The following is a 135178-nucleotide window of genomic DNA, read 5'->3' on the forward strand; positions in this document are numbered from 1 at the left end:
GACAGAGATGAATGAAGGAAAAATGTGGAGAGAGAAAATTGTAGAATGAGATTATTAGAGTTTTGTTCTTGATCTTTAAAAGAAAGAAGGTGCCTTGGGCTGGAAAAATTGGATTGGAGTAAGCAGAAAGAAGAATGGAAAGTAAAGAAGAGTATGCATGGGAGGTAAGGGGCTAAGTGAGTGATATGGGAGGAGAGAGTATTTGAGTAATATAGGAGGAGAGAGTATTTAAAGTAGAAGAGAAAAAAAAACCTGATAAAAATCTACATCGCACATAAAAATAGAAGAAAAGTAGAAAAAAGAGAAACATAAATATTACTATATACAAGTGCGCATCTTTAGTGAATTTTAATATCATGAACATATACATTTGGATTGTGTGTATATATATAATTTATTATATTTAATTCATCCTTATATAATTTAATTATCTTAAAATAATTCTTTTATATACTAATTTACTCTTTTGTTTTTTTTTTCTTATGTTTTATTTGTTTCCTTTGTGACAATCACTTCACGGACAAGGTAAGTAAATGAAGAATTAGATGATTATATATCTTTTTTATGAAAAATTATAATATATAATATATATATATATATATATATATATATATATATATATATATATATATATATATATAATCTGCTTTATTTTACCGATTTTAGAATGTTTTATCTTATAATTGGTAAATTGTTAAAACGATGTGTAACACTCGGTTAAAATTAAATTAAATTATATTTCATTTACATATTATTTTCTAAATTTAGAATATCATGCCGTTTTTACTTTCAAGATGATAAAATTCGCAATTATATATATGTTATCCAAACTTGTTAAAAATTAGATGAGGATGATTATCAAAATGAATAAATATGTTTTTGTTTCGTGAAGTTATTAAAAGGTTCTTAACTTATTTGTTATTATTTTTCAACATTAATCATTCATACCATATTAGATTAATTTATTATTTCGTTTTTTAAAATTATCTTATGTTACAAAATTTGTTATTTTTTAAATTATCAATTTACACTAAACAGATTAGCTTACCAACTTACTATTTGTTATTTTTAAATTATATTATTAATAACATTTGAATTCAACTTTATTTGAATTTTAGTTAAAGTAAATGTTACTTTTTATTGAAAAAAAATTATAATTAAATAAATTAGTGAGTGAATAAAATTGAATTCAAAATTTTTGGACTTCTTAATGAAAAAAATTAAATATAAATCAAACCAGATCAAGTCGGATGATCATTTGACATCATGTTTATTTTTTAACAAATATTTTTCTTATACTACTAATTATCATCACCTTATTTTTATACATTTCTTCTTGTACTTTTTTTTTTCAAATACCAACCAGATACAAGTTTAAAAAAACTCTGAAAGTGGAAACTAACATCTGCTTAAGAAAATTGAGATAAAAATAACTCTGATTTAGCACTGAACATAATATAAGATTCCTGAACACGAATAAATGTCTCAATTCTGATGCAAGAAATTGAAAACTGGTCCCTCTATATATATTATATATGAATATATAAACATTCTTTAGAACAGAAATTTACAGAACAGGTAACAGAAGACCACATATACTGTCAGTTTCTTTCCCCTGCAAAACAGCAGATTGTCCAGCAGCACCTGTCATTTTGCCAATAAAATTTCATAAGTATTACTTTAGCCCTAATTTAAGAGTTGTCCATAAACAAATTATAGATAATATTTATAGTAATTTTTTCCTTTTTTTAATTTTAAATATGAAATAATTCAATAATATTTGTAATCAACATTTTTAGTATCATTAAATAAAAAAAATAAACATGAACCAACGTATTAATAGCTCACAACTTGCATAAGTAAGACTCAGTAGAATTTACTTTAATCTTTCCTAAAACAAAAAATCACTTATTTTTTACCTAAATTCTTACACAAATTATTTTCCTTAAATAGATCATGGTATATTAAAAAAATAATATATTTTAAAATATAAAAAATAAGTATATGTTACTATATAGGCAAAAAATTTAAATTCATTTAAGAACAAAAGGAAACAATTATTTATAAATTTCACCAAACTATATATTAATGATAGTAATAATAATATAAAGTATTCTTAACCCTCCTAGTCAAGAAATAAGATGGACCATCAAAAAGTATACAAAGTAAAATAAGAAGAATAAAGCAACCAATGAAGTGACATAACAATTTGAAGAAATTATAAGGCAAGTTTTCAACAAATCACTAGTGTGCCTTTTTCATTATTCCATTTCCTTCACATCCCTAATTTTCACTTTATTGAGTCTTTACTCTTTTCTTTTCTTTTCAAGGCATTTCACTCTCACAACAATGGCAAACATGGACAACAATGATGTGATGACATGATTGGTTGCTAAATCAAGACACCAATATATGAGAATACAACAATAATTTAAGATGAAAAAGTTGAAAATTTTGTATGGAAGAAAATTAAATAGAAATCACCAAAATACAATGTGATGGCTTTATTTTCTTCCTTCATCATGATTTAAAATTGAAATCAACATAATAAAACATTGTTAAGATGTCATACAAGAAAGGGTAAGAAAAAAAAGAATATAACAACTATGTAATAGTGATGTTACTAGTTGTTGGATTGTAGCCATGAATGGTCAAAAGAAAATTATTATATCTACTAGATGTGACATTCTCTAGAAAATGTCATTGTCCCTTTTGAAAACAGGTCTACAAATAATAAAAGAGAAATAAGAAGAGTAATGTTACATCTCATTCTAATTCTTTCAATGTTTTATATAAAAAAAAGCTAAAAAAAATAGTAGCTTTCTTTTATGAAAAAATAAATACAAATATCAAATACTTTGTTAATCTAGTAAGATGGTAAAGATGTTAAAAGACAAAGAAAGCAATAAATTTGATTTTCCTTTTGGTTTTTAGATGATGTTACAATTACAAACATGTTTAAGAAATATTTTATTTCTCTACAGTGTTAAAACAAAGCATTTACTACATCAAAATTATCAAGTAATTTGAAAACACAGTAAAATGTAATAACTTTTTAACATCACATGATGAAAAAAATGGTGTGGAGATAAAAGAACTTGTCATGTTCTATGGTTAACACCAAAGGTAAAAACTCCAAAAGAAAAGTTGCATTAAAACAAAAGCTGATGTTGATTGGTAGATCTAAGAAAATATAATATATGCATGCAGACAAAGTGCAGTTGAATCTTGCCTTATCACACGCATGAATGCAGACACAGATGATAATTTGGTAGTGGAAATGCAACACACTCTCATTGCACATTAAAAAGTGCACATTCATTCTTTGTCTATTTGTCCTTTCATTCAAAGTGCCATTTTTAAAGTCACCACTTCTCTCCAACCCCACTTTACACTGTAACAAAATCAACCAATGCAAACTCAACACTTTCATAATTTAGATGCCAATGGTTTATTTTAACATGTCAAATGATAAAGCCAGTCTGGTTTAGTTTAGTTTGATGAATTATACTTTTCTCCTATGCTTGATTCAACCAAGTTTCAGTTTGAATTTGACTAACCTTTCATGTCATTGAATCTGACTAAACAATCAAGTTGGAACAATTTTTCAATTCTCACACAAAAACCAAGATTAAATTACCACAACAGTGTAAAGTACCGAGGCACATGACAAGTTGCTAATTCCATTTCTCTCTCTCTCTCTCTACTTGTTTTCATGATGACTCTTCTCCAAATAACTCAACTCATTGATGAAAACTTGTCACTGTTTCATTAAAGTTATGAGACAAGAGAATTTTCTAAGCTTTGTTTAGTAATAACCTGCAGGGTGGACTTTTTAACTAGTCACCATTATCAGAACATAAAGTTCAGTAAAACTCAGTTATTATTCTATGAAATGTGCTTTAAGTTGTTCGGTTATAAATGATCTTAGTATAAGTGTTTCTAGTTTCAATTCACAGACATGTAAATTTCCTTTTTGGTTTTCACAATAAAGCTAGTTATTGTAGCTGCAGTGTGATGCATGTTGATATTCAATGAACATTAGTAGATTTTGTCTATCTGTACTAAGCTTAAAAAGTGAGAGATCAAATTTATCAGTTACAGAAAACAGGAGGATCAAACTCGTCGTTTGAAGTCAAAAACTAAATCACAAACCATAACTTAAGAAACTGAATCAGCATACTAAAGAGGATGTTGAACATTGGTAGGAGAATTTTTGTACCTTGAAGAAATCTCAGCAAACAGAAGCAGGGTAAGCACTGGTTGGAACCCCAATTGCAGAAGAACATTCCCTATTATTACTCTTTCCACTTCCATTGTTTCCCAGTTGCAGTTCAGAGACACTAGGAACATCATTTCTGGCATCAGCACCATGATCATACAGAAACCCCTTGAACACATGGCCACTGATATGCACTGTGGCCAAGTAAGCAATCTCATCTTCACCACTCCCAATAGCAGACACTCTGTGGCACCTAAACACAGCAGGTGCACGCACATGCCGTGGCAAAGATTGCTTGAAACCAGCATCTGCAATCCCAGAGAGAACCACTTACACATCCAAATTCCAAAATTTTACAACATTTGACTTGTTCCTTAGAAATAATCTGCACCCTTTTATTTACGTGTTTCTACAAGTACTAGAATAATTAATCAAAACACTTTCCTAACTCGTTTGATTAGGCTTTTTAATCAAAATTTATACAAAATTCTTCACGCCACATGCAACATTTGGCCATATTGTCAAAGCTTTTGAGATTTCTCCAGCCATAACTGTGATCAAACCAGTTGCATCTATCTGTATCTCTCACGATATCAAGAATTACAACATCAAGATTTAAGAAAACATCAGGATTTTTTGGAACGATGATGACCACAAATGTGATAAAATATCATATTTGTCTGTAATTTTTTTACACTGTCAAAAAGTATGAAAAGAAACTATAATTATTATTGAAATTTAAAATCATGATTAAATATGTATTTGACTGATCTATCGATAGCATTTGCATCTAACGTCTTTGAAAAAAAGATAACGAAATCACCTTGTTGACATGAGCTAGTGTCTATGCTAAAGCTCTTTGATGGGGTAGCATTGGAAGTTGAACTAAGAGAAGTAGCTGCAACATTCTTGGATGACCCTATTGTTCTTAGCCTCTTAGAAGCACCAGCATCAGCATCTCCATCACCGTTACCATCACTACCACTGTTACCACCACTGCGTCTGAGAGAGGCTGGGACCCACGTGCTCTTCACGTGAGTGCTGCAATCAAAGCCACGTCCTTTGCAACAAGTCCTGCACCTCTTGTAGCTGCAATCCCTCTTGGCCCTATTGCCACAATCCTGGCACACCCTAAACTCACCACTTTCCTCACTCTCCATCACATGCTTGTTGCTCGCCTCATCTTCCACGTTCATGACACCTTTTCTGGTGGAATTCACTTCTGAGACACCACACATCTTGAGGTTCCAGTAGTTGGTGTTGTGGTTGGTGGTGGTGGTGTTGTTGGCACAGTCCTGAACCTGATCATGAACATCATTGGTGTGTGGAACGGTTAGCAGAGGGAAAATGCCAAGGCCAACACTGAGAGAAGCTGGAGAAGGCAAGGCAAGGTTGGGATGGTGTTCTGCTGAAATGGGGTGGTGTTGGTGCTGGTGCTGGTGTTGGTGTTGGTGTTGGTGTTGATGGTGGTGAAGTTGAGAAGGGGTTGGAGCTATGAGGACCAAGTCTCTGAGGCCTAACATGTTCATTGTAACAACAAGGTTTTAGCAGTCTTTGAGGTTTCGATTTTAGAGGGCCTTTATGAGGTGTTGAAATGAAAACGTTGATGATGTTTTATGTCTATGGTTTTGAGGTTGGTGTTGTGTGTTGTGTTGATGTTGGATTTGGAGGGTTATAAGGAGAATGTTAGGGACATGGGAGAGGTTGAGATTGAGATTGAGATTCCCTTTGAAAGAAACTGTGGTCTGGTGTGGTGTGTGAGTGATGATGATTTGGTGTTTTTGTTGTGTTTAGGATTGAGAAAAGTGAGGTTTATTCTCAGTTATTTGTTCTGATGCTACAAGACATTACTGCTACAGGGATTTTTCTTCTGACACTCTAACTACACTTAACAGATTTTTTCTTAGATTCAATTTTTAATTCTGAATATATATAAAAAAAACCTTTAATCCCTTTCTGGTTATAAGTTGATTTTAATTTATGAAAAAAATATTTTTTATTTAAATATACTATAAGATTCAACAATACTTACTAAAAATGTTCAATGATGGAAAAAATTCATTCAATATATACTTTTTTATGTTTATATTTTTTGTTAACCTTGGTTTTAGTACTAAAAATTTAAACCTCAAACTTAAAAAAAAAATATAAAAATTCATTTTTTTATGAACTTTGTGCCGGTATCTAAATATTAAATTTAGATATATTAATATGTAAAATCACTATCTTTTGAATTATACTAATTTACTTTCAATCTCTCAAAGTTGAGTCAATGATAATGAATTTATTTAATTTAAACAATGTCATGACTCATCATAAGCTTAAATTTGATTATTTTTTAAGAAAAACTCATTAATTATTATTATATAAAAGAATTCATCTACGCTCAGTGTTTTTAAGAAACAGAGAGCGAGATATAGGGAGAAAATGAAAGAAACGATGTTTTTTATGAGTGAAAGAAACAGTATGTATATAAAAAAAAAACTGTGATGGAATATGTTTAATTATAAAATAAATAGAAATTAAAGATAAAAAATGAATTTTTTTTATGTATATATAACAGTGACAGGGAATCGAGTTAAATAATATATCAGTAAAATGTTCACGGGATTTCTATGGTGATTTTGATATTTAAGATTTTGTTGTTAGATTTAGAATAAATAGTTTAGAAAATGCAGAAAAGAGTGTGAAGAAAATGGAAGAGAGAAATGAAGAATTCAACTAATGAACAGCGAAGGAATGAAGAGATTTAATTGGGTGTTAATAAAATTGGGGACATGCTTAGAAGGTAGTGTAAGTAAAGAAGTGATGATAATGGTGAAAGAACAAAAATTAGGGTAGGGAGGGGTCCCTCCCAAGGTAGCACCTATACCTATAATGGGGGGTGATAGACCTAGAGGGTCTGTCCATGTAGGTCATGGTCATAGCCTAACCCTAGCTAAGTGCCCTAATAGATTGGCCTTATTGGAAAAATATAGCCCGTATCCACTAAGACCTACAAGCCACCTTACACTTGTAGGGCACCCCACTTTTACAGGATCAGACTTCTGGGGGCCCCCCCTTAGCTCTTTCGTATGGATCTTTCGCTCTTTCATATGGTGATAATTATGTGGGGATAATCACCTTAGTTTTAATTATTTATTATTATTATTATTATTATTATTATTATTAATTAATTAAATATTTATGACCAAGTATAAATTTTATTTAAAAATCAATGTTTAAGTAAGATTTAAAATTTAATAGCATTCTTTGTCTTCATATTTGTACTAACGATTCAATATTTTTTTCAAAATTTTTCATTTAATGTGATTTTTATGTATTTTCTTAAAACATTTAATGTGGTTAGTGTTAATTTGATTTAGAAGATGATGAACTGATATATAATTTGTAAGAATTTTATTTTCCAATTTCTGAAAAAAAAAAGTGTATTAAGATGTTGATCTAAGAAGGATAATGTATATTTTTTTAAAGAGTAAAAAAACATGTTGAATCAAAATAATTAAAATAATTAAGTCATTGTTATTAACATGGAAAAAATGTTATTAAATCTTAAATAATAATGTAAAATCACCGTCTTCTACTAAATATGTTTTAATATGTATTTGTCATCTGCTCATATCAAAAAGTGATTTCGCAAAAAGAAACAATATAAATATAAGAAAACACAAAAGAAAACAATAAGATAAGCTAATGTGAGACAAGATTTTCATAAAACAAACATAATGATATTATCAATATATCACTCATTCATAAAAATAACATATCACATAAAAACTCATAATAGACTAAATTATCTAGATACATGTCTTTGAGATTGAGTTTCCTTGTAAGTGTGCACTTGTATTAGTATTTTACTGTACAGAGTCATAAAGAAAGATATTATCACCTTACTACTTACAAGGTTAATTCCTTTCGCGCTTAGGACCAAAATAGTCTAGTGACTAGGACCTCCTGCCATTTTCTTTCCCACACCATTCCTCTCTATATGAGTTGAATGGTTTGTAGTATATCATAATACCTCCTTACTGAACCCCCAATGTCAATGCACACACTAACGTTCTAGAACAAAAATGCTTCAAACTTTAGGGAAAGATGACGCTTAGTGGTGTCCTAATACTGGTCAATGCCAAGACATTCACATTTTACATGGCTTAGCGGTACAAAACTGGCACTCAACGATTTGAAGGTAAAATGCTTCAAGATCTACACAATGAACTAGCACTCAATGCTAGTCTCCCACTGCTTAGTGTTGTATTAGAAAAAAATAGATGAAAACTCTATGATTTTGGAAATTCGGACTTGCTCAAATGATCAAATTCGTATTTCTTTCTTATTACTTCGGTAAAAAAACAACTTTTAATGTCAGTGGACATACCAATTGGTTCAATTGAATAGATCCTAAGTTCCTCAAACCAAGACAATTCAACAATACAAACATCCAATAACCCCAAATTCAACAGATCAATTTCATAATATCATTTAATCATGCAATCACATATGTTCAAGATACTTATAACATTAAAACAATGCAATTAGCTTCATCTACTTGAGAGATAGATGAACTTGTTCTACGGAATCCCAAATCCCTTCAAGTTTACAGAACCATAACCAGTGAAAATTCTCCCATCTTATAAGATGTTCTATCTACACATAGAAACATAACAAGAACGACAATGACATACTATTATTATCACTAATCACCAGAGACTCGTATAAATGACTAAAAAGATGCATGCATGTGAAAGAATGCTCACACGCAACAAAAAACTGAAATAAACAAAATAAAAGACAGAAACTCAACTTACGCAAACAGAGAAACTGATCGATCCAAATTGAAGAACTCATCTCAAGGATCAATCTTATGGTTTTGGTTCTTCAATCAGATGAGCAGAGAAGAAGAACCCTTAGAGAGAAGTCAAATAACTCTATAAAACTAATTTTTAAATATATAATATGTTTTAAAGTAATGAAACACATAGATAACAACACTATTTATATTAAAATCTTTTCATATTAAAATAATTGAATCTTAGTACTTTAGATTAATATCATTTCTAAAATGTCATTTTCTATATTTTTACAAATAGAATTTGATAATATTTTCTACTCAAAATAACTAATGATAGTTTTTTGTTATGTTTAAAAGTTTAGGTTAAGAATTATATATATATATATATATATATATATATATATATATATATATATATATATATATATTCTTCTTTTAATTTATCGATTCTAAGAATAATATTTTTATAGATTTTACTATTTTTTACCTGTGTATGTTAAAAATAAAATTGTATGGTGTACACAAACTTTAGATTGAACTCAGACACTTTAACATTTCTGAAGTTCAGTCTGTGATATAAAAAATATTTAAATACAGTTTTTTAAGTGTTCAGTATTATTTTTTAAACTAAAATTAAAGTTTTATGAAGAATATTGTATTAAAGATAAAATTTCAAACAAACTTGGATGTTCTAGCAATGATATTTTAGTGGGATTAAAATCCAAATTATGATCATACAAAAATATTTAAATCCAGTTTTTGTTTTTAGTATTTTTTAATTAAAATTAAAGTTTTAAGAACAAAATGTGACAAAGACATAAAATTTCAAAATTTTCAAAATTTCAAAAACGGAATCGGTTCTAATGTTATCGTTGTAAGATATATGTAATAATTGTAGGACTACATTTGAATATTATTTTTTAACAATTGAAGTTTTAATAGTAAAATAATAAGGAATAATATGAAAACAGAAAATAGTTAAGATTAGTAATTATTTTTAAAAGATGATACTCGATTATTTTGTTATGGAAAAAGTCATACTACAAACCAAATTTCATTAATCGGGTTTTATTTTATAAGAACTATCATATTTATAAAACCTTTCTTCTAAACATTTTCTCTACCTACTACATCATTCACCTGTTTAAGTATCAGAGAGTATAGTAGGAATTATTGTTATATGTTTGAGTATCAGAGACTATAGTAGGAATTATTGTTATAAGTACTGCAATACTATTTGATGAGAATCTTAAAAAAAGTAAATTTATATTTTTCAATTTTTTTGAGTCTTTTAGTAGATTTGATGCATGTGGAGGTTGTAGGACTTTATATGTCATTTAAGGGTACAAGATGAATCTTTGTTTGGTTAAGATTGTTAAAATATGTTTCGATTATTGATATGAGTTTTCTATGTGTATGTATTGTTTCATGTGTGAGTAGGGATGGCAACAGCGGGTCGGGCACGGATAGTGCCTACCCGCAATCCAACCCGAGAAAAAAAAGTTCACCCGCTATCCGATCCGTTACCCGCACGGATACCCACTTAAAAAATATCAGTGGATATTTTAAAACCCGCGGATACCCGTGGATACCTGCAAATATTTAAAAAAATATATTTTTATAAAATATTATAATAAAACTTAAATAAAATTACAAAAAATATTTAAAATATAATATATATATATAGATATATATATATATATATATATATATATATATATTAAATTAAATATAAATTAAAATTTAATTTTAATTAGATTTAACCTTATAAAATAAAAATTAATGTTAATTTTAATTAAATTTAACTTAATAAAATATAAATTAAATTTTTATTTTTTGCAGGTAGCGGATATCCGCGGGTACGGATAGGATAATATCCGCACCTGACCCGTTTATAAGCGGATATTAAAAAACTCGCTACCCGCAACCCGCAGATAGTAAATATTCATGGGTACCAACTATCCGTTGCGGATTTTATCCGCGGGGTGGATTTTTTTGCCATCCTGTGTGAGTAGGGGTCTTTAGAGGCAATAAAGTAATTTATGATAAAAGCTCATAGTTAAGATAAGTGAAACTAGTTATATTTAAATATTATTGCTATATGATGAGATTGAGTTGAGTAATTGTGATATATAATGCTTCTTTGTGTTGGAATCTTTTTTAAGTTAATTTACTAAGTTGTATTGAATTTTGTATGTGTTGTGAGCTATTTTTGCACTGATGATTATTCTTATGATTATTGTAATTTGGTTGTATGATTTGGTTGAATCTATCTAAGGCATCGGTAGAGTTAAACTAGTGTGTTTTAACATGAAAAATAAGTTGAATGGCTAGATAGATGGGTTGGTAACATTATATAATAGAACTGGTTTTGCATAATTATGCAGACTTGCTAGACAATTATATGGCTCATTAAGCGAGAATGCAAAAATCTAACTTTAGAACTATTTACTCGTTGAGCGAACTACAATTTACTAAGCGAGCTTATGAAAAGAGGTGTTAGATGGTGAGTTTGTTAGGTAAGTAAAGGAGTGATTGAACAAAAATAAAAATGGTAAAAACCTAAGAGCGAGGTGTGTGCTTGATTTGTTGGACGAGGGAAATTTCTTTAGGCAAATTTTTAAGAATTCAGTCTTAGTTATCTCTCATACGGTGAGCTTGCTTTTTTCTAAGTAGGGATTTTTATGTGAAAACAAAACAACATCAGATATTTTCATTGGGCAAGTGACTAATCAATAGACGAGTCTTATTCTAGTGGGAACTCACTCAGCAAGACATGCATTTTCTAAGTGAGAATATATATTCATAAACTTGTAAATTTGGTCTTTAATTCATGTATTGTGTGGTGTGATTTGGTATGAATTACGTGAAATGTGAAATTAGGGATTCCTTGGGTGGGAATACTATTATGTGGTCATACGAGAAGTGTATTGATGATAGATTTTGTAATTAGACTATCATGACTATACTAGTATTTATCTCATATAAAGAAAGATTACTTAGTTAAGATTACTTAGTTGCGAGAGTTGATTGAGGTTTTTATATATGGGGCGTGGTGTGAAATAGAATCACATTTAGAAGATATTAAAGATTTACCCTTTTATACTCTTTGTTCAAGACGTTCTCTGACTATGATATAGTTATAGCTCCTTAGACGCAGTAGTGAATGAATGATGACATGTGCATGGTCTCAGAATTCTACTTAATATATATGTCCTCTGAAGGTTGAATCACATGTCTATTTGTGCATAAATTGCCATAAGGGCTAAGTCATGTGAGTTGAGATTTTATATTCATGTCAATGAGTGCATGTAATGAGTAGACATTTGATCCTTGTTACATGTGGTAGGATAGTTATGATGATGAAAATTTTCCTCTATTATAAAGTTATTTATATCTTGTATAGTTTATTATAATTACACTAGCTTATTTAGCTTTCTGTTTTGGTTGTGGTTCGTCTACCTACAATAATCGTATGTTATATATGTTAATAGAGGATGATTCAAGTGAGAGTGATAAAGATCAATAAGACTATTGAAGGGTTATTAGAAATTGTATATATTTATGTTTATATATAGTTGTGTTTTACATTTATTTGAGTATTAAAAGAATTTTAAAATTTTTAAAGACTATGAATATTTTGTTTAGAGGATTATAAAATACAACTTATAATTTTTAGTAATAATTTATGTGTAATACTTGTTATGGTTTAATTAATAGTGTGATGCTAATATTAAAATGATGTTATACTAAACTTTAAAAATGGACTTGAATGAGAAATTTAATTCTAATAATGATATTTTAGTAGAAATGATGATCATAGAAAATTAAAAACATTTATATACAATTTTTTTTGAGTGTGGAGGGTTACTTTGAGTAAAACTGAAATTTGAAAAACAATCGTAACAAAGTTATAAAATTTCAAAATGAATCCAAATAAGATAATAGGTTTTAATAATAATATCTTTGTATGCTTAAAATTGAAACTATGATGAGAAACAAATTTACATAGTTAAGAATCTAGAAAATAGAGTCTTAAAAGTCAATAACGTGTTTTAAATAATGAGACTATGTTATTTTAATATTAAAAAGTTAAAGGTATAAACAAATATTCTATTAAGAACTCTCATTACTTAAAACACAAACTATTTCTCTAAAATTCATTCTCTAAGTATTCTCTACCTTCTCTCTTAGAGTTCTAAGTGTTAGGTAATCTGTTTGAATATCAAGAAGTGTCTAAGTGATTATGGCGACAAAGTCTTCATTTCTAACCGATCAATTCTTATCAAAGAGTAAGTTAATTTCTATTTTTGTTCTCTGTTTTCTCTGTTTTATGATGTGTGCAGGCTTGGCTCTGTCGCATGTGTCATCCACTTTTTCCATTAGGTTCTTTATTGATCAGTGGTTCTAATGACGTACTCTGATAATGATTTTGTGATTTATATCGAGTTATTTGATTTATAGGTGTTGTTTGAGATCTTTAGAGTTGTTTGAGCTCCTAACAGGTAAGGGAAGCTAACCACTACCTTTTTAATTTATTTTGAGGCTTATAATCTATGTTGTATGCTTGAAATATTGTGAAATTGGTGTTTTGGTGTGGTGAATTATTAATTTAAGGTATTGGTTTTTGAATGATCTATTGGTTAGGAATTACTGTTTAACTGATTTGAAATTGTGCTTAAATACTATAGTGATATGGTAAAATACTTGAGTTTTTAGGTTTAGCATTTCCTCGTTTGGTATAAGAAAGTTAGGAAGGAGTTTCTTGTTAAATTTAAAGGGTTTTATTAGTCTGAATTAATGAGTTTGAGTAAGTAATTGGTGGTTCTACTGTTGGGTATATAAATGAGTAAAAGGTCATGATATTGGATAAAAAGGGGGTTTAGTAATAGAGGTTTTGATAGGTGAAATTCTAAGGGAGTGCGTTCTTAAGTTAGTTTGGAGTTAGGAATTTAAATTTGTGTCATTTAAGACTTAGTTAACTTCTTATCTTGTTAAAATATGATATTTAAGTATGTTAAGTTAGTAGTTGAGGTTGTGGTGAGTGTAAGCTCGATCTAATGGATTGAGTCATTGATCATTTGAGCAAGTAGATATCCAAACCAAGGTTTAAACATGTTTTCCAACCAATTATAAGTATTAGGATATCAATTTAGTCATTTGGAAATGACTTGATACAACAGATCAAGAATCAGAGCTGATGGTTTTCTGGTATGGCGTTGATGGGCTTGGAGTGGCGTTGAGCGTTTCAAAGTCAAATAACTCTATGTGTTCTTAACGCTGAGGGGACACTATTGGTCACTTAGTGTTGTGCTCTCTATTTGAGAGGCGCGGTAAGAAGTGGTGTTGAGCATCACTTTTCTACTACAGGTTTGGACTTTTGTTTCTCTTAATTCACTAGACAAGTGGCTTGCTCGTTAGGCGTTAGTCTGGTATTAGACATTTGTTTTGGGTTTTCCTTTAAGTTTTCTGCACTTTTAAAAGTTGATTTGTTTTGGATGCTTTATACATATTAATTATATTGGTGGGTATTGTATATGTTTATGGTTGATGCATATGATGGTGTATATGATGTTTTTCGAGTATGATATGAGAGTGATAATGAATTCTAGTTATTGGTATGGTATTAATGTTTAGCATAATTCCATGCACCTCGTAGTGAGACTCCATGGTGGCATTTAACAGTGTGAGATATTGTTGTAGGGACTCAATTTAAGTTATTTTAACACTTTAATAGTCATTGTATCTCAAGTAGAGAAGAGGATTATGTGATGAGGAGTAACATGTTATCTTAGTCTATGGTTTGATTCTTTGGCCATAGGTGGTAAATGAACTAATCTCGTGTGGTAGCTTGGGTGGGCAAGTTGTTTTACCATTGCAAGTGCAAAACTTGTCATAAAATGACATTACTACACATATCGAGATGGTCAAGTCTAAGTGTTATGAATCTCTTTATGTTTTGGTTTGACTTGAGAATGTAATTATTATGTACGGTTGAACATTTGAATTAAATTGTGATTGTTTCTTTGTAAAAGTTAGCTTACTCTTATGTTTTGTTTGTGTTTCTCTTTTGCAATAATCATTTAATTGATGTGAGAGAGAATGATGTTTTTTTAGTGGAGTAGGTGTTGGGTGACAAAGGAACTGAGAGATAGACACTGAATTAGTTCTTATGTATATTTAGAGTTTTGAAAAACTATTTTAAGACACATAGTTTATGTATATATACTCTTGGTTTTAGAAACTTGTTATATATAAAGTTTGTTATTATGGTTAAGTTTGGATAATTGTAATGAAATTTTATATGTTTCGTTTTAAATTTACTGTTTTTGTTTATTGAATATGTGATGCTTTTATGATAATGTTAAAACTAAAATGAAATGTCATAAGATACAAGTTTTTGAGTTTTAAGTATTATTTTTTAACTAAAAGTGAAGGTTCATTTTGAAATTTTGTACCAACTGTACAAACTTTTATTATAAGTAAATTGAAATACGAAAAGTCTTGTGTTCCATATTCCCTTTGAATTTAGAATTTTTGACTTGTGAGTACTACTTAAATTTCTTATCAATGGACCAATTAATGTGATGTTTACTAAAATAAAATTATAACTTGTTTTGGAGGTATAAGATGAGTGAAAGTTTGCGTTTGAAATTTTACTTTCTTTTTCATATATAATATTAATTGTCCGACCCCAAATTTGTTATATTGAAAATTACAAATAAACTAAAAATAACACAAAATTACAATATATATATATATATATATATATATATATATATATATATATATATATATTGTTTTAAAATTTGAAAATCTATCATAATTTTATTTTTAAAAAATAAAATAAATTTAAACATTAATTTTTGAGATATTATTCACTTTATAATGGAAAATCCATCACAATTTTAATTTTTTTTAAATCTCCTTAACATTAACTCTTAAACCTTTTGAATTATGAGAGGTACATTACATAATCCTAATTAGGAAATATTGATGCAGAGTCTTAAATACAGTAACCAATTTGTGTCTTATGTATATAAATAAGTGGCTTGGTCAATCGACGTTACTTTTCTTCCATTTGATGGATAAAACAAAAAGCAATTGTTGTATTTATTTGTAGTTCATATTCGAATTATATTTATATTTTACTATTGAGGATTCAATGTTTTAAACTTTGATATTTTTGAATGAGAAATATTAGTAATATATTTTTAACATGCCCTTTTGAATATGCTTTGTATTATAATTAAAATTTAATAAGTTTAAAACATCGTGAATCTGATAACTTTATAATTTTAAGTAAATTTCAATTAACAATAAAAAATGTTATTAATCATTCTTTTTTCTAATTTTAATATGTGAGGAGAAACATGCAATCACGCAAACAAGTGTAGTTCAACTTTGAGCACTATTGATTGTGTCAAGAATATGAATCCAAAACAATAATTATGAAACTAAACTCAAATAAGTCTAATTAAGTTACTTGATTGGTTGTGCTATGATTGAACCAAAATATAATTGGATTAATTGGAGTTAAAAGTTATGGAATAAATTAATTAATTAAATCCTTTTTCACAAAATACTAATGAATAATTTCATAGGTTAAACTTAAACTCATTATCACCTAATAACTAGTTAATATCAATCACCACCACGTTATTACTATTAGAGTTTAATTTTCATATATATAAAGTCGTTTTTTAGACTTTTGGTATTGTTTTTCGTGTCAAGGTTCATTGAACTATGATTAAATCAACCAAAGTAGTTCGCATTTAATTTGGATTCAAAAAATTTAATTTTATATTTTATGAATAAAAAACTATTTTATAATTTTTTTAATATTTTAATAGTTTCATCAAATAATTTACTACCAAGGACCAAGTAAAATTATTTAGAATAAAAATCATATAGATAAGAAGAAATATGAATATTTTATAATTTAAATATAAAACTTATAAATAAATAAAAATATTCAAATTTAATTTTTTTCTTTATTTTCTTTATCTCCTCTCCAAATTTTTTAAAAACCTCTTCATTCTTTTGTATACCAAACAACTTTAAAAATTCTGGTAGAGAACCGAATAAATCTATTCAATCTAATCTTATTTTAGAGTGAGTTTCTTTAGCTAACAACGTAATTTTTTTATATTTTAATAATTTCACCAAATAATACTAATCTTTTCTAGTCTCTATTTAATATTTTTTGAAATGTCTATTTAAAATAAACATAATAATAGACTAGAAACTAGAAAATGATGTTTTAGAATTGATAATGTGTTTAGAATGGTGAGATTCAATTATTTTAATAATAAAAGTTTAAAATATAAATAATTTTTTTATAAACAAGTTTCATTATTTAAAATACATTTTTTGTAGAAAACATTTTTCCTAAGTTCTATTTATTCTATCTAAGATTTCTTATGATTTGTTCATCCTTTAGAAGATTAGAGACAATAAGATTTCTTCTTGTGGTGAGCTCATCAAAATCAACCAATTAGTTTCTTCATTATGGTAAGTTGGTTTTTTTTTCTTTCTTGGTTTATTTGTTCTTTATTTACATGTGACCCTTTTTGGCTTGTATGTGGTGTTTGAGTTCTCTTTGCTAGTCTATACTAATTAGCGGTCTTCATGGTATGTGTCCTAATCGTGTTTATAGTGTTCATATGGGCAGATTGAGCTTCATGTGCGACTGAGGGTGTTATAAGGGTTATCGAGCAGTTGGTTTGTCTTTCAAGTAAGAAAAACTAGTTGTTTTAGTGTGAATGAGTTTAACACAACTCATGTTTTTGCATGTTGATTGAATCTGATTGGTGTGTATGTCTTAATTTAATTGTGTGGTTTGAGGATTGAATTGAATCTTATTATTGTTTGTGTTGGTGTGATTGAGAGAACTAGAAAGTTGAATAATTAAACAAATTGATATAAGTTTTAATGTGTAAAAACTATTTTGTATCAACTCTAAAAAACGAATATCAATTTGAGCAATTGATCAAGTTCAGGTTCATTTAAATCACAAATTTGAGTTTGTTGTCAATCGGTATAGTGTTGAACAATATTAATTGGGCGTTGAGCGTAAACTTACTTACGCAAGTCTAGGAGTAATTTAGCCTTAGACCACTTGACGCCCCTTTTCATTATTGAGTGTCCAGTTTTTCAAATGCTTTGGTGTTAAGCAGTAGCAGGGCACCGTTGAGCACTATCTTGCACTACAAGTCTGGAACAGTTTAATGTTAGGACGTTGAGCGATAGAAAGGCGACGTTGAGCATGACTTTTTGCGATAAGAATGACGTTGAGTGCCAAGACTAGTGTTAGGTGTCACCTTTTGTGAGAAGTTTGGCGTTGGGTGCCACCTTTAAGCGCCAATTTGTCTGTTTGATTTGTCTTTCTTCTTGGCTATTTGACATTAATTTAAATAATCTTTATGTATGTTGTTTAATATGATGACTATGTATGGAAATGAGGATTTTGTTATGGATATGTTTAGTAATGTTGTTGAGAGAATTTCAAGGAAAAATTTTGTGCGTGGGTGATGTTTAGTGTATGCATTGACATACAAGACTTCAAAAAGGAGGTATTGTGATATTCTACCAACTATTCAACTCATATAGAGGTGAATGGTGAGGAAGAGAGAATGATCGAAGGTCCTAGTTGCTGGACTATTTGATCCTAGGCGCGAAGGCGACTAACCTTGTGAGTATTAAGGTGATAATCCCTAAAACATAAATACCTTATGTCAAAGGTACAAATTTGGATAATTAAGTCTAGTGTCAATTGTTTATATTTGTTTTTATAAATTATTGTATTACATAAATATTTAACTTATATTTAATATGATTTAACTGCATTAGGATATTTATTTTTGCACATTAGTTATCCTACTATTTTCTTTTGTGTTTTGTTGTTCTTTTACTATGATCACTTCATGACATGAACATATAGTGAGTTAGGTGACAATACCTTCAGTGAAAGACAATAATACGATGGAATAGTTGAATAACTTTTCTCTAGTTGTTTTATATAGAAGTTATTTTCATTTGAACAACTCATATATATAGTTTTAGTTGATTACGGTTATTAAGAAAATTAATTTTGTTAATATCATATATGTGTAACTATCTGATTTGTATTACCAGGTTTTGTAATGTTTTATTTAATAATTTTATACTATTAAATAAAATATTAAGAAAATCATAAAAATAGAAATTTGTTTAATTCATTAAATAAATTACTTAATTTAAATTTTGTTCATGACTAATCTATGTAGAAATAGTCCAACCAATATATATATAAAAATTAATTTTATTAAAAATATTATAAAATTTAAAATATAATAAACATATTTTAGTTTAAAAAGAAATGTTCTCTCAAATAGTCATCTAAAAAAATATTAAATAAGTTATTATTTTTATATAATAATTTGATATAATATAAACAATTTTGTATATTAATATTCAATTAAAATACACATAATTTTATAAAAATTTTAAAATTAAAGAACTAAATTTAAAATAATTTAGTTCCTAGTGAATATGATTAAATTAGATTATTAATTAAATTAATATATTATCTTAATATATTTTTTTTAATATTATTAAAATAAAATAATCAACATATAAAAAAAATCATAAATTAACTGTAATAGATAGGATTTTAAGACTTTATAAATATTTAATCATATAAACTTTTTAAAAAAATTAATTTTACTTCTATTAAGTTGTTTTATCCCAACATTATGATTTAGAATTAAGTTTTATAAAATGAAATAATTTAACAATATTATATTAAAAATACTAAAATAAATCTTTAATATATAAGATGTGATGTTTTGTCTTATGATAAAATAATATTATTATAGTCAATTACGGTATTTTATATACTTTTTATTTATATATATTTATTTTTAAAGAAAAGCTCAGAAAATTAAAAAGAAAACATATACTTGAAAAGTTTGCTTAATTGATTGATGTATAATACTTAATTATTTATCTATATTATTTTCGTATGAATTTCACTAAAAAGACATATAATTAATATAAAAAATTGAAGAGAAAATATGGTGATGTGACTTTAGAGATATTCACTTTAGGGATTTCCTTTTCTTTAATCAACACACTCAACGTAAATGAGGAACACACATCACTGCAATATGTGGTCTTAATTTAACGTCGTCTGAGACCCGTTAACGGTTAAGGTAAAATGTGTTCATTTTTACAAAATATATGACCCAATTGAGACAGATGAAAAAATAAGGACCGAACTGAGATTTTCATACAAAAATGAGAACCAAGATAATGTTTAAACCTTAAATAAAATATTAAAAAAATCATAAAAATAGAAATTTGCTTAATTCATTAAATAAATTACTTAATTTAAATTTTGTTCATCACTAATCTCTGTAGAAATACTCCAACCAATATATATATATGATATTTTAATTGAATTGCAGGAGTCCCATATTTAAAAATTATACGCATGGAATCTCACCCATCTAACTTTCTTGGCATCTCATAACATTTGTAGGGTTAGGCAGCAACATATATATAGCATGCATAGGTTTAGGTGAATCCCGTATGCGCACATGATAAATACACACACATATATATTCATTTATACATATATGTGTATATATATATAAGACATGTGAAACTCTAGTACCATACCTTGTCATAGCTACTACTACTTCTGCTGCATCCTATGCATAACACTCTCATATGTAGTTCACTACAAATTTGAAAAACAATTCAAATCCTTATTTTTTAAAATCTTTTCAAATCATGTCCTTCTTTTTTCAATTCAATGGGACTTTTACTCACTTCTACCTCCTCTAATTTACCTTCATTATGTAACAATATTATTTTTTCAGATTAAGAAGTATATAATTTATAATTAAATGAAAAGTACATAAAAAAACCTAGTTTATAAGTAGATTTAAAATAATTTATTACATATTTATTTTAAACTTCTAAATTCTTTAATTTTTTTTTTCTAAAAGTTGTGATAGATTGTTTATCATTTTCGCAAATAGGTTATATGCACGAGGAGTGATGATTAAGATTTATGATTGATTATTTATCTTTTCCATAAATAGATTACATAATTAAGAAATTCAGAGCAATTATATTAAGATAAATCAATCACGCTGTGTTCTTATTTCTTTTCTAGGTTGATTTTATCTTTTTCAGTTTGTATAGTAAGATCAACCAGTTAATCGGACGGTCAACATTTTTAAGAACGTTGGAAGAAGAATGTTTCTAATTTTAAGTTTATACAAATTAGCATATTTACTGGTAAAATATACTTATTAACTTTTGAATCGTGATTATGTTAACTTTAATTTAAAATCTACTTCAAAATTTATTAATATATAGATAAAATAAAGATATATTGATTACATTAAATTTAAGATTTTACTATATATATAATTGACTTGAACGTCAGATTGTCCGTAACAATATCCACCCGCTCAACTCAAAGTTTGAAGACGAAGATGATAAAGATTTGACAGAAGAATATAAAAGAATATTAACTGTGATTCTTTACCCCCACATCCAGAACACATTTCCTTGTCTGAAACGCATTTCCTTTTATGCTAGAAATTATATAGTCGTAATAAAGCAGTGGGATGTACGGGTAATAATATAAAGGGTTAAATATGTTTTTAGTCCCTAAACTATTGACCGTTTCTGGTTTTTGTCCCTCTTCCAAAGTAAGGTACAATTTAGTCCTCAATCTTTAAAAAACGTTCGTTTTAGTCGAAAAAACGAACGTTTTGAGGACTAAAACGAGGACTAAAAACAAAATTTTGAGGACTAAAACGAACGTTTTTCTAAAGAATGAGGACTAAATTGTACCTTACTTTGGAAGAGAGACGAAAACCAGAAACGGCCAATAGTTTAGGGACTAAAAACATATTTAACCCTAATATAAACAAGTGAAGATATTAGTAGTATAAGTTTGGACTCTAAAATTTCTAACAACATGCAAATTTGTGATACTGGATAGCTAATCATCTTCATCTACTCAATTAATTTGATTTAATAGGGTTGGAAATTGTGTTGAATAATTTGAAAGTTAATTGGTATTTTTAGTGTATATATATATGAATAATGAGAATTACTTTCTTTTGTTGGATTGGGGTCATGTTTTTGTGTTGGTTAGTTAGAGTTGGGTAGAAATAATATTTTTGAATTTGAGAAAGATAAAATTTGCTTTTGATAATTAAAATCTCAGTGATGTTTGAATTTGTATTTTCTTTTATTGTGCAATCATATTACCCTTATTTTCATATTTTGATTTTTTATATATGTGTTCAGTTATCGTTCGAATAACAGTTCAAGCAGTATGGAAATTTTCGTTCAAAGAGAGAATACTTTTTATTCATGTTAAGACTTTAGATGTAAGTGAGAGAGATAGTATGTTATTTCTCCTTTTTTTTTTCTACTTAAGCAACATTGTAATAGTTTAAGATGAGACAAGTTTAGAGGTTAATGATAGAACTCAATGTTTATACAACAAGTAAGGTAAATCAAATGATAGACATGATAGTTGAGTAAATTTTAATTGTCTTATGTGAGATTTTATGTTGTATTTGTTGGAAGTTCTACATCGACTAGAGATAAGATCAATTCATAGTTTATAAGTAGGTGCAAACTTTACTTTATGAGTTAGTTTTGTGGAGTTGAGTTAGGTTTAAAGTTCACTTCCAACAGTAGTATTGTGATAATTGTGTTATTGAGGTCGAAATTATACATGTTATTATTTTTAAACTATTTTTAAAATTGCGTCTCATTCTTAAATTAAACAATAATAATAACCTTTTATTTTTTTTTATTATAATTGTTTATTCGTTTTGATTATATAACTTAATAATTTGATCTTTCTTAAATAGTATAATATTATTAAGTTATATTTGAATGGTTTTGGATGCATTTTCTTTATAATAATATTTAATAAAATAAAAGAACATCTAATTATATTATTATAGATAAATAAGTCATGAAAGTGAATAACTTTGACTTACCATAATATATAAAATAAATTTAAAAAATAAATAATATTTAAGATAATCAATCCACCTAACATCTATCATCGTGTAATTTGTTGAGTTTTAAGTTATAAAATTTTGAACATAGAAGTTAACTTATTTTCAATTCAAATCCTAATGAGTCAACTTATATGTCAAGTTGACTTATGTTATCAATTACTTATGTCTCTTATCGATTAGTGGTAAGGTTAATTTAAGTATCATTTTATAAAATTCAATTAGATTTAAAATTTACTTCTTAACATATCATAACTATATATTACAATATACCTTATTAAATAATAAACTTTAATCAATATTTTATGATTAATTATTCTCTACTTGATTATTAATTAACTTCATTAAAAAAGTATAATTAAAGGTTAGTTAAGTAAACAATTTCACAAGACGCTTTAGTACATTTTAACTATAATGGAAATATATATTTAAAAAAAAGGTAAAATATTAGTGAGATTAGAATTTAGAATTTTAGGTTATTCACAAGAAAGAAAAGTAGGGGGTAGTGGTGCGCCTTAGTTAGCCCTAGTCTAGGTACGTACTTGACAAAAGTTGGTAAAAACTAAAAAGGTTTAGGCTAACTTAGCCCTTGGCTAGCCTAGGTCTAGGGCATAGCCTAGACTACTATAGATCAATTGAATTACAAGGATCCTACAATGTAGCAAACTTTGGCATTTTCTGCTCATAATGTCGTCATGTTTCAAATTGATACAAATTGAAATTTACAAAGCAATATTAAGAAAATGTTAAAAAATAAATAAATTTAAAGATAAAAGAAAATGATAATTGCTCTAGTTTAAGTTTTCAACTAATTCCAAATAATTATACTTTGTTTTGTCTAAAAGATTTTACTAGTATATATGTTTGATTTTTATCATACTTTCAACCATTAATATATTTGACAAATTATTTTTTAATTTTATTTGATAATAATTGTGAATATAATGTAATGAGTTTCAGGATAGTAAAGTCGAAAGAAAATAATCAAATTTAATTTGTATTGAAATTATATTTAAAATTAAGGTTAAGTATTTTTTTTATAGTCTTTTAACTTTTATTTGAAACTAAAATTCTTCTTTGTGAAATCTTGATATATTTTGATTTTTGAATTTTTAAATTTTAAAAATGAATGAATATGATTATTTTAACGTAATTATGTTAAACTTTTATTCATGTGTCAAATATGTTTCTCATCACTAAAAGATGAATGTATCAAAATTTCGAATAAAACAAATTTCAATAACTTAAAATTGACACATTTAACATTAATGTATCAAAATTTCGAATAAGATAAATTTTAATTTTGCATCAAAGTGTCAGTTTTGCGTCAAAGTTCAAATACTAAAACATACTCAAACTTTAAAATTAAATCAACCTATATTTTACAACATCAAATTAGTTTAGGGTTAATTTTGTGTTTTTAAATGAATCAAAATATTTATACTCAATAATAAGTAAAGGAAAAAATGAAAATCATTTATGATTACCTTCCCATGATAAATTTAAATTTAAGAACTTTCTTTTTCTTATAAGAGATAGAGATAGATGGGAATATATGTGGATTTCATTAGCTCTTCTTCGTCAATATATAATATATTATACAATAAACTATCAAAATCATAAAAAAAAGTTCTATTAAAAATTGCAAATTAATGTAATAGCATGACAATGTCTTACGAAACTTAATAACAAAAGTTTAACCATTAATAATCTCTTTTGTAAATATTTATCAAAATACTATTTTGAATAAAGCTTATTACCCTTTAAAGGAAACAAAAGTATTTTATTAATCATCTATTCAAAGTTTCTAAACCATTTTTTTAATAATCTAATTCGTCTATGTACCAAGTAATTAGCTAATTTTTGTTGAAAGTTCCACATCGACTAGAGATAAGACCAAATTAAAGTATATAAGTGGGTGCAGACCTCACCTTACAAGCCGGTTTTGTGGGGATGAGTTAGGCCTCAAGTCCACTTCTAACAATTTTAAGTGCAATTTCTCTTCTTCTTTAAGGGGGAGAAGAAAGGAAATGATTCCTACCTATTATGGGTCATATTTTCATCTCACTCAATACTATGAAAATGCACAATTGTTCCTTTTCATAAAGCAAAATCAAAGAATGAAAGTGTCCCTTCTATTCTTTTTCAATGGATAATACCATATAAGGTAATATAACCCTTCCATTTTTTTTTCTTCATTTCTTTTATTTTCTTTCCTATTGTATCTTCCTTTTAAAGCAAAATAATTTTTTTCAGTGAGGTACAAAAGAAAAATATATCATGATGAATCATTAAATAAACCTAATTGTTATGATGGAAAGTTTTATATTATCTGCCTCAATTTATATATATTGAAGAACTTTGTTTCATACTAATGATGAAAAGAAAAAATACTGGTATACCACAATGAGTTACTACACCACTTTCCTAAGAAAAGTGAAAACTATTCCATTTTTTAACCTAATGCAAGAAAGTGTTTTGATTACATGAACTTGAGTATGATGTAAAAATGTTTTGCACTTGAGTGTCACCCCATTACATCAGAGAATAGCAATTGAGTTCATTCGTACAGAAAATTGCCACTGTAACTTTCTTCAATGTACGAGTATTAACCATATATTTTATTGCCCACAAATAAAAAATGTCTCTGAATCAGTCTCTAAAATTTATCCAAATTTTACCAGTGTTGAGATTTTTGAGACCAAAAAGTGGTGTCAGGTCAGGTATAAACCAAAAATGTAGAGATTTTGCTATAGTGTAGTCTTTTTCATGAAGGAACTGACCAAATGTTATCAAGAGTAAGATTAAGAAACAAATATAACACCATTATAATGTTGACAAACCAGTTCTTAAGCATATTTTACTGTATCAACTAAAATGTAGAGTTTTTTCATATAGGACTGAAATGAAAACAGTGATTATCTTTTTAATTTAACCAAAAATGTATCATCTAACTGAATGGAGAGGCTTCAAGGATATGCTCTCACACCAGAAACATATGTTTGCTCAATAGATGCAGATGCATCTTCAGCAAAGTCTTGCCATGAATCAGTGGACAATATGACAAAATCTGCCAGTTTCCCTGGAGATAAGGACCCAAGATCTTTGTCAAGGAAGCTTGCATGAGCAGCAGAAATGGTGTAACTGTGAAGGTCAGAGAGACTTTTAGTATCATGCAAGAATAGCAAAAGAAAACCATGTATATGATGAACTTGAAGTTGAAATATGATCAGATTAGGAAAGAGCACTAGTGCACCACTCAAGCAGATCTAGATTTACATGAAATGAAACAATACACTTGCTAAAAATGTCCTATGAATAAGTGGGGCTTGTACCTTGTAATCACAATCAGAAGAAAAAACAAAAAGAACAACACAGCATTGTGGTGAAAATTTCTGTAAAGTACAAAGCACTGAAGAAGTGGTCTCTCCACTATTTAAAAGCCATACACACTATGATTGTTTTGCATACCAAATTCAGATAGGCATGAGGGCTAAGGAACTTGTTCTCTGAGATTCAAATGATTATAGAGTTAATGGGTAATCCCACAAACCATATCTATAAGATCCTGTTGAAAACCATACATTGATTACGAATATGATCAAACAAAAATATATAATGCAAACCATTTTATAGTATTGAATTAGATTCTACCCTAACTTTTAAAATAATACCAGAGCTTTTCCAGTAATTGTTGTTGAGTCTTTCATACAACTAGCTATTAGACGGTTATCGTATTATCCATAATGTTTAATCTTGCAAACTTCACATATCAGATGTCTAATTTTACTTGCAAAGAGAGTGTATCAGAAATTTTATATCAATCAATGATGGGATTAAATTGAAATATATTAGTAGGGGATGATCCTAACCTTATCAACTGGTTTTGTAAGGTTGAATTACTCTTTAGAAAACTCAAAATTCTAACATATGTTACTGTTATATTCCTGGAAAACTTCTGCTCATGTCTCTCTCAATTCCATTTTTTCTGTGCTACAGATGTGTACAGATGAAAATATAGAGCAGGCCATCAGTACTACATCATGATACTAATGTTATATAATATTTTGACTAATTTCTTGAGATGACAAACCAACATGTAAAAATTTTCCACTCACTGACAGTCCACATAAAGTGGTTCCCATCACATCACAAACAAACAAGAAATCAACAAGTCACATAACATCAGTATAACATGATCTTACGCCTTTATTGCATCATCTAGTGAAATGCATTCGGATGGAATCCATGCACTTTTCCAAGTGGGAGGCTTCCTCTTCATTGCTGTCTTAATTCCACTTAAGGGATTGATGTCTACCACCTGTGAAAGAGAGACATGTTGTGAAAAGTACTTCTAAACTAGTGTTAAAAAATATCTAAACTAGTGTTAAAAAATATGAAACTGTGCAAGTTGATGAGTACTGATAAATACAACACTTACCGGCCAGTCAGAACCAAATGCCACTAATGCATTGTTATTTAAGAGTGACCGAAACAAATATGATTCTGTGTCTGCCCTATCCTTGCCTAGCTTTTTGCTAGTAGAGTCAGCATCATCCAACAATTGATCTGGCTGTTGAATATTGATAGTTAAAATAGTACAGATCTTGTAAGAGGGTATTGTTTATACTGTCAAAACATATACATACAATAGGGAAGGTATTGGAGATTATAGATTGCACATCATCTAAAGATATGACTAAAATAAAGTCTATCCTAACCAAATTTAGTGAGTTTGTCATGTAATCACTATTGGACTGCTATCCTACCATTCACGCAACGTTCAAGATGTCTAGTCTTTAACTTGAGAATGCGTGGATTTTACATTATTTAGAAATATGACAAGAATAAGATGTATAAATGAGTACAAATCTCACAACAAACAGGTTTTACAGAGAATTAAAGGATTAATTATTAAGTCATTTTCAAGGTAAGAACAACAGTGGGACAAACTGAAGCAAGGAGAGAGAGAATGGAGAACATGGGGAAGAGAATAGGAAAGATAAGAGATTTCAACTAAGATTTGGTACAAGCACAATCGTGAGGCAATTATTTTACCCTTAAGCTGTAAAATATGAAGCTTTTAAGTGACCAGTGCACTCATAGAATTAGAAAGTACAAGTTATTGATATTTGCTAGAAACTTAATATCATAGTGTCTGCTGTATGTTCATATAAACAATACTGACTTTATACACAGAAGGAAAAACTATTTTCATGATTTCATCTACATTCACCTTTATGTTCTTGGGATTTGCATGACACTTGAATTGTTTGAGAATAAAGAAGAGCAAAGATTAGATAATTCATAATGAGGGAATCATTGTAAAAATGAAATCTTAGTTAGTGGATTGAACTAACATGAGATCAACCCTCTCATTCTAACTGCACACTGCTGTTATTATAGTGTGATTGTTCTAGTACCAGTTCATATAGCAAGAGAAATATGAAGGGATAGAATAAGAATTTGGCTTGGAAGAGCAATTAACATGCAATGCTTGCATAGTGAGGGAGGGGGGAAGAAAAGTTAATTTCTGCTTTTCTTGGTGCGGACCATAATAGTGCGAACCTTTTTGGGAGTATTGCTCATTGTATAATTTATTCAGTAATATATTGTTCTCCATGAATAAAACATTTCATGTCCTTTTCCATGTCTCAGGCATATACATAATATTGATAGTAATGAAAAAACAAGATAATGGTTAATGAAAACCTGCATGGAAGCAACAACCCTTTGTTTACCAAATCGGCCAGGGGTTCCGGCTGCCAACTGCTGGGCATGCTCAATCTGAAAGTAGTGTTTATGTTCATTACTAACTTGGCTCACCATGATTATATTAGAACAAACATCTCTGGAGCAAAATCTCCCCATTATCAACAGAAAATTATTAAAGCTTGCTATGTTTAAGCAAAAAATATTACCCTGAATCTTCGATCTCTCATACCATTTGCAGAAGCTACTGAACTATATAGGTCCAAGATAAGGTCATTTGTTTTGTCTCCTATAGCATGAATAGCGACCTGTAATGAATCAACAATTTGGTAACTAAGAACAAGAGAATTTAGCAACTAAGAACAAAAGACTAATCACCTGTAGACCATATAAATCAGACTCCAAGGTCATGTTGAGAAGTGCTTCAGGTTCAGTCACTTGTAAACCATAGTTGTCTGGCTCATCAACATATGGCTACAAAATTTGAATGTGCATTAACCCCATGCTAAATTTCAGTCTCTATAAACTGAGGTGCTACTTGTCATTCCCAACCCATATCCATTTAAAAACAAAAAATATGACAGAAAACAGATAAATAAATGGATTTTTCAAAAAACTATCGACAGATAATTTACACTGAAAAAGTGAATATCTGGCCTCACCTCATAAAGCAATGCACTATTGGAACCCAAAGACCCATCAGCAAAAGCTTTAACACCACCAATATAAATCCATTCGCTCAAGGTATGGCCAACTTTGTTAATCAAATCCTAAGAAGAAAAATGTAACTTTAGGAGACAAATGTTAAAATCAACATTAAAAAATAAAAATATAGTTAATAACAATTATTAGTGTGATACCAAATACAGAGAAATCAGACACTTATTAAGATCTTGGCATATGGTGAAAACACTCTTATAATGAATTGGGAAATCCTCCACCTTAGAACTAACTTTTTAAATTAATTTAGGCTAGTCCAATCTCAATTTTAATATGGTATCAATTATCAAAGCCTTCCCAAACTCGGTTCAAATGTCCACTTTGGGCGAGTAGATGTGTTAAGATCCTATATTAGCATTTGCAGCTTAGTTAGGTCTAATTTGTTCTCGATTCTAATAAAATACTAGCTGAATTTTGAATTAACTCAAGCAATGAAAGCTAAACTGATTAAAAAAGACAAAAGAAGAGTTTACCTATTTCATATAATACTACAAGTTAATACATTTTAGCTATCATTTGCTGGAACTAAAAATTATTAGATTTACGAATGAGAGAGCAGAGAGAAAATGAATAGAACAAACTGTTCATTGATAGAATTGAAAAACTCACTTAACATTCTGTACAGTGTTTGTATTTATAAAGATACAAAAGAAAAGACAGTTGTACATAATACTTGACCCTGATTAACCAATAAAATCATACTAACATATGCTAACAGCCACCTCAAACTCAAGGAGAAGATTTTTGAGAAGAAAAAGTTTTCACATTGAGTTTGGAACGTAGAAAAATGAACCAAGAGGAAGAGAGAGGCTTTGTCAGGGCATATGCCCACTGATCAAGTGCTGGAACATGAGAGACTTGCAGCTGCTTCAACAAAGTCTTCTCACGAACAAAGAACACATCAATTTCTATGTGTTTGGTCCTGTGGTGAAAAACTGGTTTATGTGCAATGGAGACTGCACTTTGATTGTCACAGTAAAGAACAAAAGAATTGAATGGAACTTGAAGTCCAATGAGTAACTTAAAATCAATGACAATTCAGCAGAAGTTTGGGCTAAACTTCTGTATTTAGTTTCAGTGCTGGAGCGAGCAGGGGTACAGAACAATTAAAAGCCGCTGGCTGAAAATGACCACAGATCAAAGTGCCCCTTAAATAGTGTAAAATGCGTTTAACCACATTCCAGCGAGAGTCAAGAGGTTGTGCTATAAACTGGCAGACTTTATTTACAGCAAAACTGATTTCAGGCCATGTAAGAGTAGCATACTGCAACATCCCCACCACAGACCTATATAAGGTAGGGTCTGCAAAGAGATCTGCACCATGTTTAGACAATTTACAGTTAGAGACCATGGGGATAGAGATAGTGTGAGCTTCTTCCAGATGAGTTTTATGAAGCAAATCATGAATGTATTTGGTCTGAGTCATCACAACTGAGTTGTCAGATAAATGCTTGATTTCCAGGCCAAGAAAATAGTCCAGTTGACCAAGATGTTTTAAAGAAAATGTGGCATTAAGGCTGGACGTAACATGCTGAACGAGAGAAACAGAATTGCCAATGATGATGATGCACCTCAAAGTCTTTCTTGTCAATAAACAAGGATGTATCACAAACACTGTTAACAAACCCAAGCTGATGAAGAGTGTGCTGTAAGCGATTGAACCATTGTCAGGGGCTAGCTTGAGCCCATAGAGCGCCTTATTTAACTTGCAGACAAGAGACTTGTCAGCCACCTCAAAACTAGGAGGTTGCTGCATATAGACAGTTCCTTCCAAAATACCATTCAAAAAGGCATTATTCTAATCCAGTTGAAACAACTTCCACCCAAAAGAAAGAGCAACAACTAAATTATGCAAATAGTAACAGGTTTGATGACTTGTGAAAATGTTTCATGAAAATCAAAACCAGCCATTTGATGAAATCCTTTAGCTACTAGGCGGGCTTTATATTTATTAATGGAGCCATCAGCATTTTACTTGACCTTAAAAACCTATTTACAACCAACAGCCTTCCTATTAATAGGTAAAGGAACCAAGTCCCATGTTTGATGGGGAATTAAGGCATCATATTCATGCTGCATAGCAGCCTTCCAATCAGTATCCTTAAGAGCCTGCTTAACAGAGGTAGGGTCAGAATGAGTTAATAACAAAGAAGGATCTACTCTGTTTAAATATGCCTGAATTGGATCGAGTCTACCAAGGGTGGGCAAAACTAAGTGAACTATTAAACTATCAATTAACTTTACTATATTATACCAAAAATACTAAACTATTTAGATTAAAAACTGAACCTCTAAAGTTGTACTTAAGTTAATTACTCATTAACTTAAAACTACTACGTCTTATACTTTTTACTTGTTTGAGAATCTCTAAAGTTGCAGTTTAGTTTGGTTGCTGCAAACTTGATCAAACTTTGACTGAGGTTGACTCGGTATTTTCAACCACCGACTTTTCGATCGAGTTGAGACCAACTCGATCGAGTTTTGATAGTGGTTGAGTACGCGACTTGATGCATTCTCAGACCTGCACCATTTCCTATGAAAACTTTATCCGGACCATCAAATTGTTGATGTTGTTTTATATTTAATGATTCACCAGTCACATGAAAACTTGCACCCAAATCAGGTATCCAGGAAGACTTTCCTTTATCTGGAGAGGTGGACTGTAGTAGCATAACACTAGGCTATGAACTGGTATTGGATTGAACATTTGGATTCACCCAAGTATTGGAGGTCTTGTAAGAGCCAGCAGAATAAGGAATAGACTGTTGAGTGGCAGGATCAATAGAGAACAACAACTCGTGAGGTTGATAGGATACATCAGACCTGAAGTGGCAAAATTTAGCCGTATGACCGATTTTAAGACAAATTTGGCAAACTTGCCACGGCCTCTGGCTGGACCACTGCCACCGCGAGTAGAACCACGAGAATTGCCTTTTTGTGTACCTCTAGCATAAGGTCCGTGTGTAAAATTCAGTGAAGGTGTTACTAGGTTCTGATTTTCCTGTTCATATCCATGGAGCCTGGTTTCATGACCATACAGAAGAGCTTCAATCTCAGCAATGGAAGGAGGCCTCTTGTTGCTCTCTAATAACAGAAACAATAGAAGCATAATCAAAGCGAAGACCTTCCAAAATAGCATCCACATGCTCATCATGAGGAACTGGAAAGCCAACACCAGCAATTTCATCAACATAATTCTTGATTAAGTAAATAATCTTCCACGGACTTAGATTCAAGTTTGACAGCACGCATAGCAGTCCGAACCTGCGTGCACGAGACTTTGTTTGAAGGTTAAAATATTCATGAATTCTCTTCCAAACTTCATAGGAGTGAGTACATCCGAGAACACGAGAGAGAACAAACTAGAAAAGAGTAGATTGAAGCCATTTGATCTTGTACCTCCCAGGCTTCATACGCAGGATTAATAAGATCAGCAGCTCTATCAATTTCATTGAGATATCTAGGCAGAACAGTAGGATTGACAACAAAACAGTGAAGCTTACATGATTTAATCACTGGTTCAACAAATTGCCGCCAGTGAAGATAGTTTGAATCATCTAATTTTTCCGCAATGGAAGTAGGAAAAGAGGTCGTAGCCATAGTACTCTCAGAAACAACAATCGAAGTAAAGATGGCGAACACAGTGAAGCAGCAACACAAAGAGGCGAGAGCACTGAAATGAACGTCGCGTACAAGAACAAAGACGAAAATCACAACGGCAAACGAGAACAAGACCTAAATCACGAACACGAACACTGTAGCAAAAATCTCGATCGCAGAGGAGAACGAAAACAGAATCACTGTAAGCTAATTCTTCTCTAAGAAGGAGAAAAAATCAATTCTCAAATGATACAAAGCTAAAGTGGATATTTTCGTCTTATATCCCCCTATTTATATCAAGTTAATTCAAAGACATTAAGAAAGGCAAAGTGAAGGCAAAGTGAAGAATGTACTAAACTTTCAATAAATCATAAGTTAGAAAGGAATCATACCACCAAGCGTAACCTTGTCTCCATTGAAAAAAATAAACATACTCTAATTTTCATTTTTGACATAGAATTAGCCCATTGATAAACATCTGTGCAATTCAAAATAACAATAAAATGAATAGTCAGCTAGTCTCAACAATAAGGCTTTTTACATATCACATAAAATAAGAGGAAAACTCATTCTGTTTCAAATTACAAAAAGGCATTATCCTTGAAACTTGGCTTTAGGATTGCGTCATCTATGCTTTCCTACTCCTTTTCCTTACTTAATTCAAATATTAAAAATATAATCTAGATCGTTCAAGCTATTATACAGATGAAGTTATGCAATTGAATAAGGTAACTAGGTAAGTATTCTATGGTCTCATTGTTATAAAACCATTACTTTATATTGCATTTGAATGGAAGTGGTTTTCTTTATGTATAGTTCAGTATTTAGCACAGCAGGAACTGCTTGCTTTAAATCTTTGCCTTGTGACTACATTGGCATTATGGTAATATTCAAAATAAAAGGAAACAAAATGACAAAAAAACCACAATTTGAAAATGCAGAAAAAAAAACTTATACATAAATCAACTAAAACTTTTAGACAAAACCTGAAAAATCATCCCAAGAAAGTTCAGGTGAAAAGCCAGGATAATATCTTCCCATATCAACAACCGTGGTCACCCCCCTTGTTAGGGCAAGACTGCTTGCTCTAAGCAATGCTTCCCTTCTATCATCTACTGAATCCTCTGGAATCAGTGAGGTAATAAGTGTCCCAGCAAGATCAATAAGTACTCCAGTAGGTTCTGCATAATAACAACAATTACTCACAGAAAAAAAATAGAATCTTGAAATGAAATTACCAGCATCATTTTCCAATATTGGAATGCATTCATTTATTGACCATAGTTTAAGTATAACTTAATCTAGTTTGCACTCATATTACAATGTGGCCTATCTGTAGTTAATGTAAGATCGCAAAAGCCCCTCCCCCCTTGACATCATGATCGTAACATTTTGAGCGTGAATTTGAATACATGAGTGATCCAATAGTGAGTGAAATAATAAATCTAACCAAATTTTTATAGGACAGACTCAAGAAAGAAACTATAACATGTAATCTACATTAGAAAACACATGAACCAAACCAAGAAACATGTGAATAGTAAGGAAAGTGCCACAATTTCAATGAAGGTCGAACATTTGGAATGCAACAACACATGCTAATATGCTTGCTAAGGATACATGTAAAAGCTTAGGTTATGAGGTAGAGGCTCATGAGGTGTATAAGCACATGAAGTTTGATGGAGAATGTCATGAGAAGCCATTAAATACTTAAAAGAATGGGAAAGATATTCACAGTCGTTATCACTTTGCAAAGTTCGAATAGAAATCCCAAATTGAGTTTTAATTTCATCATAAAAGGTTTGAAATATAAAAAACTACTCAGAATAATTTTTCATAAAGAACAACCAAGTGCATTTGGAATAATCATCAATAAAGGTAACAAAATACCGAAAACCTAGAGTATACTTAACACGACTAGGTCCCAAAATGTCAGGGTGAACTAAGGCAAAAGGTGACAAAACACATGTGAGACACTACGAGGAAACGAACAACGACTATGTTTCCCTAATTGACATGACTCACACAACAAACTAGGTAAACTGGACAAACTGGGAACAAGTTGTTGTAATTTAGCAAGACTAGGATGGCCTAGCTAAGAATGAAGGAGAGATGAAGACTTCATAACTGTGTCAACATGTGTAAAAGGACGGAGATGATAAAGGCCTTGAGACTCACATCCGGTAACCATTTGTCACGAACTCTGGTCCTGTAAACAAACAAAATCTTTGGTAAAAGAAACAACACAATCAAGAGAGCGGGTTAGACGACTAAAGGATAATAAATTAAACAGGTACCTAGGGACTTAAAGAACATTACCAATGGATAAAGATGGAAAAAGATTTACAATCCCAACACTACGAGCTAAAACCCTAGACCCATCAACCATTGTAATAGACTGTAAATTATCCCGAGAGGATAAAAAAAACAAAGACTTATTACCAATAATGAGATTTGTGGCACTTGAGTCAAGAACCTAAGGTCCAAGAGAAGGAGGTTGAATTAGGCCAACAAAAGATATACATATGCGTACAACAGAAGCAGTGGAACTAGAGCTCTAACGATCTTCGTAGCATTTGAGAAATTCATTGAAAAGAGCAGATTGGCCTACAGTATTAGAAGAGGCAACGAAAGAAGCCATTGATGAACAGAAGAGAGAAAAACCCTAAAAACCAAAGGTCCTCCAATCAAGGCAACAAGCACAGATCCTAAAAAAGGAGAATGAGGTGACCCCACTCCAAGTCAACAACATCGAAGACAACGACACATGCGCCGCCACGTGTGGCAGGAAGAAAAACGCTGAGCAAACCTGTCACTGATGCATGAGGGCACGTCTGACTTGCGATGGCGGCGATCTTGATGGTACGATGGTCACCTAGTCGAGACGAACAAAACTGTGTGGTTGCCGATCGAAACTGAAACTCCAGCGACGACCGCGACTGCAGACAACGGCGATAGGTGATTGACGACAATTTCAATGGCTAGGGCAACGAAAAAAAAAAATGCCAAAGAAGCCTAATCTACACCTTTTATCATCAATTTTTTATTTTCTGTTTCAGAGCTTATCATATAATATATATTTGATATTGTATTATACTATATTGATTTATGGAATCAAAAGATGTAATAGTGCTTTCTTCTTCAAGTATACAATTAATACTGCAGAGACCCTCACTCTCTCAAAATACTCCCTCATGCAAGAACCTATGAACTTAAAGAATGAACAATGTAGAAGATCATTTAACCTATAGTTGAAATTCAACTTGCTGTAAATTATTGGGGATGGTAAGAATTAAATGCTTGACTTTTAGTCATAAAGGTTTTGCTACCATGTCAAAGGGCAACTATTGTAAAAGCTTAAGCAATTGGATTGGATGGAGACTGATAAATGGCATTATATCTAACCGTGCTTATTCACCCTAAAATCTTAGACACAACTCCCATTTTAGCATCCAGAAAATCATCATAAAAAATGCAGAAACTAAAAACTTTGTAGCTGAAGTTATTGAATTTTAAAATCGTAAGTTCAAAAAGAAAATGGTCAATTAAAGAGTACGATACACAAAAAAGACTATACCATGTTGCAGGATGGTCAAAATTCCTTTTCATACAATGAAAATGAAGTATTACCTCCATTAGCAGCCCTCACTATGATCCCCCCCATTGGATCATCTGTTGCATTTGTAATCCCAGCCAACTTTAGTGCCACTGAATTAGCCAAGCCCATGTGGCCATCTACTCTTGAAAGCCAAACCTGCTCATATACTTCAAATAAGATTAGTTTTGATGTGAATGGAGATTTCCATAAAGGAAAGAACATATGTAAAGGGCTCACAGGATTATTAGGAGTAATATCATCAATCCAAGAGGCAGCAGGCAGATCTCCTTTCCACAGATCATTGTTCCATCCACCACCCAAAATCCATGAACCTTGTTTTGAGCCTAAATCCAAAAGTGCACAAAATGAGTAAACACCAAAACTAACATAATTCAGGACTCAGAGGCATCCAGTTTGAAAATTGTTCTACGTGATATTTCCCATTTGATGAACATAGTGGTGCAGATTTAACCACCAGCCTTTAATCCTTCTATTCCAGAGTATGCTTACTCAGAAAGAATGCCAATCTTATCTAATAGTTCATTAGGTAGTGAACAGGTAAAACAAATAAACTCCAATGAATCTACTAAAAAAAGGCAAAATGAGACAAATATATCCAATGGATTCAAACTAAGAATCAATGGAATCAAATGATTGATTTAGAAGATAACCATAATTATGCAAAACTTTGTTCTAGTTGCATCAATACAATATTTAGAAGATAATTTTAAATTTGGAACCTCAATCAAGTTTGAAGAGTGGAATACATACAGCGCGGATTTGAGCCCGCACTTAAACAAATATGAATTGACAGTTTGACAAATATGATCATCATCAAGGAAACTACTAGTTAGGTGTTAGACTATCCTCCATCATAACTATGAAAAAGTATGCAAAAGCTCAAGGCTTACTTTGTACTGCATCTTTGATCCTTCTGACAAATTCTTCCTTTTTACTAACACCTCTCAGCTCCACCTGCATCATCTGTTACTACAGGTGAAGTGTTAAAACAGGGAACACATTTTAGGTTTACAAACATAAAGGACTTCTCAGATAGAAAGATCAAAATTAGGAAGCATTCAAATGATTCAAGCATCCTAGCCTATACACAACCAGAATCCATCCTTCACAATTCGACTTTCTGATGAGCACACTTCTGAACTGCACTTGATTGATAGAATAGTAGTTTTTAAAAATTATTCAAGAATCAAACGTTATAGATTACAAGAATTTCTTAGTGTTTAGACGGTAACAAGTGATCATTTCAGAAAAACTAGCAAAACAGACTGAAGCACATAATAAAGGTAAAAGAAACATTCAGAAAACTGGGACATCGACTTAACCTGTAATCCACCAGGAATGAAATGCACATGGGAATCAATGAACCCAGGAACCACAACCTTCCCACCAAGATCCAAAACTTGAGTTCCATATCCCTCCAACTCCTACATAAATGATGAAAAGCACATCTGGGTCAGACCCAGTTTGCAATTGAAGGCCACATACATGAGTACAGCAGCAACAACAACAGGGTTGAATAGAATGAATTAAATTGGAATGCATTGACACTGTAAATTTTTTTATAGTGTCTTCCAAATCCATATTGTTATATACTGTAGATTTGTTGACTTCTGCAATAATTATTTAAAAAGTCACATCTAGGATGATTGATAATATAACAAATTTTACCTTGCATGCCTAAAAGTTAAACTACAATAAAATTGCTTTCTTTTTTTCAGTAAACGGAGAGATGAATTTAGCATCAAGAATATAATAACCTTGACAAATGAATGGTTTCCAACACGAAGAACCCTCCCATTGGCCACCGCCATAGACTCTGCAAATGGGAGAGAATCATCACAAGTATATATCACCCCATTCCTCACAATCAAATCAGCCACGGGGTGAGACAACTGTGACTTCCAAGCCCAAAAATCTGAAAAAGTTAAAGAAACTATAACAAAAATGTAATATACTTCATTCACAGAACCATGTAGCTCTCTACCCACCAACAACAACAATTTAATAAAAAGGTTTAATTTCTAATGCAATGTCTACAAAAATCTTTGCATTATCAATCAATAAGAAATCATGGTAATTATAACTTTCACCACACATTACAAATTGTAACTGGTTACCACTAAATTACTGACTTTATACAAACAAAGACAAATTAACATAAGTATTAAAAATTGACACCAATAGTTGTTTGGTGGAATAATAATTATTGCAACAATTATATCTGTATTGATACAAAAAGAAGCAAAATAAGGTGCCTAAAACTGAATGAGAATTCCAAGTGTGCAAGGTGTCTACGAGGTTGTCTCATAGCTGTGTTGTGTGTGAGAGAAGAGAAAAGTAGTAACAAGGAGAGATAGTGAGTTACAGGTTGGGAATGGAAAAGGGAGAGACAGAAAGGTGAAGAAGAAAAGGATTGGAACAAATAGAAACAAGTGAATGAGAAGAAAGTCCATCAGAAACAAAACCAGACTTTCTCTTCCTCTTCTTCTCTCTGTTACTCATTCCACTATTGTCTTACCAACCACAACTTCACATAAATCTAGAGTTTTTTCTATCAATTTTTTTTTCTTTTATTTAGGGTCCAAATTAACAATTTTCTCTTAAAGATTTAAACTTTGATTTTATATTAATTTATATATTATTATTGTTATTGAGCTATGGATTATAAATATAAAAACATTCACAGAAAAGAATTATTATAACTAAATTATTTAATAAACAGTAAGTTCAGGATAAATGTAAACCTTTTCCGATTTTAATAAAAAATGTTTAAAATTTAATATACAAATTATAATTATATTAATTATATTTAAACATCAAAATAAATCTATACCTATTTCAATTTTAGCTTAGTAATAAAATTTATAATTTTAATATAAAAATTATAATTACATTTAAATTTCTGATTTATTTGAATTTTTTAATAATTATTTTGTAAGTTAATATTAATTCTTTTTATAAAATAATTATTAAAAATGTTTAATCACTTTAATTCTTAATAAAATTCAAACATAATTAATAAATCAAAACTTGTGTAGTGTAATTTTTTATTACATTAAAAATAAAAATCAATGTTTATATTCAACTTGATTTATTATGTGCAGAAAGAAAGGGAAAGAACCCTAGTAATCTTGACACGAGTTGGGGTTTATGAGTGATACATGACACTACTACTAATCTTAAAACGAGTGACGTTTCAGTTTAGTTGTTCAGCGATCGCAAATCACAATCTCCGCATTAACGAACAAGTGAGCGTATGTGTCTTTGAGATTCATTGTTTGCCCTTTTTTTTCTTAACCATTGAATGATTAACTATCCATAATTACCATCTTTATCTCCGGCAATCAGTTTGTGAATTTCATCAAATGTTGTTTATCTTACTGTTTTTACATGATATGGAGATTTTATGTCTGGAATTGTTTTCTGTAGGTCATTTAGGGTATGTTTGGAGAAATTTTTATGTGATGTTGTGGGCATTGGGATTATTAGGTGCATGATTTTTGACATTTTGGATTTGCTTCTCCATAGGGATTTTAAAAGAAAAGCAATGGCAAGTGCAATTGGTAGCAGAGTTGAATCTTTTCGAAACTCTCCTTTACTAAGGTTTTCTCTCAACTTCTTGAGAGCCTCTAGCTCTGCTTCCTCTTCTACTTCTTCTGCTGTTTCTTCTGCTCAGAACCCTAAGAAATCGAAGCGAAGAAAGAAGAAAAACTTGTTTGAAGTTGCTCAGTTCTTACCTAACTGGGGAATTGGCCACCACATGGCCAAGTCTCACTGGAATGAAGTTTCTTACGAAATCACTAAACTCAATCTCTACAAGGTTCTTCTTTCAATTCTCAACTTCTTTTTTTCCTGTCCTTCTATTGTTTGTATTGAATTTCAACTATTTGAATTTGCATTTCACTATTATTTATTCCTCTGTTTTTCTTTTTTAATTTTATTTACGTATTTCTTTTGCAGGATGGAAGGCATGGAAAAGCATGGGGGATTGCTCATAAAAATGGTCAGTGTCATAAGTTCTATGAGAAATGTTTCTGGCTTTAGGATATTCTGTTTTTCAATTCTATGTGCGGCAGAGTCAGCTTGTTGAAGGCGCTGATAATCATGCTGCACTTGTATTCTTCAATTATAGTTGGCTAGGAGTGTTTTTCTGAGTTCTTAGTAAGTGTTGGTTTTTGTTTAAGGATAGAAAAAAAAAATATGCGAGGAAATAATATAAATAATTTGAATTGCGGAAGCGTGTAACTTTTATTAAATGTAACTTGTATTTAGTACTCGGAAATAACTAAATATAATTCTTGCCCAACAGTTTTGTGAGCTGTTACTAATAACTGAAAAATGAAATCTGAAACTAACTAATCCACTGACAACTAGAAACAATATAACATGTTCTTATAAATTTAATAATTGACTTATGCAAAATTAAAATTAGAACTCCTCTGACAACATCTAAGGCATGTTTCTAAACTCCTTCTTGCCGTGAAGGCTGCAAACTCCTAGCTTCTTTCTCAGAAATTTAACCTGCTGATTTAAATACTGTTGTTCAAGACTAGTCTTTTGTTCAAGATTAGTCTTCTCCTGTTGTAATACTATCGCATCCCTCTTATATAATTGGACCTTTGCTTTTTCTACCTTGAAGTTCTCAGCCAACTCTTTAATGTCAATCCTTAGTGAAACATTTTTGCATCATAGTATCTTATCTTTGTTTCAATAGTCTTAAACTCTAAGTTCAGAGTTTTTATACCCTTCTCATCATGTTCAACCTTTTTAACTTTCTCTAAAGTGATTTTACTTCTCTAACGGTATCATACGCCCTCTTCCATTCTTCTGACTCCTCTTGATCAGACGAGACTGAGCCTGTTCCTTTGTTGCTGTCAACCTTGCTTCTGTGTGGCACCACTTCTAGGCTTGGGGGCTGCTATTACAGGACCAACTTGTTTTTCTTCAGTGTCTTCTTTCTTGTGCCAAAATTCAGTTATCTCCTCTTTTATTGAAAAAACAAATTTGCCTGTGAGAGGATTGAACTTGTGTGCAAAAGTTTGGATGAATGATGCCACATGCGGCACTCCATTTGCTTGTCTTGGTGTTAACTTTTTGTTTGTTTCATTCATGTTCCATATCATATCATACTAGTTATGATCTGTTATAAATGACATGATTTTTTTTTATTATTATTTCACAGTGTAGACATACTTTTTTCTTATTTCAGTGTAGTTTCTGTTGCTTGTTAGAACTTGGCAGCTTTATTTGATAAGTTCTCAGTGAATACTTTGTGAAGCATAAAGTATAGATTGTATGAAGCATTGAGTAAATACTGTGGCTTTTTCATTACTTGGTTGCTGGCTTAATTTGATAAGTCCCAACTTATTGCAGGCTTGCCAATAGCAGATGCTCCAAAAAAAATTAGTGGAGTTCACAAACGCTGTTGGAAGTTCCTACCAAATGTAGTAAAAGCATCAGAAAGCTCAACAAACTTAACCAGTCCAATTGATACTGGCTTGAAAGTTGAAACTGAAGCAAGTTGATCCTTTGTAATGACTTTGTTTGAAGTCATCGACAGTAGTCCATGTCTTTTTCAATTGGCCTAGTTGTTTTCAACTATACTAGATTTTTTAGTCAATCTTGCAATGTTTGTTAAGCTTTCATGCTTAATTATTAAGTTTGTTTGTAATCAAATGAACTCTTTCTACTATGAAACGTGCTTTGAGAGCGTAATCTGGCTAGATTTGGCTGTTACTATATTTGTGTTTCTCTTTAAGCTATTATATCCATCAGGTTAGTTGTTAATTGTGTGTTGATTGGATATGGGAACTTTGTATAAACATAATTGGGTGATAAAATCTTATTTTTGTAAATATTGTTGATTTTCTTAAAATTTTAAAATTAAAGAAAGTAAGTAATTAAAAGTTATGTCTATCAATGAAGATTAAAGATAAAAGAAAGAGTGATTAAAATATATTACTATTAAAATAAATTGTTAGTGATTTAAATATAGCGTTTATCATTTAAATTTTACTTGTTATAATATTAATGATGATGTATTTTGATTAAATAATTTATTCTATAAGTAAACTTTTTTATACTAGCAAATTTCTAATACATAGGATTTCATCTGTCATTATGTTCTTATATTTCATTTTATTGAATTAAAAATTGAATGTTGTAATAATTTTTATTACTTTATATATTAATGTATGTATTAATTTTAAATTAAGTGTAATTTTAAAATATTTTTTATATTTTGTTTAAGATTAAAGACATTTTTAATTATTAGTTGGAGGGGAAAAGAAGGAATGTCACGTGCTAGAACAAATATAAAGACGTTAGTGAGTTTATGATTATAGTATATCAAAGGAAATATTAAGAAGAAAAATATTATTAGAAAAAGTAACAAAATTCTTCAATATTTTAAAAACGGATAATTTTCATCCTTATCCAAAATTAATATTTATTTAGAAAAAAATAATGACAATTCAACAAAATCAAAATTAATTTCTTTAATAAAGGAAAAGGAAATAAATTTAGTTAATTTTGGAAGAGATTAAGAAGATTTAAAAGTGTATACAACAATATTTAAATAAACTTTTCTTCTTATTGTTTCTTAAATGTGTAATTTTTCTCCTATATAAATTTAAATCAGCATTTAGTTTTTCAATTTTATTTAAATTTATCAATTTTAATGGAAAATTAATATCGTCTAATTATCAACCAAAGATAGTAATGCATTAGTATCAGTTATTTATTTACTTAGAAGCTAGAACATTAATAATTAGTAATAGGATTAGGAGTAATATTTAACATTTTTTATGACTAACAAATAATCAATATTTTACACTAATATATATGTAATTAAATTAAAGTTTTATAAAACTAAAATTACACAGCTCATCTAATTATGAAAAACAAAGACATAAAGTAAAAGTGAATCTAAACCTAAAAAAGTTATTTATATGTATATACAACAAAACGGTGCGTTTAGTGTGGAACTTCTACTTCCTCTCCTTCTTCCCGTTCCCTGATCCAATTGCGTTAGGGTTTTTGAAAGTTACAAATTTGTAAGATCGTCTCCTATCATTAATCCACTGAAATGGCAGACGAAGCTAACAGAACTGTAATAACACTCTATCTCTTTCGTTCTGTATAAAGTGTTCTTCTTCAAATGGCTATAACAACTTTTATTTTTCATTTCTTGATCCAAAAATGCAGGCTTTCCTTGAAATTCAAGGTCGCATGATCGAAACTACTGGAAAACTAAAACAGGTTTTTCATAATCTGTCTTAATCTCTTATTATTGTTGTTGTTATTTTTATTTGGGGAAAAAGATACTATGGGCCTTTTTTATTTTGAAAAATTAATAGCTGTGGGTGGTTTGCACAGTCTAGTTAAAGATATGAATCATGTGAAGTTTATAGTTATAAAGACAGAATGGAGATTAAGGAAGAAAATTATAGGGACAGAGTAGAACACAAATATGGACACCGAGCTTCATATGAACACAAGTATGTATAGTTTATAACTACATATGTAAAGGGATAAAGATTTGGGTACATATTTTTTTTCCCTATTATTTTCACAAATCTCTATAATTACACTCTCCGTTATTGTTTGAATTTGATTGAACCTAGCTGAATAATTGAAGAGACTTACACCTGAAGCAATCAGTGGGTAATGTGAAGTTGTTTTTGTACTCATTCAGATTCACATGAAACTAAGTATTGGCTTCTAATTGTCTGATTGTATATCTCAACTGTTTTGATGTTTTCAGCTTTATAGATAATTTCAAGTTTGGGTTTTGAGTATGAAACCCTATCAAAGATTTGGAAAGAAAATTTTCTGTTCACAATAGTCTTACCAAGCTCAAGTAGGGTTGTTTCCTGTGGAGAATATATTTCATCTTTAACCTACTGGATTCTAATGGAATGGGATCCTCTTTAGTTTCTTAAGTTCATCATGTTTTTTCTAACATGTGTTTCTTGGGTGTATTCTAAATGTTTTGGAAGAGTGATTTGATGTAACTATTACCATGAAGAGTAGTGGTTTTGTGCACTTCATGTGTGCTGGGATGTGCAGGCTTCACTGCCATCAACGCTGTTTGAGAATACTTACATCTGAGTTGTGAAAGAGAATACATAACTTTATTTATTTAGAAGTGGGATAAAAAGAAAAGGGTCAACCTCACCTAGTGGAATAAGGTTTTTGTTATTGTTGTTTGATGTGGTATATAAAAGAAATGAAAACCTTACATTTCTATTTTGCATATGGGAATGATATTCTTGTTAGGGTTGCCTGAGACTAGTTTATATTATGCCTTGGCATACGCAGGTGCAAACCCAGATGCGTTCCAAAGAAGCTGAAAAAAAGCGTGCTTATTTGACCATGGAAGAGCTAAAGCAAGTTCCCGATGATACTAATGTTTACAAATCTATTGGTATGCGAAGAAAATCGTGAGTTTATCTTAATGTTTCTGTTCTTTAAGCAACCCTACAAATTTGAAAGTATTTCTATTGGCATTTATTAAAGCCCTAGTTTTTCTACAGACATATGATGTGTCCAGTTATTTTGTTTTGCAGGGAGAATGTGAGTTGTGGTTACCTCTTTGAACATGCTACTAAATAGAGTACACAAAAGCTTGATTTATGGGATGTTTTTAGAAAATATTAAAGGCATACTTTAACACACTCTTAACATGATGACCAGGTTTGTATTGGAGACCAAGGCATCATTAATGAATGAACAGGACAAAAAGTTTAAAGATGGTGAAGCTTCTGTTACTGCATTACAGGTAGATCTCCTTCATTCATTGCCAAAAAACTTCTTATCTTCCATCATTTCTATCCTTATTTTGTTTTGAATTTTCTTAAGTTAAATCTCATAACTGAAACAAATATAACTATTGTGACTAAATTTCTAAAGCAGTAAAGACGAGTATCCATAACCTTTGAATGAAATTCAGTTTTTATTCTACTGTGTCTTTAAACAGAGCTCGAAAGAGTACTTGGAAAAGCAGATGGCAGAGGTGGAAAGCAATTTGAGAGAACTGTTACAGCAAGATCCTGGTCTTGCTAGGCAAATCATGTCTATGAATGTAGTGTAAACTTTCCATTAGTGAGATTATCTTTCGGTGATGGGTTTTCTGCTGTATTTGGGAAAATAGAAAAATTCAGGACTTGGTGAGATACGAGGATATTTATTGCCTGCATCATGGATGATCTTCTATCCTTCTCAAAATGTTGATTTGGGGAGTTTTTGTAGGTTATCAACTCTCAGACTGTTTTGTTTTCTTCATTTATCTGTTTCCTTTACTTCATCAATACTCAGGTTTTTACTGATTACATGATTTAAATTGGGTATAAAACCAAAACATGTTTTAAAATGATACGTTAAAATATTATTCTGAACAAAACCAATGATAGGTAAGCAAAGAAAAAGAAAAAACATCTCAACCATTAAATACATTTTGCATTTCCAGCTTCAAATGCAACATACTATTAAAAAGTTATTGTACTCTTAGGGTGTGTTTGCTTGATTTCCTATTGTTGAAGGACATTAGGAAGGTCGGTTACCAAAATATCCCTATCTTATTTCATGTCACTTTTTATTCACCTGCATTGTCATGATTTTGTGCTGCTTTTGCTTCCAGCAGCAAAAGACGCATTCGGTCTGCGATCATATTTAAGTCAACGTTTACGTCCATTAATTCAACATGTCAACAATACCCACAAAAATATTGAACATCTTTCTTATAAGAAATACATTGTATTTTTTTTATTTTATATTTACCAATAAGGATATTTTGATAATTTTCTTTTTATATGTACTAAAACCTTTTTTATCTCTTATATCAGTGAAATCATTTACAAATTTAATCAATTTCACTTATTTTTACTTGTAAATCCCTTAAAAAAAATACAAAACAATGTATACTTCCAAATTCATCCTCTCATCATTCTTCAAATTCATCCTTCCAAAGAAATATACAGTGAATGCTGCTCTTTAAGGCTATAACAAAAGTTAATATTGATCGTTTCTAACTTGCATTAATTATTTTCCATAGCAATTTCATTTTCGGTTAAAGTATAATTTTGATTTCTCTCTAATTTCGGTTAAATATATTTTAATATAATATAATTTCATATATTATTTTGTTTTAATTAGTTAAATTATTTCTTGAGAATACCGTAAATGGACATATTAGATTTAGAGTTAAATTGGTGAAAATAAAAGAAATAAAATACATGTAAATTTTTAAGTACATCAAAATTACAAATCTTATTTACAAAACTAGGACCCCAAATCATGGATTAAAACATTAAAGAAAGGCTGAAATTATAATTTCCAACAATTCTCCTTTAGAGTTTTGTCTAATTTTGACATATTTTTAGTTAAATTCCCATTCATTTCTGAATGTACTTTTAAGGATTTCGAAACTTCATTCCGAAATGAAGAGTAACCCAAGAAATGCACCAAATGCTGGAAGTTGGACCCCATTCTAGAGACTATCATTACCCAAACCTTTTAAAATGGAAAGTTGGAGCCAAAAACAAAATTCTAGATGTGTTTTTTTTCCTCTGGGGCCCCTTGTGATCTCAGAAAAATACGTAAGAATCAGATTCAGAGTGTGGAGATCATTTTCATTTATTTCAGTGTCACTAATCATTTTCAAACAAGAACAAATCATTATTCATATCACAGTTACAGCACATTAATTAAACAACTTGTGGAATTGGCCGCTTTGTTCCGATGGATCAAATTCGTTAATACAAGATTATATTCACCTTCCACATTATTAAATCAAGCTTCCAACTAAAATGATTGCATGAAAATGTTTAACAGCTTTGAAGTTTCTTTGAAGTAGTTCTTTGTAAACATGCCAGCCTTCTGCTGCTTCTACATGTTTATTCTTGGATAGAATAAAGTCATGCGATCCAAGAAATCAAGAGTTTTGAAGCTGGGATTTGTAGATGTCATACCCAGAAGTGTCTGGAGTTACAGGGCACAATCTAACAGAGAATGAGTGTGACACAGGAGGAATCAAATAAGGATTGTGGACACATGGCGACCAACTATCATCTCCACCTAACCCCATATGCTTGTGATCCAGATGAACCTGTAATACCATAAAACATCTAAGATGAGCAATTCAATAGTAATAGCAAAGGTAAAATAAAACATGTTTTAGGTCCTTCAAGATATGGTGAATGTTTATTTAGTCCATACATTTCAAAATCAGTGGTTTTGGTTGTATTTCTTTTCTCTTCTTCTGAAAAAGGAAAGCTTATATGTTATTAAGAAAAAGAGGCTTGTTCACAAGATGTGCCAAAATCTCAGAGATGGCCTTATACTTCAATTTGCCTTGACCACAGAAGAAATTCACCATAGCAAGTAACATTCAAAACAACTAATTGTACATGAAAAAATTCAGGTCACAGAACACACACAAACAGTGCACTCGAATGCAGCACAAGTGTGAGCACCAACACAGATTTTGGAAAATATTGAACTTTGCCAACCTGAACATTGGGCCCAAGCTTTCTGCTTGACATCTAAAAATATCATACCACATTTTCACCATAAACTATAGCATTATTCTAATTTGCACCCTGATCAGTCATCACCATACATTTGATGAAGTGCATTATATCATTTCAAAAACAGTGGAAGGAAAATGTACAGAAATATACCTCAATGCTATCTCCTTCAATGAGCTCTTCATTGTGTGTGGCACGTTCAAGTTCTGAGGTGCTATAGTAGCTTGCACTCATTTGCATTGGTGGAGAGATACCATACTTAGAAGCATATATTCCAAAACCATTTTTGTTTCTGAATGTTGCCCACCTAACATCTGCCCTGCCAGAAGATTCCCCAGGAACAATATAAGGAACATGCAACTCACTAACATTATGTTCATAGACTGCAACTTGGGCTGCAGCTTTTCGATCCGGATAACACTCAAATGGTCCTCTTCCATACCAAGTTACTAGATCCAATGATTTTTCCACATTTAACACAATTCCCACACGTGGTAAAGGAGGAAGATCAGGATTTGGCTTCACTTCGCATTCTATAATAACATCCCCAGAAGCAAAAATTGTATATGTCACTTCTGTAGTATATAATACCTTTGACTTGTCTAGGTTAGAGAGAGAACCCTCAGCACCCTTTGTAACACCAAGAAAAACCACCAATATTCTAACTGAGTTTTCTGTAATACTTTGTACAGAACAGCTCTCAGCAATGAAGTGGAGGCAGTCCATTCCAGCAGCTTTCCACCTGGACAAATAACTGGCTCCCTCTCCTCCTTTATCATTATCTATAGGAGCTCGCCAGAAACATGGGAGGATGCCCTTTTTCAAAATATGTACTCCTTTAACCTAGCATTCATCATAATAATAGCTGTAAAGTAAAGTCATACAAAAATTTGAACAGGTATCATGAAACTTCTTGTAAAGAGGAAACTTAAATAACACAAATGTTCCAAAACCTATGACATGTCTTTACTCTTCAAACATTTCAAAACTCAAGAAGTACGAAATAAAGGAAAGAATAGTAGTGGGAAGACATGGCAGATTTTGATAAATGATAAGGAGGCTGAGAGGCCAAGGTCAGAATCTGTTTTTGCAACTCTGATTTTCTATCTTTTCCTTTCATTTACACTTCCTAGTGCCTGTTCTGTGCTTACCAGTGCTACCATTGTACTGGACTTCTGCCTCTGATTTTGTCATATATTCAGTGTTAGACATCTCTATCATATATCTTATTGGAGAAAATCTAAGTCTCGCGTCAACAAGAGATAGTGGCAAATTACACTATATAATAGAAACAATCGTTACCTTACAAATCGATTTTATAAGATTGAATTAAATCTAAACCACTGTCTACGATGATAAAATGCATTAAATGGCACCTAATGTGTTACCCACGTACCAAGCCCAATAGTTTATAAATGATAGCAAACTTTCCCTTAAAGTCAATTTTATAAGGTTAAGTAAGTCTAAAGCATTTTCTAAGATATGTTTTTTTTTCTTATCATGACAAAAATAGTATTATTAGAATAGTTATTGAAAAAATATTATTACATTATAAAATGTTTTTTATAAAAAAGAAATTATAAAATAAGTAATTTTACAATTTTTGTCATTGGTAATTCTTTTATTGTGTAGATGACTTTTTTACCCTATGAGTTGTTATTTGAGTTTAAAAAGACAGTTACTTAAATGGTAAAATTGGAAAAAAATTTATACACCAAAAGGAAGAATCTCCTTTCTTGATGGTGTAGATAATATCAAAACCTTGAGCCAAAATTCATCTGGGTTTGGATCAATGGTATTTTCTCACAGCAAACATCACTTTGGCTCCCTATTAGAGGGTTTAAAAAGAAAAACAATGTGATCAGTGAATTCTGCATTTTTCGTGATTGAAGATTAAAAGAAACTATTATTTGAAACACAGAAACCATTATTGAAGGTACTCTTCACTATATAACAAGTTCTACATTCACTGGTGATCAGTGAAAGCCAGGTCTTACTATTTTAAGAAGACATTTGTCCTGTATTCTACATCTGCTGTTGTTTCTAACTTAAAGAGACAAAACAAGTTCCAATTTAGTCAAGCATTCAATGGAAAAATGATAAATTCAAAGTTTAGACTTACCTTCCAGCTTTCAACTAAACCAGTTTTAGTATTCAATGTCAAATCCCAAACATCTTGCTTTTTGACTATGATTGTATCTCCTTGTGTTTCAGCAACCAGTTTGCCAGAACTAATAGCAATAGCCTGAATACAACAACCATTCATAAAGTATAATAAATTAATTTCAGCAATAACATATAGTATAAGCTACTAAACCTCATTACTCAGCCCTAACAAGAGGTATGAATTGATTCTAAAATAAATCAACACGTCATAAAATTACATGCACAAGAATGTTTTTCCTGGCAGGCAGTTGAACTTGAGCAGATGAAACAATATGACCAGCTTCAACCCAATGTGTGGAGTCCAAAAGTTTAACCGTTAATGTCAAGAATAGTTCTTCTGATGATGATGAAGCCCACAGAGAATACCACGGACCTGATTTCCAATCAACAGCATAACTATTCTGGGGCTTTATAGGGGCAAGGTCCAAAATACCAGATCCAAGGTTATATCCATTTGCAGAAATATACCAGCTGAACTCCAATCCTTCTGTTGTTTGAAAAAAATGAGTATTTTTTATCTGCAAAACAGAAAACAAAAATAAATTATCAAGTCAAATTTGTCTAGAGAAACATAAAATTCAGATAAACTGAGTACCTCCAATTTCCCTTCATTTAAAGCCACCTTGATTGGTTGGTACAAGTATTTAACCTCTGAAACAAAAAGGCATATTGATGAAGCATGACTAAAGATGTAAACAGAAACACGAATAGTCACTCCTACAAGGTTGTGTGTGCAATAATGAGGCAGTCTGTCAGTTTACCATGTAAAACAGGATGAGGAGTTCGATCAGGAAATGTGAGCCCATTCAAACAAAAATTCAAATCATTGGGAACATCCCCGAATTCACCTCCATATGCCCAATGCTTTGTACCATCCTCATAAACTTTCACCAGCGCCTATGTGCAAGCAAAGTACAAAACTGAGAGAATTCAGACAATGTAGGGTAAAGTTTATCCTTCCTCAATTTAGTTACAGTATTTCAAAAGCCACTCACCTGATCAACCCAATCCCAAATAAAGCCTCCTTGGAGTCCAAATGTGTTGTCAATTGCTTCCCAATATATATGAAGATTTCCATTACTGTTTCCCATTGCATGTGAATATCTGCCATTTTTTGGGTCGGCAAAAAAAAGATTTTAAATATATGCAAAACAAACAATACCAGCACTAACAAAGATACAGAGAGGGAATGCACCAATATTATCTTATACTTATATCAGTAAGAGATATAACTAATTATCTATAACTGAAAACAACAGGGAACAATAGAAGTCATGTTCTGTTGTTGATGTAAAACTATGAAATCATACTCGCACAGTATCAGAGGACGTGTTTCAGTTGGATCATTGGCTATTTTCACCATGTCCCAAACACGCATATACATAGGACACACAATATCAGTGCATGGAGTCCTGGATCCACCTCCTTCATAATGTAATACCCGTGATGAATCTCGTCCTCGAATCCAGCCTGATGTGTTGACAAAATGAAAAAATAAATAAAATTAGCCAGTAATCTTAAAATAAAATGTAACAGCAGAATAAAAAAAAAAGCCACTTCAAATATGCTAACTGTAAGTGAACCCAAGTGCAGTATCTACCAGCTAAAGCATAATGATTTGTTCCAAATCCAGATTCATTCCCTAAAGACCACGAAATAATGCATGCGTGATTTTTATCTCTCTCAACCATGCCAATCACACGATCCAGCATTGAAGATGCCCAAATTGGTTCCAAAGTAGGGTGCTTGAGATGTTTAGAATAGTCAAAACCATGTGTCTCAATATTTGCTTCGTCTATCATATACATGCCAAACAGATCACATAGCTCATACCAACGTGGATGTTGGGGATAATGGCTATTCCTCACTGCATTAATATTATTTTGCTTCATCAAGACCAAATCCTGTAATCACAACAATTATTGCTTTTTAGCCTTCAAATAAATGAAGTGTACTGACAACTTTATTGAAGGGCGAAAAAGGATTAGCAGTACCTTGATCATGCAGGATTCTATGTTTGCCTTCCCCACTTGAGGATGATGTTCATGCCTGTTCACACCTCTAATCACAACAGCATGTCCATTAACAAGCAGTTGTTTATGGGCTTTAGACACTTGTCTAAATCCTACTGGACATGATTCACTGTCAACAACACGGCCAGATCGGTCTTTCAGGACAACAACCAGAGTATAGAGGTATGGCTGTGAAAAAGCAAAGAAAAAATTATACATGAAAACCATATAGGTAAAAGATCAATAACAAAAAAAAAAAAAGATCTTGTGAAGCTTTGAGAAAATCCAAATATGTCAATAAGCTTTCAATCACACAGACAGGTCTTGTCTTGATAAATCATCATAAAACCTTTCATAGGAGTTTAAGAAACTCGATTCAAAAACTTTATCGGCCTATCACTTCTTGGCTATGAAAACTAAAATATGCCACAGATAAAAAAAATTAATGAGAGAAGGAAATGAGACAAGAAACAGGAGACATTTGCAGGATTACAGTTGTTGAGTAATCAATAGACAAAAATCTTAATAACTACTTCAACGTTATTTTTCAATAGTAATGTAACCCTTAGTTCGCTAATCAATGAGTAAAATTAACCAAAACATCGAAAAAATATGATTGAAATTTCTTACTTTCTCTGCAGACCAAAGCTTTGGTGATTGTAGTTTCCCTGTAAGCAAGTAGCCATGAAACCCTAATATTGGTGCTGGTGTACTTGATGGTTGGAGCTTTATGTCAGCCACATTAGATGAAAGGAGATCAGGATTGCCATCAGAGGTGTACCAGCTTCCAGAATCAAACAACGTAGCTTCTATGGAGTAGTCTGTGAGAATATTATCCTTGGATGTCTCTTTTAATCTATCTAATTTTACTTCAACCTGGATTATATATGCATGAAATTGATATTATATCCCAAATAACAATAACACATGAATAAATATAACAGTGTTGTTGTAATATCAGTGATACTATGGGGTAATCATGGTGGAATAAAGGAAACAATAGTAAAATTTACTGTGAAGAAATACAGAACATAATTTCATTCATAAAATTAGAAACTACATTTCACTTTTACAAAGTCAAAACAACAAAATAATAGAGACTTCAATATAATTGGGTTTAGGTAAAATCTTCCACAAGACCAGTCACGGATGTATAATAATTATTAAATGAAAAATAACAATAATTTAACAATGTATTTATGCTTACCAGTATATCTGCGTAAGAATAATCTTCAGCGATATTTGATTTGAAAAAGTAGTCAGTAATAAATACCTACATACAAAATATTTTGAAAGATATTAGCATCAAGCATGAAAAGATAGTCAAATGGCTGAAGATTTGGACATGCTATATATTCAATAAAAAAGGAATAGGTATAAAGATACATGTATATAATTCTCAAACTTGAATTTTCTGTTATTTAAATGATAAATTAGGTGCATTAATAATGTAATCTAACTCTTAATTATTCTACAAGACCAAATGCTAATAAATAATGACAGCACCTGTAAGCAAACAAGAACTAAAAGAGAAAGAAAAGAAAGATTTTTCTTGAATAGACTGAAAATAACAAGAAATAGGAGAGCACTCTCTCCTCCTACATTTTCTCCTTAACAAAGAGCTAATGCTCAAACTACAAAATTAACATCCTTCTCTCTCCTCTCGTTCTTCCCTTATTTATCTAACTAACACCTCAAGTAAATAACTCATTAACATTCAAACTATCTTAACTAATTTCTCTTTTTCTTGTATCCTAACAGCATCACAATTTGATTGTCATATGTAAACCATAAACATTAATGACTTGCATTTTTACCTATAAGCACCAACTTAATTCTAATAAGGACACTTATCATAAATTATATCAAAAAATAGGAGGTTTAGTGAAAACAAACCTCTGGCTTTGCCATAAGAAGAACATCACGGTGGATACCAGATAACCGCCATTGGTCCTGGTCCTCAAGGTAAGAGCCATCACTCCATCTATAAACTTGAACAGCTAAAACATTCTTAACATCTGAACCACATGGATGACAAAATTCAGTGATTTCAAACTCTGCAGGAAGTCTGCTGTCTTGGCTGTCCTTGCAAAATAAAAACAAGAGTTGATTAATGCCAAAGCTTCATATATATTACCTTTTGTCTTCATAAATATTGTGATAAGGCAACACTTCACTCCATATCCATTAAAAAAAAAAAAAAAAAAACAGGTCTAAGCCCTTTCATTTTAGCAAGAACATACTACTAAATATCAGAAGTCCAGCTATGATCAGCCAGGAATTCGCAAAAGAAAAGACAAGAGAGTAAATGAATATCTAATAATTAGACGAGTATTTTCTTCATTGCCGTAGACCACAGTTACCAATTTATTATCTATTTCATAACATGCCTTCTCCCTGGCTTGCATTGCTTTGAAAATCTTATCATCTATCCCCTTTTACTCCCCACCCCCCTCTCCCTCCTAGCATCACATATGCTAGAGTTGAAAATACAATAGAAAAATACTAACCAGCAAGTTTGTAATCATGTTCAAGTTTGTATGATCTGCATATCAGAGAGAGAGAGAGAGATACCTATATCCAACAGGATTCCCATTTATCCATGCACAAAAGGCAGAATCAACTGCTTCAAAATGCAACAAAATTCTTCTACCTACAGAAAACCAATCAATGTTCCGAAGTAAGTATTTTAAACTGAAAAACAGCAAGTACTGGTGGCGATTAAAACCTACAGGATACAACTTTTCCACAACATGTGGTACAGAACAACAACACTTCATATATTCCACAAAAACAATGTCATACAATGGCTTCCTAATTACCTTTGAAGTACAATGCACTAACATAGAGAACTGAATGAAAACAAGAGAATGGCAACACCAAATTCCTCAATAGTGTATGTCAATCTACAGAAGAAAAGAAAAAACAGCATAAGGAAATTCAGCAAGTCATACCCTCCCATTCTTTAGGAATTTGGAAGTACGTTCTGTAACAGCCAGTAGGATTTTCACTTGGAACGAAAGGAGGATCTAGCGGAAATGGATACACCACGTTCGTATATATAGGAACATCAAATCCGTGTAACTGCCAATTCGAAGGAACTGTCCAATTTTGACAAAAGATAATTAAACATGGATAAAAATATCAGCACTGAGTAAGAACAGAAAATGACAAAAATCAATTCATAATCAAAGCAAAATAATAGCATTTCACCACTACAACAAACTCTTTAGTAAAGCAAAATTTAGAGAACATTGTGAAGAAATTAAGCAGACACAGTGAATGCAAAGGCGTTTTACGAATAACATATACGCACTTAAACATGAGCACTTACCAGGCAAATTTTTCCACTCTGAATCGTGGAACTCACTTTCATAAAAATTAGTTGGAACATTGCTGGGCCTGTCAGCGATGAAAAATTTCCAATATCCAGACAAGGACTTAACAAAAGGCAAGTCTTTGACCCAATATGCAGCACAATCAAGAGACCCCTGAACAGCATCATCATTCCAAACAGCAGACTGGGAAACCAAAAAATCCACTTTGTTCCGTTGATACCAATATCTGAGAGATCCTACACATATCACAAAATTCCAGATTGCCCATAATTTATATAACAAAACTAAAATAGAAGGAAATCCATAACAACATAAACTCATAAAAATCCTATACAATTTTTTGGTACCGAAAAACTACAGTCATTGATTTTAACTTCTTTCATGTGCAATGAACTATTGATTAAATTCATAACACTTAATATAAGAAGTCAATATTATACACCTATACTTAATTTACTTAAACCATTTCATTCAGCTGACATCTTGAAACCATTTATCAATCGCAATAAAAATATATAATAGATAACTCTATGAACACAATAATAGAATAAGTAAAAAAAAAAGGTGGCAATTTTCTTGCAAATGGCCTAAAAAATTGAACTTTTAGAATATATATATTCCTCACTTCATTTTATCAAATTATTTCATTCAGCTGAAATGTTACGACCATTTATCAACCCCCAATGGAAGTTAGAATAGAAAACTCACATGAACGGAATAGCATCTTTCAAAAAATGAAATTTTCTTGAAAAGGGCAACTAAAAAATACGAACTTTCAGAATGGAACCAATGTGTTTCCATCTATCTAGCAAACCCAAAACATGAAACGAATCCATTTTAGCGTAGAATCTATCCCAGTAAACGAAATGGGAAAAAAATGTTGATGGGTGTGAGACCTTCTAGAGAGTCATGGCAGTGCAAGGTGACATGAGAGTCCCTTTTCCTCCACTTGATGAAAGAAGGATCTTCCCACACTTTGTAACCATTCTGTTGAGTGAGGTTAAGAGGCCCAACAACAACCAAAGAAGAAGAAGAAGAGGCCATAACACAATTCACAAATTTCTTTGAACTATTGTGGCCAAAACCAAAGGAGTTATTGTGAAAAGTGATGATCTAAGAAGTGATTTTTGTTGGTCGGAAGAACATGTCACGACTCCTCGTTTTGGAAACTCGGAATTTCATGTGGATTATTTCCATGAGTTTAATTTAAAAAAAAAAACGTGTTCAATATATATGCACTTTCAATAATGTAAAAGTTTCTTTTCTACATTTTTGGTTAATAAAAATCGCTATTGATATAAACTTTGACACATTTTTCGTAAAATTAAATGACATATCAATGTCATATTAAATGATAATATAAAATTGTTTTACATTGTTCTTTTATAAACTATTTTCCTTTTTTTTAAACACGTTGTGTATTTTATTATGTTTAAAACTTATTAAAATACTAAAAAAATGAGTATCACTTTTATTTTAATTAAGCTTAGTTACTCGGTCTTTATTGGAATGTTTTATGATCTTATTTTAAAAAAAGTTTCGATTGTATTTTAAATTTTGAAAAAAAATAATTGTCCTAATTTTTGAAATTTTCTAAAAAAAATTACTAACGACATTAATAACATTCGTTAATATATGATTTTTTAAAATTTTTTTATTTTTTTGTAAAAAATTTGTTGCCAAAAAAAAGTTTATGGTGTTACATATAATGTAAGTCTAATGTGACATGTGATGTCAAGTGTCAATATGTCAAGTATCACGGTCTCGGATTCATTTAATTTATATATGTCTAAGTTCTGTATACTAACGACATTAACTTATGTGTTATGTCTTAGTTCATTGTTATTTTTTTTTAATTTATTTGTATTGTTTTATTATATGAAAGTTAAATTTTGTCACAATTTAAAAAGGAATGAAATTATTATATTTTTTTGAAAAAAGTAGAACTGAGACAAAATAATAAATAGAGATTAAATTAAGATTTCTCACATTACATTTGTTCCAACAGTGATATGTGGAACTGTCACTCCTAGATCATACTATTTTTATCATATGACAGGAGTCTCATTTAACGTATGACAATTTCTTAAAAACAATAATAAAATAAAGGGTTAAATATGTTTTTAGTCCATCAACTATCAAGCGATTTTATTTTTCGTCTCTCTTTCAAACTTTGGTACACTTTGATCCTTGTCCTTAAGGAAACTATAATTTTTCGTCCTCCAAAACTAATGTCGTTAGACATAGGCTGAGTTGGCTAACAGATTGCCACGTCATTTTTTTTTACACTAAGTCAAACTAAACCACAGGCCACGCCAATCTGCCAAGTCAACCCACATCTAGGACTCCATGGCCAACCGTTGAAACACTCCGGCAGCCCCCACCAGTGACACCACCATTGACTCCACTAGTGCAACCACCACGAGGAACCTAGAACCACAAGAAGAGACCCAAAATGCGGATCAAAAATCCAAAATTCATTCGAACTCCAACCTTCTAAATCGCATCATTAAGAAAACAAGAAATGTTCCAAAAACAGAGCCCAAACTGCAAGAATCAGAAACCCAAAATCCCCAATTCATGACCATCAATTTGCAGAGAAGATCAGATGAATCAACTACAACCTTAAATCACAGAATCAGAACCCCAAAATTCCCATTTCCAACCCTAGCCCCATCACGAGTCCAAAAGTTACGAAAGAACAAAAATCCAATTCGAACCACACCCAAAGTCGCGAACCAAACACAATTTCACTTTGTCGTGAAGACATTGGAGCACTCGTCGTCGAGAAGAAAGCATCGTGAACCGAACGATTGAGGGAGAAGACGGAAATCGAACGATTGAAGACTACCGAACGCCTAAAGGCAATGTAGCTACCGAACGACTGAATGCTACCGAACGGTAGAAGCATGAAAGTCGATCGGTTGCAGTGTTTTAGTATCTTATTAAATAGTTTGTTAATTTTGTTTTTATTTTCTCTTTGTATATATTTTTTGCTTCCGCTGTAACTCAATATACTTTTACTTGAATTCATTCACTATTATTCTTTTGTCTAGAGCTCTTTCGCTTCTCTCTTTCTCAAACACTTACATGGTATCAGACCGAACGGCCTCTTCCTGCCTTCCACAGTTTGGTAACAATAGAAGAAGAGATCTGTGAAGATCTTTATCAGTCCAGGAAGCGTCATTTGGGGAAAATGTTTTGGATTTTGAAAGTAGAGATAGGCGAGTATTCGTTCCCTTTTTCAAATTTAACTCGAAATTGTTTCAATTTTTTAACTATGCTTTCCCCGATAATCAAAACCAGAAAGAATCTAGAAAGAAGAAGAAAGTTTCCTGTAAAACCCAACCCAAGACCAGAGAACAAGACGAAGGACAACGCTTCCCTTGCGAGCAGACCAAACCGAAAAAGATGAAGGAGAAAGGGTATCTCCTTTTTCTAACCCGTGACCTCCCTAGGAGAGAAACCCCTGTGTTCAACGTCACATGCAAGGAAGGAGATGTAGGGAGAGGGAGAGGAGAAGAATATTGACTTAGTGTCAGAAAAAGAAAAAATGATGTGGCAATCAATTAGCCAACTCAGCCTAATTCTAACGGCGTTAGTTTTGGAGGACGAAAAATTATAGTTTTCTTAAGGACAATGATCAAAGTGTACCAAAGTTTGAAAGAGTGGCGGGAAATAAAATCGCTTGATAGTTGAGGGGCTAAAAACATATTTAACTCTAAAATAAAATAACTGGAAAAAAAATCATAAACTGACACTAATACATGAATTAACATGTTAATACTAATTAATAGAAAGAATCAAATTACATTACATGATAACTCAATTGAAATTAATAAAAATTTGAATACCTAATTATCATTTTCGAATGAAAAAGATTACTAAAGGGTTTAAGTCTTGTAAGTATTTTGCATTAAAAAAAAACTTAGTAGTATACGCTTTTCATTTAAATTATGAATGTCAAAAAAAGTTAGTGTGTTCACACTTTTGTCTAATCACAAACTATAACGAATAATTATTTTGAAGTAGTTATTAATTATTATAATGATAAGATATGTGGTAATTAATGAATATACTTTATAGAAAATTTAAAGGGTATCATATAAGCATATTTGTGTGTGTATTTATATCTTTAGAATTATATAAATTTTTAGTCGTGTTGTATTGGTGATATCAATTATTATTTTGAAGAACCAAACTTAAGTCTTTTTTAGTAGTTGTTGTTTTTTTTTTCATGGTTTTCCTCATTCTCAGAAACTAATCCTACTTGCATAATAATGTGACTTTCCAATAAAATTTCATTTTGATGAATCGTATAATAATAATTCACATTAAGCAAAAATAGGGCAAAATTAATATTCTTAAAAACAGTATTTAAGTTCTATCCTAAAATTGATATGTCTAAAAGTGAAACTTTTTTATGTTTGTTAAGAAGAATAGCACTAACAATATAAATACAATATATAACGGTGTAACGTAGGTTATTACTCTCACTTGAGTCTTTAAATTCGTGACTTAATAAGAAGTTGATTTTATGAGCTTAAATGAAAGTTATTTAAGTTTTCTATAGTTTCAAATATTTATATGATAACAAGATACAAAATTGATCATCTTTTGAATGCATTTTCCTTTCTTTTAAGTGACTCGTAAATAATTATGAGTGGTGCATACATTTTTTGGTGAACTTATAATGACAAAAATGAGAAAATACGTATGTGTATATTTTTTGGTGAACTTATGCTCAGATTTTATGTCATGGCAAACCATAATATATGAAAGATAAAATTGAGTTATATTGTTAGAATATAAGCATTAAATTTTTAAAAATAAAAGTAGAAGTAATAGGTGTAGAATTCAGGAATTTAAAAATCAATTGTTAAGTAATGGCACGTGGGAAATAAGGAAAGAAGTGGGTATGGATCCCACAAGTGATAGTGGAGGCACCATTATTATTGCAGGTTGACCATAACATACATGGTTTTGGATAGATAGCGATCTAACATCGTAAAACATTATTAGTTTTCAAAAGTGTTTTATAAGACCATCTTATCCGTTCATTTCATTATGGATTTTTTCACCTTTTTTTTCTTCTTTGAATAGCAAATTGTTCATTTATTTACATGGATAACACTGTATTATTTATGTTCAGAACTACTACTTTTTACAAATATTTTTTCTTCCAAAATCTCTTTTTTTTTTTTTAAATTGAAAAAAAAATTAAGTTATATGAAAAGTAGCTAGCGGTGCAAATTTCTTTAATTATGATTTTGATGTTATATGAGTGGGGTATAATTTATTGGATCGTGTTAAAAGAATAAAGTCCAATAGGAGCTGGTCTTCAAAACATACTGAAATAAGACACGAATCATTGGTAGGATGATCGCATTTAATATTTAATAGTCTTTCCAACATACTAGGGATGAAACCTGTGAAAAATAACTGGAAATGAACTTATTGAATCAGAGCATTATTCTTAACCCTTTGGTGAGGCATCATCATTTTAGAACGAGTGAACAAAAGTTGAATCGAGAGAGCATTGCTGTTATGTTCTAAACAAAATCATCGTTGCCTCAAATTTGACTCGTATCAATTTCACTTAATAAGGGATATCAGAATGCATTATTGTTGCCTGCAATTATCTCAGTTATAATTCCAAAAGTCGTCATTTAAAGCAACCGGAAATGACATAAAAATACTTTGGAAAAATGAGACTGTATAGTTATACAAACGAATATTTAGAAAATTAAATTTACAAGAAAATATGACAATGCAGTTAACAAGAATGGGCAGTGAAAAAGTAATTTCTCTAAAAATAGATACCAAATAACTGGAATGGTAAGAAACTTAAAAAAAAAGAATATCAGCTAGAATCTGAATGATGAAACTCTAATAAGAAGCATGTCATTTTGAAATCGATGGTCCAGTCAATGGTTAAAGGTTCAAAAATCATTACACCATGTGCTGTAATCAGTAAGAATATTAACATGTGCACAAAGATGCATGATTCCCAGGTTACAAAAATTACCATCCAACTGTCACCTGTCACCGAAAAGAGGATAAATTTCCGATAGGAAAATTGGCCATCTATGCAAAAACTATTCAGTGGCCTTAACTACGCCGCTTCTGTACAATTTATGAACAAAAAGTCTGTAATCTACTCATTCGTTTCCACAGGGCCGGGTGTTGAGGTCTGGTCAGCCGGTGTAGAAGCTTCGTCCTGCACTGGCATTCTAGTCTGGTCCCCCCTTGGGTTTGCAGTTTGGTCCCCCCTATTACGGAAAACTCGAAAATATTTATTGACGAATGCTTCGGCAAGGTCAGCTGGATACTTCTTTCTTATCCGGTTATCCAAGCATTTACGGTAGGAAAAATCTTCTCTTCGACCATCTTTCAAAACCACGAAAAAGCATCTGCTATCCTGAAAACTGCTGTGTCTGTTAACCTGTTGCAAATAATACTCCCAACATTAGGCACAGGAAAAGATATAGGTATACGATAATTTGAAGTTTCAACTTCCCTCGCAACCCATAATCCAACGATGGAATACATAGATCACGTATTGCATATTGCATGTATGCAAACTGACACATACGCAAGGAAATAGAAATACCAAAATACCATCTTTCAGTACCAGGACCCAGGAAGTTTTGGAAAGAAACTCATTTATCTAAATTGATATTGATCACAATATTATTTATAAATGTGAATGAAAGATTCAATGTAAACAGAGTTAGGTGATACCATGACATAATCAATTCCAGCACCCATTTTGGTTTCTTTATCTGGATGGTGCTCAAAGACATTCTCAAGTATAAATTGTTGATCTTCAGCAGCCAGCGGGTCCCCATCGTTGTACCTTCAATAGGAATTTATTAAAAAAATATGATCAAAATGCTTCAGCTTATGATACAATACTCATAACAGAGGGAATACATCAGGAAACCACTCGAGGCTAGGGTAGAGAGTACAGCTAACACAAGCTTAATAAGGAGCAACAATTTAAAGTAATAATAGCTATATTTGTAATGGTATTCAAACCAAAAATAACTACCAGAGAAATTGCTATGGACAGTAAAGACAGTAGAGCAGATGCAAAGGTTCAAATTGCAACTTGCAATTCAGTGTACGGCTTGTATTATTACAGGAAAGGCAAATAATATCATGATTTTTTCTAGCTTGCCAAGTCATTATAATGGGGGAGTTAGTATTTACTGTCACAAGTAACTTACCCCTGTTGTTGCATGATTCGTCTGATAGACTGCATAATAGGTTCGATCTCCTTCAGCACATCCTGCTCCTCAGATGAATATAAGTCCAATCTCTGTCCAGGTGGTCTAGGTGGGGCGATTCCTATTTTTCCAGTCGCCACCATTTGGACCCCGACCTTGTGAACCTTCAAAGCGATTTTTCTTGAAAGATTCTCTACCTTGCTTACCCCACTGAAAACCTTTCTCACTATCTGAATTAGCTGAAGCAATATGTGATTCCCATCCCCGTGAAGTTGAATTTTGATTTGACTGATTTTGGGAATCCCATGATTGACTTCCAGAGGATTTGGCTTGTCCCCAAGAGTTATTGCCAACTTTTGAGTCAGCTTTCCAATTACCTGAGTTCCAAGAATCTTCTTGGGGCTTTTCTGACCCACCATCTATTGCCTCAACTTTATTTCTAGCCCACTCATCTACTTCAGTTTTTGACGAACCTGTTTTGTTTGCACCCCAAGAACCAGAGGTGGAATTATCGTTTTGGGTAACATCATCTTTCAATATACTTGAGCCCCAAGAATCTTGTGCATTTTCAGTTCCGCTAGCTGGTATTACCGATTTATTCCTTCCCCAGCCAGACAATTCATTAGATTTTGTGTTAGTTTGATCTCCTCTGCTTCCACCCCAAGAACCAGACACAGAGTTGTCTACTTGGGTAACATCTTTCCTCTTACCAGAGCCCCAAGAATCCTGCACATTTTCAAATTCACCAGCTTTTTCAGACTTATTCTTCCCCCAGCCTGACCATTCATTAGATTTTGATTCTATCTGGCCTTTGCTGCTTGCACCCCAGGCACCAGACTCAGAATTGTCATTTTGGGTATCATCTTTCAATTTACCTGAGCCCCAAGAATCTTCTCTTACATTTTAAATCCTCCAGGTTGCATTTCTGATTGATTCCTTCCCCAGCCTGACCATTCATTAGATTTTGCTTTTGTCTGATCTCTTCTGTTTCCACCCCAAGAACCATATGCGGAGTTGTCTACTTGGGTAACATCATCTTTCCCCTTGTCAGAGCCCCAGGAATCTCGCACATTTTCTGATCCACCAGCTGTTATTTCAGACTGATTATTTCCCCATCCAGACCATTCATTAGATTTTGCTTTTGCCTGACCTGTGCTTCCTGCATCCCAAGCACTAGAACCAATATTGTTTTTTGGTACATCATCTTTCAATTTACTTGAGCCCCAAGAATCTTTTTCAGATCCACTAGCAAGTGTTTCAGACTTATTATTCCTTCCCCAGTCATTAGATTTTGTTTCTGTATGATTTGTTTTGTTTGCACCCCAAGCACCTGATGCAAAATTGTCTTCTTGGGTTACATCTTTCCTCCTACCAGAGCCCCAAGAGCCTTGCATATTTTCGGTTCCACCGGCTGGTATTTCAGAATTATTGTTTCCCCAGCCAGACCATTCATTAGAATTTGTGTTTGCCTGACCTGTTATGTTTGCACCCCAACCATTTGATTTTGATTCATTCTGATCTAAATTTACATCCCAACCATTGGATGTTGAATCATTGAGTACTTCAGGATTGTCTTCGAAGACAGCCTTAAAACCAGAGTTATGTGGTGAGGACATTTCCAAATCCAAATTTTCTTCTTCCAGCAAATCATCAATATCTTCACCCAAACAAGCATCAGTTTCTTCTTCCCCATCAGTATGACCTCCAACCATGTGAAGAAAACTGTAAACATCCATTCCTTTAATTTTTAATCTGAAGAAAAAAAAAATGTCAACATTCAAATAATGCTTATCCAGAACTCCAATTATTAAAAACAAACTCAAGAGAAAAGAAACTTGCACTTCTAATTCTGAGATTTGTACAAGTTACAAGTTTCTATATACAGCAACTACACATAGACTACAGAAACTCATCTAACTTTATGGGATCAATTATTACAACCTAACAGTGACAGCTGTAACAAACAACTCTAAGAGAACACAATACATAATGATGATTGTAACTAACTAACTAACTGCTAAAAGGAGTTGTACACTCATAAGTATTAAACCTGAGTATGATAAAATACCTTATTTGCATCCCAAACAACATCAAATTTTGATCCTGTACCAACTGCCACATGTTTACCCCAGGAACAGGATGCAACTACGCTTGACAGAGAGTCAGTATGACATTTCGCAGCAGCTCGCTCAAAACATTTTTTAGGTGTCTGCATAGTGTAACATTCACAAAGTAAGAATAATAATAATAACCCAATACACCTCACGATACAACAATTAACAAGGTAGCAACTTACAAAGAGTGTTGCATCTGTGAATGGTACTTGAATATTTAGTTGTCGACAGAGGGCTTTATATCCCCCTGTGTTAAAGCCAACCAGGTTCCCACCACATGTCATACTACTAGCTAACAAAATTAGATGCTCTCTAAGAACACCTTTTGCCACCATTTTCACAGATGCCGCAACACGCTGCAAGTAGGTACAGAAGGATAAGATGGGTACAAAAGATTTACTAATGGGGGTTACTAAACATTGTATAATGATCAAATCTTTCATATTCACAACAAAACACCCCAATGATATAAAAATCAGACTCCGATATAGACGAGAAAGGCAAAAATTGCATATCACCACAAAATCTAGCAATGTAGTTTGATTTTCAACTGATTGTTTTCCTAATATTAGAATCAAATAAGATAGAAATACAATTCAGTTTTGTTGTGTGTTTTATGTTTTGGGCATTGCGTGTTTAGTCTGAGCTGCAGTCCATTTGATGCAATATATTTATCATTAATAATTTTCATTTTCCTGGATATAGGCATTTAGTTTCTATAGATAGGAGTTCAGTGCTAAAGCAAAATTTCTAGGCACCAAATTCTCAAACTAAAAATATCTATTCTCCGTGTTCCGCCTGATCTGACCAAAGAAAATACCTCTCAAGATTAGGACACCATAGAGATAGAGGCAAAGGGAACACTGCAAAAGTCTAAGCAATTAGAAACATTGGGAATCACCCAACAACTCCGCCCATAAAAATACTTGGAGTAATTAAGTGAGGAAATATCCGAAAGACAACCAAAAGAGCAACTAACTAAACATAATTCAATACAACTCACCTGAATCGCTTGATCAAAAGTGCAAGATATCCCCAACAATTCTTGAATCTGCTTAATAGCGTATGGGATTGAACGCCTGGTATCAATCAAATGAAGAACAGGAAGGCAGGAATCAAGTACAATCCTCCAAGCATCACCACTCTGCTTGACTACATCCTTCTCAAGAATAATATCCAGTGCCAGTTCACCATTAGAAGATTTATAAGGGTTTCGAACCCATGTGTTTGTATCCGGACTAACCCAAATTATACTAGCAGAGCTAATGCGTGGGTCTCCTGCTTATTAGTAAGAGGAAAATCAGAAACATTACTCAGACAGAAATATGTGATCCAAGCGATGTATGCATTCAAAATTAAGAATTCAACAAAACATATGACAGACCACATATAAAAACTGACGGCCAACAAATTTAAACAAGAAATAAACAGTTGACAGAAGATCACATCTGAGAGGAATAAGCAAGTCTTTAGATTGCAAAACATTAGCATGTGGAAAGGATAGATACGGCCAATGAATTTGAATGCAGGAGAGGTCCTCTAGCAAGTAATTTGTGCTTTTTAAGAATGCCAATGGGGATATGAGAGTAACTAGCTAGTGGTAATTCTAGTGCATGAAGAAAATGGTTAAGAACTTACAAGAGCTATCTTCCAAGAACACTATGTTTTCATGATTCAGGGAGATTATCCAGTACACAAGTCATTTATTTGAAATGGGCCAATCGGTATAAAATTTTGATGTTTGATATTCTGTTTCAGGCTTCCTACTTGTAACAACAATATTAATGTATTAAATATTGAAGTCTTCATGAAATTGTGGATTTGTATTGTACAGGATTTAGTATTGTATCATTAATTTACCAAATAATTAGAATAAGACTACCGGACAATTCAATTAGTGAACTGTGGCACATTTTATTCTAGTTCCTGGTATCCTTTTTCTCTTTTCCACCCTCCCTCCAAAACCACAGACATAGATTTAATGATCAAAGAAAATATAGTACTTCCTCTCCCCAAAGAATGATTGCAAGGAAAATACCTTGGATTATTGTATCTAACAGCACAGGGCAGATTTCTTCCGATAGGATCTTTACAATTCGATCAAATTCATTATTACGATCATCAACCCAAATGAATGTTAAACACGGGGCAGCAGAATGTGAAGCCGAGCAAGACTCACTGCCAAGATGGAACACAGATCAGAAAGCGATATAAATTAACAAATAAACAACAGTCATAAAAGAAAGCATTTGATTAGAATGATGTAAAAAGGAAGTGACATGCAAAAGCTTTTATCTTCTTTTTTTCCCTTCTTCTTTTAGATTAGATCACCAACCTTGTAGAAATGTTTGAGAAAAATATAACACTATTGAATGGATGTTCAAATTTAGGGAAATTTCAACATTCTGAAATGTACCTTAGTAAAAAATAAAAAATCTATAAGAAAAGAAGATACATGTGTGAGACACCATCAAGGTAGAAATTTATTGACTGGTCCTTCTCTTGGAAGTAGTACTCCTAAACTGTTAAAAAAACGTTGATTGATACAAGCTCAGGGAATTCAAAAGCCCTGCCAATCCATAACTGCCCACTTTAAATTAAATCCTACATATTTATTTCCCCCCGTGAACCTTGGTACTAAACTATTAGGAAAGAATTATATTTTACTAAAATGACAATAATATATTAAAAAAGTACAAAGCACTAGTTTTACAAAAAAAATGTAATTTTGTTCTTTTGAAAGAAAATAAAAGGGCACCTCTTCGCTACTACTCATATTGCAAGCAATAGATTACTTTAAGAAAGGATAAATATTTAAAATTGGATGGTGGAATATCAAATGCAAACGAAAAGAAATAGGATAAACCTAAACGACAATTCGGTCTTATTCAGAAATTCATTAGCTTTCTTTCTCCGACTAAAGGATTTTAGTCTATCCGAGCATTTCTGAAAAATGTTCGCCATGCTGATCTTCAGCTCTTCTAACATCATCTGTTCAAAACGATATCATTAGTAGTAATTATAATTACCAAGATATGATTAACTCAACATTACATAGTATTCTCGTGTGTGGTTAAAACTCCAGAGGAATGAAAAAAATGTTCAATCACGTTTATTTATTAGGTTTTGTTAAAATTACAGGATGGTAGAGGGAGAGAATGGAGAGTCAAGAACACACAAGAAATAGAATGAAATTGATGTAGACCTGACATGATGTGATTTATTACAGTGCAATGATGATGTGTTCATAAACCCTAAAGCACAAGCCTTGCATTTAATATACTAATCACAATCCTGACCAAGGAATAAATCATGACATATTCGGATAGAAAGTAAGTACATAGTTCTAAGAGATAATTTGTAACGGTTAAGAAGGAAACTTTAAGCCTAACTTATCCCTACAAAACCGACTTGTAAGATGAGGTTTATACCCACTTATATATTGTGAATTGACTTTATCTCTAGTCAATGTTGGATTTCCAACACACCTACCTTATGTCGAGGCATATACAACGCATGCGTGGAACTAGACATTCATAGGTGGTCCAATAGCGGGTGAAACAATAGACTTAACCAAACATCAAATTTCACAAAGATTGACTCTAACTCATGACTCTGGTATCATGTTAAAAAGTAGACTTCAAGCATAACTCAACCCTACAAAACCGGCTTGTAACCCACTGATATATTGTGAATTGGTCTTATCTCTAGTCAATGTAGGACTTCTCAAGCCAAAGTTTAATGTCTGACGCCCAAGTTGCATAATTAGTCTCATCTACCTTATCAATGGGCAAGTGCACATTGATATAGTTAGTAAAGATTGATCAGCCAGAGACAGTGGTGTCAGAATAGATGTCGGAAGTGGAAGAGGCAGTGAAAGACGCCATGGAGGAAGAGAGAGAAAAACCATAAAACACCAAAAGAGAAGCCAAGCGAAAAAGGTAGCATATCCATGACTTGGAGAGGCATGTGAGGCACGTGGAAGTTCTGATGAAGGCGTTGTTAACAACATGGTGATCGCCTGACCGAGACGATAAAAACCATGTGGTCACCGATTTGCACTGACACTCCAACGACGATGACCGTAGCAACAACGACAGTGATTGCAGTGGCAAAGGCAAAATAAAAAATTGGCAAAAAGCCCTAAGTTCTAAATACTATGTTGAATATAGAGAAAAACTAGGTACAGGGCTAATCCCCCTTGTTTAGAAAATACTCATAAGGTAATGTATTTATATAATTAAGAGTATTAGATATATTATCTTTATTTTATATTTATCTTTTATCTTTAATTAGTTTGTTATTATTTCTTATTTGTATTTTGGGCTTAGCCAATATTTCTTCTATTATATATAAAGAACCCTATATGTATGTTCAACACAAAGGAGATTAATCTCATATAGTTTTCACTATATTCAACTTAGTATCAGACCCGCTCTGGTTTCTGTCTCACCGGTGTCGTTGTCCGCCACTGTCCGCCATCAGCCGTCCACTATCGGTCGCCGTTCACCACCGGCCGCCGTCACAATTACGTCTATCTAAACCCTTGCTGGTGTGATTTGTCTTCTTCAGAGATGGCGTCTGGCAGTACTCTGTCCTTCTCTGGAAATCCATCAATTACCTCCGAGAAGTTAGATGGAAAAAATTATCTATCCTGGTCTGCTGCTGTTGAAATGTGGTTCCTTGGCCAAGGGCATTATGACCACCTTGAGCGAGATAGAAGCCATATGCCTGCTAAAAAAGTTGATCAGTGGAAACAAGCACATTTCCAATTGTGTGCCCTGTTATGGCAATCAGTGGAACCCAAACTTCTTATATCTCCAAGGGCTTTCAAAACATGTCACTCCTTTTGGAAGAAAGCTCAAAGCATCTATGCCAACTATATTGCCTCAAGCAATCACCACGTGCTTGGTTTGAATAGTTTAGCTCCATTGTTCAAAAATTTGGGCTAAAACGTAGTGAAGCAGTTCGATTTTTTATTGTCATTCTTCTCTTGGGAAATCTGTTTACTTAATAGTATATGTTGATGATATTGTCATTACAGGAAATGATGACGTTGGAATATCTCAACTAAAACAGTACTTGTGTAGACATTTTCAAACCAAGGATCTTGGAAGACTCAAATACTTCTTAGGCATTGAAGTAGTGCAATCAAAAGATGGAGTTGAAATCTCCCAAAGGAAGTATGCTCTTGATATAGAAACAAGCATGACTGATTGCAGACCGGCAGACATTCCCATGGACCCAAACCAGAAATTAAAGACAAAAGAAGATGAATTATTCTTCGATCCAGAAAGGTATAGGAGGTTGGTTGGAAAACTAATTTATCTCACTATTACAAGGCCAGATCTATCCTTTGCAGTTGGAATGGTTAGCCAGTTCATGCAGGCTCCATATGTTGACCATTGGAATGCTCTCATTCGCATTCTAAGGTATATCAAAAAGGCTCCCGGGCAAGGATCGTATATGAAGATAAAGGAAGCATTCAGCTCTTTGGGTATTGTGATGCAGATTGGGCAGGTTCGCCTATCGATAAACGGCCTACTACAGGATATTGTGTTTTTCGTGGAGGAAACATTATTTCATGGAAAAGTAAGAATCAGAATGTAGTAGCCCAATCAACAGCAAAAGTCGAGTATAGGGTGATGGCGTCACTCACATGTGAACTTATACGGGTGAAACAATTCCTTCAAGAGCTTAACTTCTGTGACATCCATACTATGAAGATGTATTGCAATAATCAAGCTGCTCTCCACATTGCATCAAATCCAATGTTTCACGAGAAGACTAAACATATAGAAATTGATTGTCATTTTGTTCATGAAAAGTTGTTGACAAAAGAAATATATACTGAGTTTGTTGGGTCAAACGATCAACCTGCAGATGTGTTGACCAAGTCATTAAGGAGTCCTCGATTTGAGTTTATTTGTTCCAAGCTTGGACATACAATTTGTATGCTCCAGCTTGAGGGGGAGTGTTAGATATATTATCTTTATTTTATATTTATCTTTTATCTTTAGTTAGTTTGTTCTTATTTCTTATTTGTATTTTAGACTTAGTCCATATTTCTTCTTCTTGGAGAATTTAGAGAAAGAAACTCTCTTTCTTATTATTATTATCTTCACACTAAACACATACTTATACAATAATGAAAAACAATAATCGAAAATAAACAGTAAATAGTAGGCTCCTACAGAGCCTATATCTAAAAACATATTACATTTCAACACTCCCTCTCAAGCTGGAGCATATAAGTCATATGCCCCAAGCTTGGAACATATGAATTGAATTCTAGGCCCCCTTAGAGATTTGGTCAACATGTCTCCGAGTTGTTCATTAGAATTGACAAATTCAGTAACCAGTTCCTTTGACAACAACTTCTCTCTAATAAAATGACAGTCAATTTCTATTTGTTTCGTCCTCTCATGAAACACAGGATTGGAGGAAATGTGTAGAGCTGCTTGATTGTCACAGTACAGTTTCATTTCTTATTTTCACAAAACTTCAATTCTTGAAGAAGTTGTTTAATCCACACAAATTCACATGTACTCAGAGCCATAGATCGGTATTCAGCTTCAGCACTAGATCGAGCAACAACGTTTTGTTTCTTACTTTTCCAAGATACAAGGTTCCCACCAAGTAAAACACAATATCCTGTAGTAGATCTTCGATCAATTGGACTACCAGCCCAATCTGCATCACAATATCCTTCGATCCGAGTGTTTCCCTTGTTCTCATACAATAGTCCCTGTCCTGGACTTCCTTTTATGTATCTGAGAATGCGAAGTACTGCATTCCAATGATCAACATGTGGATTTTGCATAAATTGACTCACAACTCCAACTGGATAAGAAAGATCAGGTCTTGTTATGGTAAGATAAATGAGTTTTCCAACTAGTCTTCTATATCTCTCTGGGTCTGAGAAAGGTTCACCCTGATCTGTCATTAACTTTTGATTTGGGTCCATGGGATTGTCAATGGGCTTGCAATTTGTCAGACCTGTTTCCTCTAAAATGTCAAGAGCATATTTCCTTTGTGAAATGATGACACCTTCTTTTGACTGTGCCACTTCAATACCAAGAAAATATTTTAGACGACCCAGATCTTTAGTTTGAAAGTGATTGAACAGATGATTCTTTAACTGATTAATTCTAGTGATGTCATTCCCTGTAATAACAATATCATCAACATACACCATGAGATAAACACATTTGTCAGGAGAATAGTGACCATAAAACACTGAATGATCCGCCTCACAACGTTTCAATCCAAATTTTTGCACCACCTGACTAAATTTACCAAACCAAGCTCGAGGTGATTGCTTTAAGCCATAAAGGGAACGACGCAACTTACAAACTAATCCAAACTCCCCCTGAGCAACAAATCCAGGAGGTTGCTCCATGTATATCTCCTCTTTCAGATCACCATGAAGGAAGGCATTTTTAATGTCTAACTGATAAAGAGGCCAATGACGAATGGCAGCCATAGCAAGCAAAATACGAACGGTACTGGTTTTAGCCACAGGAGAAAAAGTATCACAATAGTCTTGGCCATAAACTTGAGTATAGCCCTTAGCTACCAGTCGAGCTTTAAGGCGATCAATTTTACCAGTAGGACCAACTTTAACAGTATAAATCCATCTACAACCAACAGGCTTCTTATCAGGAGGAAGAGGGACAAGATCCCAAGTGCCATTGTGTTCAAGTGCCTTCATCTCATCAACCATGGCTTGTCGCCATCCAGAATGAACAAGTGCCTCATGAATATTATTAGGAACCTTAGTCGATGATAATGAGGAAACAAAGGAGAAATATGTAGGAGACAAGTTATGATAACTCACAAAATTATAAATAGGATATGGATTGCGAGTAGAACGAATACCTTTCCGGAGGGCAATGGGCCAGTTATCATCTGAATCAGTAGAAGGTGAAGATGATGAAGGATCCATGGTCTGAGGATCTGATGCAGAAGGATCTGAGTCTCGAGGATCGTCAGTGTTAGGAGTTCGAGATTGGGTTTGACGCTGATATGTGATAAGAGGTGGAGGAACAATGTTATTTGGATTTTGATTTTGAGGTACAGAATCAGGAATAATTAGAGGATCACATGTTGGTAAAGGAAACATTTGTTGAACAGAGGAACGATCCTCCATGGAGGAAGAAAAAAAAGGTGTATCCTCAAAGAATGTGACATCAGCTGACATATAATATCTCTTTGTGGAGGGAGAATAACATCTATACCCTTTCTGAAGACGAGAGTATCCTAAGAAAACACACTTGATAGCTTTTGCTGAGAGCTTATCAAGACCTGGAGAAACATTATGAACAAAACACATACACCCAAATACACGTGGGGAAACATGGTATAAAGTGTCGTTGGGAAAAATGACAGAGTGAGGAATTTTATTATTAAGAGAGGAAGAATAGACATCTCATTGAAACTGCACGTTCCTTAATGTTGAATACTAATGTTCCTGTACATCATTGACCCTAGGTATCAATTACACCCCCTGAAACAGTAAAGTAAGGTCAGATATAGGCTCAGGAGAGTGAGGCGAGCGGAACCCTAGATGCGCGGTGAAATTCCGACCAGCGTAGGGCGGCGCGTGAACAGTACGCGCGCGAGATCTGGCGGGCTGCGGCGGCGCGTGACGGCGTGTGAGGGCGATGCAGGGACGGCGACCACCAGGGTTGGGTCGCGCTCACGGAGGCGCACAAAACCCCTAAATTTTCCTGAGAAAATGAGGTACCGGCAGCGGCGACGACAACGGCAGCGACGGCGGCTGGTGGTTGATGGCGTCTACAGAAGAGAGCCCCCGGTGCTTGGCTCTTGATACCATCTTGGAGAATTTAGAGAAAGAAACTCTCTTTCTTATTATTATCTTCACACTAAACACATACTTATACAATAATGAAAAACAGTAATCAACAATAAACAGTAAATAGTAGGCTCCTACAGAGCCTATATCTAAAAACATATTACATTTCAACACTTCTATTATAAATAAAGGATCCTATGTGTATATTCAATACAAGGAGATTAATCTCATATATAGTTTTCACTATATTCAACTAAGAGAATGAGGGTTAAGTGCAAATACAAATGAATATGTAAAAAATAACATAATTAACATAGAGACATGTTTTCCTAATTAACATAAAACGCGATATATCTAACTGGGACTAACAAAAGTATTATAATTTATAAGATACAATACATGTATAATTGGACACTCTGGAGAGTTCTAAGACACTCCTCTAAGATATGATCATGATTTTATTAGACATTTTCCTATATTCTAGTAAGTTTCATATATTAAAGGGAAAATTTTCAGCATATGTAGCAATGTTTAACTATAAGCGAATTGAATGAAAAGGAAATAGAACAACCTCGTCCAGATAAATATGACCAACAAGTCCAGCATCGGTTTCAGAATTTCCCTTTCGCATCCGCTGTTCTTGGTATCTGCATACAAGTAACAGGACCCCAAACTAAACTCATTTTCTCAATAATATAAAATAGGCTTAAATAAGTTTTTAATCTCTGTAAAATTGTAAGAAATGTTTAGTCCTTATAAAATGTTTGAATTTAGGTTTTAGTTCCTGTAAAATACTTTTCTATGATGTTCATCCCTCAAAAATTTAAAATCACTATTATTAGTCCATAATATTCATTTTAAGATTGATAAATAACTTGTTTTATGGATATTAAGAGTTCTTTTAGATGTCAAATGCTCACATTGTATCACAATACTATTCTGCATCACTCAGGTGGTCACTTGCCTTTTGTTCAACAGTTAACTAGTGTCATAAAATACTAGGGGATCGAAAAGCATTGATTTTCAATCCCATAGAGACCAAAATCAGAGAAAAGAAAAACTTTCGGGGAACAAAGTGAAAACTCACTCATTTTGCAACGACTAAGAACATATTTAAGCCTATAAAATATTAAAACTCCCTCAAATGATGAACAGTAGATAAATATAAACCGTATACTTGAAATTCTTTTTAACTAAAGCATGTGCAGACTAAAATTAAAAGGTACAATATTATAAGAGAAACTTACTCAATAATAAACTCCACTGATGCATCCTTAAGATTGACTTTTCTCAATTGATCTTTAACTTTATATGCCGCATTTTCACGACAATAACTCCCTCCACAATCACAGTCGTTCAGGTACAAAATAACACGCCGATCAACAGGTTCATTCTTAAAATTGACCTTGCATTGTAGTATTTCCTGAAGAAAAAATGCATCAATAAAAATTTCAGGGAATATCATTTATTGAGATATTAAAACTTAAACACAGATTATCTTCATTCACTACGAGGAAATGTTCACCTTCATCAACTCCCATGAGGAATTGCTACTGGGACTAGCATCAAGGACAGCTTTGTAAGCAGGATTTGACATAGCAGTTGCTGCTAAGACGCCTACAGGCTCACCAGCAGGGAATAGGTGCTCAGTTTTCTCTAATCCATATTCAAACTGGATAATGGAATTACTGCAAATATTTCTAACAGTTCCATCATAACAGATAACAACATCCCGAAGAATGGCCATCAAATTCTTGAAGAGTGTTCCTGGTTCAGATAATCCCCTTGAAGAACGCACCATTATTTCCCTTGTTGAAATTGAATGCACCATCTCTTCATATGGATCCAAACCATTGAAAAAAGACCCTTTGAGCAACCCATACTCAGCAGAGGGATAACCATCCCCATCATAACAACACTTCACGTGAAAATGAGATGTTACATCTTCCACCAATCCTTTTGAATAGAATTTTCCCCTATCAAAAAGTTGCTGCCCTAAGAAACCAATCTGCTGAACAACCTTATCAATTGCAGATTTACTCTTTGAATCAATTAAATCTCCTAGTTTGGTTGACTTTAGAGCAAAATTAATAACAGGAAGTTCAATATCACGAATAAGCTTCTCCAATTGTTGCGCCACCAGCTCGTTGTAAACAGACCTCAGCTGATACAAGAGAGAAGAAAGTTTTCCTATGCTTCTGCTTATAATTCTTTTAATTGCCCTGGATATGGAAAAATCTTGCAGGCTAACACTAAACCCATCAGCAAATATACTTTCCATCAAAAAAGGCTGCAACACATCAAAGAACTTTAGTGCCTCCTTTGGACCCTTGCTAAAGAAAATTGAGGCTGCTATTTCATTTACTGTTGCAGGCAAAACATCCCTATTAAAATCGAATTCTAAGATTTCACTCTGCCTAATCAAATACCGTCCCCCAGAGCAATCAAAACACAAAGGGAGAGCACACTGTAACATTTGGATGGAAGTCCAATAAGAATTACCAGAATTGGCCTTCATCAAACCAGCTTGAGGCAAAGGTACAAGAAACATAGCCAATTGATTAGCTGCCACTCTATCAAAAAAACATCTCTTGACCAACATCTTCAGTGACAACAACGAATCTGTGGTTAACTGTAAATTCAAATTGCCACTGTGAGAGCTGAGCAGTTGATTCTCGACAGAAAATAACTCCACAACTTCTGCTTTGGCAGCTAGTGACTGTGGATAAAACAGATGGACACAATCACCATCAAAATCAGCCCCAAGTGGTCCACAAATTAAAGGATTTATTTTCACAGTGTGGTCATCATGGATGTAAACAAAAAGTGCCTGTAAAGAGTGTTTGTGTGTTGTAGGTGGCCTGTTAATGAAGACGATATCCCCATCCATAATCCTCCGCTGTACTATCTGACCAGGCTTCAAATGTATGTGACCCTTTGAGCCATCCCTGAGTGAAAAAGTTGACATACCCTCCTTGTAAGTAAGGCACAGATTTTCATCAACTAATTTCTGCAAATAACCTATGTTATGGATGTTAACTCTCTCCTCAAATGTTACTCGTTGGGCAACTTCAACCGGAATCCCTACTTCATTTATCCTTCTATAACAATCTCCAGTTATCACATTCCGGGAGGAAAAACCTGAACCTTTTCTTATAAATAAAGTCCGCATTTTCTCTAGCCATGCTTTCGTTGATGATTCATTAAGCTCTTTATTAACCCCAAAACGTGTTTCAATAGCACGTGCTGCCTTAGAAGTGCCCCTAATTTGAAAATACTGATCAACAACTGACTGCAAATCATTTGCTTCCACGTGATGAGACTCAAAATTTGGTTCTCCAGATCTAGAACTTTTGATGATTTCAACCTTCCTGAGCAATTTTCTGAGAATTGTAATGGAAGGATCCTACAAAGCAACAAAGGCATCAGTGACACATGCACTTTAATGAAGAAAAAATCGAGCTGACAAACAAAGATATGAATACCCAGGTTAGAAAATCAAAGCAAGATCCAAAAGATATAGGCAACCTAATTCATAATGAACTCTGAATGGATTTTTCATATTCATACATGTAATCATAGTTCAGAATTTTAGATTAGAGCAATTATCAAGTCTGGTTTAAAAACCTAAGGCAGTTTATCTCCTCTGGCAAATTAGGATAACAAAATTAACTATTACAGAAAATAGAATTGAGCATACTAAAAAACATTACTAGGGCGACATTTACTGACAATAGTATGTTTCATTTTCTCACCGAAGCCATGACACTAACGCCATCTGAAACTTCTGGTACTGACAAGCAATTAGGTGGCACTGGAAGATACTTCAAAAGATATCCATCTTGAGGAAAATACCCTTTTCCAGCAAGCTTTCTTTTGGTTTCTAATGGGATTCTCTTAATAATTTCCATTACCTGAAAGATATTTTAAAATCAAAATATTAGCCAAAAGGCAAATAGCCAATTTCAATAGAAAGACATAATGAATTAAAATATTTAAAAAATAACACACAACAATTAGCCTGGAACCCTCAATTACAGATCATTGTAAAAGCAAATCAAAAACATTTCAGGAGTCGAACTCAAACCTCCAAAATATGCCAATGCCCATTTTTGTCGTGTAAAGAAGAAAATACAGTTTTGAAGATGTAAATATAACAAATTACAAATCATTCAATACGAAAATCCTTCAATATCAAAATATGATGTTTAGGGCAAAGGATAATGCTAAATCCTACAATTTCTCACTTTGAAGGATGTCTATTTCTATACTGTGGCATGATAATTTAAAGAAAAATCATCATGTACCAAAAGAATAAGAAAGAAAACATATGTAGGCCTAATACAATGTAGGAAGTAAATTAAATCGGCACATAAAAAATCATAAATTGACAAGTGTCAGCATATCTGCAAACAAGTAAAAGAAGAAGCTATTTGAACAGTATAGTAACAAAAGTAGAAACCCACCTCACAAGGAAGTAAGGCTCGAGTATGATCACCCTCATAGCGATAGCCATATTTTTCTAAAAAACCCCAAAAATCAGGATGCATCTTGGATTTGGATACCTTGAGTGCTAGATAACAAGCCCCATCACTTGTTTTAACATCCCTTATAGAAACTTCAGCAGCATTAACCTGTAAAGGTTAAGAATAAATACCAGGTTAAGAATAAATACCATGAACCTTCAAAATGAAATTTTACAAAGATAGCATATTTCAATAGTAAAACCACATTTATAATGCACACATATGTAAACCATGGAAAAAAGTGGAGAAAAGGAAAGACAAAACAATGCACATCAGAAATCAAAAAAGAAAAAGAAAACTCCAGTCTCCTTAAATGTCCTTTAGATGAGAACATACAGTTAGCAAAACATGCCAGGGTTCCACAGGTATCATGAGTTCATAACAAAGATCATAAAATTCTAGCAATAACAAAAAAATCTATACAAACATTAATATTAGAAAAATATATATGTAAACACGTATATGGAAGAATCAGTAGGAAACAATACAAGAAAATATTTCAGGGTTGTAAATCCATATACCTATTAAGAAATCATATTGCATGATTTGTTCATACTAACCTCACAACAAGGAGATACTAATCTCTGCACAAAGCCACTGCCTGATGCTGAAGGCTGAAAGATTGTGAACCAGTTAGATCAAGCACACAAAAATGGCAATAGACAAAGTTTGTATCCTTGTATTAAATCTAGCAAATAAAATGAGTGGTGGATAGATTACAAAAAACATGAAGACATGAAAATTAACAAATCTCATTCAGGAGCACTTATCTTCAAAATAAAAGATCAATAACAAGAAAAAAAAAACAACAAAATATTTAACTAATTTAAATGTTTACCTTTCTGGGAAACTGATACAATTTAAAAATGCAGAGTAAATGAATAATCGAATGGAATATATTTGATTATTTAATATTATTAAACAAGAAATCAGAAGGATACAATTATCCCACTGCCCAGAGCAAAGTTCTCCACACTCAAATACACCAGAAATCCCTATTTATTCCTTCCCTCAATAACTCATCAATTTCTGCTACATCCAATTATTCTAGTTTTCAAGCTTGTCCCTCCCCTTACAGCAACAGTTCTACCTCCTTCTATGTTTGTGGTGGTGCTCGACACTTTCGTGGTCATGGCCATAGCCGTGGTGGTCACTTTGCTAATTTCCAATGCCAAATTTACCTCAAATATGGTCACACCACTAACATCTGCCATTTCATATTGATCCCTCTTTTCAACCACAAGAATCCTCTATGATCCAGCCACCAATCAACCTTTACACCTTCTTCCCCCATCCACCACTCCTTTGTCTTAAGCAGCTACTATCCTGCCCCTCCTCGGTCTACCTCCACTCTTCCTAATGCCATGCTTGCTTTTTCCTCCACTTGTGAGAACACCACTTCCTAGATCCCTGATTTTGGAGCCTCCCAAAATATTCAATAGTTTCAACATTTTGGTGGTCCTAATCAAATTTATGTTGGCAATGGTGAAGGTTTGAATGTCCTTGCATCTGGTTCCACTTCTCTTCATCATCATTTATTCCTTGTTCCATCTATCACCAATAATCTCCTTAGTATTCGTCAATTTGCTCTTGATAGTGATGTTTATTTTGAATTTTTCCTCACTATTGTACTGTCAAATCATTGGACAACCATGAAATCCTTCTCCAAGGTGTTGTTGGTGCTAATGGCTTATATTCCTTCCCCAATCTTCAAATTCACAATTGTTCTGCTCCTCTATCATCCCGTCTTTCTACCACTTTGTCCACCAACACTCCTGTTGTTGTGTCTTTCGCAACTGCTCCATCTCCCTCAAAGTCTCTCACGTTATGGCATTCTAGATTAGGCTATCCTAATGACATGTATTAAAACTTGTAATGACTCAACACAATGTTCCTTTTCATAATAAAAATTTGGACTTTTGTTCATCTTGTTGTGTTGGCAAGTCTCATCGTTTACCTTCTTCCACTAACTATTGTTTACACACAACCACTTCAATTAACTTTTAGTGACCTATGAGGACCATCCCATGTCCCATCTACTGTTGGGCACCTGTACTATATCTTCTTTGTCAAAGCTTTTTCTTGGGTTTACATGGCTTTACCCTCTCAAATTAAAATCTGAAGCCTACTCTATTTTTCAAAACATTAAATCTCATGTTGAACTTTAGTTTGATACTAAAATAAAAATTATTCAAACTGACAGGAGTGGTGAGTTTAGATCTTTTAAATCCTTCCTTGCCACTCATGGCATCACCTATCGTCTCATTTGTCCCCACAGAGTCTAGTAAAAGCTCTCTAAAATATATCTCCTCTATTTTTATTTTTCTCAACTCATAAAGAAAGATGGAAAATAAAAATAAAATAAAATAAACTCTCAAAGACAAATGGCCTGTTTATAGATATTTACATATAGGTAAAAAAGATTAAAAGCAAATCATATCATTAAAACCACTACTACACCCTTTATTACTGGCTAATTCATACAAGCTAGATAGACATACAAAAAGATGAAGAATGCCACTCTTATCCTCTTTGTCAACAATACCTTGCTTTTCCTCATTTTCAAGCAGTTTAAACAGACAAGGCTCAGCATCCGTTTCAACTCACTAATATGACTAGGATGATATATTGGAGTTGGTAGCTCAATATATCCAAAGTGGCCTGAAAAGTAACATCGAATTTCTTAACTTAAATTTCATCTTTTTACCATTTAAAAAGGCAGTACGGAAAAAGAGCAAACCTTCACATTTTCCTGCTTCAGAAGTACCACAAGATTCACATCTGCCAAATTCAAGGGGTAGACCAAGGAAGGGATTTGACAGCTGACTAGCATGACTAATTGAAGAGTCACTGATCGATGCTGTACACTACCAAGGCAAAAGCAAACCATTTACCACCAAAGAGATCAAAACTAATCAAATACTGAATAGGCCATAACCCTTTTATAGTAAAAAAAATTGATTCAATTTTCCAAAAAGAACTTTTTATTTATAACAGTGATAAAGATCAGAACTTTTGAAAAAGCATGTGTATGTAAGCTAACGTCAAATATTTTAATCCATAAATAAAAGCAGGCCATATATCTGTAAATACATGAATAAATTTCAGGAAATGTCAATAACAAAAATAATTTTTCAAATAAGGACCTTAAGGGAACCCATCATAGAACACTAAGGAAATCTAGCAAGAATTTCCTAAATCCCAAGCTAGCCATCATTCATCCTCGACATTGCCATTGACAGTAACAACATTGTCCACACTTAATACAAGATTATCTCGTATGAATTAATTAATAAAGAGATGCTAACTGAAGGCCACAAAGACCTCAACTGAAAAATTGAATGTGTTTTGAGCTTACAATTTCCTTGCGTGTAGCCATACCAAATTTGACTCCAATAACCACCCCATCTAAAAGACTTGAGGGAGGATTATCTTCCATTACTTTTGCAGTCAATTACAGTGCCTGATGATAGAAACCTCAAAGTTACAGTCATTACTTGTAAACCATAGAAATCTTTAACAGAATTACAGAGGAAGAGTAATTAAAACAATCAACGAAATAGAAAAGTATCAGAAAGATAACCCAACATAACTTCAATATAGCTTGTGTTCCCTTTACTATAGCATGTGTTCCCTTTACAACCGCTCTCCTGAATCTAGGTCATAAAACAGGTCTGTGGAGACCGCACAGAATGAAAACATCAGGCATGTCAATAACAACTGACCACCATGAATGTCCTAAGGGATTACAAGATATCACAATTTTCTTAGAAAAATTAGATATTTGAAATAACAACTTGTCGATCAACCTATCAAAGATATGATGTTTCCATTCTTCTATGGCCTTAAGAGTACTCCCATGTTAATTACGTCAAAGCCAATCCTCAACCAATTCCCGACAAAGCACATGTAAAAAACAGATAGATCACACTGAATTGTGCATCTAAACACCATTGCCTGTCTATAACCTATACTAGGAAGTGTTAAATACTAATAAGATATAAGTTAAAATTACAACCCCAACTACAGCAGTAATTATAATTAGTATCCCTACAAAAGTACTTATTTATCAGTGTGATATCATTAAATAGCTCTACATACATTTAAATCCGCTTCCACTTCACCAAAGAACACAGTTAGCTAAGAATTCCTCTTAATTCATGCAAGCATAAAATCATCTAACCCAACCAAAATCATCCATCTTAAAATATTAAAATATCTAACACAACTCCTTGAACGGGTTAAAAAAGCTCTCACCGGCCACCAATTCATTCTTATCCACTAATACAAAACTTTTTTCACCAAAAAAGAAAGTCTAATTAGCTTCCATTTCAACATGTAAGGTAGACTACAAAATTTAACAAAAAAAAAAGTGGTTCATGACAGATTCAAATTTCAAAAGAAAAAAAACCAATAAATAAATAAAACACAAAGAGAGAAGAACTAACAGAGCAAAAAATCTCCCTGAAAATGACGACCTTATAAGAAACAGAGTATGTAAATTAAAATCCAACCACAATCACATCACAAACAAGCACAAAAATAAAAGCAAAAATTAAAACAATACATAATCATGATCATTCTTCTTCAACCAGCTTTTTAACTCATACACGAAACAAACTCAGTTCAATTCGAGCGTCTGACACAGCTAAACCCAAAACCTTAAACCCTAGAATATGCAAAGGCACCTCTAAACTAAAGAACAAAAGCAAATAACACAATCGAACGCGAGAACATCAAAGAGAACGAAATGCATTGCATGAAACGAAAATGCAGACCAACAGAAACACGAAATCGAAGTACCTCGTCGCTGTGAAAAACCGATCTCCAGGAAGAGAGGGTTTCAAAGGAGAAAGAATAAAGAAGGAAGGAAAAGAGAAAACTAAGAAATGAAATCAGAGAGAGTGAAAGTGAGACTGTGAAATGAAATAAGGCATGACACTAGTTTTAATTTTTCTCTTTCAAGAAATACTTCTTAGTTTAATTTATTTTATTTTATATTTATTAAATTTAATTGTTTTTTCAATTAATAATTGCATTTAATTTAAGTTGTGCGCAAATGCACCTAGAGAGTGTTTTTTTTTCCACTGGAGAGACAGAAAGTGTTGGAAGCTGAGTTTCGAGGTGTTGACATAAAATGACATATTTACCCATCTTGACTTATTTCTTCTATTTTCAGTTGAATGTATATTTGTGGTATTATAGGAATTTCGTCCCTGTTGGTTAAAGTGAACAGACACACAAAATTTGCATGCGGACCATCACATCCACATCTCAGTCATTTCGTTCATAAATGAAACTAACCGTGGTTAACGGAAATTCACCAAAGTTTATTAAAGTGGTTAGTGACTCTGTTTTTTAACCAAACAAATGGGTTTAGGGTAGAATTTTACAAATAAGGTATGTTATAAAAGTGACACCACCATTTATAAGAATAAGTTAATTAGAAGTTTAATGGATTAGTTTACAAGTAAAATTGATTAATATAAGAATTTTTAATAAAATATTTTAAAATAGTCTATTTTATAATTATTTTAACTTAATTTTCTTTGGATATTAATTTTTATATTTTTTATTTTTATCTTTTATTTCTTGTTATTTATTTTAAATTATAGAAACAGTTAATTACTATACTATTTTCAATATTTAATATTTGTTACGTTATTTTTTAATCTTTTATATAGTTTAAAATACGTGTATATATATATATATATATATATATATATATATATATATATATATATATATATTATAATTATAAATTCATAATTCATTACGATATGAAATAAATCTTGTAAAAAATGTAACAATAATTTAAATTAAAAAATAATAATAAATAAGAATTAAATTTTATTCATATTTATTATATCAAACCCAATTAAATAAAATCATGTCTCCACATAAAAGATAATATGTACAACTTTGAAAAAATAATTAAAACATTCAAAAAATTTATAAGAATTTAATTATTTTTAAAATTTATATAATTATAATTAAATAATAATATTTAAAAATATATAGAAATTTAATTTAGATAATATAATTTATTAATTATTTTTATTGCATGTCATCTTATATTTATCAACTAAAAATGGTGCATGGATACACTATTTATACTGGCAATTATGGTCAAGAATAGAGACTTTACAAATAAAGCTCGAGGATTTGATGACTATGATTTTTTTGGTTAATAAATGTATATTATATTAAAAAATATTTAAATATATATTATATTAAAAGATATTTCAATGAGCAAAAAGTTAATAATATTTTTAAGTTTATATATATATATATATATATATATATATATATATATATATAAATAAAGCTTTAACACTTGTTTCACAGAACTTTAAAATTTATATATTGGAAATGATAACACGTTCACCCCTAAAATTGTCTCAAACGAACATTGGCCGAGAGAAGGCTTCTTTTCAGGCATGTTTCACTTATGAGGATTATTACATAACGACTGGACTACAATATGAGAGTTAGTTTTAGCTGGTTTGTAATTAGCTCCTACATTTCCTACATTATGTAAGTTGTCAATCATTTGAATGTAATGTGAACTCTATTCCTTCCTTCCTTGTATAATGAATTTTATTTAAATTTCTTCCACTAAGTATTGAGCAAAGATGTTTTGACTTTATACAACGAATAAGTATAAACTTTTAAGAATAAATCACATTAGTGTGAGGGAGCATGTTACCCCAAAATTCAAAAGAATTTAAATGAGTCTATTGCTAAGAACCAAAAAAGTTGTGTTACAAGACTAATCTTAACTCTTTCAAATGTGGAGTGGATCGTATTGTTATGCGAGGATGGAGTGAAAGCTCAAACTCTTCCATTGATAGTCCAAATTTGACAATTACTTCCTACACCTTATAATTTTCTTCCTACACCCAAACACTTCCAACTCCCTATCACTTGTCTTATCACTTCAGCGTAAGGTGAAATTTCATGGGGTGCAGGAAGCTTTAGCCTCAAAATTTTCCTCTTGACCAGAAGAAATTATGGACTTTACAGAAGTGCAGAGAGAAACCAAATGCAAATCATTAAAAAACATAAGCATTTATAAAAGACAACAAAGTGATTCATTGGTTTGAAGTTGAGAACACAGGCTATGATATGAACATGTCTACAAAAACTACACAGAACCGTCTTTTTGATGTAATAATAAAATCAATTTAAGGATAAATCACTGATTTTCTTTCTCTGTGATATAGGTATTGACCCAAGGATTGCGTGTTTGAAAGCTTTGAGCAAGCTGATCCAGCAACTACTCGACTGTAAGGAATTTAAATTTCAACAAAGACAAGAATAAAAATGTACCTTTTATCTAGCAAATGATATTATTTCGTGATTGTCATTAAACTAAAATTAATATGAAACTTTTATCCAAAGGTTTAAAAACCTTTTGAATGCTATGGCGTCAGGATTTATGGAGTTCTGAAACCTTTACTCGTTTCAGGCATGGTGGCACTGGGTTTGGTCTTTGCATAACGAGTCCACTGAAAAGCAAAATGAAAATGCCTGCACTACACAAATATGTGAACCATCGGTTAGATAGAGAAAGCCTAATCATTCACCAAAATGTCAAGAGATATAGAAATGCTGAATGAAGAATTTGTTGATCATCCAGCTTAGGATTAGTGTTTAGAGACATGTTTCAATTTTACAATTTTTTGTTATTTAATGTGGAGCTGCAGTTGTTCTCAATTTGCCGGTTTATAGTACGAATACAAGTTACTGAAAATAGTTTATTTGAAAAATTGTCATGACAGTCTTTCATAATCAATAAAGTATTCAAATTTTTTGGTCAAGCCTTTAATTATGTCTTGTTTGGTCTAAGCCTTTGAGACAGATGGTTTTCCATTTGAATGACAATCAGTGTGTGCACCATCTTCCTTGAGCAAAATTGTATCTTCATGCAGTTTCTTCCTGCGCTTCTCCCTTTTTGCCATTCTTTCCATCAGCATTCTGTTGTTGCTGCTCAGCCTTCTTCTGTGCTCGAATCATGGCACGCCTTTTTCGTGGCCTCATTTCTCGTACACTTCTCGGAGGCATCACATAAGGTTCAAGTGGCCGATCACCAAATGGGTGCTCACTGCCAGGAAAAATCCTTAATTTTCGATCCCTGTCCTGTATCCATTAACAATAATGCAAGTAAATGCAACTTAGAAGTGCAGCTCTTGAGTACTACATCGAACAAAATAAAATAAAAACAATTCAAAACCACAAGCTAATAAGATAAATATCCTTTAGCAAAAGATACTTGATTATTCATTTCGTAACGTATATGATAATGATACGATGATTTTGTGTAACATTTATGATAATGACCTGATGATTTTGTATATACTGATAATGTCGTCTGTCAATCCTAGTCTCTATTTCAGAAACCAAATGTTAATAAAGTACTAAAAGCAATACTATTGGATTAAATGATAACTAGAAGGAACAATTCATGAAGTAGTCAATAGAGGGTTTGACACCTAAAGCAAATGATAACTAGAATGAACAATTTATGTAGTCAATAGGGGGTTTGGCACCTAGTGCAACAAGTAAATCGAACATCAAAAGACCACAAAAGTGGTCATGGGTTAAAAACTTTTTTATGCACTTCATTGCTAAACGTGATATGTAAATACAATTGCAAAATCTTTCCTTTTAGTATAACCTTTCTAATTACCCTGTCAAAAAAAGAAAAACATTCTTTCAAAGGAAAATTTAGTTATAACATTGATATGCTTTTTTCTTCACAATTTTTTAAGGTTCAACACTTTTTTGTGTACTTCATTGGTAAAGGTATTTCCCTTTAGTAAAACCTTTCTAATTACCCTGTCAAAAAAAAAAAAAAAATCATTCAAAGGAATATTTAGTTATAACATTGATTTATTTTTTCCTCACAATTTTTTAAGGTTCACAGGTGCAAGTTTCCCTAGTGATGTTTTCTTAGAAAATAGGATCACTTGCTCCTGTTTTGTTGAAACGGAAATGATTAAATGAACTTTCCATTTCCTAATTTACTGTAAATGATAACAAAATGTGCAATAAGGTTGCCAAGAGACTTCCATTCAGCATCCATAATTAAAATAGAAAAGACTCATACGTCTTGTTCCAGTAAATATTGATTCTTCCATGAGATGAGGATAAAACTCTAAACATGGTTGTGATTTTAGGGTACAATGCGGTAATATTCAATTGTGATACTTCAAATGATAATAAGACTGTTTAGGTTAGATTGTAGAACAAAGAAAATTGAAAGAACTGATGCTGAAAGAATATAATTTTAAAATTTTGAGTTTGTTTGGGTTTTATACCTTTTGGAAGTATAATAGTAGAGATGTTTTTTTTTATAAATCATGAGATGCACTTGGCAAACGAAATTTAAAAATGTTGCTCCAATGGATATTTTCAGAAAACTATTGGGTTTTGTCCATCACAGCAGCTACCTGTCAATCCCTTTTGGAACAGCAGGAGTTACTTCTGGGTCACCATTTTTAAAATGTCAAAGTCAAGGGTTTTTGGTTTTTTCTCAAATGGGATTCTAACAAATAATATCCAAGCCAAACATGAAAATAACCTCGTTCACGCTAGTAATGAAATTCGTTATTGAGCTTAAAATTCCAAAATCATTGGTGAATATATCACTTACATCACGTAGTTTGTTTCTGGGCAGCATACGCAGAACAGCTTTGCGAATGACTTCAGTAGGGTCTTGGGTCATTTGATCCTTTAGAGTCCTTTTCTTGAGGTGGCCAATATAGCTACATACCATGACTTTATGTCAAAATAGGATGAACAAAACTGAAAACTAAGGAAGTCTAAGGAGCATAAGAAACCAAATAAACAACAGGATGCAATAAACTAGGAAGAAATTCTTAGAAGATTGCCATCTTAACTACAAAAAAGGATTTATTATATAGTATGACAGCAAAAAGTGAAAATAAATAATATATTTCATCACTTCTAACTTATAGTACAAATGCATAGAACTTGCCCTGTATGCCAGTAGTAGACCTTTTCTGTGAGTTTTCTCCCAGTCACACAAACATCCTTTGCATTAAGAACAATGCACATATCTCCATCATCACGATTAGGGGTGTAAGTTGGTTTATCTTTTCCTTGAACTACAGTAGCGATTTGAGATGCTAACCTCCCAAGGACCTATTTCAAAGGAGCATTGGTATCAGCAAAATATCAAATATGCAAATTGTTCAGTAGTCGACTGCACTACAAATTCCAATCAAAAGTGTATCAGTTGCAACTTAATCAGTGATAACAACTCCTGATAATTGAGACAAGATATATGATCCCTTCTTAGTTTGTTTTATAACTAGATATTGCAAAAGATCTATATTCATTCTGGATGGTTATCAAACGAATCCTCCATGAAATTAACTTCTGAATCCAATGATAACTCTTCAGAGGGTTTGACTCTCAATCCTAGTCATACATGCCATGCAAGGCAACAAGCTAACTTTTGCAATGCCCTTCATTAACCTAATTTCTCACATTTTATTTGGCACTGTGAAAAAGCCAAAAGTTATGCATATAAAATCTCACAGGTTATGCTTGGATACTTAATTTTCTAATTATGGGTATAATGGAACAGGATGATATGAAATACAACAGAAGAAAATTATCATGCAGTTGAATATATCATGGAATAGGAAAAAGTGAAACCAAATGTTAGGGTTTTGGACAGAATTATAACGAGAATGGATAATAATTTTGTTCCACCCAATTCTGTCATAAGGGGTAGAAATAGATGTATTTTCTATTCTAACAAACCAAATGATGACAATTGATGTGATTCTATTCCATTTAGACCTATTCCATTCATTTCCAATCCGTCTTCCAAGCATACCCAAAAATGAAACTATGACATTGAGGTGAGCTTTAAGTTCAAAAGGAGCTTACTTTCTAAAATCATAGACACTAGAAAACTGCTTTAAGTTGACATCAAAATATCATGTCATGACTTGTAGCCACTCTATCTTAGCTTTGAAGGGAAGAAACACGAAAAGACTGCAGATCACCTGGCCTTGTGCATCAAAAACCCGCCATCGGAGACCATCAAGATTAATGCGTTTAAGCCCAGCAGCAGCTCTCTGAGAATACAATAAAAACAGCTATAAAAATTGAATTTGAAAAATAACCCAGTTGTAGTCTATATCACAGACCTATTTAACCATTGAGGAATGTGATCCCTTTCAAAAAACACAATGCAAAATTACATAGCCGAAGGACCTAGTTAAAATTAATCACCTTCATGTTGCCGGTGAAAGCAGTTACCATCTTCATTTTTGTCTCAGTTTCTTTGATCAATCTTCCTCACAATTCAAATAATAAAATCTTCAACTCTGGCTTCAAATACTGAGATAAAAAAAATGGACAGAAAGTAGTGAGAGAAAGGGATAAGAGCAATTACTCAAAATCTTCTCACTGTAATGTTACTTGTGGTGACACTTCTCGCGGCGGTGACTCACGCAGTTGCGCCTCTCGTGGTGGTGCCAGATGTAGGGCATTGGGTTGAAATTGAGACCCGTTTTCTAACCTAAAACTTTTGAACATTTTGTTTAAAATTTAAAGCCCAATTACAAAATAGTGACTTTCTCTGCTACTGTCCCCAAAAAAATAAAAAAATGTGACTCTTTGAAAATTGCCACTGCACTGAAAAGTTAAAAAAATGTATAAAAATCTTTTTTATTTTAAAAAAGTTATTTTAAAATTTAGATAAAGAGACTCATAACATATGATCATGTCATTTAGAATTATATTACAAGTGAATCTATTTAACTAAAAAAATTAACAGCGATTAACATTTTCTATTAGTCATTATTATTACGATTTTTTTATTAATAATAACATGATAAAGAAATATCTTTTACTTTTTAGAGAAAAAAATGCTTAGATGAGGTTTTTTTTCTCCAAAAGAAAATAAGAGTACGAAAATGTATAGCATTCTAATAGAATTTGGTATATTAGTGTTGTTACTATGACATGTTAAATACTGCACCATCAATATACACTTAATTTTTTTGACATTTAATGAGTACTTAAAATAGATCAATAAATAGTTTGAATGAGAAGATTATTTTATATACAACACTTACAATTTTCTTGATTCAAAATTTCCTATATAAAGTTATAACAAATTCAAAACTTGTAAGACCTTGCAAATTTAACACTACAAATCATCTGTCAAATCATAATTAATACACCCCACGTCACTTGCTCAGAGTAATTAAAACGCACCCAAACCCCTCTGCGCTAACGCCAGGTGTCGAGTATGGAAGGTTCGAAAATCAGTAAGTGGGATGCAGGTGTCAGCAGGAGAACGGACGATGGTTTTTAAACAAAACTGATTTTTCAGAAGTCCGCGTCACTCTCTGCATGCACTCATCTTCTCCAAAGACTCTGATCTTTCGAATTCTCCTTCTTCTCTATAGAACAATCCCATCTTCTTTCTACTGTAACTCACCACCCTCTTCTCCGATCAACTTTCAGAAACCGTAGGAGCGTTCTCTGAGCTGTGAGCTACAAGTTGGACCGAACAGTTTCTGAAGCTGAAACTGGTAAGTTTCTCCCTTAGTAGTTCGTTCTTAGGTTTTCTGAAAAACTAAGTTTTGGCTGCATGCTAGTGTGTAGTCTAAGTACCTCAACTTTCTTGTGGATAGATTTGATTGGAAGAGTTAAGTGACTGTTAAGGGGGAAAACGTTAGCTGGTCGAGCCACACTTCTTACGTATAGAACGATTCAATCTCAAATCCGGGTAAGGGAAGCTTATTTGATTTAATTGATACTGTATGTTTTATGAACGTTCGATATTGATTGAATGTATGAGATAAATGCTGATTGATTATGTATGAACGATCGATGTTATAATGAATGAATATGGTATGTGTTGGTTGACATGTATGCTGATGGTTGATAAGTATGGATGATTAATGTGAATCATATAAAGTTTGTAAATTTATATTTGATATGAAATTATAAAGTATGAGCTGATATGTTGAAACTTGAGATTAGAAATAGATGAAAAGCTGAAATATGAAATCCTCACTATGATAATATACGTTCGTCATCGAACGGTCTTATACCGTTCGGTTTTCTAATAAAGTGCCTAAAAAGGAATTCTTTCATTTGGAAGGAATTCTGATCGAGAACGAACGTCCTGTAAAATACTATGTTTGAGCGTTCGGCTCAGTCTAGTGGTACCCGTATATCTAAAATAAAGTAATAATACATTTCTACCCTTATACTTTAAAATTAGTAACGCTCGGTCTTATACCTAGCGTTCGTCATAAGCAGCGCTCGGTCTTATACCAAGGGTTCGTCATAAGTAGCGCTCGGTCTTATACCAAGCGTTCGTCATAAGTAGCGCTCGGTCTTACACCTAGCGTTCGTCCTAAATAGTGTTCGGTCTTATACCAAGCGCTCATATTATTGTATAGTAAACCTTGATAAAATAGCGTTCGTTCAACTGTAATAATATATTTTTTCATGTTCGGTCATTTACTGGCATCGGACTTCCATATGCGAATTACTCCAAAGATAGTTCTAAATATTCTTGGCTCTTCTTATTACCTTGGATTCGGTTTAAGGTCTTCATAATAAAATTTTCTCTAAGTACTAGTGTAAATTCAAACGAGTTAGTTCATTTAACTGACCGCGTAGAAAGTAACGTCCGTTACAGATTTCTTAGTTCATTCAGTCCATTTTCTTATCGTTCGTCCTCGTTCTTCAGAGGGCTGAACGTTCGTTATTTTATGTCTTTGAAACTAAAGATGAAAATGATAATAGAGTATAAGATTTTAAAGGGTGAACATGATATGGATTGATTATACGATTATGGATTTTGGACGAGCGTTCCAGGGAGGAACGACTCATATATATTGAATATTGGATTTGGTAAAGTATGACTGTGGTTATGCTAATGCTGGCAGTCCATCCTGATGTTCCGTGAGTACTCATCCTCACGTAGAGGGGGTAGGTCATGTGTGGGAACGGCAGGAGGTCCTAGTCCTTAGGGGTACTTTGGATAGGGCTAACCTCGAGTGGTAGCTGTTGAGTGTATCCCAGTTACTACATCACTCGGGTGCAAGGACGCCTGTAGCTACACAGATTCATACAGTCCGGACGGTCTGTCTAGTAATAGATTTCGTATGATATTATATATTGAACGATGTGTTTGTGTGGATTTGAAATGCTTATTTTATATGTTGATGTATGAATTAAATTGCATAAGCTTACCCTTTCGTTTTCCTTGTGTTGTCTGTTGTCCTTATACGTTCGTCCTGTCGTTGCAATGATCATCCATGTGGATGTGAGCAGAAGGCGAGGCTACTTTGGAGGACGTTATTGAAGAAGAAAACCTGGTAGACGTGGAGGTCAAAGCCGAGCCTTAGAGCAGTTGTTACTTTAGATGTTAGCTTTTAGTTTTTGAACGTTCGGTTATTGATTTTGTAAAACCGCTCGTTTCCGAACTTCTAGTAATTCTGAAATTCTGTATGGAATTCTGTAATTAAAGCCCTTTGACTTTTGAACCTCGATTTTAGTGTAAGACTGCATTGCTTAACTGTTTAATGTAATTAATTCTATTATATGGTGATTACTGTATTTTGGGATGTTACAAAACTCATTATTCTTTTATTTATATATATATATATATATATATATATATATCATTATTCTATTATTTTATATCATATTGAAAATATGTTATATTATGTTTCGGGGTGTAGAGGTCATAGGAGGGATCTGAGGTTGGAGATGGTTGAGGAGCACTGCAACATATTGGGTAGGACGTAACTAAATTTTGATCCACTCATCCAAAACATGTGGAATGATACTTACAAAAGAAACTTTGATACTTAATTCACTGAGTGAAATATGCATATATATTGTTTGCATGATGATCTAAAGTCACACATGAGAATTTTATATAATAGTTATAATGAACTTTTATTTTTCGGTAGTATAATGACAGTCCAATCACATCTTAATCTGTATCAGGGTTTTAATGAGTTATTATAGTTGATAATCTGACCTAGTGGTAAACTTGGTGGTTGTATTGAGTGGTCTACCTAGATGGTCAGTTGAATGGTTGCCCTGAGTGATCGACCTGGTGATCGGTCTAATAGTCGATCTGGTGATCATTCTAATGATCGGTTTGGTAATCAACCTGAATGATTGGATCGGCATGATGGTTAACCTGGATGATGTGATACTTATTATATCCTTCGTCGTGCAAACATAACATGAAATTAATGATAAATTTAGAAGTACAAGTATTGATGAGTTAATTTACTCTATCACCAATTTCATTTATCTTCTTAAGTTCATAGCTATTATTGAATGTTTCAAATCTAACACAGGAGAGAAACTATTATATAGGAAAGAATAACAATATTATATAACAAATTTATCATTCTAATAAATTACATAAATTTATAAATTTCTATAAAATTCATAATTTTTTTAAGCTATAAAGTTATAAAAAATATAAAATAAATTTTAAGAAGTACAAAAACTTAACAAATATTTTTTCTAAATAAAAATTCATAAAATTACATAAACTATATCAAAATAATTCACGTGAAAGTTATACAATATAAATGAACTATTAAACCAAATAATAATTTATAAATTAAAATTTAAATAATCATAAAATAGCAAATAATAAATTATATAAATTATAAGCTATTATAATATTATATAAATTTTGTATAATATATTATGCAGGCTTTTTTTAAGAAAAGGAACAAATTTTCACAAAAATTACAAGAATAACCAGTTTGTAAAAATATTAATGCTGAATGGTAACATAACACATACAAAAGTGGTGTGACTCTTGAATAGTTTGTGAAGAGTGTTCTGAAATGGTGAAAGGTAGAAAATAACTTTGATTCATTCATTCAAACCTAAAATTAATACACTCTTACATTACCCAGAAAGTAGTTGCACTTGTGTTCATCAATCTTCTAGTAAATACAACTTGTAATTAATTCAGTTTTACTTTGGAAGTTGCACTTATATCTCCTATAAATGTTTTAGTTTTTTCAAAACCCTAATTGCTCACAAACATGGCTGGAAAGAAGCATGAGGATGTTGATTATGTACCTTTTGCATCTACTGCAGATGATGTGATATCTATGGTAAGTAATGAATTTTTCGAAATGCTGTTACATATGGATAATGAGGTTCTAGAAAAGATGGTTGCTATGTTTTCTGAAAAAGCTCCAACAGATGATAAAGTTGATACAACTGCACAACCACCTTTGAGTGATGATGCTACTAATGAACTTCCAGATCCTTCCAGTGAAAAAATTGTTGAAATTGCTAAAGAAACCAAACATGGCTGATGAGGAAATTGCAATATCTTGCACCAGAAACCCTAGATCTGAAATTGATGTTTTAGGGTGACATATATATATATACATAGGGTTAAATATGTTTTTTTGTCCCTAAACTATTGGTCGTTTCTGGTTTTCGTCCCTCTTTCATAGTAAGGTACAATTTGGTCCTCATTCTTTTCGAAACGTTCGTTTTAGTCATCGGAATTTTGGTTTTAGTCCTCATTTGTTGCTAAATGAGGACCAAATTTTTAAACAGTGTTTAGTTTTCGAGGACTAAAACGAACGTTTCGAAAAGAATGAAAATCAAATTGTACCTTACTTTGAAATAGGGACGAAAACGAGAAACGGCCAATAGTTTAGGGATTAAAAACATATTTAACCCATAATAATATATATATATATATATATATATATATATATATATATATATATATATTATGTGTGTATCAGATGATATCATGGTACTGATAATATGAATAATATGAAGTTGTTTAATTTTTGTTGTTTGAGAACTTTTCTTATACATTTATCTATTCTTTTTTAAATTTTAGATAATATTAATTACTGTTTTAAGGACTGTAAACCTTAATTTCTTTTCAACTTTAATTAATTTGAACTTGTCATCCCAAACTGCAAAAGCATTGCTGGGCATTGTTTAGTGATTCAATCTATCAGAAATTATACTAAAGCAACTGTTATGCAAAAATTATTTCATAATTCGATGGTAAGGGTAAATCATTATGTAGGTTATTTTGAAATCAGTAATTACAATAATTAAAAATTAATTTTATAATGATTATTTATAGATAAGAGAATATATTTATTAAGTCTTCCTTATTTTTCCCGTAATATTTTAATAGAGAGATGTATATTTGAAAGAGATAAAATCATACTCGTTATGAAATGAAGAATTCAAAATAAAATAAATTTGATTTCAGAATGATTTTTAAAAGAATGTTGAATTGATTAATATACTGTATTTGGATAACAAAAAATTGAAGAGAACAATTTATTTTAATAGAGAAATTGAAAATCCTTTATCGTAAACTCTGTTGTTTAAATATAGAATTTACGAGATTAATTAAATGATTTAGAACTATATGATTTTAAATTTCAATTGAAAGGTAAAATTCCAAATTTGTCTTTTTTTTTTATTCTCTTCTTTGATTTTGATTTTCGTTGGTTTGACATAACACTAAAATCAATACATATAGATATTAAAATTTGAATATATTAATACAATCTTTAATAAATATTGACATATTTTTTTCACACAAAAAGTTTGTGATATTTATTTATTTTACTGATATTATGGAAATTATTTTATTATTAATGTTAGATTAGAGTTGTTTCCAACCAATGTTATTAAGATTAACTTTTTTATTAATTATATCCGTTTGGTGTGAACTGAATTTATTTTCAATTAATCTAAGTTAAGATTATTTTTAATTAATTAAAATTATTTTTTGAACATTATAAATAAAAAATATTTATTAAATAATTTTAGTTAGAATTTTATTTATGACTAATTTTCCTTTAATGTTAATTTTATTTTTTTATTAATATTAATAAAAGGTACACTATAAAAAAAACTACCTAATGATTGAGGTTTTATATTCATTTATAAAATTGCAGAAATTTTAAAGATGTTCCGTAGTTAGATTTGTCGTGACGATTTTTTAATATCTCTGATGCTTGAATTATGTTGTGACAATTATATTGGAAGTCTTAGATCTTTATTATCTGTGTAGGTTATCAAAAGAGTTTCGGTAAAAAAATTTAAACCTACAAAGAAATGTAGACACTTTTCTAACAAAGGTTATAGATCTATGAGATTATTATTATAATTAGTTAATTAAATTTAATTTTATAAAGATTTTATCTCTCTAATTTTTTTTCCTCTGGCTTGTTTTTAATATTATGAGGAATGACATTGATTATTACAATTCTATTTGATTAGATTTTTCAAAATAGAGTAAGTTAATTTTTTTTTTCTTTTCAATATTTTAGAAAATGTGTTTCATGTGAAGTGTTTGAGCTTGTGGCGTTAAACGGTTTAAGATTAATCTATGTTTGATCAAGATTGTTAGGAGATATGTTTTGATAATTTATCAAAGTTTTTCCATCTACAAGTAGAGCTACCTATGTGAGAGTCAATGGAAAATTTGATATTTGAACCTATGTGAATCACTTTTTGAGTTCAGGAGTGTCTATTTGGGTAAGAGAACCTAGTGCTATTTTATACATGTTTATGTTGGATTGGATTGATGTGAACATTGATTTCTATTGAAATAGTATAACTAAATTGTTTATGATTTTGACTGATCTAAAATTTAATATGAGTTGTGGTAAACTATTATTGGTTGAATTGATTGTAATTTGTGTGGTTCCTATAAATTATGATTAATAAGCTATTTTAGATGTCTTTTATTGAGCAAATTGGTCCATTTAAGGTAATTTCAACTTATAGTTGTGATTTTATGAACTAAGAAACGTTAAGAAACTTAAAGGGACTAAATTGACTAATTTAGAATGTATTTTTATTTTTAATTTTATGCAAACTTGTTAGGTGATGCAAACCCTTGCTAATCAATAGTGAAATATTAAAATCAGAGAGAGTTCCAAATTCTTTCACTCGATAGACGAGTCAGAGCTTGTTGGGCAAATTTGATTAAACCAGCTCTTAAGGTCTAAGTTGTTGAGCAAGATAAATGATTACTGGGCGGAAACCATTTTGGGAAAGGGTAGAGCGACATGGGAGGTTTGGTTATTGAGGGAGCTTGATCTCGTTATGCAAATTTCAATGAGTTTAGTCCCATGGCTCGTTGAGTGAGCCACCTTCTTATTGAGCGAGTTTGCCTTCATAGGTAACACGTTGAACAAAAAAGGAACTCATTAAGCAATCATATGATAGCTAGACAAAAAGGTCATGATTGTAAATGAAAGTTTTATCGGTGATTATATGATTTTAAATGTTGGAATATAGTGAATACATGGAAGGATGATGATTTTTGTGGTGATGGTGAATGTTATGTTGCATAGAGATTGAGTTTTTGTCCCAAAGCTCAAAAAACACCATTTATACTACACCATTGAAATCTCAAATGTTTATGATAAATTTTTTTTTGGGAAAAATATATCTTTTATGCATTTTATTTTATATTTTTAAATAATTACCTTATTTAACCATATTAGTAAATATCAAAAGAAAATATTTGTCAAATCTTTTTGAATCTCGCAAAATCTTCTTAAATCTTTTTAGATTTGAATAATAATCAAATATATCTTGAAGATGTTGAATTATTTAGAAGATAACTTACCTTTATTAAGGGAAATTACACATAACTTACCTTTGTTCTTCCTCGCACTCATGAACGAAGTCCTTGGTTCAAGCAAAAGAGGAAGCACAAAGAGGTGGTGTTGTTTTAAAAAAATAATTACAATGTATACGTGAGTATATTTTCACCTTGATACGAAACATTTTCATGAAATTTATTCAATATAACACTGTAAATTGAGAATTCTTACATGTAATGAGCATATATATATATATATATATATATATATATATATAATATATATATTGAAAAGGTATAAATTTATATTTTTAAATTAAACATTTATTTATAAAAGTGTTATAATCATTAGTTTTTTCATATTCTAACTTTGAATGCTTAACATGAAAAACTTATTTCACACTTATAACAATGAAATCACATAAATCACATTCAATCAATAAATTTTCTCTCATATGACTCTTAATCACTTACTTTCATACCAATTTTGATAACTTAAAAACATCAAACATGAATAAACATATACCAATTTCATAATGTAATATATCCAAATCGGTAGTTTCATCCCACTTTGGGAACTTCATACTAGAGACCCAAAAAACCTCTTCCTTTCACAAATTCTTAACTTTCTTTAGACAAAGTAAAATATCACTCGTATATATATCATCATACATTAAACTTCTACTTCTCTTATGAAATTCTCATTTTGTAACGACATTCAAACACAACACTATGCTTCCAAAAATTAAACATTATATTTAAAAAATGAAATTAGCTTCCCATACTTTATATAGTTTGTCTAAATCTGCTATCTTTCTAAAAAAATCACTCTATTTACAAACTGAGACTTAATCAAGAAGGCAAAATTTTAAATCATAAATAAGGAGGGATTCACTAACAACAAAAATAGACACTGACATGAACAAAAGATGAGTTTGTATGCAGGAGAAAACTCATTACTCTTAGTGTTAAAAGATTGGAAACTGAATCGAAATTTAGAAGAAAAAGCAACGTTTTTAGAGAAAATTAGATTTACATAAAACAAAAAGATTTTCTTAAAAAAAAGAAAAGTTTTAAACTATTTAATTTTAAATAGTTGAATGAGTAAAGTAAAAATTAAATAATTTGTTCATTTCCGGTGCTGTGCATCCTCTTCCAACAGGCTACACTCTGCAGCCACCAACACAATACAGAAGCAGAGATAACAGCAGTTTCTCCATATTCCTCTCCTTTTCAACTCTCCCGATCCAAATGTCTTCAACTTCAATCGAGTAAAACCGAAACGATGGCGGAAACCGCAATTTTCTTCGCCGCCACCGGAGAACCTCCTCTGCTACGATTCTTCAACAGCACCTTTCTCTACGTCAAACGGAACCTCATCGCTCACATTTTCCGCTCCCTAAACGACGCCGTCTCACACCACAGGCATCTATTTCCTCTCTCTCACTCCATTTATTTGCATCGCGTCTCTTTCTTTCTTTCAAACTTCTGACCTCAACAGCGTTGTTCCGTGGTTGGTTGCAGGATTTGCTGTGTCGTGGACGTGGCAATTGAGAAAAAGTGTGATGTGTACGCGAGAGATTCTTCGTCGAACGACAGGAGTTTCGGCGCGGACGAGAATGGACGGCACGCCGTTTTCAATGTGCTGGATACTATGCTTAAGGATAGTTTAGAGCGGCTGAAGATGATGAGGTTAGTTTCGATTATTATCGAATTCGAAGAATGAAGTTTAAAGTAATTTGTAGGTTGAATTGAATCACAGTATCATGCAATGCATGTATGTATGTTATGCGGTTGTGTTTTAGATCTTACCATCAATGAAAGATTATTTATGTGATTGGATGAACAACTAGCTGAATAAGTGTCTTGGAGTAAACGGTTCAGTCTTGAGAGAAGAGAAAAACGAAAAAGAAAATAATTAAGTGAAAATCATTTTAAGAGTTCACACGACCTTTCTCGAAGGACCTATATTCTGTGATTTTAAAGAACTTCTAATCTTAACATCGATGTATGGTTGTTTGACCCAGATTTGTTCTCTTCATGTTAAAATGGCTTTCTTGTTAGCTACATCCCCATATATGTATATCTCTATATGTTAGGATAAAGATACAAGGGATTCCAATGTGATTGACTTTTTTGGTTATCACGTATAATGTTGCAGGGAAAATATATGTTTGGTAAAGATAGGTCTAACTATGGGATATGCTTGTGAATTCAAGTATGCTGAACATACAGCTACTATTAGGAGTTTGTGCTTGGACAGGAAGTTGGGAGCAGCTCTTTGCCTTCGGAGGAAAATGGTTATGAAAGGTGTTGTTCCTGATGTGTTTACCCACAACCATATTGTTAACGGGCTGTGCAAAATTGGTTTTCTGGAGAAAGCAGATTGGATTGTTGGAGAGATGTTAGAAATTGGTCCTGGTCCCAATTGTGCGACTTATAACACTTTGATTAAGGGCTATTGCACTGTTAATGACCTGGACAGGGCTTTGTCTCTGTTCTCCACCATGTCCAATGCTAGGGTTCTGCCAAACAGGGTTACTTGTAGTATACTGGTGCGTGCTCTGTGTGAGAAAGGTCTTCTAAAGGGAGCTAAAAGGATGCTCGAAGAAATATTGAAGGATGATGACGAGAAATATATAACTAATTTAGTAACCTCTACTATATTTATGGATAACTACTTTAAGAAAGGAGCAATTTTTCAGGCTCTTAGTCTTTGGAATCAGATGGTTCAAAATTGTACTAAAGTTGATGTTGTAGCTTATAATGTTCTTATCCATGGCTTTTGCAAGAGTCTACAAATGAACCTTGCATATGGATATACATGCGAGATGTATAAGAAAGGTTTACTTCCTGATGTTTTTACGTATAATATTCTTATTGGTGCTCTTTGCAAGGAAGGTAAAACTAGTGAGGCTTGCTATACCCTTGGAGTCATGTCTAGTATGGGAATTATGCCCGATCAAATTACATACCAGCTTGTGATTCGAGGCCTTTGTTTTGATGGAGAGATTGCTAGAGCAAAAAGCTTGCTTTGGTCTATGTTGAACAATTTAATAGTGCCGAAGCCTTTAATATGGAACCTACTAATTGACTTCTACGGACGATATGATGATCTTAGCAATGCACTTTTTACAAGAAATCAGATGCTAGCTTTTGGTGTTCACCCAAATGTATTTACTTACAATGCTTTAATTCTTGCACAAGTGAAGAGTGACAATTTCAATGGTGCTTGCACTCTGAAGGAAGAAATGCTCTCAAAGGATATTTTTCCTGATGTTGTTACCTATAATTTATTGATAGGTGCCGCCTGTAATTTAGGACGTCCTGATTTTGTTCTTCAATTACATGATGAGATGGTGCAGAGAGGGTATGAACCAGATTTAATAACTTACACTGAAATTGTTAGGGTGTTCTGTATTAGAGGTAAGATGAAAGAGGCAGAGGATCTATATGCCAAAATACTAAAATCTGGTTTATTGAATGATCATGTTCCAGTGCAGATTCTATTTAACAAGTACTGCAAAATGAAGGAACCAGTTAGAGCATTTAATTTCTATCAAGACTGGTTAGAAAGTAAAAGGGGAAGTCATCTGTATTAAATTTGACATTCTGCCTGTCTTTGGACATCATGAAGTTTCAAGTTCGGGAAAAAGTGCCACTTGTGCTCAGAAGTCAAACAGCTGAAATTCAGATTTCAACTGAAATGTTGATGATAGCTCTTATCAGTTATGCTTCAGGTGAGTGTTGGCATTTTATTCCACACAATGTACTTCCAGTGAAATCATTGTCAGTGGCTGCATTTCAAACTCTTGCTAAATGTTGAACCTGAATACTAAAGTAGATTTTGGGTTGATTAGTGGACCCATTTTATGTGCTGCTGCTGATTTGTGAATTATTATATATAATTATATACTATATTTTTTTTAAATGAAAGTGGGCAGTGACATTTAACATAATGCATGTGCTGTTTGGAACTTTTGCTTGCTAAATTTTAATCAAATGCTTAACTTGCATTGAAATTTAGTTGCTATAAACCATCCACTTAGGATTAGTGACCTTCCAAATCACCTGCAAACTCACCATTTCCGTGGTCATATTGTATATTTTCCATCTCACGAGGAGCTCAGCTCCATTGTATTGTGTTAGCTGTAGTATCTGCTTAAATCCTGTACAAGACTTCTTTCTTTGAGTATTAGGAGTATTTCCGTATACATTTTGGTCCAGTTTCCCTTTCTGTATCTGGTTTCTATTATCCCTAATTAGAGATGAGATGTATTTGATAGGGGGTTGCCTAGACAGAGGGGGTTTGGTGGTTGTCAATGTCAACAGGTACTCAAGCAATGGGCATTTTGTCCCTCCAGAACCCATTTACTCTGCAGAAATAGCTGAGTTACTTGCTAAAGAAATTGTTAGACTTGCTGGGGGTTCCAAGTTCCATTTTAAGTGGTCAGGGTCCGGGATCCCACATTTGTTATCAAATTGTTGTAAAATACTATCCGCTTGCAGTGACAACTCTGACAAGGAGCTCTGCTTATCAACTTCTGATGGATGAATAAATGAAGGTCTTGACAAGGATTTGGAGTGCTTGAGTTGAGGTGTTCTGCAGTTGACTGGTTGAAACAGTGGTAAATCCTTCACTTCGAGCAGAGTATTGGTACGACATTGTTTACCAGAACACAATGTGCAACTAGAAGCACACTATTCATGTTGGTGACTGAGGTATTTGTAAGAGATGGTTTGGTTGAGGACACGTTTGCACAAGGAGAGTGGGTTTATTTGATGCTAAGGCTCTATAGCCAGCAATTTGTTGCAAGAAAATGATCCATTCCAAGTTGGCAGCTCATTGCTTACGGCCTTTTCAAATTGACGCCAGAATCAGTGGTGTAGCATTGTATGAAACTTCTTGACACAGCTTGTATTTCTTTCTGTTCAATCTTTCAGGTGTCTCTATTGAGCTGTACATTAAATATGCATGGCTGGGCATGTTGTAACATGCAAGACTCTGAATATTTATGCATAATCTTTGCACAGCTGTTTGTGCTTCAACATGAGCTTGTGCACAACTTTGGTCATGCAAATTGGAATGGTCTAATGTGTGGGTTCAGGCTCAAAAGCCTCAGCCTGCAGAAAACTGACCACTGAAGGGCAGAGCTTCTTGAATCCTTAATTGCAACTCTGTCCACTGTTGCAACTGCTATCATGTTGTGGTTGACATGTGTCTTGGATCCTCTTGTCATCTGTGACAAGTCTTCAGCCAACAATGTGTATTTTGAGTTTGATCCTAATCATCGTTTTGTCAAATGCCATGCATCTAATGAAGTTCTTCATGGACAAGTTGGACTCGATGGCCTGAATTAGTTTCCAAGCCTGCTTCATGCCTCTCATACACAACAACAACCTTCTAGTTTTCCTGTTCCAAGTCTAAACACTATTGCTTGCTTCTAATAATACTTTCAATTGTAATGCTCATATTGGCATTTACGATTAGGACATCCCAATTTCAATGTACTTTGTCTTATCTTTCAGTCTTTTAATGTATCTTTCAATAATAAAAGTAGTTTACCTTTTATTTTCAGCTTGTTGTATGGGCAAATCACAGACTTCGTTCTCGTCATTCTGTCACTTCTTATAATTCTCATTTTGAATTAATTCTTAGTGATTTGTGGGGTCCTTCACCTGTGTCATCTACTAATAACTATTCTTACTATATTTTCTTTGTGGATGCTTATTTGATATTTACTTGGGTAATTCTTCTAAAATGCAAAGTGGATGCATTGTTCGTTATCCAACAATTGCAATCCATGGTTGAATTGCAATTTGACACAAATAAAGGCAGTGCAAACTGATTGCAGTGGTGAATTTTGCCCTTCTCATGATTATCCCACTTCTTATAATCTCAGAACTATATTTCTCTTACATGTCATTAGAATGGCACAATTGAAAGGAAACGTCATCACAATGTTGAAATGGGCCTTACACTTCTCAATCAAGCTTCTCTTACTATGACCTATTGGGACCTTCCCTTTCTTACAACAATGTATCTCATCTACAAAATACTTTCTGCTTCTGTAAATTTTGGTGTACCATATACACTTCTTTTCGGGATAGCACTTGGCTATGGTTTTCTCAGACTTTTTGGATGTGCTCGCTTTCCCTTTTTTAAACCATACAGTTCATATAAACTTTATTTTCGTTATCAAAATGTATCTGTTAAGTGCCTCCTCAAACAATAGACTTAAGATTAAAAGGAGAGAACATGATAACAACCCACATCCACCCAAATATATCTAAAGATTTTACTTTCAATGAAAACAAGTTTCCTTATACTGAAAAATTTCTCTCTACCCAATTAACTACAATATCAGTCTTCCCTCTTGCTTCTTCTAATATACCCATAGTCTCACCATCCCAAATAGCTATACCTAACATCACACCTGTTTAGGTCTCATAAGCTCCATCCTCATCTCCTATACCTACCATTACACCTATATAAATCTCATATGTTCCATCCTCATAACCTTCCTCAACCGCCTTTTCTCCCTCAATGATGTCCACATCACTATACATCTAATACAAAACCTAGTCAATCATCGAACCTTTAAACATTCATCTTATGCAAACTAGATCCAAAGTTGGTACTTTACAAACTTGTGTTCATCCTATCCTTCTTCTTGCCTACTTAGAATCTACCACAACGAAACAAGCTTGTCAAGATTCGTAATCATTTCATGTTATGAAGGACAAAATCTTTGCTCTACATAATAGCAGTTGGTCTCTTGTTTCACTTCCACCTCACAAGAACACTTAGGATGTAAATTGGTGTTTCAGATTAAGGAAATCCTGATGTTACTATTTGTGTTGGAAGTCCCACATCGACTAGAGATAAGGCCAATTCATAGTATATAAGTAGGTGCAAACCTCACCTTAAAAGCCAGTTTTGTGGGGTTGAGTTAGGCTTAAAGTCTACTCTTTAACATGGTATCAGAGCCAGGTTAGAACCTATCCTAGTAAGATTTATGTGGACATATTGTTCCACCCGCTATTGGGCCACAATATAGCCATTGTCCTGCCCCAACTGTATAACAACAAAGTCCGTTTTTTTCCTTTCTATTTGCCCTTTGTTCAGCACCACCTGTCCTCTCCAAATTATTTTTTTCTTCCTCTTTTCGACCGCTTTAACACCTTATCACCTATTTTTAGTTTTGAACTTGGTGGTATTTTTATTTGATCGTGTTGTTATTTGAATTTCTAGAGTTGCAATTTTCATTAATTATATGACTATTTTCCATTATTTTTGAATTACAATTATATTTCTACATTTTTAGTTATTTATGTGCATATACTGTATTTTATTTTTGTTTGCCTTGTTTCCGTCATAACCCATTGCGGCTTCTAATATATTTTCATGAAGGATTCTTGGGGTTGCTGATATTTTTTCTTATTTGATATTTTGATATTCCTGATAATTATTGTGAAAAAAATTATGAAAGAGGGAATTACTAGATCCAAATAACGTGACAAAGGACAATTTCACATCTTGCACCAAGATTCCAACAAAAGTGAAAGAAGACCTTTAGAAGTTATTTAGTGATAAAGAAGTCACCTGTATAAATCCTATAAATAATGCGGCTGATGGTGATAATGAGAGCGAAGATGAAGTTGAAATTTCTATATCTAGTAATGTTAAGGGGAGAAAGAGTGGTGGTAAAAAAGGGCGATTGATATGTTTAGTAGAAATCCAACTGTTGCAATACAAAAAGGAAACTAAGACAAGCTAATATGAATGAGGCACGTGACCTTCTTTCTGGTCCCAAACATGCTTGTCATTTAACCTTGTTAGATTGAAGAGCTTTCAGGCTATGATAAATGTGATTGTTAGATCTTTTTGCTCCATTCATTTGAAGTGGATTCTATACTGATGACTTTGCCAAAGAAAATAGGACAGCCATAACTCCTGGTGAAAAACTCAAACACTTTCATAGAAGTTATTGTGAGTGTTCTGAATTGCTTTACGTTATAGTGTTTAATTTTGAAGTTGTTTTTTATTTTATAGCTCAATGGTGGAAAAATTATGGTCAAGCAGTTTCAAACTTGCAAAAGCTAGCAATCAAGATTTTAATCTTGACATTTAGCTTATTGGGATGTGAGTGCAATTGGAATGTATTTGAGCAAGTAATAGTTATTCTTCATCACTCATTTCTTTATTAATAATTTTCTTTTTAGAAAGTAGGGATAAAATTGATTCACATTTTACTTATTCAAAACACAGATTCATTCAAAAAGGAGAAATAGGAGTGACAGTAAACAATTGTATGATTGGTTTACATCAAGAATAAATAAAATAACTTGCTCAAAAATACAACATTTGAGATGAAATTGATCATATTGTATGACATTGTTGAGTGGTTAGTGGGACAAGTGGATGATGCTAATGATAATGAAGATCCTACTCTTAATTGGGCAATTGTTTATAAAGTTTCATGTGTTGGAGAGCCAATAATTTATACAAGGAGAAAACAAGCAATAAAAGAAAGCAACTATCAAGTGGTGGTATTACTATTGGATCTTCCCATGCTTCCATGAAATATCCAGGTGCAACATCAGCTCCAACACGAATTTAATCTTGCTGGCTCTGATTCTGAGTTTAAAGAATTTGAAGAATTACAAACTTTCTCAAGACTTGATGTGAAGGGGGAAGAGGAGGGATATGCCCCATTTGATAACATTAAAGATAGTTTAGATTGGGAATGAAGAAAAGCCAGATGATTAGAATTTAGAAGTTTAGAACATTTGTTTTATGGTTTGTTGTTATCTTCAGTCTTGAACTTGAACTTGGGGTTTTTCTATTTGATTTTATTGTTATTTGAATTTCTGAATTTGCCAATATTATTAATTAGATAGTTTTCTTTCATTATTTTTCATTATTTTCATGAAGAATTATATTTCTGCATTTTTTTTTATATATTTTCATTAATTTATACATTTTTCATTATTTTATTATTTTCATTAATTAGATATAATTTGCCAATACAATTATATTTCTGCATTTTTTTATTATTCGTATGTATGTATTGTATTTCTTTTTCTACTATGCTTCCACCATAACCTGTTCTGACTTCAGAAATATTTTCATGAAGAATTTTTGGAGTTGTCCATATTTTCTGTTATCTTGATAATAACACTGGTCGCTAGGGAGGACGAGTAAAGGGTATTGTGTTTCTGTAGGTACTTTTGAGGAGACTGAGGTTATCTCTCTTTGCAATGACCCAGTCCTTCGATGATATCCATTGCTGTTGATAAATTCTTTTCTAGTTCAATTTTGTCACTTATCTGTTTCTCCACTGCATAACTCAATAGATCTTTTGACATCGTTTTTAGTAATACTTGGTGGCTTTCTATCCGTTGTGCTTCTTTGCATCGGTGGTGGTGTTCTAACAACGTAGCTGCCTTGGCACTAATTATCTGTATAAACATGTGATAGGTTTTCAGACCTATAATGAGATGTTTTAGAAACTGCAGATCTTTATTCCAACAACATACCAAGTTTCCTCCAATGTGGAGAAACCCACTCTCTGCTCTTCCTATTTTTTTCAGAATGTACAAAAAACAATGAAAAACTGCTAAAAACAACTGCCTACACAAACTTTATAAAAGTCTGAGACAATAAAACCTACCCACAGACAATTATAACTGTCTGTCCCTTTTATTTCTCCTAATATAAACATTTCCCTTGAACCTATCAACATGTTAAACCAAATATAACTGAATCAAAAACTAATGATGGAATTTGTACATCAATTTTCTAAGTGATTGATGACTTGTTTCTTTTTACTTTCTCAACTCAAGAAGCAGAAAGTTGTGAATTTTCCTGTTCTCCAAGCTTCGTACCTGCCATAGAATTCTTGATTATTCATACATATTTGTATTTATGCTAACCGTCATTTTATCTAAATTATATTCAGAAGGAGCAATTGGAAGAAGTGCTGCTTCTCCTGCAGTCGGAGGTTATCATAACAAATGTCTACAATTGTACCATTGAGAGGCTACTGGCACTAAATGGGCCGAGTGTGCCACACAGAAAACCTGGGGAATAATAGGTACTGTTACATTTGTTCGTAATGCTGAAGGATTCAAACGGCAACTGTAGGTTGGTGTGCTTGTAAATGTTAACAACGAGTGTGGTTTAGCCAACATATTTGGTAGTGATTTTCTTATTGGCGAATAAATGAATAATTTGAATGTACTAAAATGTAGCTTTATTTTACAATGTATTTGATAATTTACAATAGTTTAGTTGCAGCCACTAGGAAATTTTTCACGGAGGGAAATATGTCAGCCAGGGGTTATTTTCTGGTAATTATTGTTAAATGTTTACTTACTCTGAAAATATCGGAATGTTGAGACAAGATGTCTATGTTTTTTCTCCGTTTGATTGATGTTGCAAGTGTTAAATTGAGAAATTGTACTTGGAGAACAGGCATTACAAGCTGATTGAGAAATTGTGCGTTTCAGCCTCCTAAAAGAGGTAAGCTATGGACTATGATTATTGACTTGTTGGTGTTGTTGATCTTAAGTTAGATTTAGAGCTTCATTTCACCATCTGCTTAGTAAATAATTTTGTTAGATGTATGGTGTTTTATTTATTTATTTATTTATCTATCAAGATTAAGATCTAATTCTGAATGAGGAATAATGCTTTCAGAATTTATGGTATTATATGTAAGTTTTCGGGTATTGATAACTTTTTTTCACTCCATTAATTCTTCTGAAGTAAAAGTTTCCATTCTAAATTTTTGGGTATTGATAAGTTTTTCTGTGAATTCGAGATTGGAGGATTATGGCTGATATTTTGGTAGTTTCGTGCTAAGGGTTTTGTTATTACTATGACAAGCTTGAATGATTAAAGCGGCTTACGAAATAGTTCAAAGCTTTTGTAGAGGCAGCTAGGTCCAACTTTAAATATATTTTTTTTATTATTATTATCATTTCATAATATGAAATGAAAGGGAGTAGATTCAATAAAAAAAGCATTATATATTAAGAATGGTAACGGGTTTAATAAACAAAAGTTTTCATGAGAGTCGTATTAGCATGAACTTATTTGAAATTAATTTATTATTTTAGCAAATTTGTTTGAAGGATATTGATGCTCTACACATATTTTTTATGTTCATAAAATTTGAATTGTATTACATTAAATAATATTTAAAATTTAAGGTAAATGATATATATGTATGTAACAAATAAGAAGGGGAACTACCCAATTTTTTACTTTTGTTTTTCACTATCATGTTTTTCTAAGTATTTAGAAAAAAAAAATCAATTATAAATCATCACAAACAAAATCCAACAAAATCAATCAGGTAACAGTCTTTATTTTGTCATTGTATTCCAATTAAATTTTATAAAATTACTCTACATCCAACCTTAACGCATAAAATCATTGCTAGTTCCGAATATTTTTAAAGTGATAATTGTATGATAAACATTTACAACGACGAAAGACAAAAGAAAAAAAGAATTAAACAGCAGAGTTTTTTTTTTCCTTTTTAAATAATAGATAGACTGAGATTGAAATAAGGTTAAGAAAACAAAAAATGAAAACATTAAACCATCGTAACATCTTAAGAAAAACTTTAACAAACCAAACGTGTGTGTGTGTGTGTATATATATATATATATATATATATATATATATATAATATGTATTAAAAAATATTCTAAAATACACCTAAGATGTGACTTGCTAACTTATATTAACTTACTTTTTACAAGGTCCAAGTTAGCAAATTATAACTATAAATTTCATAAAATATACTCTAAATGAAACTTGTTAACTTTTTTTTTCTTCAAAAATAAGAGGGTGCATGTTAATAAAATTTTACTTATATTAACTATCAAAATTCAGAGAAAACACACACTGATACCTTAAGTAGTTATGTGATTTATTACTAACTAATCTTTATCTTTTGACTTTATATTACTAATTTGTAAATTTACTCCTCACATTAAAAAAAAAATTCTCACACAGGCCTTTTCATTCAAAACAAAGCGTTATTCCTTCTAAAAATAAAATAATTAACCTACAATCTAGATTACAGAAATCCTAATTAAAATCGAAGCACACTAGTTTGAAGATAAGATGGAATGTTTATTCTTTTTCTTTTTATCTGAAAACTTAATATGCCAAAAAACAGTAGCTATTAAAATTGAACCACGCTTTCTTTTTTGTGATGATAAGATGGAATTTTCTTTAACATGAAAAGTGATGCATAGGAAGTAGGAAACAACCGTACTAAAACCATGTTTCATAGGTTTCTATGCATGCAGAAATTTTGAAAAGAAAGAGTATATAGGTCGTGGTCCATCTTCCTTTTACACACTCACTCAAACCTTTTCGATTTGTTTTCAGTTATACACTTTCTCTTCCTTTCATCGTGCACCTTCTTTTTTCTTTTTCAAACCATGTTTTACTAAAAACATATATAAATATGCTCACAAAAAATTGCAACTGTGACCAATTCAGATGTATAGTTAAAAGTCTAACATTACTTGGAGATGAATTTATCACATGAATAATATATATGAAAAATACTTTCACACTCATTGTTTTAATATTTGAATTGAAGGTATTCTCAAATCTTATATTGATGGTTAAACTCCAAATACTTTAATAAAAAATTTTGTATATATGGTTTCTTTTCAAAGCAATTTTTTTATATGATAGAAATTAAATAAATTTATTTAAAACACAAAAAAATCGAACTACTCTATTCAAATAATTTTTTATTTTTTATTGAAGTGATTAAATTTCCTCACACTATAAAAGTTCCTTATCAAAATCCTATGCAAAATTCATCTATATAATAGTCAATCTTAATTGTTCATAAGCACAGGTTATGAATTAAAGAAAAACGTGCAGCTGAGGTACAATTATCAGTGTTACTCTCACTGATATATCACATCTCCAAATCCTCCCAAAAACTTTCGAGAATCACATGAACTGTAGCTGTTGCCTCCACCACCTGATAAAGAACACACTTTTCTCTATCTGTCACTGTAATCTGTTACAAAAACACTAATGCTTTTTTGCAAACCATGTGAATTCCTCCGAATTCTCGTATTTAGTTTCCATATACAATGTCTCTCCATAAAAAAAATAAAAAAATTACACCACCATCACCAAATCATATATGTAACATGTTTCTAAGACAGTTATCATAAACTCACTGTCTGATATACATAGTACTCCGCGAGGGTCTGTGTGTGGACGTTTATTTCGTCACTGCATATCAGTGCTTATACTATTCACTCCTTTTTCGGATACACTATTTTGGTACCACTCTAAAAGATCTTTTACCAGTTAGAAGTATTTTACGTGTATATAAACTCATATCCATTTCTTATTTTATAGGTCTCTTACCAATGAAAGTATTTTATGTGTATATAAATTCATATTCATCTCTTATTTTATCTTACGTGAGACTTTGTTTGTAGTCAACTGTGAGTTTAATAAATATGCATTTTTACTTCAATCCTTTAGATATTTTTAAGTAACAGAATGGTAACAGAAATTTCATATTCTAAATTGAACAATCAATCCCTTGTATACTTGCTGATTGATGGTATATTATTTGAAGATAGTTGAAATTGAAATGAATATATAAAAAGTATTAAAGAAAAGAAAAGGGTAGAAAAGGGTGAAAAAAAATGTGTCTCTGTCCAACTAAATTGTGTAGGCTGGAGTCATTGAATCTAGGGCACACATTTCCCACAAAGGCCTAGAAAGTCCCTTTCTTATTGGTCATGCTTTCACTCAGAGATTCCATTTTTGTCAAAGAGCACAAAAACACACACTCTTTCTCTCTCACTAACCTTTGCATAATCATGTGTATGTGTGTGCATAAAAAAAACTGTTGCAGAAGTGAACTTGGACATCCCATTATGTGGAAAAATGGACCCTATACAGATTTGGCCTGCCCTTCAGCTGCTGACTTATTGCCACTCTTCAGTAGTGTTGTGCAACTGCTGCTGTCGGGAGATCAACTCTCTCCCTTCCACAACTAAAGCCTAACCCTAAACTCAATTCATTATTTTGGTGGTCATGGAACTCTGCATCTGTGTAACTTTCACCACCAAGCAAATATATTTCTTATGGATTTTTCTTTCCTAAATATTCTTCACTATCCATAACACCAACTCTTACACAAACTCATTTCGGTTTTCTTACGTGTATAAGCAAATTTAAAAAGCATTTTATGGATATAGATAATTTTTAAAAGTTACTCATTTAAGCAAGTCGTGGGCCCATACTACTTTAAATGAAGAAGTTATGCCTCCTGACACGAGTCAGAGGTGAAATCGTGCACCCCTAAAACTATTTCAGACATCGGTAAATCGATTAGCAAACTTTGTAATCAATTATAGAAGGCTGAACTCATCAATTAGAGGTCTCTTGATAATTGATTACAAGTCTCATCGTTTGTTAATTATTAGTAATTATTAGAATTTCCATTTAAATTGTTACCATTTGAATTATTAATTATTAATATTTTCATGTAATAATAAAAATGTTAATTTGTATATAATTAGTAATTACTACAATTTCTATTTAAATGTAATAATAAAAATGTTAATTTGTATATAATTAGTAATTATTACAATTTTCATTTAAATGTAATAATAGAAATGTTAATTTATATATAATTAATATATAAATTATATGTAGTGATGCCGTTTGGTGTGACGAACGCGCCAGCAATCTTCATGGACTACATGAACAGGATATTTCGACCATATCTGGACAAGTTCGTAGTGGTCTTCATTGATGATATCCTGATTTACTCCAAGAGCCATGAAGAGCATGAAAAACACTTGCGGTTTGTACTTGGCGTGTTGAGGGAGAAGGAACTGTACGCCAAGTTATCAAAGTGTGAATTTTGGATGAAGAGCGTACAGTTCTTGGGGCACGTTGTATCGGCTGAAGGAATCTCTGTGGACCCGGCAAAGGTACGAGCAGTTATGGAATGGGAAAGTCCGCGTTCGGTCACGGAAGTAAGGAGTTTCGTTGGTCTCGCGGGCTACTATCGACGCTTCATTGAAGGATTTTCTAAGATAGTAGCGCCACTGACACAGCTCACGCGCAAGGATCACCCGTTCGCTTGGACCGATCGGTGTGAAGGGAGTTTCCAGGAACTTAAGCGGAGGTTGACGAGCGCTCCGGTTTTAGCGATTCCAGACACTGCCAAACCATTCGAAGTCTATTGCGATGCCTCTCATCTAGGTTTGGGCTGTGTGCTGATGCAAGAGAGACGAGCAGTGGCATACGCCTCTCGACAGTTGAAAATTCACGAGAAGAACTACCCAACGCACGACCTGGAGTTAGCAGCGGTCGTTTTTGCACTGAAGATTTGGAGACATTACTTGTACGGACCTACTTTCCAAGTTTTCAGTGATCACAAGAGTCTCAAGTACCTCTTTGATCAGAAGGAGTTGAATATGAGGCAGAGGAGGTGGCTTGAGTTCTTGAAGGATTATGATTTCGAGCTACTCTACCATCCAGGAAAGGCGAACGTGGTAGCGGACGCTCTAAGCAGAAAAGTGGTACATGTGTCGTCCATGATGGTGCGCGAGCTGAGTTTGGTGGAAAGCTTTAGAGACCTAAGGTTACAATTCGAGCTGGAGTCGAACAGTATCAAGTGTTGTAACCTTAGAATATCCAGCGACGTGTTTGAGCGGATCAGAACGAAGCAACGAGAGGATGAAGAGTTAGTGAAGATATTTAATGCCCTCGGTACGGATCAGGCTAAAGAGTTTAACACTGGAACGGACGGTTTCTTACGTTATCAGGGCCGGACGTGCATTCCGAATGATGGAGATCTGAAGAGAATTATTCTGGAGGAAGGTCACCACAGCCGTCTTAGCATGCATCCTGGCATGACCAAGATGTATCAAGACCTCCGGAAATCATTTTGGTGGCCTGGAATGAAGAGTGATGTCGCTCGTTTTGTGGCATCATGTTTAACTTGCCAGCGTGCAAAGGCTGAACACCAACGACCAGGCGGCTTACTTCAGCAGTTGGAGATTCCCGAATGGAAGTGGGATAGCATATCCATGGACTTCGTGACTCACCTACCACGTACGATCAGAAATCATGACTCAATTTGGGTGATCGTGGATCGACTGACGAAGAGCGCCCATTTCCTGGCAGTAAATTTGAAGATGTCGATGACCAATCTGGCCAAGCTCTACATTCAGGAAATTGTTCGTCTGCATGGAGTGCCGTCGAGCATAATTTCTGACCGAGACACAAGGTTCACTTCACGGTTTTGGCAGTCACTTCAAAGCGAGCTCGGTAGTAAGTTACAAATGAGTTCGGCTTATCACCCTCAGACGGACGGCCAGTCTGAACGGACCATCCAGACGCTGGAAGATTTGCTGAGAACGTGCGTCCTAGATCACTTAGGCGCCTGGGATGAGGTCCTGCCGCTAGTGGAGTTCACGTACAACAACAGTTTCCAGGCGAGTATTGGAATGGCACCGTTTGAAGCACTTTATGGGAGGAAGTGTCGAACACCACTTTGCTGGTTCCAGGAAGGAGAGAACGTGCTAACTGGACCCGAACTTATCCAGCAGACGACAGAAAAAGTGAAGTTAATCCAGGAGAGGTTGAAAACGTCGAGGAGCAGGCAGAAGTTCTATGCCGACAAGAGAAGAAGACCGTTAGAGTTCAAAGCTGGCGATCACGTATTCCTTAGACTGAATCCAACCACGGGAGTCGGCAGAGCTATGCGACCAAAGAAATTATCCCCGAAGTTCGTCGGACCCTATCAAATACTAAGGAAGATTGGCCCAGTGGCGTACGAGCTAGCATTACCTCCTCAACTCTCAAATCTTCATCCTGTCTTCCACGTTTCCCAGCTCCGGAAGTACATAGCCAACCCTTCTCATGTTTTGGAGTTGGAAGACGTCCAATTGCGTCCAGATCGAACGTTGGAGTTGCAGCCTGTGCGAATTGAAGAAAGCAATACTAGATATTACAAGAAGAAAGCTGTTCGAATGGTGAAAGTGTTATGGGACGCAAGAACTGGTGACTCAACGTGGGAAGTGGAGAGCGCCATGAGGGACTTGTATCCACACTTGTTTACGGGTAAGTTTTTAATTTTCGAGGACGAAAATTTTTGTAGTTAGGGAGAATGTAAGACCCTTGATATTTAGCAAAGATAATTTCTGACATCCTCACCATTAATGCACGCCACATCATTTCTCAGCCATTAAAACCCACTACCTAATCTGATCCCCTCCCTCTCTGGCATACACGGAAAGCCACGCCCATCATTTCTCTGAAACATTAAAAATGTACCAAACACTGCATGCACACACGCAACCTGTCGCGGGAGAAGCTTCCCATTTCAGAGTTGGTGTGCAGGTGTCAACTTGGGAAACGTTCGTTCGAACGAACGTGAGTTTAACACAACTAGAATTTTTGAAGACTCTCTCTCTCACCTGCACCATTCATCTTCTTCCTCAGAACCCAACTTTTCGTTTTCTCCAACTTCTCTCTAGAAGCCTTCACCTTCTCTTTACTGTAACTCATCACCTTCTTCTCCGCTCACGTTTCAGAACCGTAGAAACGTTCCTGGCACCGTGAGCTTCAATCCGAACCGAACAGATCCTAGTTCTGTAACCGATTAAGGGAAAGTTGTTGAGCGAAACCTGAGGGTAGAACGCTGTTAGAGGTCGAACAAAACCTTGCTTTTCGGGAGTACACTGCTATCCAGGTAAGGGAAGCTTAGTAATTTAATTTATACCTGTATGTTGTATGTAAACATGATATGAACTGAATGTATGAGATGTATGTCGATTGAGTATGCATGGTCGAACGTTGCTTTACTGAATAAATATGATATATGTTGGTTGAAATGTATGATATGAGTGATACGTATGAATACGAAATATACATGCTTAGGAACGAGAGAATGTAAGTGAAACTTGAATATCAACTTCCCTATGATAACGTATGTCCGACATTAAACGGTTCTCGACCGTTTGGTGTTCTAGTAAACTTCTTTGAATTGGAATACTTTCATTTGGGAAGGGTTCTGGTCGAGCATGAGCTATGTAGGTCTTCTACTTAGAGCTCATAATGAGCAGTGTCGATCTTACACGTAGTAATCGTATTGGGTAGTGCTCGGTCTTACACCAAGCGCTCTTACTCTTTTCTTGAAAACCCTTCTTAATACATGTCGTCCATCTGTGTCGATCAACAGTGTCGAGCACCCTTATACAGATCATCCATCTGTGTCGACCGACAGTGTCGAGCATCCTTGAAATACAGATCATTCATCTGTGTCGATCAACAGTGTCGAGCACCCTTATATAGATCATCCATCTGTGTCGACCGACAGTGTCGAGCATCCTTGAAATACAGATCATTCATCTGTGTCGACCGACAGTGTCGAGCAACCTTCTTAATACAGGTCGTCCATTTGGGTCGACCGACAGTGTCGAGCACCCGTGTTAACACAGGTCGTTCATCTATCTGGTAGTCGGTATTACTTTATTTTGGAACGGGGTAAATTCTTCAGTCTCGTTCCTCACGTTTGTCCTCGTCATAAAGAGGGCTGAAAGTTCAATATTTACGTACTCGGACTGAAAGACAAAAATGAAAATAAAGGTGAAAGATTTTGAATGAGGAACATTATATGAGGTGATTAAATGTTTATGAATTTTGTACGAGTGTTCCAAGGAGGAACGACTCACATATATTGAATATGGAATTTTGTAAAGTATGACTGTGGGCATGCTAATGCTGGCTTGGTCCATCCTGATATTCCGTGATACTCATCTTCACGTAGAGGAGAGTAATTCATGCGTGGGAATGACAGGAGGTCCTTAGTCCATAAGTTAACATGGGCGACGTAAGAAATGGACTAACCTCGAGTGGCAGCTGTCGAGTGTATCCCAGTTACTACACCACTCGGGTGCAAGGACGCCTGTAGCTACACAGATTCATACAGTCCGGACGGTCTGTCTAGAAATAGTTGTTGGATATTTGTTTATTTATTTAGATTGAATCATTCTGGTATGTTTGACTGGATTGAATTGATACTTTAATGTACAAATTAAATTACATAAGCTTACCCTGTGTTCTCTTCTTTGTGTTGTCGATCGTCTTTGTACGTCCGTCTTGTCATTGCGATGATCATCCATGTGGATGGGAGCAGATGGAAGTGAGCTGCTGGAAGAGGCGCTGGCAGAAGAAATTTCGGAAGATGTTGATCCGGTTGAAGTAGGGATTAAGGTCGAGCCCTAGAGTGCTCGACATGTAGTAGCTGTTAGTATTTTTGTTTAGTCTTAGAATTTGGATACCGCCGGCTACATTACATTTTGTATTTTAAACCGTTCGACGTTTTGGACCTCGTCTTTCTTTGTAAAGACTGCACTGTTTTAATGATTAATGTAATTAATTCTGATTATTGTTATCACTATATTTTGGGATGTTACAATAAACAACCAATTTTACAAAGATATTTCTTTTCAAAGATATACAACAAACTAAAATGATTAATGCTGCATTTTATATATCTAGATTATTTTGTAAATTTTGTCGACATTTTCATCACTATATTTTCACTAATTTTTTTTTTATAATTTCAGATGTGCATGAAAAAAGTTTAAAAAATAAAAATGATGTCACTTTGTCATGTTTATTTTTTTTTACAAACAACATGTCGGTATGTTATGCTGTCAAACATTTTAACATAATTAAATATGTTAAAAAGTTTAGAATACAGCAATAAAAAGGAAAGATGAGTAATAAAATTAATGTAATGGGTCAAGCGATAAAATCTGCATTTATTTATTTTTAAAAAACAAGATCAAAGATTTAAACGCACGTCATACATGACACACCTGTAATATGATTAGGTCTAAAATTAAGGATGACAAGCCAATAAGAAACTATATGAATTATTTTGAAGTTCTCTTGACAAAAAATTGAGAAATGGGATGAAATTATATTAGTTCGTGTAAATTAAAATCTAAATTAGATTATTTTATTTTTCTGTCCATACTAACTTTCTTTAATATTTTATTACCGTTTATATAGAATTGTAAAAATAATATGATTAAATAATTTGATTTAATTATTTCATTAATATAAATATTAATCTAGATTTTATTTCACGATTTCATTAATATATATATATATATATATATAAGAAGTGGTATTGGATATGGTTAGTATATATGCAGATTGTGACAGTCGGCCAAACCTTTGAAGATGAGATTATGTAGCTACCACCAAAGTTAGGTACACTCAGTCATTTCATTTTTGTGGTGCTTTTTTTCTTTCAATATATATTAATTTAATTTGACAGAAAAAATTGTGAAGAAAAAAATGAGCTTAATTAAGAAGATTATTATGGATAAAATATAGATATATATAGAAGTCGGCCAAACCTTAAAAGTAAAATGGAGAAAGTTACATTCATGAATTGGCAAAGAAAATTAAAATAATAATTCTTTTTCGTTAAAAATCAATGAAAGCACTAAGTTTCTTTCACAGCAACAAATGGGAGAAAAGCTTTCATGCATTGACTGTGGTTGTCCCATTTTGAAAAAAGTAAAGATTTTCATAATTACTCGAAGACCATAGTGTCATCATGAAAGGACACAATTCTAAAGTTCGATTTCAAATAATTATTACCATTAAAAGATCAAAGTAATAATTATTAATATTATTATTCTCACATATGATAATTGCTCACACATCACACATAATCTCAAGCACAAAGCATGTGATTCTAAAAACATTGATATAAATAGTCATTACCCTTTTTAATGAATTGGTGAAATTTGTAAACTTTATTGTAGGTATAGTAGATAATGCCTAGTGTTTGCACAAATAGGACACTATTATTTTCATGATCCATGATTATGATTCTAGTGGTGGACCATTAATATCATAACATTTTTCTCTATATGTTTAATCTTCATCACTATAAGGTAAAAACGGATATGAAAATATAAATATCTTATATACGAATATACTTTTAGTCTTTTCCTTCTCTCATTTTAAAATAGAGATATTTGATCTTTATATATTTTAAAAAATATGTAATTTTTCTTTTACTTTGAGGTGTTAGATCCATGGTCAACTAAACATTCAAATAAACTATTATCAATATCAAATTAATGTATTACCATTAAGATTGGACAGTTATAAAATTTGATCAATACGTCAATTGAGATATATGATTTTACTATTTGTCCATTTTATGCCCATTGGTGTTCCAAGAGTACCCTTTCGACTCCCCGGGGATAGAGATGCAGTTTGGATTGATATATAGTGCGACTTGTCAGATATAGTAGGTTATATGGGATTTACCCGTTTTCTCTTCCACTGGATAAGTAACAATAGGCAATGGTGGGGAGAGGAGAGGGGTTGACAACTTTCTCTATTGGATAATTAGTTTTAATATTGAACAACTTAAGATAAAATATGATTACTACTCATTGGATCATAATTAGGTCAATCAAAGATTCACTCTCAAAAATATAAATATAGGTTTGAAAGAAGGAAATAGGTAATTGTATCTACTGTCTCATTAATATTTGAATTGTCAAATCTTAAATTGATTTTGACATTAGAGTACCTTCTACATGTATCTTTCGAATGATTTAAAAATGATTATAAAGATACTTAGAGTAGAAGACAACTATGAAACTCCTTATACTACTTTCTAGATGTTGAAATATTAACCTCAACTCTACGTTTCGAAACATTTTTCATATAATTTATTTATGATAAATTAGAACCCTAAATTTAACATATTTAATACTAAAAAAATAATTTAATTGATTAGAATATATATATATATATATATATATATATATATATATAACAAAATTGAAGATTTTTTTTTAAAAAGAACAAAATGTCACCAAACATCAAAGTTGTATATTGAATAAAACAGAACGACTAAAATAATTTGAAACTCAAATATTACTCACGTATGTGAAACTTTTAATAAGATACTCTCAGAATTACTTTCCGTATATTTTCTCAATTTATAATGTATTCGTAGGGATTACTTACCTGGTATTAACTAATTATCAAAATAGTTACAAAGAAAATGTTGAATTAAAAAGGCTTTGCTTCTTAATTTTTTTTTTCAAAATCTATATGTATAATTACGATAAAAAAAATTATAATTTGAGAGAAACTTGTTCTCACTGATTAGCCATTTCTGATTTCCAACCTTTAGAAAGAGGAAATATTTGAAAAAAACACTTACCCATTGCTTTTAATAAGGTTTTTGTTTCTTTATTTAAAATATGGCAATTCACTTTGTTTTCTTTCCTTTTTTTATTCTATATATATTTTGAATAATTTGAATTTGATCTTCAAGTAATACTATAATTTAATAAATAACAATTAAAATTTGCAATTTTCATAAAAATAAATAAATTGATACCTAAAAAAGTAAAACCTTAGTGAGCTGGGTAAGACTTTTTTGTCCAAAGTCCCATCAAATTTGTTTTAGGTTGATAGGATGATGATGAAGACGTTGATCCAACAAAGAGGAGAAATTGTGTTAAACACATACAAACCCATTTTAACTACGTGCACTAATAAAACTACAATTTTTTATAGAAAATCTTTCCAACTTAGTGGGGTCAAGATTACTACATGATATTTTTTTTTTTTTTAACTTTAATGTATTTTGAAAGTGAGTTTTAAAGTTAAATTAAAATAGAAGTTTTTTTTTTCGATTAAATATATATAGTTTATATTTCTCTAAAAAATATTTTTCTTCTTATTTTCTTAGTTGAATGTGTTGAGCTAATAATTTGTTTTAAAGATCAGAAAAATAATAATTAAACATTACTTCATAAGAAGTTATAAATATATTATTTGAGTATAATTATTAGTGCTAACTTTTTAACGTTTAGTATTTAACGTTAGTTTAGAAAAAATCAAAGTAAAAGATGCTCGATGATATTTTTTTAAATAAAATAAACAAATAAACATTGGGTAAATAAAATAAACAATTAAACATTACCGTGCGAAAGTCATTTTTTTAATCATTAGACGTCGTCTTTCCGACTTGTTTGATGTCTAATGTGATATCAACACATAATTAACCTCAATGAACACATAATTATTCTTAACACATTAATTTTTATAAAAACTATACAAAAGGTTAGTAAAATAAAAATAATAAAAAAAGATAAAGATAAATAAAATAAATAAAAGATTAAATAACAAAATAACAAAAAACAGAAATAAATAAATTTATAAAAAGATTTAAAAAGATAAAACCAATGATAAAGAAAATAGGTTAATTTCATTGTTTTTTTTCAAAATAGAATTTATCCTTGGTTATCTAAAGATTATTGTTCAAGTAATTATTATCTTAAATTTTTAAATTAATCAATATAAATTCTCTCAATTAAATAATTTTCAATTAAGTGTTACTATGTCTAATCATGTTTATTATTGACCTCTTACATTAAGTAAAAAAGTAATTAACCAAAATAAATTATTGATTAATTCTTGTTAAAGTTTTAACCTTTAATCAAATTGCATCATTAATTATTGGCAAAAAGACATTCAATCATATTAAAGTTTATAACTTTAATAAAAGTAAATTCTCAATTAAAATTAAAAACCTTGAACTCGTATGATTGATATGTTATGTAGATTTAACATCATGCTAATAATTACTTTTACTTCATTAAAAAACAAAAGACATAAGTAAAAATAAATCACAAAAGAATAAAAAAATTTATTCATTTAATCTCATAATCCAATTAAGAAATTATAGTAGAATCAATCCTAGAGGTTTAATGGATGTGAAGATAACATAAAAAAAATAGAAGAAGAGATGGTGGAGAACATGAGAGAAGAGAGAGGATGAAGTTAGGCCCTCGAAGGGTTCCTCAACTCTTCTAATGTGTTTCTCTAAGTCACTTTATGTAAAAATTGGACTGAGTTTTGTTTTTTTGTTGTAATATTATTTCTGATAATGTAATCTTCTATCATTATCTTCTAAATAATCCAATATCTTCAATATATATTTGATTGTTGTGGATATATAAATATTTAAAAAGATCTTTGCTAGATTAAAATAGAGTTGGCAAATATTATCTTTTGATATTTACTAATATAGTTAAATAAAATAATTATTTAAAAATATCAAATAAAATATCTAAAAATATATTTTCCCCAAATTATCTTTTATCATAAACATATATCAATTATCAAAGTCTTTTTTGTAGAAAAAATAGAAAAAATCTCAATGTCTAATTTTTGTTGCCTATTCCTTCTTCTTGGCTTAGCCAAATTTCTTCACTTTTTCATGTTTTTCTTGCCTTCTTCATGGAATGTTTGGCTTGACTTCAAGTTGTTTTTCATTAGTTTTTATTCTTGAATTTATCTTTAAGGTGTCATAAAACTTTAAAAAAATTATTTTCACACCTCAATGAGCTTAACTTAGTTGAAGCTACATTAACACACCTCTATTATCCAAAGAACATTTATGCAACTAAAAAACTATATTTAACATGTTTTTCTATCTCATGCTCAATAATCCCAATTACAACAAATCTTATTTAAAATATTCTTTTAAATTACAAAAACCAATTAATAATTCAATATTAAACGTTAAATGAGGGTATGAATATGCACTCATAAATTATAATGATACCAAACACTCAAGTGTGAGAATATTGTAAAAACAAATTAATTTTAGAAAAACAAAAAGCAAAAGGGACGTCGGTTTAGGAGGGGTCCAACGTCAAAATTGAAGTTCAAGAAAGAGGATCTGACGTCAAATTGACGTCTTCTAATAAGACCTCAGATTTGAATTGGACATTGAATATCGAAAATAAAAGACATCAAAAGCTTTTTTTTTTTTGTAGTAGTGTTGTGTTGAATATATACATAGAATTATTTATTTATAATAGAAGAAATATGTGTCAAATCCAAAATACAAATAAAAAAATAATAATAAATTAAATAAAAATAAAAAATAAATATAAAATAAAGATAATACATATTACAATACTCTTATAAATATATGAAAATTATAAATCTTTGAGTCGTTATATTTTTAAAGTTTAAAATGCAAATTATCAACCTTATTAAAACATATGTTTGAACTTCATGTTATGCTATAACAAATATTGAGGTTTAAATTTTAATAATTACACCGATTAACTTTTTTTTAATAAAATTAATACATTTTTCTCAAATAGTAAATAAATCAACTAAAACACGCAAAAAAAAAAAAAAGAGTCACACGTCAAATGAAGGTTAAATACACATTTTTTTAACCTTTTAATAATCAGTGTGATTATATCATTCAGTAAGATAACATATTCAGCGATAAGAAAAGGTTCTATAAAATATGATTTTCACACAAAACAAAATATCCCTTTGTAGTAGCTTATTATAACGACCTAAAAGGTATCACAAAACGGTATTATTTAATAATTCTGTCAAAATTTAGGTTAAATTATTATATTTATACCCTGTTATAGCTAATAATTTATTAGGGAAGTATTAAAATAAGGTTTAAAATTTTTTACCCTATTAATTGTTTCAAATCCCACGCGTCAATTTTAAATATAGTCTTATTTTTAAAATTTCAAAAACTAATATTTCCATTATTTTTTATGCAGTTTAATATGTGTGTCTATATATATATATATAAGTATTTATTTTTGTATAAGATAGTTACATTTTTTTTTACTAGAAAGAAAGATGAGTGAAGCATTTAGGTGTTTGAATTCGTATACAAAGACATAAAATATTTTAAAAAATATATAAAGTATTTCATAATTTTTTCCCCAATCTAAAATATAATTTAAAAATAATAAATCTATTTTTTTCTAAAAAGGTTTAACCTCCTCTCAAAATTGCAATACAACTCTATAAACATATAGATGGGAAAGAGAATCTTTAAAATAAAATTATTATTCATCAGAAGAATAATAACGTTACTATAGGTAAGTATTGCCAACGAAACTATAAATAAAACATACCAATTATTTTCTTTGGTCATCATATAAATGATTTACACATAAGACATAAAATTTAAGCAAAATTAACCTTTTCATCTAAAGTTTAAGTCTTAAATGTATATCAAATATTAAAACAATACTTATTTTAGATAGTTATTTTATTTGATTTGAATAAAATTATTTTCCGTGAAAATTGATGTAGTTTTTCTTGAACTTGGTAAATATATTACCTTATGAAAATTTAGAATAAATTTTTTATCCAAAAAGCATATGACACGAGCTTAATAAAGGTAGAAACACATCAAAGAAAATATTAAGACGAGAATAATGGAAAAACACTTCTTTTTCATCTAAGCTAAGAACAATATGTCTAACCGTGGTTGGTCTAAGCCAACAAATATCGCTAGGATAGACTCTAACCTAGTTCTGATACCATGATAAGAAGTGAACTTTAAGCCTAACTCAACCCTACAAAACCGGCTTGTAAGGTGAAGTTTGCACCCACTTATATACTTTACATTGACCTTATCTCTAATCTATGTGTAACTTCCAACAACTTAATTAATTAATTTGAATAAAAGTTATATAAAAAGTATATTCTCATCATCTGTTGATGGACGAAAGCAACCACAATGGTGGATGAAGAAAGTTGCCAGTTAGAGTTACCTCATTACTAGTTTAACCAACAATTAGTATAGTTCATACCTTTTTGCACTTCATCTTATTTTAGAGCAAACTAGATATTTTAAACATTCTTGAATAGAATATTCTCATCATAATTAAAAAAGAATCTTAATCGTTTTATAAAAGATGTAAGGCTTCCTAAGATTTTCTTTAATCTCGTATAACTTCCCTTTGTCCACAAAATTTCAAATTCAACATCATAAAAAGGATAAATCACTTATTGTTAACAATAATGTAATAAGAAAATAATATAGTAAAACTATATTTACAAATAAGAGCATAAAACAAAATTTAAATAAAAACACACATTAAATTTAACTTTGATTTGACATCTCAATACATATATTTACAGTACATTTCTATTGTTTCTTTTTTTCATATTATTCTGTGTGACTTTGACGAATACTCATAACCAATATATTCTTTCTTCACTTAAAGTCTTACATTTAAGAGATCCAGAAACATAATTTCTTGTTCATGTTTTGAAACAAACATTTTGCAATTCAGTTTTCCAAGAACTTAATATTGAAAAATCTCAAGACAATGTTTTAATCCACTTCACATTATTCATAAGATCTAAGGATTTTGAATTTCCAAGTGATACAAGATTCCCTCGGTAGTTAGAGAGACTAAGGATTAATGTATATTAGTCATTTGGTTTCCTCATTTAATAGTTCATTGCTACTACAACTTAACTTGTCTAAATATTCAAATCTAAAAGAAATGAAAAAACACTAGATGTTAGAAGTTCCATATCGACTAGAGAAAATATCAATTTATAATATATAAGTGAGATGCAAATCACACCTTACAAGTTGATTTTGTAAGGTTGAGTTAGGTTTAAAAACTCACTTCTTAATACTGGAAGAAAATTAAAAAAACATTTGATACACAAATAAAATAGAAGAAGGTGCTGCCATCTCCTTTCTTCAAAGGTTTCGGCTATGAGAACTCAAAAAATTAAATTTTATACTTCAACATAAACTAACTTTTATATACTAAATTTTAATTTATAAACTTTAATTGCATGTCACAATCCTTAAGAATGGGAATCTAATAATTTCTCCATAAGGTGAAACCAATATCCCCATCAACATTATCCATAGCCTCTATAAAGTATAAACCATCATGTCTCTTAAAAAAAAGAAGCATAAACCATGATTCATGCTAGCTATAACCAACCACTCGATTCATAGACTGTGTACATTATGAACTCTATAAGGTTGTGTTGTACCCTTGAAGATAAGTAATGAATAAGAAGCATTTAACCCCACTCATTGTACCTGTCTACATTGCCAAACACCACCCATCACACCCACAAACACTTCTTTCTTTTCCTTTATCTCTGCCATGAAATCCACTGTGCCACCACCACTCAATTCATGCCATTCTTCAAGTCAATGTGAGTTGTCGAATTAGTAGAGCTTTGTGCTGGGAGGTGTAGTCTAGTACCCATGTTCAGGAAATTTTGGTACATCACCCTAACTTTTAAGGCATACTTAGTAATGTTGATTTGACGTAGTAAAACTGTGACCAATTTTATGTTTCATGGTGGGGTATTAAGAAAATTAATGAAGTAAGAGTGAGACAGAAGAAAAATGGAGGTTGAAATTTTGAGATGAAAATGGAGGGTTAGAGTTTTCAAGAAGGAGTGAAAAGAGGGATATGGATTCTGTAATGGATGGAGGGATGGAGAAGAGTAGCAAAAATACTAAAAAATTAAGATTTCACACAGAAAAGATAAGATAAATGAGATTGGTTTCTTAATAATTAATTTTAGTGACTAACCAAATAATCAAACTTTACTAAACATATGAGGTCCTATTTTATCCAAGGTATTTGGAAGTGGAAAGTCTACAAATGAATCGATTCGGTTTACACGAGTTGATTTATAATGTTTAACTAAAAGTGAATTAGTTTAATTCAATTTACTTTCTGATGAATGAAAAATTTGTAACTTGATTTAACCATTACAAATTGGTAAGAGTAGATGTCAGTTGATTTTTTTTTCTAATTTATTTTATACATTTATTATAGTATAAAAAAGTGGATTGATTCTATTCATAAAAGTACAACAAAAATGTTTATCTACTAAAAACATAATAATTGAAAATTAAAGCGTCAAGTTCTATAATTAAACAAACAAATAAATTAAACACTCAAATTATTTAACTCTCTCAAATGACTAATGAAAAAACAAAATGCAAAGATGGAAAAATGTCCTATTAAAGGATTTTGAATGGCAAACCAAGGGCAGACAACAAGTAGTTAATGTCTTCTTTTATGAGATTCTCTTATACTTTTCATCTATTATGTTCTTCCTCTTTGTTATTACGTTCTTGTCCTAGTTCTATTATTTGTTTATTTTTCTCTTCAATTTTGATTGTAATAAGCAATGTAATTGTTTTAATCTTTCTTTCCTGATTACATTGGTGCTTTCATCATCATCAATGGTTGAGAACACACATCTTAAAGAATCGCAAAATCAAACTACGCATCATAATGAGGAGATTTGTTGTCTTGCATCTTTGATTGATCAAAGTGATCAAGCTTCACGAGATAACAAACATTTGTTACGTGAATTGGTGAATCAAAATCACTCTATTAATCGAGAACACTTGGATCAATTATAACGATCCTTGGATACTTCGATTTTTTACTAGTCTTAGCACGTTAATGTTCCAAACTCACATGTTAGCGTTCATGGGTCTTCTAGTGTAACTACATTACAACAATGTGATATCACTTTGGGTTTTCCCCATTTTGAAGGTCTGACATGCTAGTGTTGGAATTGATATTAAAAGCATAAAAGTTCTTTCCATTTCATCACACATTAGACTCCAAATGCATTGACATTTTTGCGATGAATTTCGAGAAATATGTTATTCCTTGGTTCCAAATGATGCACATGATGCATGCCATCAATTCATGGTTTGACCTTACTTCACCCTTAGAGATCCAATTCTGTCCATCTCCTTTTGAATGTCCTATGGCTGCTCTGTTCAAATTACAATAAATAGGTTTTTGTTTTTTATTATTACTTACAACCTAGCAAAATCCCTTTCTCAGGGTGTGGAAAAATATTACAAATCACATTATTTGCAATATTACAATCCACACATACTCAATGCTGTTTGAATTGTGTGGCTTGAAATAATGTGACTGCAAATTGAAATGATGTAATTGAGTATGAAGTGGACATCTCAGGGTGAGATGATTAAAAGTGATGTGTGGGGTGTGGTTGTTGTTATGTATAACTGTATGGAGCTTTGAACTGGTATGTCTATCCCTACACTTGAAGCACTGTTCATACTCAGATAGAGGAGAGCAGTGTAAGTGGTGAGAGTAGAGGGATGTCCTCGTCTATAGTCTTAGAGTTTAGACATAGACAGATTGGGTGATTTATCTTGCATAGTGTTGGGGAGTGCCAGCTGAACTACGCAAGTGCAAAGACGACCAATAGTTCGACAGTTATACTAATCCGGATGAGTCGCGTGAGTGTTTGAGTCATGGTTTAAAGTGTTATGTATTAACTGTTTTATATGTACTAAGCATGATGATTATTAATTGATTGAACGGTACGATTATTGCCTGTTTATCTAGCTCACCCTTGCTTCTGTGTTGTGTGCTGCTTGTGTATGTTTTTCTTTGCGATGATCATCCACTTGGATGGGAGTAGATGTTGTTGAGGAAATACCTCTGGAGCAAGAGCTGGAGGAGAATGATGCTGCTGTATAGTCTACTTATGATTTAGATATTTAAACCTTTGGATATTAAATACTCTAAACTGTCTAAGTTTAAAACTCTGTATTATATTTTGGATGACTGTAATTTCGTATTTAATTGCAAGTCATACTCTAACTGTTCTCTTTATTGGAAATGTTGACTCCTAAATTAGATGATGTGGTTATTATATTTTGGGATGTCATGAAGTTGATTTATTATTTATTTATACTCTTTTATTGTTATAAATTACTATTTGGAAATGCATATGTAAAGTTTATAACTTTTTAAATGAATATAAAGAGTCTAAAGATAATAAATATTATTAAAAAATAAGTATATTTAATGTTAAGAAGAATAAAAAAGAAAAAAAAGAGATAGGGTAAAGGAACACAGAAGACAAAGAAGAAAAAGAAGAAAATATATACTTTTTTGTCATGTTAACTTTTGCAAAATTAATAAAATGAATTTGATTAATTTAAATTATATAAAGTAGGGACTTGAAACTTTTTAAAAAGAAATAAAATTTAGACTTAATCATGAATTTAGAAATTAAATAAATAATTAAACTATTGAATGACGTCTCTGAAATTTCTTAAATTATATTTACATTCCATTTTCTTACTTATTGTTGTGAGTTATTTCTAGAAGGGTTATTAAGATGAGTATTTTCAACCCTCGAAAATCGACCATCATTAATGGCTGAAAAGTATCAAAATGTAAATGATACTGTGAGTAAATAGAATTTATTGGGTGCTCAGAAACTTTACTACAGTATGTGAAAAAAAGAGCAAAATACCAGACTGTATTTGACAAGTGTGTATTTCAGTATCGATACACACGATGAAGACAAATTGTATACAGATTTGTGATAAATCAATCTCTTTCTGTGTATTTTTTATCAAGAAATTTTCTGCATTTAAGAAGATTATGACAAAGACAGGTTAAAAAAATGTAGGGTTTGGTAACATGATCAGGTAATTATTAGAAAGTTACCTGGGACTGAGTGAATGGTTAAGTTTTATTGCTCGAACCTTCAAATGTTTATTATAAAAAATTAAAAATACTATTTTGTAATATAATAAAGTTTGCGTAATATTTTTTCATTTTTTTTTTCTGTTCACCACTTGTTTAAAGTTACAATGATAGAAAAGAAAAATAAATAAAATAATATTATGCAAAGATGTTACTTTTTTATAAACTAAATATGATTTCTTTTAAAAATATTATAAATTAATTTCTAAGAGTTTCTTTTATTAAAATCTAAATAATAACCGTAGACTAAAGCTATCGTAACTTTTTTAAGGTAAAAATAAACACTTGCACATGCCAACATTAATTGATGAAGTTAATGGTTTTCGCACTTCAAAGTATTGAAAGATATAACATACCAATTAAAAAATATACAAACATAAAAAATAATTAAGAAGGTTAATTGCAAGAACTACAAAATAATTAAGAATAAGATGATAATTAATTATTTTATTACTAAAAGTTATAATATAAATAAAATTTTATATTAAACAAGTTTTATTCATAAGAATCACGGTCTTTCTAAAATAATTTCAAATCTTTTTTTTATTTTTTTCTTAAATTTTCAAGTTCAGTTTTTTTATATGTTTAACGATCATAAATTATCACGATAAAGATATGACTAATCAGTATAGTGTTTTGAGACACATAATTTTACGATTCATGCTCGTAATTCAAAATAACTCAAAATGAATCTATATGCAGTATCGTAACAATATACTTAGTGTTGGAAGTCTTACATCGACTAGATATAAGGCCAATTTAGAGTATATAAGTGAGTGCAAAAACCTCACCTTACAAGCCAATTTGGTGGGGTTGAGTTAAGATTACAGTCTACTTCTTAACACTTATATGTGATATGCAGGTAGTTAAAGCATCCGGTGAGAAATACAATTTTAGGAATAATTGAGTTAAAAGTGTTTTCTACACCAAGTGAGAGAAGATAATATTATTTTTATACAATTTGATTTATATTGTCTAATTGCATGTATGGTAATATGTAACGGAATTGTTGATTTGGTGTGGACTATGGCTAGTGAATTATTATGAAAAACACTGATTATGATATACCATTAAGACCACTGATCAATAAAGAGTCTTATAAAAGACTTAAATAATACATGCAACCAGAGATGATATGCATGCAAAGGTGAAGTAAACAAACTAAGAAAAAAGAAAAGAAATCAAACTTACTCTTTTGTAGAAACTGATCAGATTGACTTTAAGATCTTACGGCAAGAATCATTAAGGCGATTCTCGATCTTTAAATAGATGAACACAGAAAAAAAAACTCTTAAAGAAAAGTCAGAAACCTCATAGAAATAATATATTTTAAATAATAAAATTATTTATATTAAAAAAATTTAATATTAAAATAATCAAATATTTTTACAAACAGTAAAATGTGAAAAATATACTTTTTCAATTTTAAATTTTCGATAAACTAAAATATCCTATCTAAGTAATGTTTATTTATTTCGTATGGACTCTAAAAATATTTTTTATTTAACTTTTTCATTATTATTAAACGTCTAAATCGATTTTATCGTTTTGAGTTTAGTAAATTAAATGACATTTCTGAAATTTCTTAAATTATATTCACATTCCATTTATATACTTATTGTTGTGAATTATTTCTAGAAGGGTTATTAAGATGAGTATTTTCAACCCTGGAAAATCGATCATCACTAATGGCTGAAAAGTATCAAAATGTAAAAGATACTGTGAGTAAATAGAATTTATTGGGTGCTCAGAAACTTTACTACAGTATGTGAAAAAAGAGTAAAATATCAGTCTGTATTCGACAAGTGTGTATTCCAGTATCGATACACACGATGAAGACAAATTGTATACAGTTTTTTGATCAAATCAATCTCTTTCTGTGTATTTTTTTATCAAGAAATTTTCTGCATTTAAGAAGATTATTGGTTTGACAAAGATAGGTTAAAGAAAAGTAGGGTTTGGTAACAGAGGTGCTTAGATTCCTGAGGATATAGAACCATGATCAAGTCAATTTTGAGAAAGTTACCTGGGACTGAGTGAATGGTTATGTTTTATTTGTCGAACCTTCAAATGTTTATTACAAAAAATTAAAATACTATTTATGTAATATAATAAAGTTTGTATAATAAATTTTCATTTTCTTCTGTACAATATTTGTTTAAAGTTACAGTGATAGAGAAGATAAACAAATAAAATAATATTATGCAAACATGTTAATTTTTCTGTAAACTAAATATGATTTCTTTTAAAAATATTATAAATTAAATTGTAAGAGTTTCTTTTATTAAAATCTAAATAATAACGGTAGACTAAAATTATCTTAACTTTTTTAAGGTAAAAAAAACGCTTGCACATGCAAACATTAATTGATGAAGATAATGGTTTTCGTACTTCAAAGTATTGAAAGATATAACATACCTATTAAAAAATGTATAAACATAAATAATAATTAAGAATGTTAATTGTAAGGACTAAAAAAATAATTAAGAGTGACTAATATATTAGAAGAGATAATTAATTATTTTATTACTACCATAATATAAATAAAATTTGCTATTAATTGAGTTTTATTTATAAGAATTATTATCTTTCTAAAAAATATTTCAAATCTTCCTTTCTATCATACTTATTAGTGGATTTATGATGGAAAGATATAATCAATTAGAGAGAAAGTTTACTTTGACTCTATTTTTGAGTTAGTAGTGTTTTGAGGCACATATGGTTTTAGGATTTATGTATGTGACTCAAAATAACTCAAAATTGATCTTTGTGCAGTTGTGATCGTAATGATATGCTTAAATATATGATAAGATGTCTGTGTAGGTAATTAAAGCATCTTGTGAGAAATATAGTTTTAGGAGCAATTTTGAGCCAGGAGTGTTTTCTACATCAAGTGAGAGAAGCTAATATTATTTTTATGCAATTTGATTTATATTGTCTAAATTATTTGGTGGATGTGTGGGCTATTGTTGAATGGTAATCTTTGATTTCATTAGTGAATTGTTATGATTGTATTTGTTGTTTTTCCTTGATGCGTGTGTTTTTTATTTGGATAAGTAATCCTTGATGAAGAAGTTGTTGGGATGTACAAATGAAAAAGATCAGAGAAATGAAGCGAAGCCTAACTTGCACATGTGTATAGGCAGCGGTTGTCTGGCAACCCTGAGGCAATAGGGCCTTTTCATAAAGTTGTCAGACAAAAAGTCTGATTAGGGCATAAGTATAGGTCTCAGGTCTTCTTCTAACCGAGGCAATATCATCATTCTGCCTCGGGTCAAGGTGTAATCGAGGTATATAGCTTTTTACGCTTCGGGTTTTGTGTAACCGAAGCGTATATGACGCGTTAGATTCCAGTTTTTTTACTAGTGAATTTATCCTATTTTTTATGTTTAGTTGTAGTTGATCTGTTTATGATGATTGTATATTACAAGTGAGCACATGATAGTGCATGAAAGAGGATTGTGAAGGAGTGACTGCATGATGGTCAGATAGAATATAATTGATGCATAAGTATATAGTTTTATGTTGTATAGATCTTCCATTTGTTGAAAAACCTTATATATTCTAAAAATTTAAGATTCATGGAGGATTGTAAATATATATTATATTTATGTGATGATCTAGTGCTTATATAAATCTACTAAATTGGGATGTTAAATTAATAATATTTCATCATATAGTTTATTTCTCCTTCTAAACTTACATCATTAAGACAATTGAGTACAATCTTGTGAATCAATTATTCAAAATTTCTCTTTGACAAAAACATTTTAAATAGATCTCAAATTTTCACATGAAACTTTTCAATCTCTATACCACCCTTTCAATTGAACAATACATTTATCTTTATATAAGGTTGTTGATTCCATTTTTCTTGAGAACAAACCATAAGTTTGTCACACATGTTGAATTATAGACTGATAGGAAACTACTGGTGTATAGGAGAAGGAGAGATGTTATACAGCCTAACTGCCAAGGCAGTTAGGTAGGTTGGTATAAAAGGGGGTTGGGCTGTTAGGCGAGAGTTAGTTTTGAAGTCTTATTAGTTGACAGGTACCCATAGGTCCTGTAGGGGGAGGTTAAGCTCTCTGAGAAACCCATTGTATCAGACATGCTGGATGGTTGTTAATACAAAGGAGATTATACAATCCTATGTTGGGAGTGTGTGCTTTTTGGTGTGTAAAATTGTTTTCCCTTAGGTTCTTGATTAGAGAACCTAACAATTGGTCCGACCTATCGGATCAAGAAGGCGAAAGGATCAACGATGAATAGCCAAACGGAGGGGAGATTGGACAATCTGGAGATTACGGTGGAGGGAATTAAAGATGAGGCGGCCGCGATCAGACGCGACTTACAGCAAATGATGAGGATGATAGGGGGAGTTCAGAATCAGCAGGGAGGTGGCACGGAAGGGAGTAGCAACTCTGTGAATGATAACCCCGAGATACATAACGCCGAACGACGCGACAATGGGGGATTACCTCCAAATTGGCGGAAGAGAGTGGAATTGCCATCGTTTGAAGGGAGCAGATGGCGACACTGAGGCAAGATGGGACGGTGGAGGAATATGTCAGGAGTTTTGAGACCCTATTGGGCCAGACCCAGGGGCTGGCGGAGGAGCTGATATTGGGATTCTTTTTAGCGGGGCTACGCGAAGATATCAAAGGCCAAGTACGAATCCAAGATCCGCCAGATTTGATGATCGCCATAAGGGTGGCGAGAGATGTGGAAGACGCCATGAACAGAGCACGCGGAGGCGTCTGGAACGGGGTGAAAGTTAATGCAGTGAGTACGCCAGGCTCTTCGACGATCGTTAGAAACGACAGCGATCAGAATTTCACTACGCGCGCGCGGGGGGGGGGGGGGGGGGGGGGGGGGGGGGGGGGGGGGCGAGGGAGTTGGTACGACTAGAAGGGAAGTATCGTCGACGGCGAGTAATATACATGCAAGAGGTAATACCACCGCGGGAGGCGATAACAGGGGAAGAATGGTAAGAAACTTACCTTATCCCGAGTTTCTGAAGAGGAGGGAAGAAGGTAGATGTTTTAGGTGCGGGGGCCCATTTGCTCCGGGTCATCGGTGTTCGGAGAAAAGCCTACGAGTTTTGTTGTTAGCGGAGGACGAGGAGGAAGAGGCGGTTGAAGAGTCGAACTCGGAAAATAATCATATGGAATTATCCGCGTGTTCAGCGGAAGGGATGACGCCTCCCAAGACCATGAAGTTGGCCGGGTTGATTGGGGAAAAGAGGGTGGTAGTCCTCATCGATAGCGGGGCCAGCCACAACTTCATTAGTCGGAGCGTGGTGGATGAGTTGCGATTGTCGGTGACAGATACGCCGGCGTACGCTGTGAGTCTAGGTGATGGGCATAAGAAATGGACGAGTGGACGATGTGAGAAGGTTGGATTAAAATTGGGAGACGTCACCGTGGAGGAAGAATTGCATGTGTTTGAACTAGGGGGTGTTGATGTGATACTGGGAATCGCGTGGTTGGCGACATTAGGGGAAGTAGTGATCAACTAGAAAGAGATGTCCATGAAGTATGTCGTGGAGGGCGAGAAGAGGATTATAAAAGGAGACCCAGCGCTGTCCAG

The 135178-nt window shown here is 32.0% G+C and overlaps 9 protein-coding genes across 14 annotated transcripts; 4 read left to right on the plus strand and 5 right to left on the minus strand.

Annotated features, from left to right (window-relative positions):
• Nucleotides 1–1418: 1418 nt before the first annotated feature.
• On the minus strand, nt 1419–6020 carry LOC124837822 (protein LATERAL ROOT PRIMORDIUM 1-like). The gene is made up of 3 exons (XM_047313281.2): nt 5046–6020; nt 4223–4530; nt 1419–1644 (listed from the first exon to the last, which is right to left on the minus strand). The coding sequence occupies exons 1-2, from the start codon at nt 5749–5751 to the stop codon at nt 4235–4237; spliced, it is 1002 nt and encodes a 333-aa protein (XP_047169237.1). The 5' UTR covers nt 5752–6020; the 3' UTR covers nt 1419–1644; nt 4223–4234.
• A 19843-nt stretch (nt 6021–25863) lies between these two features.
• Nucleotides 25864–39239, minus strand: LOC124844614 (protein LONG AFTER FAR-RED 3). The gene is made up of 15 exons (XM_088110418.1): nt 39076–39239; nt 38468–38625; nt 38033–38134; nt 37601–37673; nt 36927–37033; nt 36722–36845; nt 34078–34272; nt 33484–33569; nt 29434–29541; nt 29150–29245; nt 28981–29079; nt 28772–28846; nt 27501–27632; nt 27265–27380; nt 25864–26203 (listed from the first exon to the last, which is right to left on the minus strand). Exons 1-15 carry the CDS (start codon nt 39161–39163, stop codon nt 26029–26031), a joined length of 1734 nt encoding a protein of 577 aa, XP_087966544.1. The 5' UTR covers nt 39164–39239; the 3' UTR covers nt 25864–26028.
• A 577-nt stretch (nt 39240–39816) lies between these two features.
• Nucleotides 39817–42449, plus strand: LOC148202566 (uncharacterized). 3 transcript variants are annotated; one of them, XM_088108728.1, is made up of 4 exons: nt 39817–39964; nt 40239–40530; nt 40671–40713; nt 42084–42449. In XM_088108728.1, the coding sequence occupies exons 2-4, from the start codon at nt 40258–40260 to the stop codon at nt 42233–42235; spliced, it is 468 nt and encodes a 155-aa protein (XP_087964854.1). In that variant the 5' UTR covers nt 39817–39964; nt 40239–40257; the 3' UTR covers nt 42236–42449. The 3 variants fall into 3 exon arrangements, with proteins under 3 accessions (XP_087964854.1, XP_087964855.1, XP_087964853.1); XM_088108729.1 differs by having other exon boundaries at nt 39817–39958; XM_088108727.1 differs by lacking the exon at nt 39817–39964 and having other exon boundaries at nt 40189–40530.
• Nucleotides 42450–43678: 1229 nt separating this feature from the next.
• Nucleotides 43679–45995, plus strand: LOC148202567 (prefoldin subunit 1-like). Its single transcript, XM_088108740.1, has 5 exons — nt 43679–43821; nt 43917–43970; nt 45033–45154; nt 45408–45492; nt 45691–45995. The coding sequence occupies exons 1-5, from the start codon at nt 43798–43800 to the stop codon at nt 45802–45804; spliced, it is 399 nt and encodes a 132-aa protein (XP_087964866.1). The 5' UTR covers nt 43679–43797; the 3' UTR covers nt 45805–45995.
• A 1325-nt stretch (nt 45996–47320) lies between these two features.
• On the minus strand, nt 47321–56941 carry LOC148202568 (uncharacterized). The gene is made up of 17 exons (XM_088110419.1): nt 56651–56941; nt 55751–55990; nt 55371–55517; nt 54991–55069; nt 54313–54496; nt 53624–53689; nt 53047–53292; nt 52399–52605; nt 52005–52308; nt 51715–51874; nt 51400–51508; nt 51166–51301; nt 51000–51055; nt 50623–50922; nt 50361–50483; nt 48392–49081; nt 47321–47817 (listed from the first exon to the last, which is right to left on the minus strand). Exons 1-17 carry the CDS (start codon nt 56796–56798, stop codon nt 47644–47646), a joined length of 3369 nt encoding a protein of 1122 aa, XP_087966545.1. The 5' UTR covers nt 56799–56941; the 3' UTR covers nt 47321–47643.
• A 4676-nt stretch (nt 56942–61617) lies between these two features.
• Nucleotides 61618–83397, minus strand: LOC148202569 (DNA-directed RNA polymerase V subunit 1-like). The gene is given in 21 exon segments (XM_088109657.1): nt 61618–62199; nt 62499–62613; nt 62987–63099; nt 63101–63888; nt 63891–64738; nt 64933–64940; nt 65055–65195; nt 65283–65456; nt 66104–66378; nt 67139–67278; nt 67967–68091; nt 74490–74565; nt 75166–75341; nt 75444–77324; nt 77674–77832; nt 78385–78552; nt 79005–79058; nt 80990–81105; nt 81185–81311; nt 81803–82118; nt 83248–83397. Coding segments are annotated over 20 exon segments (5853 nt in total). The 5' UTR covers nt 81884–82118; nt 83248–83397; the 3' UTR covers nt 61618–61911.
• Nucleotides 83398–86190: 2793 nt separating this feature from the next.
• LOC148202570 (uncharacterized) lies at nt 86191–90028 on the minus strand. Its single transcript, XM_088108502.1, has 6 exons — nt 89897–90028; nt 89719–89826; nt 89490–89561; nt 88448–88614; nt 88103–88214; nt 86191–86586 (listed from the first exon to the last, which is right to left on the minus strand). Exons 2-6 carry the CDS (start codon nt 89752–89754, stop codon nt 86371–86373), a joined length of 603 nt encoding a protein of 200 aa, XP_087964628.1. The 5' UTR covers nt 89755–89826; nt 89897–90028; the 3' UTR covers nt 86191–86370.
• Nucleotides 90029–99240: 9212 nt separating this feature from the next.
• LOC124820584 (uncharacterized) lies at nt 99241–108660 on the plus strand. Of its 4 annotated transcripts, none has more exons than XR_007027375.2 (4): nt 99241–99532; nt 99632–99799; nt 100269–101847; nt 108073–108660. XR_007027375.2 is itself a non-coding variant. In XM_047292308.2 (3 exons), exons 1-3 carry the CDS (start codon nt 99393–99395, stop codon nt 101707–101709), a joined length of 1749 nt encoding a protein of 582 aa, XP_047148264.2. In that variant the 5' UTR covers nt 99241–99392; the 3' UTR covers nt 101710–101900. The 4 variants fall into 4 exon arrangements, 1 of the variants encoding a protein (XP_047148264.2); XR_015785150.1 differs by lacking the exon at nt 108073–108660 and adding an exon at nt 102394–103719; XR_015785151.1 differs by lacking the exon at nt 108073–108660 and adding an exon at nt 102617–103719.
• Nucleotides 108661–114643: 5983 nt separating this feature from the next.
• On the plus strand, nt 114644–116765 carry LOC148202571 (uncharacterized). Its single transcript, XM_088109658.1, has 2 exons — nt 114644–115259; nt 116698–116765. The coding sequence occupies exons 1-2, from the start codon at nt 114644–114646 to the stop codon at nt 116763–116765; spliced, it is 684 nt and encodes a 227-aa protein (XP_087965784.1).
• Nucleotides 116766–135178: the final 18413 nt, after the last annotated feature.

This window comes from Vigna umbellata, chromosome 3 (assembly GCF_029865625.1).
Source record: "Vigna umbellata cultivar VRB3 chromosome 3, Vumbellata_1.0, whole genome shotgun sequence".
Classification (NCBI taxonomy): Eukaryota; Viridiplantae; Streptophyta; class Magnoliopsida; order Fabales; family Fabaceae; genus Vigna; species Vigna umbellata.

Bases quoted from the DNA above. Each gene is read 5' to 3' on its own strand.
- LOC124820584 (XM_047292308.2), top strand. From the start codon at position 99,393: ATGGCGGAAACCGCAATTTTCTTCGCCGCCACCGGAGAACCTCCTCTG. The intron at 99,533-99,631 runs GCATCTATTTCC...GGTTGGTTGCAG, and splicing joins GACGCCGTCTCACACCACAG to GATTTGCTGTGTCGTGGACG. The intron at 99,800-100,268 runs GTTAGTTTCGAT...ATAATGTTGCAG, and splicing joins GAGCGGCTGAAGATGATGAG to GGAAAATATATGTTTGGTAA.
- LOC148202570 (XM_088108502.1), bottom strand. From the start codon at position 89,754: ATGAAGATGGTAACTGCTTTCACCGGCAACATGAAG. The intron at 88,615-89,489 runs GTGATCTGCAGT...CCTTTGAAATAG, and splicing joins TTTTTGATGCACAAGGCCAG to GTCCTTGGGAGGTTAGCATC. The intron at 88,215-88,447 runs GCAAGTTCTATG...CATGGTATGTAG, and splicing joins GTCTACTACTGGCATACAGG to CTATATTGGCCACCTCAAGA.
- LOC148202571 (XM_088109658.1), top strand. From the start codon at position 114,644: ATGGCACCGTTTGAAGCACTTTATGGGAGGAAGTGTCGAACACCACTT. The intron at 115,260-116,697 runs GTAAGTTTTTAA...TAAATTCTTCAG, and splicing joins GTATCCACACTTGTTTACGG to TCTCGTTCCTCACGTTTGTC.
- LOC148202567 (XM_088108740.1), top strand. From the start codon at position 43,798: ATGGCAGACGAAGCTAACAGAACT. The intron at 45,155-45,407 runs GTGAGTTTATCT...CATGATGACCAG, and splicing joins ATTGGTATGCGAAGAAAATC to GTTTGTATTGGAGACCAAGG. The intron at 45,493-45,690 runs GTAGATCTCCTT...GTCTTTAAACAG, and splicing joins CTTCTGTTACTGCATTACAG to AGCTCGAAAGAGTACTTGGA.
- LOC148202568 (XM_088110419.1), bottom strand. From the start codon at position 56,798: ATGGCCTCTTCTTCTTCTTCTTTGGTTGTTGTTGGGCCTCTTAACCTC. The intron at 54,497-54,990 runs GTATCTCTCTCT...TTGCAAGGACAG, and splicing joins GGGAATCCTGTTGGATATAG to CCAAGACAGCAGACTTCCTG. The intron at 50,923-50,999 runs GTACTCAGTTTA...TCTGTTTTGCAG, and splicing joins TAAATGAAGGGAAATTGGAG to ATAAAAAATACTCATTTTTT.
- LOC124837822 (XM_047313281.2), bottom strand. From the start codon at position 5,751: ATGAACATGTTAGGCCTCAGAGACTTGGTCCTCATAGCTCCAACCCCT. The intron at 4,531-5,045 runs GTGATTTCGTTA...CTGGGATTGCAG, and splicing joins CACTAGCTCATGTCAACAAG to ATGCTGGTTTCAAGCAATCT.
- LOC124844614 (XM_088110418.1), bottom strand. From the start codon at position 39,163: ATGGACTTTCTTCTCATTCACTTGTTTCTATTTGTTCCAATCCTTTTC. The intron at 29,246-29,433 runs GTGAGGCCAGAT...CAAATTTTGTAG, and splicing joins ATAGTGCATTGCTTTATGAG to CCATATGTTGATGAGCCAGA. The intron at 27,633-28,771 runs GTTTTCATTAAC...AATATTCAACAG, and splicing joins GGGTTGTTGCTTCCATGCAG to CCAGATCAATTGTTGGATGA.
- LOC148202566 (XM_088108727.1), top strand. From the start codon at position 40,204: ATGATTTTTGACATTTTGGATTTGCTTCTCCATAGGGATTTTAAAAGA. The intron at 40,531-40,670 runs GTTCTTCTTTCA...TTTCTTTTGCAG, and splicing joins CTAAACTCAATCTCTACAAG to GATGGAAGGCATGGAAAAGC. The intron at 40,714-42,083 runs GTCAGTGTCATA...AACTTATTGCAG, and splicing joins GGGGATTGCTCATAAAAATG to GCTTGCCAATAGCAGATGCT.